This window comes from Opisthocomus hoazin, chromosome 4, assembly GCF_030867145.1.
Source record: "Opisthocomus hoazin isolate bOpiHoa1 chromosome 4, bOpiHoa1.hap1, whole genome shotgun sequence".
In the NCBI taxonomy this organism is placed as follows: Eukaryota; Metazoa; Chordata; class Aves; order Opisthocomiformes; family Opisthocomidae; genus Opisthocomus; species Opisthocomus hoazin.
In genome coordinates, this window is record NC_134417.1 from 18,948,580 (window position 1) to 19,091,961 (window position 143,382).

Genomic DNA, 143,382 nt, shown 5'->3' on the forward strand with positions numbered 1-143,382 from the left:
GGAGAGAAAGTGGCTGTTTATGAGCAAGGCACTGGTTGTTTTTCTTGGAAAGAGGCAAAATCCTCAGATAGGGGTAAAATCCTGATTCCACAGAAAATTAAGCAGTGTGGATTTCAGTTGGGTCTGGTCAGAGGTTTATTTCCCCTCGTACAAGAAACCTCTCATAAATCACTGCTCTCTCCAAGGGCTTTTCAAAGCGGTGATGCAAAACAGAACTGCACTGTCCATGAAAGGCTGGCCGGCCCCAGAGAGCGCCGGGGAGGTGGAAAGGGACGGGTGGCCACCTCCACAGCCCCACCGCCCTGCCACTGCTGCACTCCCCGCTGTCCTGCATCCCTCTGCCTGCCTCTGCTGTCACTGGGGCTCACAAAATGCCAGTGAAAGGTGAGCAGGGATGAAGACGAGGGTGCCATGGGAAGGAGATGGGTGACAGTGAAGGGCCAGAAGGGAGGGTGACCTGGCAGCATCCCTGTAGCAGGGAAGGGGCAGCAGCGCTTGCCGATGGGGCTACCCATAGCAATGGTGTGTACGGGTGTCCTGGTGGGCATGGGCATCCCGGAGGGTATGGGTGTCCCAGAAAGCATCCCAATGAGCATGGGCATCCCAGTGGGCATAGGCATCCTGGTGAGCACGGGCAGCTCCTGCCTGGAGCTGGCATCTCCACCGCTGCCCTTGCTCTGCCAGAGCTGCAGCTGCAGCACCCTCAGTGCTGAGCGGGACACAGGGTATGAATTCCTTGGTGACAGGGTGCATGACGAAGGTGCTTTCTTCTGCAAAAATGCTGCTGAAAGTGCTGCCAAGCAGCGAAGCTCCTGGGCTAACAGCCGTGCAAATCCCCCTGATGATTACAGTGACTTTCTAATATCGACAGAAACCTCTGTGCTAATGAAATGCACTGAAGTTAAGCAGCCGTGGAAATGCCAGTGTAAAGGAGAAAGGCCACCAAACAGGCACTAATGGAAACCCAAATCCCCAGAACTAACAGGCCATGCTCGGAGGAGAGGGAAGGGAGCAGGGGTCTCCTGTGCCGCTGTTCCTGGATGGTGATGTGACCTTCTCTGGCTTCTACTGCCTGGTGCCATTGTCCCCGGAGGAGACAGGGTGCACGGGTGGGGGCACCAGTGGACAAGTTGGAACACTGGGGACAGAAACTGGGAAGACACGGGGGACTTTATCTGTTTGGTCCTCAAAGCTGGCTCTGCCGAGGTGCTTCTCCTTCCTGGGGAGCCTCCAGCTTGGCTGGGAAGTGCAGACTGCAGACCCGGCAGCCGCACGCAGCCCTGCCTGGCCCTGACAGACCATTTCCCCTCGAGCTGTGGTAGAAAATAGGATTTCAGCTTTTCCTCTTCATGGTAAATGTTTCTGATTCTACTGGCTGATGTGTTCACCTCTCGAGCTAATAGGCAATAAGCAATGTGATGTCATTCTTGTTAAGGAGACAGAAGGAGCTCCATTTAAATGCAACGCGTGGGGTGACATAAGCTGGGCTGGGAGAATATCCCGTGTCTCCCTGCAGCAGTTCGGGGAGCTGGGCGGGCAGTTCGCGTTTTCTCCGACAGCAGAGGCAGGCCGGGGACATTGCTGGAATACACCAGGGCTGAAAATAGCACCTTCTGCCATCTACCCGTCAGCGCTTCCAGGGGTTTGAATCAAAAGCCACCTCAGATGCGGGTCCTCCAGCCCGCTCCCGCCGCGGCTGTCGGGACAGACACTTCTGTCAAGACATCCTCTCCAAACCCTGCTCTGCCCCGCTTGCTACTGCTCCTTGGAGCTGTCGGAGCAGTGCAGCCCCTCACTGTGCTGATGCCATGAACCAAATCTTGCTGGAGAGAGGCAAGAATCATGGACCAAGTCCCTTCAGACACCATCCATCTTCGCCTGTGGACTGCAAGGTGCCGGCGGCGCAGGCAAACTGGGGTGCCGTCGGCTGGGAGTACATTTGCTGTTGAATGCTTACTACTGATTACATTAAAAATCTTGCATTAAGATGAGGGTGAAGGCACCCGGGCTGTCAGTGGGAGCACTCTCAAATTGACTCATTACAAAAGCCCCATTGCCGATAGGGCCCTCTCCTTAAGTAACAACTGTTGGATTCTTCTTGCTTTATAAAATTCCATTTAAAGCAGAAATTACAAAAGCTTTCCGGCTGCTTTGACTGTTTATAAGGGTCCTTTCAAGTATGGGAGAGAGCGAGCCCCTGACTCAAGGAGGAAAGGAGCTGTGCTGAGTCAAGGGAGATGCTTGTCAGGGCTGCTCCTGGCCAGGCTCTGCTCGCCTGCTCGGAGGAGATGTCCCTCGACCACGCGCACGCTGCTGGTGACCACAGCCACGCTTCCAGAGCCAGGCATTGCTGCTGCCACTGCCTGGGTTTGGATGGTCCTGGCCCCTGGGACAGACTGGGGAAGGGAGAGGAGAAATGCTGGCGGGTTTGTGAGGGGGGGCACACGATGCTGGCGATCACACGCGATGTCCGTGTTAAGGCGGAGGAGCCCTTGCAGCTTGCTCTGTAAAGTCCACAAGTGGCATAACTCGACTCTCAGCCCCGACCCCAGCCGTGGTGCGGTGTTTGTGTGATGGGAACAGGGCAGCATGCCTGGAGGCTGGGTTCCCACTGCCCGAGGTGATGCCGGCATCACCGCACACCTCCCTGGGCAAGATGCCACTGCTGGGACAACCACAGGGCTCTGCCGGGAGAGCCGCTGCTGCTGAGGACCTACAAGGTCACCACCGCAAGCCCCCTCGCTGCCCTGGCACGTGAGGGGTCGGTTTCCCTACAGCCACACACTTCCTTTGGCTTACACACCAAAGCCCTGGCAGTTAAAACTGTTTTTCTTTTTTGTCTTTTTACTGAAGGGCAGAATGTGTAGGGGAGGGAACAGCAGCCGGGTGTATTCTAATGAACCCTGATTTCTAGCAAAGCCTTTAATAGTATCTCTGTCTTGTGATATCTTGCTTGAAAAATTAATTCAAATTGGTTTGAATATCAGCCTTTTCACAGGGGCTGAGAACAAGCTGAAGGATCTGAAACAAAAGGGAACAATAATATCTTGAGCTGGAAAGCACTGTTCAGACCCAGCAAGGATTGGTGTTAGGCCTGGTTTTATCTAACACCTTCAATTAATTATCTAGGAGAGGGAACAAACAGCACCTTAATTAAATCTTCAGATGACATTACAGTGAAAAGGTGTTAGACACCGGCAGGGACGTGCGAAGGGGCTGAAGAAGGCAGCGGCACAGCGAGGAGAGAGCCAGGCTGGCTCTGGGGGAGGAGGACGCGGGGCAAGCCGGGGGGGAGGCTTGTTCTTCAGGCACCCCTCTCCCCCCAGCCTCGTGCTGCAGCCATGGAGCTGACTCGTGAGTGACCTCAGCCCACCGGCTGCAGCCCCAGAATCCCATTGCCCCCCAGATCCTGGTCCCAGCGGGTTTTGGTGCTGCCAAAACCATCACCGGTGGAATGGCACCCAGTCCTCCTTCCCGCTGTCCCCATGCCTGTGCTGGCTGCGAATGTGCCGGACCACGGAGGACTCACATCTCCTGCGGCTCCCCGAGCATCTTCGAAGCTGCAGCTGGGCTGGGGCTGCTCCTAGGAAAGCCAAAACCCTTCAAGTCATATATTTTATGTGGTGGAAACCAAGTGAACTTAGCAGAGACACAGTTACGGTCTTAACTGGAAATGCCAGGTATATTAACAAAGAAACCAAGCAAAGAAATTTCTGGACAAAAAAGTTAATTAACTAGAAATCGAGCTTCCAGAGGAAGTTACATAAACATCTAGGGGAAAAAAATAAACATGCGGAATATTTCCAAGAGAATTAAGAAGAGCCATAACTATTTCAGCCTAGAAATGAGAAGCTAATATTGTGAACATAAAGATTTAAGTTCCTTTGCAGTTCATACATTTTACAACAGAAACCCAGACATCTAAAAACCAAAATAAAACACTCCAATAACAATCATAACTCTGACTCTCTCTTTTTCTTCTTTCCTGGCACCCAGACAACGGCTCAGAAATGCATCTCATAACTCGAGCTCGGCGCCGGAAGTGACTTCTATACAGTGGGATAATTAAGCAAGAGTAACGTGTTATTTTAGAAATTACATCCTCGCCATAACACGCCAGAGAAGGCTGCCGGGTGGCTGCGGGCTGGGGCCGCTCCTCAGCATGCACCGGCACCCTCGGACCGAAGCCGTCGGCACCCAGGGTGGGGGTTACTGGTGGCTGCAGGGTGCTTGCAGCTACCCCGGGTGTATCCATGCTTTACGTTTGGGAAGAGGTAGTCTTTAAATTGCATTGAAGTCCCAGCTTCTCTGCTGCTGGGGAGGGCGGAGGGGAGGGCGGAGGTCAGAGCAAGGCTGCTCCTGGCAGACTGATTAATTCAGGCTGCGAGGAGCGGGGTTGCGGTGCTCCGGGACGACAAGCACCGACATCTCCCTGTGCCTTATCCTGCTGCACCGAGACCGTATTTTACCCCTTGTAACATGCACCGGCTGGTTTTGGTGCTGTGCGGCTGGCAAACAAGCCGCTGCCAGTTCCCACTCTCCTGCTGTTTTAGCACTGGGGCTATCGTCCCGCCTTTACATCCCAGGGTTTATTTTTCTCTACTGTTTAGATTAGCTTTAACTTCAGGTGGACTCCAGGCTTTCGTCAAGGAGAAAAAAACCAATCCCATGAGCAGCCAGATCTAACAACATCTTGCAAGCATCCCTAAATATTTCACGGAGAGAGCCTGTCAGGGTTGCAGGGGAGAGGCTCTGATCTGCGCTCATTCATAGTTTAGCACATCCTCCGCCTCCTCCCACCTTCCCAAGCCGTTGCGCTGGAGCTCAAACACACACGCACCTTCCTCATGCTGAAAACATGTCGGCAGCTCCCTGCGAGGAGCCAGGCCAGCCCGGGCTGCCAACCCGGCTGCCCCAGCCCTGTGTAGGGGGGAAAGGAGCAGGAGGAGGACCGTTGCCTCCAATTAATCCCGAACAAAGTCCCAGCGCAGCCAGAGAGAGCTCAGATTTATCTCCCGACTGCCTGACTTGGCTCCTCTCCCCCAAACATTTGGCAGCGGCGGCTGAGACACAGCGGCTGGCGGAAACTCGCGAGGGTCCGCTGGGGCTGGAGCCACTTCAAGGAACCTGCTGAGGGTCCCCATGGTGGGACGGGACCCTGGGGACAGCCCCGGGCAGGAGGTGCCCGCCCTGCCGTGCTCTGCTCCTGCGGTGTGGTGCCTCCTCGCCCCGTCCCTCTCACCGGTCATCGTGGGCAGACGGGAGCCTGGCCCCGGTTGGGACCCACGCCAGAGCCTGGGCAGAAATGCCGCAGGGAAGGCAACCCGCAGCCAGCGCCTAACAGAAAGGAAGAGCTGGCTGGTTAAAGAGGTGTGAAAATAACATTTTGTTTTGTTTTCTTTTTTCCCCCAGTCCTATTAAAAGAAATAATTGGTGAAATCCCCGCAGCTGAGGCAGAGGCAGCCACGCTGGCAGATGCCTCCAACCTTAATGCAAGGACGGAGGCAAGCAGCGGCTGGGAGCGAAGCCGAGATGCTGCTTAACCTTGGAGATGACCCATCTGCCCAGGCAGCTTCCTCCTGCCCCGCTGCGCGGGCACAGAGGGATAAAAGCATTCACGCCGCCAGCACTGAGCAGTAAGTCACGCTCAAAAAAAAAAAAGAGGAGCGGCAAGGACAGAGAAAGATCGAAGAAGGGGTGGAATAAACCCCGGGAAGAGGGAAAGGTGAAGGAGTGTTTGGGTCCTGCGGGCTGAGCAAACCCGCACCCTCCACTGCTCGATTCCCGCTGCGCCGAGAGGAACAGGATATCGCACCTCGTTTGTAAATAAACCCACGGCATCAAAGGAGCCCTCGTCTCTGGCCCCGCGCACCCGTCCCGGCCCGCGGCTCTGGGGGAGCACACCAGCGCTCCTGGGGACAGAGCACAGGGCAACATCGGGGCTTTTGGAGGTTTGTTCGCCCACTACGGGTGGCACGTCAAGGGGGGGTTATCCAGGCATCTGGAGAAGGGACACATCAGAGGAGCGGGTGGAGATGTCCCCATCCCCGCAGCCTTGCGCAGTGGTCACGAGCCGCCCCGCTGGGGTGACGAGCCGTGCGGTGATGGCTCCGGGAGATGCTCCGCAGGGTGACGACCAGGGGTAGGAAGAGGCTGGTGGGTGCTGCATGCCCTCGCCCGGGCCCTCCTGCCACTGCCCCCACCCCGGCACACAGGACCCTGCCGAGGGAATAAGAGCTGCCTCGGCTCTCCGACTTCAAAGCTGCGAGGGGAACATAATGATGTGCGAAACGCCGAGCTGCCAGCTCCCCGCGGCTGGCCCCACGTTTCCTTTGGAGTAAATAATGCCGTCTAACGAGAAGGTTTAATTGTGTCACGCTAATTCCATGTGAAAGGAGACAAGATTGAGCACGTGCGCAGTCACGGTGGGTGCAGGACCCCAGCCTGCAGCGCGTCCCCCACCCCGCGGCGGCCCGGTCACCGCGGTGCTGCCCACGTGATGTTCAGCCCGGGTGTGAGTGACAGAGACTGCTCTGGAGATAACGGGATGAGCCGGGATGACCGGTGGAGCGGTCTTGTGCAGACAACATGGGTGCTTTGGGGGACGCTGGGGTGCACATGGGTGGGCGGCAGAGAGACGCCAGGGCTGGGCAGTGCAGGGGGGTGAGGGAAGATGCTACCCCACAACAGCACCCTCAGCTCGTGCTGCGGGCGTCCGTGCATGGGGCTGGGGTGCTGGGAGCGCTGCCAGCCTGGGAAGCAGCGGGGTGAAGCTGGAGCTCCAGCAGTGTGAAGGGAACAGCTCATGGCCTGAGTTTGTCCGGGGTCCATGGGCATTGCTGGTGAGAAGATGCAGTGTTGTCTTTGGTCGCAGTGGCTCAGGGAGGGATGCTGCCTGGGCTTGCCAGCTGCTGAGGCCGCGTGCTGATACATCATGGCCAGCCCACGGGATGGCTGCAGGCAAACACCAGCCAGAGAGCTGGGAAAACCCAGCAGCAGGACACGCTGTGCCTGGGGTGCAGTGCCATGCCCATCACTGGGGACATCACATCCCCAGTGATGGGCACAGCTGGTCACAGCCTGAGCTGGGCCACAAGCATCTCCCAGCTCCCATCTCGCAGGGCTGGGCTCAGCTTTGCTGGACCAGCTGACGTCCAACCTGGTTTCATCCACTTTCATTTCTTAAACTGGATTATAAGAACAAAGAGCATGAGGAGCAGAAATGAACATAAGAGGTAAATTGAGCCTGCTACATTCCCCCCGAGAGCCTGCGTCTTGTGGTGGGATGTTTTGGATTGACAGTCCCAAATTTCCATCTCCATGGCAACATCGGTTTATCCGGCGGCACGCCCCGTCCCCTCATGCAGTCGTGCGCACCATCGCAGCGCTCCTGGGTGGTTCATGGCCACTGTTATTCCTGCAGATTAGCGTTTTGTTGTTGTCTCCAGGCAGCCTGACCCCGCTCCCCATGCTGGGGCTCCTCGCTGCGGTTCCTGGCCCCCCCAAGCCCCCAGGCATGACTTCAGCCATCGTGCAATGAATGGCCAAGAAGCCAACACCTGCATTTGTGGTGTACCCAGCCCCCCCTGCCACCACCGGCTCTTTCCAGGATGTAAACCTTTGGTTTTCAAGGCTGTTTTCTCACCAGATGAATGAAATAAACCACTGATTAAAAGGAAAAGTAGGAAAAAGGATTGCACCATGTGCAGTTGTTTGGACATCCCAGATGGCTTGTCAGCAGGGTTTCAGGTCTACAGCACAGATGGCTACCTCTGAAGCCAGGGGAAGAGCTGTTACCCGCCGTGTGCGGCAGGCCCTGGCACACGCCAGCCCTTGTGGTTGTCTCCTCAAAGGTTGGGGGCTGTGGTTCAGCCTCACATCAGCCTCGGGGTCTCATGTGTCCCACCACGATGTGCTCAGCAGAGGCTCCACTTACCTGGCTGTTCCACCAGATGGGTGTCACCATGCCAGTGCTCTCACGTGCTGCCTCTTGTGCAGCTCTGTTTGCACCGGGTGATGCCAAAACCCTTTGAGGAGCAACTCAGCCTGGCACCACGCCAAGGACAGGACACAAGGGGCGACCTCAGGCAAGGAGCATGGTGCAGATGGGGGGACATGGTGCTGGGGGGAGGCCAGGGCAGGTTGAGGCAGCTCGGCGGCCACACTCACCCCTCGGTCCCACGCAACAGCGGTGCCGACAGCCTGCCTCTCCTCCAGGAGCCCGAGGCCCTCAGAGCTCCCTTCCTCCTTCTCCTCGCAGATATATGGTCTAATTTGGAGCAGCAGCTCCTTGGAGCAGAGGCTGCATCAGTCTCTGCCTGGAACCGCCAGATACGTCGGCACGGTGGCGTCGGCACGAGAGAGTAGCAATAATCATTAGCGCCGGGACCGAGGGGACTCCGCGCTGGCAGTGATGTAGCATTTCCATTAGGAGCCTCACACTGCTCTATTAGGACGGCACCAGCAGCACCACCGCCGCGGCAGCTGTGGGAGTGGGCGAGGACACAGCAGTGGTGGGGCAGCGGCTCCGCACCAAACCCCCCTGTGCTGTTCCCAGCTGGGATGCAGTGGCGAGGCTCATGGCATCACCCAGCTGTGGGGACACCCGTCCCCCATCACCGAGGGGTCACCCCATCACGCACCGGGGTCTGTCCCAATGTTTTGGCATTTGGGTTTGTTTCCTTTTCTTTACCCCCAGCTCTCTGGTTTTTATTGTGAAGCTTCAAACTTTCCCCTCCACTTCCCTGCCTGCAACAACATTTCCAACCCTCCCCTCCTCAGAGACTCCCGAAGGCTCCAGGAAGAGGGAGGTTTGCGATAAACAGATGGGAAATAGGGAAAATAGTCAAACAAAGAGAGGAATGAGTAAGAGAAGAGAACAAGGTGCAGATTCCTGGCCGCTGGGGTGGGAGGGGGAAGCAGGAGGATTATTACGTTAGGAGCAGCTTCAAACTCCCAATTCTCAGGGCACGAAACCTGCACAATTTAAAGTAGTCAAAACAAACCCTTTGCCGCTATTTATACTTGAGCTGCCTGCAGGCGGCAAAACCTTGACTCCATATTCCAGGCCTAATAGATTCCAGGTGTTTTCCAATAAACTCCCCTCCTCCAGTGAGAAGACTGAATAAGCTCCCGGCACCTTTCGGTCCCGCACCCCCCTCGGAGAGGCCGGAGGGAAGGGGCTGGCCCTGGGGGCGAATGGCCTGGTGGCCCCCGCAGCGGGGCACCTCCTGCTCCCAGCCTCTGCTGCTGGGGTGGGAAACTCAGGCTGCGAGCCAGGGCTGCTGCTGCTGGGGGGGCTTTCCTAATTGAGGGGTGCAGGACAGCCATGGGGGATAGTTCTCTGGAGCCAGGCTGGCTCCCAGGGTTGACTCCTGCAAGTTCGGGTGGAGAGGGGGTTCTGTATGGAACCAGTGTGGGGTGGGAGATGGGGTTTGCAGGGTCAGGGGGTGGCTGTCCGTCCCCATTACATCCCCACCTCCCCCTCCCCACGCCTTTATGGATGACTGAGGGAAGTCTGCTGTCTCCAGCTGCGGAGGGGGGTCCAGCCCCACTGTAACGCTACACGGTGCAGCCCTTGCGCCTGCTGCTGAGGGAGAGGGGAACCCTTCATCCACCCCTGCACTGGGGCAGAGACTCTGCCCTGGCAGTCTCACTGCCGTGCTGAGCATGGGGCAGGCCGGGGAGCACCAGGGGGGCAAGGGGGAAGAGCATCCACCCGCACCCCTGCCTGCAGCCCCACTCCTGAAGGATGCTTAGCTCCTGCAGTGATGGAAGCCCTCTTTCTGAAAGCAGCCGAGGAGAATAAACAGCCAGACACCCTTTGTGTCAGGCAGCAAAGCCGACGGCAGGAGTCTGGTGCAAGCTGCACATTCCCCTCTGCTTTCCTGCTGCTCCCCAAAGGGTGGTGGGCACAGCCAGGCTTTCTCCCCGGTGCGACCCCCGTGCCCGCTCAGCCCACCGCGGCGCTGCTGGTAACGTGTTTTACAGATGGGTTGCTATTCCCTGCGAGCTGTGCACGGTTCGTTTGCAGCTCCCAGGAAAAGGAGCAGGTCTGGCTAAAACCAAGTCATGCTTCAGAAATGACATGGGTGGGATAAAGTCCAACCCTGGGTGCCTTAGTAGATTTACCCAGCTCTCTGGCAGGAGGGTACCGGGATGGAGGAGGTACGAGCAGGCTGAGCCACGGAGACACGCTGCAAACCCTGCTCCTGCCCCCTCCATCTCCAACAAGTTGTGCGCGAAAGAGCTGGGAACCGGTTTTGTTTTATTCATGTCTCTGAGCCAGAGGAGGCCACAGGCATCAGCACTGCATTGCATGTGGCGGAGAAAACTCCCCATCCATTCCTGTACCGTGTGCAGGGAATTAGACCTCAGCATCTGAACAACACCCACAGATTCAAGCACCCCGTACCTGAAGGACCCACAGTATCCCCTTACTGCAGTGGTTAATTTCTCTCCCAAATACATATTTGTGCCTGAATTCAATTTTCTTTTTCCTCCTTTGAAACCTCCAGCTGTGGCATCCTGCTTTACCTGCTAAGCTGGAGAAGCCTCTGCTATCAGATATCTTCCCCTGGCGCAGCTCAGGTCTCCTCTCCTTTGATCAACTGATTGGGATCCTTAAATTTCTCACGGTAAGCAGGTCTCGCAGCTCAGCCCTGCCGCGCGTATCTCGGCCTGTTTCTGATCCCTTTACTGGTTTCCGATACCCTTTGCAGGAATGAGGTCACCAAAACTGGACCCCGGCTGCTCCCACCCTGGCCTCCGAAGCAGCACCCATGGCATCCGTGCCGCACCCCATTTCAGCAGCGTGCGTGGTGTTGGGACTGCGGCCGCCCCACGGACCCCACAGCTGCGCAGCATCCCCCATGCTCGGAGACTGGCGGAACACAAGCCAGGGCTGGAGCAGGAGCCTTGGCACCCTCCAGCAGTGTTGGTACCAGCGAGGGTGTGTGCCCGCTCCCGCAACAACCCCCCGTTGCTGCACTTAGGGTCCGGTTTGACTTTCCTCTTTATATGTGCCAAATTAGCAGATTTGCAGCGAAGCGCAGCCAGCAGTGTCCAAGGCTGCTTGTAAGGGACTGGAGAGGCTCAGCACCCGGGGCTGGTGCTCGTGGCAGTGAAACCTTTCTCTGGAGGAGGAAAAGGGGAAGAGCCGAGCCCTTTGGAGTCTTTTTAAATGAAATAAATAAAAGGAAAGTGTGGCAGTAAAGACAAATAATTTGTGGGCACCGTGTTGGCATTTTGGCCTAATGATCGATTAATCTAAAGCGGAGTCTCGTTACGGATTCATGGGTGTCGATTGGATCAGATTATTAATTCCAGCATCCACGGGCCATGAGTAGCAATCCAAACTGGCAGAGCCTGCTGGGGAAGGATTAAAGGCTCAGGCCAGGAGGAGGGAGCGAGGCAGTGGGAAATGGGAAGTCATGTCAGGGAAGTCATCTTCTCTGCGATAAGGGGAAAGCAGCGTGGTCACCGAAACAGCTGCTGCCATGGTCCCAGGACTGATTTGCTCTGCAGTGAGACAGCCTCTTCCCATTGGGAATGAAGACCAGCAAACGCTTCCTGAGGAAATTTTGACTGTACCCCGGCAGTGCTCAGGGTGAACACGCTGAAAGAAAGACCCTAGTGACGGGACTGGCAGGAAACATCGCCCATTGCCACCAGCAGACCTCCTGGAGTCCCCAAGGAGAAACCCGGTTGGTGTCAAGTACCACCTAGCCAAAGTGCTGCCAGGACCACGCTTCTTCCACCCTCCAGGCAAAGAGGGTACGGAGGGTCCTGGCAAGAGTGGGCTCTGCCCTATGCCATCTCGTCTGTGAGCAAACCAGGCTGTGTGGTGTAAATTAATGCTCTCCGGGTGCACTGGAGCCATGTAACTGTCACCCTTCTCAGGAGCTTGACCCATGGCCATAGTACTCTTTGCTGCAGAGCACCTCCTGCTCAAGCATCCCTCTGTGCAATGGGGCAGGGCCCCAGGACACCTGCGGTGGGGTGGCTTCCACCTCCTGTGGGCCAGCAGCCAAAGGCGGAGCAAGCAGCAGAGCTGTGTCCTGGCCAGGCTGCGTGACAGCAGCACCGGACAGACCCAGCACGGCCCCTGGCTCCAAGGCTGGGGTCAGAGGCACTCGGAGGGGTCCAGCGCTGCCGGTCGGAGGAGGCACAGCCCCAGAGCGATTGCCATCCTCTCTTCAGCTGTCGGATGTCAACAGATTAATTTTGCCTGGGATTAATTAAGGAGCAGCCAGCGACTGCTGTGCCGGTGGAGGGGGCCGTGGTGACCTCCCTGTGGCAGGCAGCGGTGGGAAGCCGGGGTCAGTGACCTCCTCCATGGACACAGCCACCACCAGGCCAGGCTCTGACCCCGGCGCGGTGACACGGCGCTAGCCCGGTAGCCGCCTGGGCTCATATTTCATTCTGTGGAGACGCGGTGCCAGGACCGGCGTGCAGGACCACAGCAGTGCATCACCTCCACGTTGCACCCGGCCACCTCTTACCATTTTTTTCCCCGCCTTGGTACTGGTTTTATGGTGGGCATCTTGCAAGATTCTGCTCCTTGGCCAGGGTGGCAGAGTGCTGCCTTGCTGGCAGAACAACTACCAAGTGATCTCCTGGTTCAGGAGCTCAGAGCGCTGAATGCAGGTGTTTTGGGAAATAAAAGCACTGAGGTTTAGGTAGATTTGGCGGAAACCTGAAGACAGGAGGCGGGAAGCAACTGGTTGAGCAAAAGCTGTAGCAAGATGTGCTCTGCTAGCACAGCACACCGGAGAAGCACAGGTGAAATCTCAGGTGCTCAGTGCTTTCCCACCAGCTTGTTGTGCCCGGCCATTCCCCTCCTGGCCCCCGTGGGAGGACGCACCCCCTCTGTGAGGAATGGTGGGTGTCGGTGGGCTGGGGGTGGCTGCTCCTGCAGCGAGGGGTGAGGACGGCCATGGCAGCCAGGCCTGGGGCCACACCGTGGGGCACGGCCAGAGCCGCTCTCACCGTGGGTGCAGCCGTCCCAGCCGGCAGCTCGCCCAGCCTGCTCCTCCGCCTCGCCGTCCGAGGGGGTGGATAATGACAGCCCTCCGTTTCATGTGGCCACGGACACCTCAGAGATGCTCGGGGATGGCGGCTGGGAGATGAATCATCGCGAAAGCCGGTCCGGCTGTCCCCAGGAGGAGCCAATCGCCTAGGTAGCGCTTCACACGCTTGGGGGGTTCAGGTGAGCATCTGGTGTGAATGTGAGCTCCCGCCGCGCTCCCAGCCAACAAGTCCTTTCCTCCCCCCAAGATCCGACCCCCCGCCTGCCCCTCTGTCAGGGCTCTGCTCTCCCCACAGCAAAGGGCTGGGGGCTGTAGCAGCAACCAGCCCACCAGGACCCCCGCACCCTGTTTCTCTCCTGGAACTGCCCTGCAGAGCAGCCTGCCTCGCCGCTCACAGCAATCCCAGGTGAGACCCTTTTCCCACCAGGAAAACCTCCCGGCAGAACAACTCGGAGCAAAGGCAGAGGGGGGACACTGTCTCCCAGGCCCCCGGTGCTTGGTCTCGAGGGATGTGCATCAAAAGAACTGGCAGGGAGACGAGTTTCATGGCATCAGCCGAACCGTGGATGCTCGGGGACCACGCAGGCAGCACCACGCACACGGCTATGATTCGGTGGAGACCCTCAGCCGCCATGGGAGCAGCCCCAGCAAACTGCAGCACTTCCAGCACCGGAGCCAGGATCCGGTCCCCCTTCCCCTCCCGGGTGCCGTGTGCCCAGCAGCGAGGGGACACCAGCCACCGTGCGTCAGTCCCCGAGCTGTTTCCCGCAGCAGGTAAGGGGGCGGATGGCCCACGCTGCCGGTGGTCCCCAGGCCAGTGGGCAGACCCTGCACGGGGCAGCAGCGAGGGTATCGCTTACAGGAGGCAGGCACACAGGGCGGCTTGGGGCTCGCCGCTCCTCCGCAGATCCACCGCTGCATGGAAGGGAACAAAGGAAAAGAGGGGAAAGAAAAGGAAAAAATCCCCACCGTAGGCAAGATTTGCTCTGACTCCCCAGCTGAGGCATTACCTCCGCTATTGCAAGGGATCCCTGTCAGAGTTTTACAAAGAAAAACTACCAGGAGAAATACATAACCTTTTCTTAACATCAGCAGCTCAATTAACTAATGACAGCAAAGCATTCTCCAGTGTCACCAGTCCCACTCGCCGCGAGGAGGTGGGGGCGAGGGGGGCCGCCGTGTATTTATACAGCTGCGCCCGGCCTTTGGCTGGGGCTGGCTACTTACTTTTTATCTCTGGCAGGATCTCTCCTGCCTTTCGCACGCGTGCGCGCACACATGCTTTCTAGAAGCGAGCTCCACTCCGCATGAGAAGGTTAACAAATACCAGACTGCCTCTAAAAATACCTCCCCAATCGATGCCGAACGTAAGGCAGCCCAGAGTGCCAAAAGCTGTGAGAAAAGCCATTTGTTCCCCGCAGGATCACCCCTTCCCCTCTCCCCTCTACTCTGCCGGGAGCTCTGGATCTGTCCCGGCCGCCCATCCGCTTGTCCCCACCTGGCCGTCTCGAAAAGGCTGGTCCTTCTCCCTCCGCTCAGGCAAATGCCTCCATATTAAATCATTTGTCTGTGTCGATTGATTCAATATTGAGACGCGACTTGTAGCCGCTTGTATCTAAATAGAATCTAAATTGTTATTACGGCTCCATAGTTGCGGCTTCTTCAGCGTTGCCCCTCGTCTTGCCAGCTCTGCTGTGCTCTAATTGCCTTCAGCGCGCTAAAAACATGAACGTGTACAATTTGCAGGGAAGAAATTATCATCACATCTCCTTTCAGATCTTGCTAAATGCTGTTGTGTTTATTCATTCACCCTGCGACTGCTCCCGGGGCAGAGAGCAGCAGGCAGGCTAATAGCAGGCAGATAGCGCGCGCTTCTGATCAGAGGCCAAGAGGAACATTGAAAAACAGAGGGAAACCCATCACCGCACGTGCTGCAGGGACAGCCCCTGGCTCCTGGCGGCTGTGGTGACACCGGAGCGCTGGCCGGCTCCATCCCACCCGCTGAGCACCGGGGACGGCTGCTCCGGCAGTGTGGGAGCCCTCCCTCATGCCGGGTTGGGTCACACGAGGCCACAGAGGGCTGCACCTCTACTGGTGATGGGGAAACTGAGGCAGGGAGGGCAGTGGAGGTGGCACCGTGAGTCTGCGGCCACGCTGGGGCAAGAGCTTCGGTGTGGGGAGTCTGACTCCCGCGGTGTCTTGGCAAGGCAAGTTATTCCCTGAGGCTGAGCCAGGGCAGCCAGCAGCACCGGCTGCAGCCAGAGCGGCCCTTTTGGGGGGAAGACAGCAGAAACCCCGGCGGTGTCACCTCCGGGGAGCAGCTTGCTGGCACTCCGTCGCTCCTGCCAGTGCTTGGCAAGCGCCCACCATGCTGGGGAACTCTTACAGCAGCCCTGGGAAGGGGGCATGGGCCCAGGCTGGCCATAAATCACCCGCCGCGTGTGTGTCCCTTGGCTCTGACCTCGCCAGGGCCGAGATTAATGGACTATCCGTTTAACCCCACTAGCCCTTAACTAGCCGTGAAGCGCAGGAACAGCTCACCAATGGCACCGGTGGGAACAGCCCCACTTTGTGGGTGGCTGGGGCGTGGAGCATGAAGAGCCCCTCTCTTTTGGAGGAAAGCTGCCTGGGAAAGTCATTCTCTCCAAGCAGGGGGGAGCAGCCCTGCCACTTTTTCCCTGTGCAGGACATTTTTCATCATTACAAGGAAGAGCTCGGTCACAACGGCTCAACACAGCTGCAATTAATACCTAGCCTGCTGCCAGCTTTCACAGCCGGTCCCTGCTCTGCTGCACTGCGCGGTCCACCTCCCACCCGGGAGATGAATGGAGGTGAAGGCATCTCCCCGGGGCAGCGTTCCCCATGCTTGCGGCACCAGCTATCTGCCAGTCCCTCCGAGGGGTCCCACACAGGACCTCATGCAGTGGGGTGAAGGCATCCAACCTCCATGGAGGCGATGGGAAGGAAACACGCACGGCTTTGTCCCTGCACCCCAGCAGTGAGGGGCAGCTCACCCTCCCGCTGCCCTGTCCTCTCTGCTGGTGGCTGCTGATCTGCTGCTGCCCGGCATCGGAGCGGTGAGGTTTGGGGTTTCCCACCCAGCTTCCCCCCCGCCGGCTGCTCCACCAGCCTGGCACTGGTCCCAGCAGCACCCAGCCGTAGAGTGCCTTTGCACCGCAGGAGGAGGCTTTGCAGCAGAATAAATCCCCTGAGGGAGAGCCAAGACGCCTTTGCGATTGTGGGCTAACAGCAGTGGGTCAGAGCCCAGCTGCAGCACCAGTGTTCAGACCCTCCCAGCTGAACCTGCTGCCGTCGTGCATTTTTGGCAGGGGGGATCTGGCTGGTGTGCCCGCAGGCCCCCTCGCCAGTCCTGTGCAAGGTCACACCATAAGCCCCTGGGTCAGGGGACCCGGCTCCTGGCTCTGTGTCGCAGCATAGTCCCCTTAAACAACATGCTGCTCTGCCTTCTCAGCCCCAAGCATGGCTCCTAGCTTCTCCCACCAGCAATCTGCCCTGTACACCCGCTCATCCATGGCATTGCCGCACACCACAAGACGTACCAGAAACCCCAGGGTGAGGTACCAAAGCATTTTGCCCATTTTCAGCCTCCCCTGGCTCCGCTCACAGCCCTCTTACACCGTCTGAAACCCCGCTGGGTTTTTGAGACGACTGCTTTTTGGCTGCAAACACAGCAGGAGGTGAATGCAGCGTCCTCATCGGGGGCAGGACCACGGTCCTGCTCTTAGGAGGCGAGGAGGGCAGAGGTGCTGTGCTTTGTGCTCCACTCCACCTTGCTCCCCAGCCTTAGGAAGACCCGAAGGGTGATGGCCACCCAGCAGCACAGCATTGCTGGGACCCACCGGTGCCAGCTCCTCTCTGCGTGAGCAGGGCTGGCTAGCTGAGAACGGGCATGGGAGTCAGATGTCCCCAAAACCTTCGTGCTCATTCTTTCAGTATTGTTATACAGAAAAATGGAGAGTAGATATAAATGAATTCAACATTAACTATGTGAGATAGGATGCTGTATATTCACACGGTTAAGTAAAAGAGAGTAAATGGAAATCTTTATCACTATAGACTGCCGAATATTAATAGTTATTGTTTGAGTCGCTGAAGCGTGGAAAAGTCAATTATAAACTAAGTGTAAAAATGTCCTGAGTTATAGATAAACTAGGTAAGGAAAGAGACGAATCTTCACCACACAATACAAAAACTGCGATAAAAGAAGAAACAGATGTGATAGGAGCTTTAAAACAGTAACAGTCAAAACGCACTGAACGATTCTTTATATTAGTTAATGTTATGTATAAACTGGAATCTCGAAAGGGTTAAATGTCTGCATGTTAAACACTTGCTTTCTGCAGCCTACACAGAGACACGGGCAATGGAGGGGAACTAACATATTTGCATCTTCAGCGAGAAAGCCTGAATTTTCCTAATAGCTCAATCCCGACATCAGGGCGAGGGTTTTCCAGCACCCTTTTGAAGACTAAAATACATGGTTGTGTTTCCCAGTGTTTTCAAGAAAGAATTATGAACTGAAAATGCAACGGCACTTGCCTTTGTGGCAGCTGCCGGGCTCCAAGCACCTGGGGAGACCTTGCCCTTGGTCTTTGCCCAAGAGCAGAGCATCGTCCCTCCGCTCTCCTAAGGCAGAAGCTGCCTTTGGGACACTGCAGGTTACTGACTGCCAGGCTGGGAGGTGAAGCGGAGCCACAGAGCGAGCGGTCGCCGAGCTGGCAGCGTGGCAGGCTGCAGCCCTGCTACCTCCTCAGGGTCACACTCGTGACACTGCTTCTGGCAGCAGAAAATCAGGCTACACACCACAAGCCCATTCCTGAAGGGCCTGTGGAGGCTGGGATAGGGCTTGCTGCATCCCACACACGTTCTCGACCGGGAAGCGACTTGTGTTTAATTTTGGAAGAGACAGATGGGTGTTGCTGGGAGATAGCTCTGCTCCCTTTGGGGACAGCCTAAAGCTGGCTGAGGTCTGGCAAGGGGATTGCGTGACCTGGAGCTCTGGGGAGAGGGGCTGTGCTTCCCCACCCACCCCGGCACCACTGCAGATATGAAGGAGAGCGACCCCATGCAAGATGTCACCGTCATTTTCCATGACCATTCCCGGCAGCGGGAAGACAGCATGCAGGCACAGGAGAAGGTCACACGAAGTCCCTTCGGGTCTCCCATCATCCCAGTCATTCCTGCTGACAGCAGTGGTCTTGGCTGGCGTCCTCCAGCCCTGCAGCTGTGTTACTCAACCACTCGTCCTGCCTGAACTTCCACAGCCACAAGCAAGCATTTGCCGGACCTACTGCCTGAGGAGCTCGGATGCCTTGGTGACGGGAGAGGAGATGAGCCAGGCGATCCCTGGCCGCTCAAAGGGCCAGCATCAATTTCTTGCCCCAAACAGAAGTCTCTAAATCACATTAGCTCCACACGCCATTACTTCCAGGCAGTGCCAAGTGACCTGTTGTAGCAGGAATAGTAACAGCAGTTTTTGAGAGCAAGAAGGTTTGACCTGATGCCGAAGGTGATGTGCTTCCTCTTCGGTAATTAATCCATCTGGCTCCCACCCCTGGCTAATGCTGTGTCATTATTTCGCAATCCGGATCCTTCAAACAAGTGTCTCTGCAGGTCGGCAGTTCTCATCGGCGTCGGTTATCCCTGGAGAGCAGTGCCGGAGTTTATCGTATCGCTGTTCACAGCTGAGAGCTTCTTCCCCGAGGAGAGGAGAGGGGCAGGCTGCCAGCCTGCTCCCCCCTGCCTCTGCCCGGGACAGCAGCCGAGTGGGCCAAGCCGTGCCATCGTGCTGGGACTTGCTATGCTGATCCCAGTGGGAAATTAAAGGCTCTCCCTGCTCCTCCGTCCAGAGGTGCTGGCTGCACATCCGGCTGGTGGTGACGCGGGACTCGAGGCCACTTACATTCTTGTCTGAAGCAGAAATGAGGCAAAGCCTCAGCTCTGGATGAAGTGAGCCAGACCTGTGGCCGCTGGCAATGAGGGACATTGCCCGCGCTGGCCTCGGCGCTGCTCTCTGAGAATCTCCTGCGAGCGAGCAGCCAAGGCCACCGAGCCCTCGCTGTCCTCCCGTCACCATCCTCGGCTCGGATCTGCCTGTACGTACCAAACCCCATTGCTGAGGTTGCACAACTGTTTCCATTAGAAGCCATAATTAAGGTCAAAAACTATTTCTATTATAACCCTGCATTAGTCACTCAGAGCTTCCTGAAAAAACCTCCTTTTGCCCTAATTTTTTCCATGCTCTGAGCCCAGAGGCAAATTGGGAGTTAATGTTTAAATTAAGCCCATTGAGGAGCATCCGAGAGACGTGAGAAGCACACTGTCCTGCTCCTGCCACCGCTCCGGAAACAGCCTGCATCCCCAAACCAGCACCACGTCCCGCTCTGGAGCCGGGGCTTTGCTAGATCGGAGGAGAAAGCTGATTAATATTAAGCTGATTAATATGGGACCGTTGTTTAGAGATACCCCACGGAGTATCTATATTAATTCCACACTAGCACCGCGCTGTGACCCCGCACACCATGCCCGCATGCGGATATTAGTGTAGCCTGAATATTAAAACCATTTCAAAATAATGAAATCTCGGCCACAGCCAAGATCAGAGCAGCGGCAGCCGACGGACAAAGTCCCCTGCCCATGCGGTGAGCTGATGTCTTTGCTCAGCCTGGTTAACCATCCACAGCCAAAAGATGAACCAGCACAGAAACAATTTGGTCTCAAAGGGGCCAGAAATTTTTTGGTCTGGCAGATCGCCCGCTGCAGGTCCTTCAGTGCTGTGGGGTGGAAGAAGAGCTGTGGGAAGGTTACTGTCATCAGGAACAGACATTTGGGGAGATTCTGTTGCATCTGCTCCCCACGGGGACACGGGGCTTGTTGCAATTAATGTAATATCCCTTAGGAATCTAAGAAAACACCAGTTCTCCAAATCTGCTGAAATTCCTACCCTTCCAGAAAGGCAGGTTAGCAGCAGCCAGCCGGCACCTCCAAACCACCTCTGCTCACAGACAGAATTTGTGACTCATTAAGGCAACAAATATGAAGAAGATCGATATCACCGCCTTGAACAACTCCAAGTACTATTGGCCGGGAAAAAATCATCTGATCCGAGTTGCGGGAGAGGAGAAACATGGTCTGGGGCAAGACCCTGCAGGTATTCTGCCAGTACCGGGCAGAGAAGTGAAGATGAGCTGATATAAAGGCGTAAGGATGTTTTTTTTGGAGGAGAGCTCTCTTTCAAGGATAGTTTCTCCTCGCAGGAAGGCTGCTCAGGGGTCTCAGGCTGTGCGCAGGGACTGGGAGCTGGGCAGGCTGTTCTTGCGTGGATTAATCGCCTCCGTCTGCTCGCCATACGGGCTGCCGTGGTTGGCCCCGGCGGGGAGAGGAATGCTTTTGTTAGCCCAGCACACTTGGCAGCCTGGAGGGACCGCTGGAAAGCAAAGCGGGCACTTAACGAGCCGCGTCCTTCCATTATAATTAAAGCGAGACCCAGAAATCAAAGCTGTGATCTGCCTGCCCACACGACTGGTGAGATGTTGCCCTCGGCTGCTGCCAAGCCGAGGTCCGAGCCGACCCGCGGGCTTTCTGCCCGGGGAATGGCTGTGGACGTGGGCCAGGGCTGCCAGCGAGCCCCCGGTCCCTGGCATCATCTGGTTTAATTTACAGGTAACTCGTCTCCAGCGCCGGAGAGCGGCTGCAGGGTGGAGAGAGACCTCCAGCTCTCCGAGATCAGCAGTGACAAGCTCTCCCCTTTTTCCTCCCAAGACGTCGGATACCAGGTCACCTTCAGCCGGGAGGGAAGCTACATTTTTTGGCAGCAGTTTGGAGAATAAGAGGCGCAAGCCTGGCTGCTCACATGCTGCCCTGTCACCCCCCGTGGCGGGGCAATGGGGCGAGCACGGGGGATGCAGCTAAGCCTTACCCTGCTGTGGATCGGCAGCAGTGGTCCAGCGGCTCAAGGGCAGCCTGGCAGCAAGTTTTCACCCTGATCACCCCAGAAATTGCATGCATGAGTGTGGGGTGAGGAGAGGGGGGGGGGATTCAGCCTGGAAGATTCCCTGCCCAGCATCCCAGGCCATCCTGGGGGCGTCAGCACGTCACCCTCCTCCTCGTCAAGCCAGGACGGCTCCTCGCACTGTGCCGGCGTCTCTGTGGCCGCTGTGGAGACCAGACTCGGTGGGACCCTTCTTGTCGGATCAATGTCTAATGGCCACGCTGGGGGGAACAGCCGAGCCTGGGGACGGAGGGGTGAAAGGGCAATGACTGATTCACAAACCACCCAGTCACCAGAACAAAATTCCCCTTCTAACAAGGCATGGAGCAAACAAATTATCTTTGTTGTTAGGAAATCTGTAAGTACTTATCGTTATAATTACCATCTGTGGTTTTGCCATTCAGGTAAAGTAGCAGCAGCAGCTCTGATACGGGTTAGGCTCAGCCCCGCAGGCTGCTAATCAAAACCAACCCGTCTGCCTTCAGGTTGAAGATGATGTCAAACTTGATTGAACGTCCACCTTTGATGGCTTTACCTGAGACCTAACAACATCTGTGTCCTACTCACAGTAGCTCTGAAAGGTGATACGTGTGGAAGAACGAAGCCGCCTGCCATCCGCGCCCAGAAAGGGGAGCAGTGAGCTCCGACCAAAACATCGCAGCTTCAGGAATCAATAAAACACAATTTAAAAAAAAAAAAAAAGTGTAAACAACAGAGACCAAAGCCCAAAGAGCCGGTCAGAAGATTTATATGCAGCTTAGTTCAAATTTCTGTAATCTATTTAAATTAATAGCCACGTCCCATGCTAAATTGCTTCCAGAGACCAACAGCTTCCAGGTTATTTTGTTCTTTGCAAGGGAAGCGCGGAGGGGGACCTCACCGTGGTCTCAGCAACATGGTGCAACTCATCCTCTGAGGGTTGAAGCCCGAGTGGGCAACAAGCCTGGACACCACTGTGAGCCGGATAGGTCCCCCTTAGCCGCTGCCCAGCACCTCCCTGCACAGAAATGCGCTGGGAAGCAGGTTTGGGCTTGCTGTACCCCGCTATTTGCTGCGCTCAGTCAGAGTGGGGATGGGAGCACCCTCCCACTCCCAGACCCCATCTGTGTTGTGGCCAGCTGAGCATGGCAGCTGGCAGCATGAAGGAGCCTGGTCCCCACCGACGAGGCTCTCCTCGCTGTGCCACGTGCTCCAATGCTATCCGGACTTGCCCAATATTTTCCATTTTAAGATATTCCCTGCATTCCTTATAACCATGCCAGCATTTAGCTAGAGTTTTCAGAAATAAGAAAATGCCCTGGAGCTGGGGGCACAACCCGGGCCAGGAAGATTTCAGCCAAAGTGCCAAATGAGGTTCTGGAAAACGAAGATGGCCAAAGTAAGAAATTTTTGCAGCTGCTTCAAGGAGAAGCTTGAATGCCTCCGTGTTTGTGGCGGAGAGCTGAATTTCCCCGAGGTGCTGCAGCAATTTTCCCCGTGATAATTCTTCCAAGTTGTGCAATGTTTTAAGCTTCTGAAACTCCCAAGTCACCCATGCTGAGCAATGAGCTCGGGTTTGCTGACTGGCAACTCTGTGGATTTATCTGAGCCCCAAGCTGGCGATGCTGGGGGGAGACGAGCTCTCTCTGCGCTTGCACCTTGCAGTGGCCGAGGGGACTCGTGTTGCCTGGTGCAAACTCTCGCATCCCAGGCAAGGAGTGAAGGGAGAGGAAAACTGCACAGGAGTCGCGGGAAAGGGAGGAACAGGGCAAAATCGGGCCTGGGGAGGGCGAGAGCTCGGTGGGGGAAGGCAGGAGGGGGCGGGAGGGGAGCCATGGAAGTGCTCGGGCTGGATCATGGGATTCCTGCAGCGAGAAGCCAAAACCATTTGTTGAATACCACCTCTTATTGGTGTTAGAAAGAAATATTTAACTGCCTGTGGGCGAAATGCATGGTGTCAGCGCGTACAACTTGCACAAAATGGAGTATCATCAGACTACCGAGATCGGAAACTGCACCCAGCTTTCACCCTGCGCCTGTAAACTATTTCAGAAGACAGAAATTTTCTCCTCCCTCTCTCCATCACACATTTGGTATCTCCACGCAAAACTCCACCTGAGCAGGGTTTGATTTTAACTCATTCTCTCTACCGCATCCCACCTCTGGCAGAAACCAAGCCCTGGGAATGAGAGCCCCGAAAGCCGAAAGCAGGAAAATCTCCTGGAAGCCATTACACAACCCAGCGCTGTTGCGACACGCCTGAGGTATAACAAACAAGGTGCTCAGCATACCAGCAATACCACGGCTCTGCCCTGCGTCACCGCCACCCACTTGCAGGAGACTTTTCTTGCCTGTCCCCAAGCCTCTTCCGAACCTCAAAAGCCAGGCTGGAATCCAGCCCCGGTGTTATCCCAATCACCCAGCCCCGAGGAACCACTGTCCTCGGAGGGAGGCAACGGCCCAGGGAAAATGGTGTTGCATGGATTTTTCTTATAGCATAATCTGTTCATCTGGGTGAGACTTCTGCAGAGGTTTCACTGATATAATTCCTGTCTGCAAGCATGGTAACCACTCTTATTGTAAATTATAGAAGACCCTTCCCTGCACCTCACCTGCTTCAGGGGGTGCAGAGCCACCACGGCACCTGCAAAACCCCGCGTCCGACAGCATCCCTCTCCCTACAGCCCCGGGGCCAACACCACAACTACAAATCCACTTCTCATTGAGGACGAAGAGGTTACCCCCCCCGGCAAAGCTGCCCTAAATAAACCATATCCCACAGATTATCATCTGAGGGTAATATTTTAACCGCAAACTGTTATTATTTAGCCTTTATAGAGGCCAGTAGGTGCGGGAAGCACTTTACATTGAGTCATGACTACGTAAGTTATGACCGGGGGGATCAAGGCACTTGGTGGTACCAAGAACTGCCATTACTCTTCACTTTGGCATTACCTGGAGATCTCCTGCAGAGAACCCCCCTAGTTTCTCCTTGTTTCCCCCCCAGCCTTCTAACAAGCCCTAGGTGCAGCTTCTCCTCACTCTTCTCACTTGTGGCCCGTGGAAGGACCCCTCCATCCCCAGCCACTCCCGGGCTGCAGCAGCCATTAGCGTGGTGCGAATCACAGCTGCCCCCAGGGAAGGATCAGCTCCCTGTACGCCCTCAGGATCAGGCAGCTCACAGGCAGCTGCCTGGCAGCTTCGAAGTCCTTGTTCAGGCACCCCCCCCCCCCCCCCCCCCGGCCCAGGGATGGGGGGTGCTGCAAATGCCCCAAACCGAATATGCAGTGAGGTGGGGGGGTGGTAGCCAGTCCCCACCATATCAGATGGGAGGGGGAAACCAGCCTCTGGTCACCTCCGCTGAGGTGAAGCAAGGTAGGAAGATGCTCCACCACCCTGGCCCATCACTCTTATCCATTTGCTGGGGGAAGGGAGGTTTTGGGGACAGACTGATGGATGGAGAACGCGGTCTGGCAGCCGGCCCTGTGCTGGTCAGCATCATGCTCCCTATTCCACAGCCCCAGACACCAGCAAGTTTGTTCCTGGAAATATTTGTAAAACGTAGGCAACTCTTAATAACTCCCACATGACACGCTTAACAAAAACCCAACAGTGTCGATGTTTCCCTCATACTAATATCATGCTAATGCCGAGCAGCAGCGAGTGGTGGAGGAAGATGGATTTACAGCAGAGGCCCAAGGTGAAGCACCAGACCCCTGGGTTTTGGTCCCAGCTCTGCCGTAGACTTGCCTGTGCTGGAGGAGACGTCCATGCTCCCATCCCCTCTGCCCCGTGCCTCAGTTTCCCCAACCATACAGGAGAAGAGAGGCCAGCAAACGTGTCCAAACCCACCAAGATCCCGTAGAGAGATAGACGAGGAAAGAGCATATTATTGATGAACAGACCAGGGATGTCTGCAAGCCCACACAAAAGCCCCACTGGCAGCAAGGAGTCCAGGAGAGAGCCAGTCCCGCTGTGCACGGGCCCCATGCTCCTTCAGGGGCTGGTGCCTCACGGGGGGATGGTGGAGGCTGCAGCAAGCCATCTCGAGGGATAATTCCCAGTGCCTGTGCCTGGCCAAGGAAGAAGCGAGAGCTGCTTTTTCAGTTTCCTTTACCAGCCTGGAGAAACCACGCGAGCAGCAGTGTCCCGTTCCCGGTTTCCCCAGCCTCATGGCTGCTGTTTCTTTGGCAGCAGCCGCAGGAGGATCGGCTCTGCCCGGCACTCAGGCAGCATGCCTCCCTGCCCTGAAGGACCTGAGCAAGGAGGTGCAGGGGGACCAAGATGCTCAGCCAAGGTCACCCCAAGGGGCTCGGCCCCTCTTGCAGATGTTTGCTCCACTGAGCAATCCAGGGGATAAAGTTCAATCCCCAAATAAGCCCCTCCAGGGAGCAATCAGAAAAAGGCTTATACGTTCTGAGAAACCCTCTCCATGCCAGAGAACATCTCTCTGCTCAGCTCAGCCTCTGGGTGTCAAAAATGCCACAGCGCAAACACCGCCGTCCCCTTTCCCCCGCTCTGAGTCCTTTCACACCTCACACCTCCTTCCACATTATCGCACTGCCACGAGCCTCTTCACCCCGTTTGCTAAAAACATCTGATGAGAGGTCAGTGCAGCCAACAGCTCCGGGACGGAGCGAGACAGACTCACGTCTTTCACACCGCTGGTTTCCCAGCTTCTGAGGGGTGATGACCGTGGGGCTCCGGGACTGCGGAGTCACACCCCGCCACGATGGCTTCACCGGCCCGGGGAGCGTTTACTGCAGGTGATGTGATGGCTCTGCTGGGCTCCCAGACCCCGAGGTTTGCACAGCTGATGATGCATATTCAGGAATGCTAATACCTTGATATTTCCAATATTTTGGTACTGTAAAGCAAACACATCTGATGTGGAGTCATTAACATGCAATAAATGCAACCCCATCACGGCGTTTTGACAGCCACAGTTTTTCAGAAGAGAATGACTCTTCTGAACAGATTTTAAACCCAAACAAGTTTTTTCTCAGCAGCTGCCAGACACCAGGATTTTAGGAGGTTTTGCTGGCTCGCAAGACTTCTGGGGTGCCTTCACCAAGGAGCCATCCGCCTTCCAACCTCTACAAAGGCACGAGCAAGTCCTGCAGGGCTCGGGGGACATGACCAGGAGGGCGGCAGCATGGTGGGGTGCGTGGGTGGGTGAGCTGGGTCAGGGGGATCACCCCACAGCCCCCCGCGTGGGCTGGTGGCCTTGCAAAAAGGGGTCCTGCAGCCTGGGGATCCGGTGGGATTGTGCTTGGGATGCTGCTGCAGGGCTGGGTTTTTACTGATTGATTCTTTTTTTCTTGTTTTCCATAATTCCAGAGACCTGGTTTCAGTCTGTGGGCTGACACTGGTTTTCGGCGCAGACATCAGGCAGCACAGCTCTTCCCGCATCAGCTCACACCTGCTTTGCAAAGCTACTCTCCATCCAACACACACAGCCTGTTTGCAAGCTATGCCTGTGTTTGTGTAACCTCGGGTTTTTTTGGCTGGAAACCAGGCTTTGGGGAGGATTTCTCAGGCTTTCAAAACCCATCGTGGTGCCGGGGCCGTGAGTACGTGTGCTCTAACCACACAACGTGACAGGCAGGGAGAAGGAGCGGCGGCCACGGGAGGGAAAGATGGGTCCATCCAAGCTGTGAAAGCAGACTTTTTGGGATCACACCTCACTTTTTTTTCCCCCTCCCCGGAGATATTTTCTTTCAAACATCATAAAAAGGTATTGGATATTCTTTCAAAGATGCCCGGGAGAGCGAGCAGAAGGAAAGCCAGCCTGCACCGTGGCTCTGCGGATAACTGATTGCTTTGCTCATTTTGGTCTGACCCAGAACAAATATGTTTCATTTTTCCAATGAGGTGGTAAAAAAATACAGTCCCCTTATTTCTAGTTTACTTAGAGCTTGGTGTTTTTTTCCTTTATTCCCTTTGTAATGCAGGGCAATTTCAGAACAAAAAGCCAAAATAGCAACTTGAAAAATCACTTTTTAGGGTTTTCTCGTTCTTGTCAATACAATTTGCCCCGCTCAGCCTGATTTCACGAATGATTTCAGTCACCTTGAAACACCTTTTTTGGCCCTTTCAGTGCTCGCCGCAGTCACCCTGCCCAGCTACGGTCCCCTGCACACCCCAGCCCCAGCACCTCCCGGTAAGGATGCGGCCGGCTGCACAGCTCTCCCCTCCGCGCTGGGACTGCATTCGCTGCTCGGCTCGACGCCGTTTCCCTAGCGAAAGATGCTTTAGACTAAAGCCGAGACGCAGTTTGCCAAAATATTTGACAACACGAAGCGCTGCTTGGCCGGGTGCCATGAGCCCCATTTGAAAAGTGAAATTCGGCATGCTGGAGCCCCGGGAGCCGTTCCCACGCAGCCAGGGAGGGCGACGGCAGCGCCCGGGGATGTGGATGTGGCAGAGGTCCCATCACCTCCGCATCTCAGCCGTGGTGAGGGTGAGCAGCCCCTCAGCTCCCGGAGCTGTGGGAGGCAGGCTGCACCTGCCCTGCCCAGGTGATGGGGTCGGGGTGCTGTGAGAACCCAGGTGGCCTCCGTCAGAGCACCAAGAGCTTGCCTGAGGTGGGGCACGGCTCTGGAGCAGCCTGCCCTCCTCCAGTCCAGCTCCTGGCCGCAAACCTGCTCTGACACAGATCCTGCTGGCTGCCAGGTCCCGCCGGCTCCAGCTCATGCCCCTCGCTGGGCGAATGAGTCCTTGCTGGACACCAGCGTTTCTCCCCTGGCTTGCAGGTGGCTCAGGAGGGCAGAGCCTGGCTGTCAAACTGCCCTGGCACCCCACCGTTCGCTGGTCTCTGTTTGGGAGCTGTGTGCCATATGCCCTCCTCGCTGCCGCTTTCACAGGATGCCTACCCACAAAAACCCACAGCTTGGGAGAGGAGCCGACTGGCTGGTGCCACCCTGCAGCAGCCAGCACCCCAGGCAGGAGGGATGGAAGCAGGCAGGGAGGTGGTACCCATCTTCCGTGGGGAGGGATGGTCCCTCAGCTCTGCCAAACCCACTCCAGCACCTTCCCTGCTTTTTCTCTCGGGAGGGCAATGCCGCTTGACGCGTCATTCCTAGGAATTACTGCAGCACGAACACCGCTCTGCGCTCTGGGAGCGGGGCTGGGGGGGTGCCAGGCCGGGGCAGCTGGAGCCACGCGTGCAGCCGGCAGCTGGGGCCGAGCTGTGCAAAGGGCCGACCCAAGCAGTGAGCTGAAAAATACTGATTTCACAAGCAAAGCGACCTGCTCTTCCCTGCAGCTTGTGCCCATTGGCATCCACATTGCTGAGGTGGGGGGAAATACAAGGAGCGGAGCGTGGCGGGCGGCGAGGCTGCTGTGGGGTTGGGAAACTGCCTCCTGTTGCTAAAAAAATGTAGAAGTGGCTCAAAGCCCCTGTGGCAGCAAGGCAGGAGGAAGGCCAGGTGACAGCCACGCTGCTTCTTTCATTCGTAACTCGGTCAGGATTTAACGCCGGGTAAATCTGTCGCTTGGACCTCATCTTTCTCGCCGCACTGTAAAGTGCTGAGCACACATTGGGGTGCTGTAAAACTAACTCGCAATAAAAAATCAGGTCTTCCAGGATGAGAGACCAACATGTTATCCTCAGCACAGGGAGAGGTGCGATACAGGTGAGCGGTATGTTCGGGAGGCATCCCTGCCGTACCCACGCTTTCTCCTCCTACGCAGAGATGCTGCCCATCGCCCTCCCGCCCCCCAAGCCTCTGCTTTCGGGGTGGTCAGTGTTCGTTCGCCTGCAGCCCGAGTGATCCAGCCTTCATTTGCATCACTTCGCCTTTGCGCCAGAAAGAGCAGAGCAAAATTAAAGAGCAAAGCACTGCAGTAAATACAAATATAAAAGCGGCGAGCAGCATCCCCGGCAGCAGTAACACATGTCCAAGAACTCCAAATTCCGGCACAGAAAGACGGCGCTTCTGGAAAGAGGTAGCAGAAAAGAGGAAATTCTTCTCTGAGATCCCCAAAGCGTAAATCCCAGATTTGAGCTATGAAGTAGAGCATTAAGATGGGAAAGAAAGAAAGAAAAAAAACCAACCAAACCAGCCCTTTGCCAGCATGCTGATGTTCATGAAAAGAATAAATATCTGGAAGGAGAGTGGCTGTTATTGCTGGAAAAACACAATCACAAAGGAACACACCGCAAACAATTACACTGGAACTAAGAGGGATGGACGCTTGCTCTGTACGCAATTAGGCACAGCTATGAGTCAGGGAAATGCACGTTTTTCTGGAAACATTGTACTTCTCCTTAGCACAGAAACCACCTCCTGGACGGCAGGATAAAGTTTTAAAAAAAAAGGAAAGAAAAAAGGCAGCATAAATGTGCAGTACCATAACAGAAATCACAGATCAATGCATTTGCCTTAGGAAATGAACAGATACAAATCAGGACTTGGCAGCTGAAGGAGTCTCCCAAACAAAGCAGAAACAGCTCAAAAGGGAAGGAACAAAACCAAGAGGGAGAGGAAGGGAAGGGAAGAGGGAGCGGGCTCTGGAGCAGACACCATCAATCTGCACATGTGGAGAAGGAGTCAGCAGCAGTACCTGCCTCCTGACCAGCAAAGGCTGCACATGTAAAGAGGAAGGACAAACAGCCCTGAGAAAATACAGACGATTTGCTTCCAAGGGCTTTTTCTTGCCAAAATTTACAGGCCTGCAGTTCTCAGTTAATAGATGGAGCTCCCCTTAGTGCTTCTAATAGAAGAGGCTGAAATGAAAACCACCCGCTCCCCGAGGGAGAGGGGGGTCAGATCCAACAGCCTGCACGAATGTGTTCTGCATCATCTCTGCTGGGACAGACCCCTGGACACCTCATCACACGCCCTGAGATAACGAGCTATGTGGAAGTGGGAATGTGGATTTTTAAATTAAAAAAGAAGAAGAAACCACCTAGCACAAAGGGATCATCACCAGAAGAGTGCATAGGAAATCCCAGCCTCCCGGCGTGCCCCAGACATGCGGGGGCTCTGCCTCTTCCCGCCGGGACACCTCCTGCCTGACCGCCGGTGGATCCCGTGGGATTTCTGTGCCTTGTCTGCTTGCAGGGTGGAGAGGATAAATCCATTAAGACTGTGCAGGTTGGGCTATGCAGGGGGCTGCCTCGCCACAGTACGGAGCGGCGCACGCTGCAATTCCCCCGAGGTTTTAGCCTTCCAGCTCCACTCCCCAGCAAAAAGGTTTCACTGACTGTATTAAAAGAAGTGGTGTGGGGAAAGGCCATCAATCTATTGGCATGGAGAGCTGCTCACATTTAGCTTCGGTACCTGTCGAAGCGAGCCAAGGAGGGCAGATGCCTTCCCCGCCGGCTGGGCTCCCCGGGGCAGCGGGGCACCTTCCCTGGGTGGGCATGGGGACTTGGGGACGGCGAACAGCGAGCTCTGTGCCTGCCGCAGCTCGGCACGCGCTAGCTGTCTGGAGCAGGGACCCACGGCCGGCGCCCAGCCAGCGGCTACCCCAAACACGCCGGAATCAATAACTCTGCCCGGACGGCGACGCGTTCCCAGACCTGCCTAGGCTGGCAGGCAGCAAATGACGCGATGGTACAAAGAGGGACACCGACAGCTATTAAACACAATAGGCAGTAAACTCCTCCATCGATATTCTGGACACACGACCTAACTCTCACCATAAATCACTCCTCAAAACACAGAGAAAACAATCTTTGCAGAATTGGCAAGGTGTTGCGCAGCTCCATGGGCAGTGTTAAGTGCAAACTGTTTAATTAATGGGATTACATATTTGCAGTTCATTTGCATATGCCCCGCATTGTCAGCCTGTTCGCAGTCATCCCAGGCAGGATGCGGCGGAGCCCCAGCACCTATGGATGCAAAGCGGTGATGGAAAAGCGAGGCACCGCAGAGGAACGAGGAGCCTGGAAGCGGAGCAAAATCCAGCTGGCTCCTGGGCCAAGCTGCAATGCCAACTTAAAAAGTCTGCAAATGGGTGTGAAAGGGCTGATCCTGCCTCTCATGCACTCCTCATCTGCACATTCAGACCCTCCTGTCACCTGCAGCCCCTCTGATCCCCACAGCCAGCCCTCTGTCCCCTGGCGGGCAGCTGAACCGGAGAGGGAAAGGGACCAGGACAGAGCAATCCCTGCACTCAGCGCCCAGGGGACAAGGTGGCCATAAAGGCAATTTATCCCCCAGGCCAAAGGCAGGCGAGCTCCCATTGAACTGGGAACATACAGCGCAGTGCCACTGGGAAAGACAGAGTGTAACCCAGGAGCGAAACCAGCACGCAGGACCCGAGGGCACGCGGTGCAGTGGAAAGGCACATGCAACCGTATATACAGTATGGTATGTGCATATTTAATGTATTTGCTTGGCAGATGGAATAACTTTGTTAACAGACTATTTAAATTCCTGAGGGGGTACCTGTAACTATTAGAAATTGATTTTATGAGCCCGTTATACAAACATTACTCTTCAAGGTCTAAAGCATATTGAAATTCTTCCTGTTCTCTCTCAAACAGATGGTGGTAGGAATTTTTCTGAACCTACTCGTATCCATAAATACTACCCGCCAATCCCTCTTGCAAGACAGAAACGATCCTAATTAGAACGGTGAGCCCTTACCATCTTTTTCTCATCACATGCTTACTATAAAAACGCTCCAGAATAGGATGGTTTTGGCAAACTCCTCCCCAGGCAAGCGAACATGAGTATTTCTCTATGTTTGTCATGATTAGACATTAAAAAAAAAGGACTTCGGTGCTGTTCACAAGCCCTGGAAACAAGGCAGAGTGAGTGCGTGGGATGACGGCAGGAGAAGTCGGCATCATCCCAGGCTGTGGGTAACAGAGGGTTAGAGCTGGGTAGGGATCGGGATGGGCTGCTGGCAGGATCATACCCCCAACCCCAGGTTCAGAAACACAAAAGGGCCTTCAGAGCACACCAAACTGCAGAGAAATTAGTGTGGAGGGGAAAAAAAAAAATCCCCTACAACAGATTAAAGAGCTTGAGGAATTGATTTCTAAGTAAAAATTAAAAGAGCTCAATGTGTCAAGCTTGACTAGGCATCAGCCAGGAGCAGGCATCGGGGTGGGGTGAGCTCGATGGGGAGCCATGGGTGCCCGGAGTATTTGCACACCACCAGAAGCTGCCTCCCAGGATGTTACAAGCAGGAGCGAAGGGATCAGAGGCAGGTTAGCAGCGTAAATACAGCTCCGAGCTCCTTCAGGTACCACCCGCTTGTATCTGCGGCTGGCTTGGTGGGTGTTCAACCAGAAATGAAATTTTGCTCACTAGAAATCGTTTGGGGCTGGCGACAGATTCATTTAATCAAGCAGCCAGATTTGTTGCAGGATGAAATTAATTTTGCTCTGGGTAGAAGTGGAGGCAGTTGACGGACACGAGGGCTCCTATTCAGGGGAGAGAAACAATACATGGTGTGATAAGGTGCCCAGCCTCGCAGCGTGAATAGCAAACTCCGCCGCTCAGATAGGCCACCGGATATTTTTTTTTTTTACTATACTGCCATTCATGAACAACTCCAAGCTCAAATACGGTTATAAAGAACATTCACTGAATGGAAAAAAATCATTAAAAATTGTGGTCTCTTCCTGGACAACTCCGTAACAGAAAGTGCCAGCTACATTTGTTGAATAAATTGCTTGCAGGGAATAGTTTTTACTAGCTCTAAATGGGATGAAATTAAGCATAGGGGAATGAATGCCAAGTACCACAAAGCTATTGCTGGCTGTGAGAGGTACGAGGCGAGGAGAAGCCTCTCCAGGCAGACCCCAGCAAAAAGCTGTGTCCAGACCCACCGGTACTCAGCTCTGCCGGGCACCCCGCAGGTTTGGGGCCGCTTGGGCTGAATTTGGCACTTCCAGGTCTCATCAGCAGAGGGCAGGGGCTGGCCACGGAGCCAGGGACCAGGGCCACCAGGCTGGGCAAGTGGGCAGGAGACTCCGGGGGCCCCTGGGTGCCCCTCGACAGCCCAGCAGCAGGTTTTGCCAGGTATCTCCCCGCCAGTCCCAGCCCAGCGCGGAGACTACAGTGGGTTGCTTGGATTTTGGAAGATGGGGGATCTCCTGCACATGGGAGGGGAGCAGAGCTGGCAGGAAGAAGTCCACCCTTTACTCCTCTTTCAGTTGCCTGAACAAATCCCAGCGGTCTACCTGCTCCCCAGGGAGCCATCCCCAGCTCCCATCCCCGGCGCGTTCCCTGCCCTGAGCCTGAGGATCGCCCAGGGAAGCACCACGGCACCAAGAGCAGAGGCCAGACTGCCACCAGCAACAGGTAAAGCTTTCCAACTGGTTATTTTCTAGGGCTTCATAGAAGAGAAGAGGGTCTTATTAAAGAAAAGAGGAGAAAAAGCAAAAATCCCCACTTGATTTGCTTATTCTGTCTGCTGCCTTGTTTGGTCAGCTCAAACCAGGGGCTATTGCAGACTGAGGGCTGGTGCCCAGTAAGTGGACGTTATAAGAATATTACACAAACTCCATCCTTCACGGAGGAGGTGGCAGTTTCTCCCCTTTAATAGCCGTTAAGGCACAGAGCACCCCAAAGCAGGATGCCTGCAGAGCCCCAGGCACCCTGAGCCCCATCCCTGCACCCTGGCACAGCAGTAACCCCGAGGCTCTCCAGCCTGCCCCCGCGCTGTTCAAAGCCAGACCCCAGCCCCATCAGCACCTCCAGGACACGAACAAGCGAAGTTCAGCATCCTACAGGGATTCCCCGAGCTTTGGCCCCTGGGTGAAAGGCACCTGTGTGGCTCGCAGGGAGAAACCCGGTGAACAGAAGAGCCTGCCGTGGCCCTGGGGCGACGGCGCGTAGCAAATTGCCGTAGACAGGAGACTGTAATGCAACCCAGCAGCAGCAAAGAAAGCCAGCATCGTTCCTGGCTGAATGCACAAACGCGTTGTGCCATGGAGCAGGGAGGTGACAAACCCTGGCTGGGCAGACCGGAGGTGACACAGAGGTCTGGGCACCCCTCTGCCAGGAAGGGAGGCTCAAGAGGGGACCAGACAAATCAGACTCAAGATCTCCTCAAGATCTGAAGGCAAGAGGAATGCAGCAGCGCTGGCCGGGTCCCACCCTGCTGTCCTCTGCCAGTTTGCAAGCACAGGGATTGGGAGTCCCTCGGGAAGATTCTGGAGAAGGATGGGTGCAGATGATGGTCAGAGGACCTTGGGGTGACAGCTTGCCTTGAGCCATTTGGGGCTTTTTGACCAGACACAGGTCCCGGCTGCCTCTCAGGGGGTCCACATGGACAATGCACCCACAGAGCCCCACTAGCCAAGGCAAGGAACTGAACAGCTGGAGAGCTTCAAAGAGTGTCTCAGATGTCCTTGACCTAAGGACTTCAGTGGCCTCACATGCAAGAAACACCTCCCTTTCCAAAACCTATTCACCACCAGCCACATCACACCGTGCTGCCACTATAAAAATATAGGATAAGAGTTGGGCTGAAATAGTGAGTCTCGCTGCCTACCCCCAAATCTTGCTCCTTCCTTGGATGGGACAAGACCCTGCAGTAGGAACCTCCTGTCTGTGGCCACCTCTGGATGCCTCTGTGCCAGGATCACCCCACAGCTGGGGGACACCGACAGGAGGTACTTTGCAAACCCAGGGCAAGAGATCCAAAAAATCTTCCTAGGAACCGGGACGGGTGGTAGGGGACATGATGTGCAGGAGGTCATGGAACTGAGCAGAGCACCCGGGCGGTTTCTCGTCAGCCCTGTAGCACAGGGAGGAAAGTGCTGAGCATTTCCATCATGCTGCTACGGCAATTACAGAATCAGCCAAACGGTTGGAGGGTTTGATTTAAATAAATAATAATAATTCAGCTTCCAAATTGCTCCCACATTGAGGTGATTCAGGCTTTGCGCAATGCAATAAAAGCCATCTCTAAAAAAACATAACAACAAAAAGCACACTAAAATGTTATCAGGAAAACACTACTCATTAAAATTAACAATTAAAACAGATTAGAAAGGCTCTACTGACACGGAGGGGGAGGAAGAGCATCCAAACGAGGAAAAATGCCTGCTAATTTTTAGTCACTGATCAGTAAAATAATGGTCTCATTTAGTACTGATTACCTAGAATTATTTAATTTTACCTCTAATTATTCAATTTTTGGATGAAGTTACCTTGTAATTTTTAATTACTGATACACAATGCAATGACGAATGACTCTTATTTACCTCTCTCTCCACAGAAGCGTGCAAGAAATCAATAGGCATTTCTGGCAAATTATTAAACGACTTGATGAAATGATAGGAATGTTTTCCCGTTAGTGGGAACTGCTGAGCCCTGGCCCAGGATGAGCACGGGGCTGGGCACGGGGTGAGGGAGGAGAAGCCAGAGCAGGCGGGGGGACCCAGAGCATCAGTCCGGAGAGGCTGCTTTTGGGAAGCAATGGGGTCAGAGCCGGGAAAAGGCAAACCCACCCCGCTGTGCTCAGGAAAGTGGCATTCGGTCCATTTTTAGCAGAGAGCAGGCTCAGCCACAGACTCTTGGCTGCCTCATTGATTTTTCCTCCTAATGGAAACAACCTGCAGGACTGAAAATATTTGCAAACTGCTCAGGTCAAAAGAGGGAGCAGCAATAACAACAGGGGCAGAGGGGAGGCTCTTCCAGGGCAGAGTCATGCTGTGCCCCTTTCCCAGTGCCTCCGGGATGTTTGCTTTTCCCTGGGCATGCTGCCTGTCCCTTTTTTTCTTTTTTTAATACTCAGGCAACTGCATTCCCTGGGTATTTCCCCCACGTGGACCAGCCCTGTTAAAGAGATGAGGGTGGAAAGGGTCAGAGGAAGAGGAACCGGCTCTGTCCTTAACCTGTGTGTGGCTAAATGGCCAAAAATCACCTCTCATCACCTGCTAGAGAGCTCGTGCCTTGTGTCAGAGGCAGGACTGCCCAGGCAACGTGGTGAGGCAGGATTAGAGCTCAAAATGATCTTGATAAATCAGAGACGGAGCCAGGAACAACAGGAGGGTGTTCACCAAGACAAGAGCAGGGTTCAACTGAGCAAACACGGGGCGGGGAGAAGACTAAATAAATCCAGGGAGAAGCTGGAAAGGTAGCTGCTCCGCAGAAAAGCGCTGCGGGATGTAATGGATTGCAGGATGAACATGAGGCAGGAGTGTTGTACTGCGGCAAAAAAAAATAAAAGATTAAAGAAGGAGCATTGTTGGGAGATACAAAAAGAACATCTCACCCCCAGCACCCTCCTCAGCCCTGCCACATTCCTGCCTGTGAATATGCCCTGTTTTGGGTGCCGCCGTCTAACGGAGGTGGGAAGCAAACAGCGAGAGCACAGCTGAGGACAGCGAGACCTGCCAGAGGTCTGTGAAGCTGTTCGAAGAGGCTGCCTGGTTGGGGTCAACCATCCCCTGGGGAAGGAAGGAAGGGGGAGGTGGATGCCCAGGCCCCTCGGGCAGAGAGATGCTGCAGGGAGAAAGCAACTCATCTGCCCCGGGCAAGAAACAACAGGCTGAACCTGCAGGGAGAAAAAACTCAGTTTCGATGTCACTCGGCTGCAAAGCCCCTCAGGAGTCCCATCCCCATGCTGGAGGGGCTGAGGAACCTCCAGCAAATGCAGCTGGGGCTGAGCAGGTCCTGCCTCAGTGCAGGGCTGGAGCCCTGGCAGCCGCTGCTCCCCTGCAGGCACCTGGGGAGGGGACGGGGTGCAGCCCCCTCGCTGTCCTACGGTCACATCCAGACCCATCTCGCTCTGCCCAGCACTGCCAGGAGAGCTCGGCCACTGGAGTGTTCTTGGCGGTCACTCCTATTATTCTTTTATTTTAAATGAAAGAAATAGCTGTGAAATGCATGATAAAAATCTATAGCTCTCCCCACCAGCTTGTGGACAGAGTCCTATGACTGTTCATATTGGAAATTCAATTCCAATCAGTGTATTGGCAGGAAAAGATTAGGGAAGGTGCCAAAACACGTTCATTCTGGCCAGCGCTTTCCCGAGGCTCTGTGTGCTGCACCAGCCACTCTGGTACCTGCTGAGGGCCCATCTTGGGAGCCGGCTGCTGGAACGGCTCCATATGGGGCTCGGCTTGTGCCAGCACACTGTGATGTACCCTGTGGAGGGTGCGGGCACATTCCTGGGTGATGCCTCCACATGCCCAGGCTGTGCCTGTCTCCTTCCTTCCCTGCAATACTCCCGTGCTTGGCTGCCCGGGAGGTCAGCGAGCCCTGAGGCCGCTGCGCTGTTCCTCTGCTGCAGAAGAAATGGGGCCTGGCGAGGAAAACCTTCAACACTCCCTCCAGCACTGGTTTCCTCCCCCTCTCAATGCCTTCTGCAAGGAGCAATCCCTACATCAAGATCCACATGGGCCATCTAACATACAGTAACCAGGATTTTGCACACAGTGGGGGTCTCCAGGACCCCCTGCCAGCAGCTCTGGGGCGTTGCCCCATTGAGTCTCACCACTTTCCCAGCAGCAGCCCAAGCTGCTCAATACATAGAATTATAGAATAGTTAGGACTGGAAGGGACCTTTAAAGGTCACCTGGTCCAACTCCCCTGCAATGAGCAGGGACATCTTCAACTAGAATGGGTTACTCAAACCCCGTCAACCTGGCCTTGAATGTTTCCAGGGATGGGGCATCTACCACTTCTCTGGGTGATGTGTGCCAGGGTTTCACCACCCTCATCATAAAATTCTTCACATCACGGCGCATGTCTTGGTATTCAGCAGCGGCCAAGGCAGCGGACCACCCTTGGGCTTTGTGATGGAGGGGTCAGGGAGTGCTGTGCCAGGCTAAGTCAACACAGCGGTGCACGTCCCATTGTGTTCAGGTGCCTCACTCAAAGCAGATACTGGAAATAGAGTCAGGAGTGGAGGATTTCAAGCCATCAGGTTTTTTAGGAACCTGGAGATAAAGCTGAATAAAAATGAGTAAGGTAGAGGCATTACCCACAGGGTCTTATCTGATCTGGCATCCAAACGTGCTATTGCCTTCACTTCCCTATCTCGAGGAGTTTTTTAAATGCGCACAGCTACAAATCACCCCCTTCCAGTTTAAGTGTCAAATTAAATCAAGACAAACGCTCCCCTGTTCCACATTTCCTTTGGTCCTTGGCTAAGCCCTGCAGCCCTTTCCCAAACCTCCACCTCCCACAACCTGGCACAATCCCAAGCCTTTGCCTTAGGAGACATCTTCAGCCTGAACTTCCCATCCCTCTGGCATGCAGAACTGCTGCACTGCCAGCCTTTCTTTTCGGCAAGAAAGTTCCTAAAGACTTCTTGCAAAAGGAGGTGTGCTGTCAAGCCGCTCCAGTCACCAATTTTAAGCCCATTACCAGAAAGTGTCGGGCAAAACCAAAGCTCATCTTGGCATCCAGCTCACTCTACATCAGGGATGGACGCTCGTGGATGCAACAGAGAAATATCTACCAGGACAGATGGGTAAATCTAGAGACAGAAAGCTAAAAGCTGATAAGAAACTCATTTTTACACCAACACATGATTAATGTGTGGGACTCATTGCTGTAAGATACAACAAGGCAGAGAGTTTTGTAAGATTTTAAAGAAGATCTGACATTTATGCGGCTAATAAAAGTTTCTGTAGCTCCATGAGTCAAGGTAGATAAAAGGAAGATGCCTGGAGGGGAGATAAGGCCATGTGCTTTGGAGCATAAGCTAATGACTAATAGCAAAAGACAAAGAAGAAAGCACCCCTGGGAGGCTGGGTTTTTCCTGTGTACCAGGTGTTTGCTCGTACCTTCTCTGAAGGTCCTGGCACATGTTACTGCAAGATAGGATACTCGATGAGCTGCATCCCAGGCTTGCCCCAGGACAGCAACTCCTCTGCTCCGAAATTTCTATGTTTTGTTTTGGTTTTAAATTAGACCCAGATCTCTTAAAGCCCTGAGAAACTTCTATCATTAATCCTCCTGACACACAACCTGGCCACATGCACTGGAAATCATTGCTCAGGCGTTGGCGGGGCTCCAGGCAGAGGGGACTGAGTGCTGATTCACAGAGGCCCCAAGGATGCTGACACCAAGGATGCAGCTTCGCTGTCCCTGCTCTGGCCACCCTCAGCCCAGCAACACAATGCACAGAAAGATTTTGTCTGAACAGGAGCGAGGTCCTGCCTGGATTCTGCCTGCTGCTGGAAGGACATGGGTGATACTGGTGGGACAGACATCGCTGGCTTGGCTGGACTCCATCCCTACAGAAGGGATTGCCGACCTGTTGCACTCGGGTACCCTCATTTTGGAGGTAGCTGCAAAGCACGAGGCCAACATGCCATGCTTCAGGAGGGATGGTGGTGACTCATGAGCATGTCCTCTGTACCGGAGCGAGGCAAGATATCACATATCACCCGCTGGAGACAAACTGTAGGTACAACTGCACAAATAGGCTCACACTGGATATGGCGGCACTGGGGTTCTGCGTGCTTTCGCAGCCACGTGCTCCCGCATCCCATCACCGTGCAGCAACGCTGCCACACATCTGCACCCCACCTCTGCCTGCCATGCTGCTGCACCGCCTTCTCCTTTGAAGCCCCTTCCGTCTGTGTATAGACGCCCAGAGCTGTTGTTGGCCGCCTGCCAGCGTGTGCTTCATGCCTTGGTCCAACACCTCTTCGCTTTGCAGATCCTATGTGATCTCAGCCAGTTTGTCTGCAGGCTCTGTCAGCTACTGTCCTTCAACACGTGGGTGTCTACACCCCAGGACCCATTTGCTTCCTCTCTTGCCCTCCGTCCAACCATCACCCCAATGTGCAGCTCTGGAGTCATTAACACCGCCCGGGGGCCTTACCTGGAGGACCGGGGGTCCAAATGCTCCTCATCTCCAGACCACAGCTTGCACGCAGAAGCAGACCCCATCTTCAGGGCCAGCCTGCTGCCTGGCCCAGCTCTGCAGGAGGCAAGGCTGCTCTGCCGCATGGCGCTCAGCTTCTGCTGGCCACGGGGAAGGTCCCTCAGCTGTGAGGTGGACTTGGAGATCAGAGAACTGGAGGCTGATGGTTTCTTGCATTTTGGCTTGTACATGCCTCCCCCCGCCCCCCAGGCTCATTGCTCTCTAAAAGCACCAAAGTCATTGTGTTTCTCCAAGCTGAGCTAAGAAGGATCTACAGGACCTTTCCATTGCTACCCCAAAACGCTCGTTTGCTGAGCCTCCTGGCTGGCAGACCTCCACCCAGCTCCACTCATCGCTCCCGCACCTCCTCAAAAACACCTGTGGAGGGTCTGAGCTTTGGGCCCACACAGGCTCTTACACATCCCACCCCCAGCTGCACCACGGCTGCGCCCCAAACGCAGCCCTTTCCCACGGCAAAGCTGCCAGAGCCTCAGCTGTCCCCATCGCACCCCCCTGTCCCTGCCTGGCCACACTCCCGCCTGCCCCTCTTCACATCTCCCCGAAAACCCTGCTGCCAAGTCTCAGCTCAGACCCACTATGCTCCTTGCCTCCTCTGCAAGCCACAGACACCTCTCCACATTCACTTTTTCACTGTGGAGCATTAAACCCCTGCTCTCCCCCTGCCAGCCCACATCTGAGCCGGGGTATCCAGCCTGCTGGCACTGCCTCCCTCCTCCCGCCCAGCTCCATCAACCCAGCCTGAGCCCCTTCCCTTCCCTTCCCAGCCCCTTCCCATGCCGGGGTGCTGCTCCCCCTCGCACCCCCCATCCCCTGCCCGCAGGGCTGGCCTCCCCCGAGTCCCCCCCCGGGCGGGAGGCGAGTTCAGCCGCAGCACTCCCAGTCTAGACGAAAACACGTGCGCAGCGCCCTGACCTCCTCCTCCGGCGCTGGTTTGTGCCTCTCCCGGCGATAGTCCGTCATCTCCTGACAGCGCTGCAGCCTCCCGAACTCGGGGCTGGGAGATCTCTGGGGAAAGATCACTGTTTCTTTTAATTGCTGGTTGACACGGCACCCAGCAGGCCCAGGTCAGGGTGCCCGAGAACACTGAGCCCCGTTGGAAGCCAAGTGGGACCGACCGTGCTCTCAGGGCTCCAGCTCACATTTCCCTTCGTGCCATCAGCTGAACAGCCACAGCCCAGCACCGAGCCCGCCTTGCCCAGGGCTACAAGCACAAGAAAAGGCAGAGACCCCCAAGCTAACCCCCTCTGCATGAAGCTGCCTGCAGCCAGAGCCACGGGGAAACCCACCCCACCCTTCATCGGTCTTTAAAAAGGCTCAGCTGGGGCTGGGCAGGGAGGGATCTGCTGCCAGGGGCTGACCAGCCGATAGTATCCCAGCAGGTCTGCAGCGAGCGGGTGCAATTTGCTCCATCCTGATTTAGCAGAAGGTTCCAGCCATGGGTCACGCTCTGGCATTTGTTATGAATGCTCTCCACTCCCTCTTTTTTTTTTTTCCTTAAAAGAAAAATATTTGCTTCAGACAGCATTCATCGGAGTGCTTTGGTACCTGCTGGCCCTGCGCTGTGCCAGCCCGGCTGCGTGGTGCCCATGGCCTTGCTGCCATCTTCAGGGCATCTCCCACCGACTCCCGCTCAGCCGGGTTAGGGCCGGCGCTGCGGCAGGGCGTTCCTCACCGTGGCTCCTCTGAGACCGAAGGCTGGGGGAAAAAAGCCAACAGGCGAGTTCTGGAGGACTTTCCACAGCACGATCCAAGAATGAGAAAAGCTAAACAGATTTTACATATTAAGACTACAACCCTTTAGTGCAACATTAAAGACTATTTGTTTAAGAGGCTGTGGATGTTACACTGGGAAGTTTTCCCTTCCACAGATGCTCCGAGCAGCAATGGCAGCAGGCTGCAACCAGCAGTTTGTGGCGTTTTCTCACGTTGCTGCTGCAGCCAAAAGACTCTGGTTACCCTCTGAAAGCGGAGGCTTGCCAGCGCCGTCACGACGGGCAGTCGGTCCCTGCACTCCAGCTGCGGGTGCTTTGCTGGCATGACCAGGGCTATGGCGGGACCGTCACCGTCAAGTCACTGCCCTTATGGTTATTTACAGAGCGAGGGCCGAGAGGGGACCTAGAAAAGCATCCATAAATCCTATAACGTGCCATTGCCCCAGCGTGGCATTGCCTGACCCTGCCCTCCTCCACTCCAGCTTCTCACCTCTGGGTACCCCTCCGGAAAGCTGCAGGAATTAGGGATTAACAGAGAAAAATATTTCACCTAGTCAAAAAAATGATATAATCAGAAGCGCTCATTGCGAGCCCAGAAACCTGATGGGCTTTAAAGCTTCAAATTCAGCCTCCTGACCACAGGGAGCTGTTCCCGCTCCTCTGTTGGAGGGGAAACGAGAGCTAACGCCTTCTGCTAAATCCAGATAACCTCGTTCATCTTCTGCGGCGGATCTTTAAAGTTTTTACTGGAGAGGCGACAAACGCCAGGAAATCCAAGCCTCACCTCCAGCCTGCTCTCAGGCCACCTGTACTCGTGCCGGCGTGGCCACATCGGCCTCGCGCCGCCTCCCGAGCCGTCCTGTGGTTTCCTCCCATCCCAGACAGTGCTCCCGGAGCTCTATCTCCGGTTCATTACACTAATTGGGAGGAACCGGAAAGCCAGACTCCGGGTCAGCAGATTTTTGCTGGGGGGAAAAAATGAAAAAGAGCTGGTTTGGCTCTTTCTAGATGTGCTTCCCACTGCAAGAAACGGAGAGAAACCTCAGTGGGGTTAAAAGAGCCATTTTGCCCCAATTTTTTGATTGTTCTTCTCTGTCCAGGTCTGTACCTGCCGTGGACCTGGTGATGTCTCCTGTGGTTTTCAAAGTTATGACCACCTGAAATTGTGTTTAGATGAGAATAGCAGCTTTCGTTAATGTGTAACGTGTCCCCTGTGTGCCCAAAAAGCTCAGAAAGCCAAAGAAAAATTAAAAGCCATAATGTATTTTTTTTTATTCTTATTGATTTTTAAGCCTATCTCGTTTTGGGGAACTGGCTTGTAATTTTGGAGCGCTTGTGGGATAGTATAAGCTCCCGAGGCCTCACAGTAGGATTGTACAAAGAATTTTCCTTGTGGTTTTTTTTTCAATAACCTTGATAACTAAACCCAGTCTTGTGGAGAAGAGGTTTTAACATTCAGGCTGACAAAAATAATTACTTCTCAGTATCGTGCGGTAAAACCACCTGATGGGGCCACGGAAACCTCCCTGTTGGCCGAGTCACTGTGGGTAGGCTGGCCAGGACAGATGTCCGGCTGCCTGACCCCAGGGCTTCCCTGCTTCTTTTCCCTGGCTTTTATTGCATCATCCTGGACAAAACTGGGAGCCCCAGGACGCGCCGGCATCTCCCGGTAGTCGTGTGGAGGCTGGGCAAGCTGTGCAGGGCACACCATGTGCACGTCCTTGCTTGGGAAGCTGGGCTTTAATCAAGGCTCCGGGATCCTTCCTTCGGCTGCCCGGGGCAGGGGGGATTTTAACTCTAAACACATTAGCGTGCGAGATTGAAAGGTAACGTGTCCTCCCGGGGCCGCCAAACAACGGAAAGGAGCCTGGCTTTCATTTGCACAAAGCGCGCAATGGGAATTTCCCTAATCAAATAAAAAGAAAATGAAAAACTCACTCTCTCCAAAACTTTAATTCTCTTAATTACATTAATTGGAGAAACATAGGAGCCTTCTTTGCATGCGTTTCTTCTCTGCAGAGGAGAAGAGCTGCAGGAAGGGACTTTTTTGCACGAGGCAGGACCCGCGTCCCCTGGCACAACGGGATGGGGATGGAGGAGGCACAGCAGCGATGCCCTGGGGTCATCCTCACCCCCCAGAAAAAGCAGCAAGAAATAATGTTTTCTCCACCTGGGTCTTGGCCTGGGCGACCCCTGTGCCATCAAATGACCCGTTCATGCCTGGAAAATGTAACAGGGAGTTTCTCTGGCTGTCGCCTGCTCCAGAATCCCATCAGGTGTCGGAAGGGAGATGGGAAGCAGACCGAATGCCAGGTTGCAGAGTGATTTGCCTCACCCGCTGGCTGCTCCGAGGCGTTTTGGTGGCCGGGAGGTGGCACATGGTCCCAGTGGGGGCTGTGCTGTGGGCTGGGGTCCTGCACCAGCCCTGGCCATGGGCACTCCCCATCATGTGCTGCTCACCTGCGTGGTCTCGCGCCACCACACTGGCTCTTTTAATGTGTCCACAGGGATAGCGGGGAGGTGACATCACAGCAAGCGGTGGCGGAGAAAGCAGAGCCTCTTCTGCCCTGCTCTGCATAGCCATGGCCCCCCAACAGCCCCCCGGGATTCAACCCCGTCAGCTTTAACCCCTTTGCTACCAGGAGGAAGGGAGGAGCTTGCAAAATGATCTGCCAAGGCATCAGACATGTGTGCTGCCTGTCCCCACTGCTGGACGTCCTGAGCCAAGGGGGAAGGCTCACGAAATGCCTTCACCAGGAGGGATGAATCCCCCACAGCCACGAGATAACGGGGACCAATAGTGTAAATACAACAGTGGAAATCAGTGCGTTTGAGAAACCTGGGAGGAAAAGGGGTTTTCAACTGGCACCTACATGATGCTTAAGCTAAAATGCAACCTGGCTGCCCTGCCTCTCAGCTTGCTGTAAGAAAACAAATACTAAAGGAGGAACATGCATTGCTCTGCACTTGGACAAAATACCTTCCTCAAAGGGTCAGGATTTCTGTTTTCTGGGGCAACCGAAGGGCCCTGGGGAGGGTCAGTGTTTGGGTGAGTTGGGGAAAACTGAGCTCAGTTGGACAGCAGCATCCCCCACCGCACACCAACTCGCCAGCGGTTGGCCAGAGGCCCTCTCCTCGCTGACACCACAGCAGGAAAGGTGACTCTATAACTGTATTTTTAATACATAATGGGAAAAGTCTGTGTTTGCTGTATGTTCACTAGAAAAAAAGAAAAAGAAGAAGAAAGAAAACGGACACGGCCAGACCATTTGGCTGAAGGCTTTAATTTGGTTTTAAAAAAAAAAAAGGGAAAAGGAAAGAGCCACCTTTGTAGGGAGCTCACATCTGGAAAGTTCCAGCCCAAATGACAGAAGTTATGAGCAATTGAAAATCGAGATTAGAAAGGAACCGAGCACGAAACCTGAAGTATGAGCATCAGGATCCTGCTTGTGGGTCCCCATTGCCTGAGGAGCAGAAGTCGGCAGTGGGACGGCTCCGAGGATGCCCCGGCTCCCAGTCGCGTTAGAACCAGGCAGCTCCAGGGCCTCCCCCTTGCGCTGTGGGTAGCAGCAAAGAGCTGCTCGAAGGAGGCGTAAATCACCCGCAGCAAACCCCCGTCACCCCAAACACCTCCTGTTCTCTTCTGCTGCCTTGGGGCAGGGTTGAAGCTATGGCCCAACCTCCGGCTGCATGCAAAGCTGAACCTCTTGCACTCCTGTTGTTTCACGCTGGCTTAGCTCAGCAGGGGCAGCTTTGTGCCAGAAGTGTCCTATGTGAATTTACTCCTGGCTTGCTGCGGGTCGGGCTGTGCCAAGAAGTGCACAGGTGCAAATTAGATCAATATACCTGGTGCTGGGGTGGCGAGGGGGTCTCTGCGGAAGGGTTTGCAAGGCTTTTACCAGATTGGCTTTAAAGCCGAGGGAAGTCGAAGTGCTGCAACTTCCGTTTCCAGCAAGCCCGGTGTCTGCAGGGCCAGCACAGCTGTGCCTCTCTCTGCTGAGCGCTGGAGACACAGTGTGAGCAGGGGAGCCTTCGATGTCCCCCCTCCCAGGGTACAGAGACATGCCCGTCTCATTTTGCGCAACTCCAAGTGCGCTGGCAGCTCCGTTGGCCCTGGGTAGGACATCAGGAGGGGTCCTGCCCTGGCACCCTGGCAGGACCCCTCCATCCTCCCCCCCAGCTCTGCAGAAGCCCATCATGGTGCCTGAGGCTGGAGGCAGCAGGGTCTCCATCTGGTCAAGTTCCCTATGGGGTCGCAGTACCTGGGATCCCACCCCAGTGCAAACAAGACCCAGTGGAAATAGCGAGCTGGAAATGGTTCCTTTTTCTGTGTAGGATACGGCTGCTCTTCCCCAGCTCCACCTCCATGGTGCTCCTTTCCTGGTAGCTGCTGGTGCAGGAGATGCTCCTTCCTTGGGCTGCCATCCATGTCCCTCTCTTGCTCCATGTCCTCATCCGCTCTGTGTTTCAGCATTGGCAAGAGGAGGAAGGCAAGAGCTCATCATCCACCTTGCAAGCTCCCGTGGTGGAAGACCACCTTGCAAGCCTCCATGCTATGAGACCGCCTTGCAACCCCCATGGTAGCAGGTTACACTGCAAGTCCCCGTGGTGGGAGGCTGCCCCATTCCAAGATCCAGAGCTCTCTGGATGGGACAGAGATGGGCCCATGGTTTTGTTCCCAGTAACCCAGAGGGTGCAGCAGCCCCAGATGGGCAGTGGTGACCCTGAGCTCAAGGTCTCCCAGGGCACTACAGGATGGTGTGGCTGTGTCCACAGCAATGAATAAAACGGTGCCAGGGAGTGGGAAATTGTTAGCACAGCTTTGGGCTAGGGTGGGTAGAACTACTAACCGCGGCCTGGGGTTGGTGGGGGACAGGGAACTTTCCCAGTCGGTGGGGTGGACATGGTCACCCTGTCTGGGATGATGTGAGAGTCTGGTGCCCTGGGGGTGGCATGGTCTGTGCTGCTTGGCTTCAGCAGCCTCTCTGGCCAACAGCCAGAGAACACCTGGCTTTCCGGGTCTACTGCGCCTGGGTCAGCACTTACCCACCCCACGGCGCAGCTGCAGAGGAAGGGGTTCAGCTGCCCAAAGGCAGCATTTCCAGCCGAGGTGTGTGTCTGCACTGCCTTCACCGCCCCTTGCCGGGGATCAGCCTGCCTGTGACACCATGCCCTAAGGCAGGCAGATACCCTCCATAAGAGCCACTCAGTTCCCAGGCCCCAGCACAGAGAGAACTGGAGATGCCCTTTGTTGAGTGAGGGTGCAGAGACCTCAGCTGGGAGCCAGCTCTTCGGCTGGGAGTCAATGAACCCAGCCACGGCTTGTCCCCAGTTTATTTTATTATTATCTGCATTACTTCTGGGCACCCAGACACGGCCCTGACAGCACTGCGCACCCCTAGTATCAGCCCCAAGAGGCCAGCAGAGCAGGGGATCCATGGACAGCATCGTCCCCCCTTAGCGAGGGCTGGGAGAAAGGCAGGATCGGTGGTGTTATTTTACTTAATTTATGACTAAATGCCCCCAGAAGAGTTTAGCCCTTATTACCGAGATATAATGGCCTATTAAGGGAGCAGCACTCCCTGGAAAGCAGCCCGGTGTGAGTGACTCCTTCTTGCGATAAGAACTTAATAATCACACGTGGGGTGAGGACAGGAGGAAGCCTGCAGCCTGCCCATGGCTGCAGCCCGGGGGGCTCCTGCCCGCGGGGAAGGGGGGTGGTGGGAAGCCCCGCTGGGGGCTCTGCTGATCGAGGAGGAAACCCCCGTGCTTGTAAATCCGTAATTCCTCGCTAAATACTTCATAACGACAACAAATGTGAAGTGGTGTCAGAAACCCCTCATTTTCTTTTACGGTAAAGTCATGTCCTGAAGCCAAAGAAAGGACACAGAAAAAAAACCAGTAATGCTCACTCACTGCTTAAACCGTACCCGTCTTCAGCACCTTCGCAGCTTCTTCGGCCTGTTTTCCACGTTGTCCTGTGGGCAGGGTGGAGAGCTTGAGCCCCGGGAGTCTCCTGCCCTCGCAATACATTCATTTCACATGGAGCTTTCAGAAGATGGGACACACCCCCACACCCCCCACAATTTCTCAGCACATCGCTCCTAAGTGCGATGGTCTTGTTTTCTTCTGGGTTTGTTACTGAAGAGGGAACATTTTCTCAGCAAAATGTAAGGCTGAGCGATAAGGACTGGGCAGGAACTGATAGAGACTTTGCAGATCGAATATGATGTTGTTTATTTGACTATGATGTATATTTAAAGGTCTCAGTTACAATTGGCCCCAGGCAATCTCTAATGAGCTGCAGCTGCCTGGACTCTCATTAGCTTTAATGACATCTTCTCAGTACATTTTTCTTGGGGTAAGACCTTGTCCTCTCTATGGTTGCGCACACACTAAAACCAAGAGACATCTCACCCTAAAAGGGCAGCCAACTCAAAACAGTGGAGCAATGATAAATGATGCAAGTGCCCAGAAGAGACAAACCTTTCCTGGAAGAGTCATTGTTTATTTAAGGCAAACTAAATGTAATTTACTTTGGCACGCCTTAGAGTTAGACCGGGAGGTATTCGCGCGGAGGCTCAAAAAATAGGTAACAAAGTCACCGTGTGTGTTAGGCAAAGATCAATTTGCAATTTCCCCGAATTTTTGCCATTTGTCTTATTCACTGGACAACCATCTGCCTTCTTGAGAGCCACTTCCCTCTGTGTGCAGGCAGAAAAGCTGCGAGAAAAGAGCCTGGGTTAGTGAAGGAGGTGAGAGGAGCAAACACAAGCCCCAGTGCTGGGCAGCACCTCCCCGTCCCGCACCGAGCCGGCAAGCTGCCGGCGCTTCGGCAGGCTGCTGCCTATTGATCCTGCCCCTCCGCGCCGAGCCCCGTCCTGGTTTTTCGCTCCGGGTATGTCTTCTGGTGCTCTGCTCCTACCGCCAGCGGAGGCCTTATCCGACTTCCATCTCTTCTTCGGAGAATTGAGGGAGCAGTCATTAATCATCCGAGCTGTCCCCTCCGTGGGAGCACAATGGCCTTCTTTATCCCACACTTCAACAGCCCTGACATGTACAATAACATTCAGCCTTGACGTATCTGTATTGCACCAAAGAGACTTACTCAAAAGGTTCTTTTGCAACATTTCGGGTTGTAGTTAAAATACATTGGTTTATTGTAAGGCGAGCAGTGCAGATCATATCGGAGATGTATACGGGTTTCTAGGAAGCGGGGCAGCATCTCGCAAACATTTTTCTCGCCGCGTTGCTAACCCGGCTCCTACAGGCAGCTGAGGTATGGCTGGCTGTTGCAGGGAAGGTGCCACGTGCTTTCGCGGGGTGGTTTTCCACGCTGCCTGTTTTCTCAGGGAATCTTTCTAACAGGGAAATTTGGCTGCTTCTTACTGAGACGTGCAGAGCTTCGGAAATTCCTCTCCCAAAATGAGTGCTGCTCCCAACACATGATGGGCCGTAAAGCACTGTCCCAGCGATGCCAGTGGACCCTGAGAGGAACCAGATGAAATCTGTATCTCCCAACTGATGTCTTCAAACGAGTCCTGCAGCCAGGGATTTCTCCCTTATGGTGAGGCAGGTTGGAAAGTTGCCCCCAAAACTCCCAGCAGAGACAAGGAATTCTGCAGGAGCTGCTGCTTGTACGGTTTGTCCGGGGGAGCGTTCAGACCTCACTGCCGCTGCCACACGTGTGCACCAAATGTCTGTGCTACCCCCATGGACACAGGGTGGGAGAAGACAAGCCGTGTGCCATGTCCCCTGGGTGTGGGGGGGAGAAGGGGAGGTTGGGAGAGGGGAAGGGAGACACAAAGGACAGCATTAATACCAACCAAGCAGCGAGCTACCTTCACCCACGTGAACCAGTTGAAAGCTGCATTCGGAATTTCTAAGCCCTCCTTAAATGCCTGGGCTCCAAAACGCCACTGAGCTAGCAGAGGTATTTCTGGACATGTTGCAGGAGCTCCCAAATAACCAGGGAACACTAAAAAAATAAAGAAAGGTGGGGGTGGGGGAAACCAAAACAGGAAACAGGTGGGGTTCACTTTTCCTCCCTCCCGCCTTGTTCCACTGCTTTTTGCAGGGGCAAGCTGTACCTCTGAAGCTCAGATTAAACGGTTTGCTACGAAATAAACACGCAACGGAGTTAACAAGCTCTGAGATTTAGGGAGACGCCACTCTGGGAGATACGCGAGTAGGTCGCCGGGGCATTTCTCAGCTGTCTAAACCCCGTGGCTGACTGCTTTGCCCCTTCCAACGCTGGTGAAACCTAAGCCCATCGCTTACTTGCAGCCAGGCAAGCTGCTTTCGCTCAGCCGTCCCGGCAGCCAGGCCTTGATTCGGCTTCTCCGGGTGCGGACTTGGCCCACTGGGAGCAGCCAGGGTTTATATATGGTCTTGTCTGTCTTTTCTTTCTTTCTTTCCTTCCTTCCTTTCTTTTCTTTCTTTCCTTCCTTCCTTTCTTTTCTTTCTTTCCTTCCTTTCTTTCTCTTCCTTCTTTCCTTCCTTTCTGTCTTTTCCTTCCTTCCTTCCTTCCTTCCTTCCTTCCTTCCTTCCTTCCTTCCTTCCTTCCTTCCTTCCTTCCTTCCTTCCTTCCTTCCTTCCTTCCTTCCTTCCTTCCTTCCTTCCTTCCTTCCTTCCTTCCTTCTGACACTTCTAAGAAGAAAAGCCCCAGAGCAGCCCATTTTCACCGCTCGCAGCACTCAGTGACCTGGCGAGCTTGCTGGTGCCGGTGCTGGCTGTGCCTGCTGGACTCGGCACAGCGGGAGCCGTGCGGTGGCTGCGGTTCGGGAGCGACGCCGGGAGCTGGAAACGTGTGCTGGGTGGTACCAGCCCCAGCTTTTCCCTCTGACATAAGCCATGCTTGAGTCCAGTCCAGTTCCTCAGTCCACCCCTGACCCTCCACCGAGGAGTGATGGGCACCGGTGGGGCTGTGGTCACTGGGTGCCACAGTTGGACGTGGGTGAAGCCGCTGGCCGCAATGTGCCAGTGCGGAACTGAGTCAGGGGCTCAGCAGACGCCTTCTATCTGGCCATTTTTTGGTGCAGTGGTTTGATGTGTAATTAGAATTATTAGCTATAAATTTAGCCCATCCTCCCTCCCCCAGCCACAAATTAGCCCTAATCTCCTCACCGTGCTCACATCGTTTGCAAATGTTCACAGGAGTGACCGAATTTGGGGTGGGGAGGGGTGCTCACCTCCAGCTACATGGCATCATCCCGCCACCCCGACCTGGGTTTTCAAACTGGTGGACGGCACGGCGTGAGCAGCCAGCGGACGGGAGGTTCAGGCAAAGAGCCCCACGAGCACCAGGCAGGGTTTGAAAGTGCTGATGAGCTCCTTCCCCCTTCTGCTGCGAGGCGCGGACCCAAGCACAGATATTTCAGCTGATGGGGGCTTGCACATGGACATATCCATTCCTCCAGGTTTTGCTTTCCAGCCTTTCCCCAAATAAAGGCTCGTGCTGCTCTGCAACATGCTCAGACCCCGGGCTTTTTATTATTTCCAAGGTCATTTGCTCTGCAGCAGGGCTGAAAAACAGAACTGCCTTTCTTGCGCTGTTTATGTCTACCAGATACACACTACTTGCTTTTTCATTTGGATTCATTTTCTGTGCTGTCCTGAGAGAAAGGAGCAAAGCAATTTTCTATTTACTGCGAAATTCCAAGTGAGTGATTTTGCGGGTCTGGAGATTGTCAGGAAGAGGTTACTGGACTGTGTACATGGAGGAGGAGGAGAGCAGAAGTGATAGGAGAAGCGCACGGAGCAGGAGAGGCGACGGCTAAAGCTTTTGCAATCCCTTCACTGTCTCAAGAAACCTTTACCTAAACACCCAAGACTGGTAACTATTACTGGATGTGTGAGTAATTCCTAGATAATTTTTTAAGTATTTGGAAAAAAACAGTGCATAATGAAAACATTACGCTATTGTCGTGCTGCTGACACTGTTGGCCAGATTCTCAGCTGCTGTGAATCATGCTCTCGCCTTTGACTTGAGCAGAATTATACCTTATTTATCCCAGCTGAGGATCAAATGCATCGCCCAGCGCTCGTACCACCTTTGCCGTGCAGGTCAGAGCAAAGTTCTCCCTAAAAACTGGTAAATTCGGCAATGCCTGCCAGTGGCCATGCTCTGAAATGCAGCCGAGACCGCAAAGCCCCGATTGCAGCCGGTTGCTGTTGCCTCCAGCCAAACTCCCGGGGACGGGCAAGGGCGGGCGGCTGCTTCGCCGGGTCCCGGGGATGGAGCCCCTTGTTGGGCAGCGTGGGCTGGGGGGTGAGCGAGGGGCAGGGCTGCGGCCGGGCAGCCGGGAAGCACCCGGCTGGCAGGACGGAAGGGTAAACAAAGAATGCTTAGCAGTTTGCACACACAGATGAATTTCTAGATGTTTTCTTAGAACTTAGAATAATTTATTGTAATTACTGTTGGCTGAGTTGTGTTTGAAGAAGGCAGCGCTGTTTAAAAGGATTTTTGAAAGGCATTGAATTGGGAGGCAATTATTTTTTTTGTAAAATATGTTTAAGGATTATAAAAGTAATTACTGCCCTCAAGCCAGGATGTCTAATTATGTTAAACTGTGGCTTAAGACAGCACAACTTTCAGTCTCTTCCTTGGGTGGTTCATGCAGGAGCAGAGCACACGTGGCACGGCTGGGGCAGGGCTCGGCACAGGCAGGGACGTCCCTGTGGCACCTTGGCAGTGACGCAGCCTTCGCAGAGACACGGCACGGGCGCAGGGTGATGAGCATGGGGCCACAGGGAAGCAGGGAAGAAGGGGAGGAGGGAGGGAGGGAGAAAAAGGAAAATCAGCAGAGTAATGGAAGCAAGGGAGTGAGGGTACTGAGAGCGTGCTCCCATCACCCCAGTCTTTGGGCACAAGCTAGCCCGATGCCTGCGGGGAAGAGCTTGCTCCTGCTTTGGGGAACGGGCGCGTTGACCCCTCTGGGGCCTCTTCCTGTCCTGTTTTTCTCTCTTTTCCTCTGGGACCCCTTCATGAGCAGCAGGAGAGAAGTATGCGTTTATTTTTCAAGCTTGCCTTTTGACTCCGACTCCCCTCTGTTCTTCTGCCAACGTGTGAGAAACAAATTCAGGTTTAAAAGGCAACCTGAAATGTGCATGCACGCACAAAACTGTTTTATTTTTATAATGCTGTGATTTATGGGCCAGCTTGGGGCAGGGGGGATTTCGCTGGTGATTTCTGAGCGTTTGAAGGTTGCCCGGAGCGGTAGAGGCAGCCAACATGCTCCGTGCCGGGGGAGCGGCTGCTGCGGGCAGGGGGAGAGGGCAATGTAGGCAGAGCCGGGAGCGGCACGGAGGGTCTCTGCAACGGCACTGCGGCTGCACCGGAGCACGGCAGGGCTGGACGTGGCGAGGCAGGAGCTGGGAGGAGGATATTTCAGTAAGGGGGATGAGAGGTGGAGCTGCGGGAGTGGTAGGCAAGGCTGCATCTTAGGGATGCCTAAAGAGCTGCTGAGGTTTGGACTCAGCTCGGAGGTGAGGTGATTGCTCTCGATGGAGCCTGGGTATCTGTGCAGAAATCGGGCGCCCTCCTTCGCCATCGCTTCCAGTCCCCGGCACCGGCGGTGGGCTCACACGGCTGATCACACGCATCAATTCAGAGTACATATCACCTCAGAGTACGTATCACCCGGCTGATCCCTTTCACCCCACACCACCCTTCTGCCCCAGGCAGCAGCAAAGCCAGGAGTGCTGTAGGGGGGACTCCTCTTCCAGCACATCTCAAAACAAATTCACCCCGTTTAACCCAAAATGTCGAGTGGCATTGACCCAGAAAGGCTGTTTGCAGGGGGGCAGCAGGCAGGGCAGGCTGGTGGGTGGAAGGGCTGTGTCCTGCACGGTGCTGGCGAGCGGGCTGGGTGCTCAGCCCCAAGCTCAGGTGCAGGCGGAGAGCAGCAGCTGCAGCCTCGGCACTGCAGCCCCGGGTGCTTCGCAGCGCAGAGCCGTTGGCTCGCAGGGATCCGGGATGTCGCAGAGATGCTGCCAGGAAGGGGAACGCAGAGAGAGCCGATGGGAAATACCTGCTTTCTGGGAAGGGAAATGCTGTGCTGCCACCGAGACCAGCAGCTAGAAAGCGACCCCGGAGCTGCCAGCACTGGGAGAGGAGCAGCAGGGCAGTTTCCAGCATCCCATGCTGAGCTGGAGGTCTGTCAAGTGTCAGGGCCGGATTTAGCTCTGGCTCACCTGCACTAGATAGACTGGGGAAAATGTAGTCCCGACTCAACATTTTTTTCAAATATAGAAAATTGCTTATCATTATTATTGTTATTATTATTATTGCTATTATTACTACCACTATTATTATTTTTCAGTCTGGCTCCCCGCTGTTTTCGGATGATTTCCACCCTTGGAGTCTGTCAGCAGAAAGACTCAGTGTTTTTTTTCCCAAGCCACATGTAGAAGCAGTTCTTGGTAGTTTGGGTCCTTTGTATTCTGTGAATTATATAAGGTCTCTCCTGTAAGGAGCCTGGAAAAGGAAGAGCACTAATTATTATTAACTCTGCCAAAGCCAATAATATCCTTGGGTAATTATTGGTTTACCCAATTTTCCTGCGAGCCTACTGTGTAAATACACCATTGTGAAGAGGCTGTTATTTCCTCCACGCTCCACCTTGCCATGGCACTGATGCTTTCGGTCTAGTCACGTGCCTGTTGTGATCAGGGTTGTTAATTTTGGTGGGCGATTGCCGCCAGTAATCAAACACAAGATGGGAAATGGCACGAGTCAATGTGCTCCCTCTGCCCTTCCAGTCCAGCCCCCTCTCTCCCCTTCAGCCTTGCTGAATGCCTCTGGGCCCTCCTGCCCCAGCTGGGGCCATTTGCCACCTCCACGCAAAATCCAGCAGGATGCTCCCCAGGGACCACAGCCACCCCTCCAATGCTGGGGCCCGCATCAAGGCACGGCTTGGCGGGGACCATCCCATCGAGCGGCTGCCTCCATGCCCGGCCCCGAGCGTGACTTTCCCGGCTGCAATGAGGTGAAGCGCGGGCAGGGAGCCGGCGGGGAGGAAGCGTGTCTCACGGCGGGAGACCCCAGCCGCTTTCCCTTTCATCACTGCTCATTTATTTGGATTAGAGTCAGCTCTCTCCTGAATCCTTTGTTCGCTGTTTGTTATTCCACATGCACCGAGCGCTGCACGTTCATCTTTATTAGCTCTAATTGCTTCCCCGTTCTAATGGGATCTCGCTATTCGCATACAATTGAAAGGAAACGTATTCATTAAAATAATTCTCCTCCTAACTGTTGTTTAGGGCTGGTGCTGTCAGTGCTGCTTGCTGTGATTTTCTCCCTGCCCACTGCTGAGTGCTGGACGGGACCAGGACGCAGGCAAAGCTTCATTAATGACTGTGTGTTCACGTGAACTGTAGGCTTCAGGCTCGGGCCAGTTTGGGTGATGTTTGTTGATGGAGCAAAGGTTGCACAGCCACCCGGCTGCTCTCTCTGTCAAGCTTGAGGAGCACGTGGAAGGGCGGCATGTATGTGTTCCCATCCACGGGCAACCAAATAACTCTCCCGGCTGTGCTCAGCCCCACCTGCAGTCCCATGCACCACAGCTCCCCAGCCTTCACCCTCAAGGTGAAGGAATTAAATGAGAAAGCAGCAGAGAGAGGATAAAGCCAGGGATGCTTGAGAGCTGGAGAAAGCATGCTAAGCAAAAGTTTCCAGTCAAAGTCGGTGACAAGAGATGACTTCCAGCAGCAAACAAGCCATCTTCCTAACAGCTTGGCTTCCTCCCGGGCACTCAGACCAACTTTTCCTCCTTATTTATTTCCTCCCACCACCTCTAGTTAAGCATCTTTAGGGAACACTTTAATGACCCTTCTTCCTCCTTGCTGTTTATGCTTGGCTTTCCCTCCCCTACCTGGGGGTGGCTGAGGTACCTTCGCCACCGTAGCTAAGCAACCTCTCCGTTAGCACGCTTGTGGCTCAGACCAAGGCATCTCCTCACCAGCTTTACACAATTAGCCCTTCAGTTTCTGTCTGCAGTGCCCCTCTCCTCCGCTCCCAAAGCCTCCGAAAGACTCCTTTCTGCAGCACTGTCCGCTCAAATGAATAGATCTCTTTTGGTGAAAAAAAATCATCCCCTGCTTTATCACATTCCCAATCCTCTGTGAAAGCTGCCTTCCCTCGCCTGGCATATTTATGCCATAATTTGTTAAGACCATCATGTAAGGCTGAGGATGGGAAGCTGGCAGCTTCAGGACTTGTAGAGCTGTTTCTGCCGAGAAGGGCGGCACAGTCTCCTTGTAAGCGATGCAGATGTGCAGGGGTTGTCCCTGCAAAAGGGGCTGGCAGAGTCCTTCCCTGTTGGGCCACCCCGTGGGCCACATTAAAATCACTGATGGGCTATGTGAGCACGGGAGGGAGCATCGTCTTGGACAAACACCACCGCCCTGGGAGAGACCATGGCAGAGATGAGCCCTACCAGCATCTCCCGTGGTCTTGTTCCCATCCTGTGTCACCTCTACGGGGGTGGCTTTGCCACCAGCACAAAAGCTGAGCCCACGCGATGTCCGTTTTCACTAGCCGGGTAATCCTGGGACATCCTGAGGCTCCCCTAGTGAAGACACAGCATTGCAGCTTTCCTGGAGCTGATCCTGGACTGGAGCTGGTCTGGGAGCTTCATTTAAAATGCAAATGACACAGCGTTGCCTAACAGCAATGGCACTAATGGGATGCGAGTTTGTGCCCACTAATAGCATCCTGCAGTACTTCTGAAGTAAGCGTCTGCTTTGTCTCCGCATTTGTCTGTCACAGAAGAACATTACCCAGGCCCCGGCTCCCATTCTATTAATATATTTCCTTAATTACACTGTACAGAGCGAGTGCCAGGCGGGCAGACAGACTGCAGAAGCTCTGCTATCACTGAAAGTGCTCTGCTGAAGAAGACAGCGGTGACATCACAGGCGGATGACATCAGCCCCATGACACGCTCCCGCTCTTCCATCCGGCTCAACAAACCCTGCTGACCTTGCCCCTGCCAACCTCAGGCTTGCTCAGTGTGGAGGGGGGCTACCGAGTCACCCCCCGATAAAAGCCACACGCCGCGCTCCCCAGCACCGTGCCCTGCGCACCCTGATGCTGGCATCCAGATGCCGAGTGCTGCCTCCTTCCCCCAGCGAAGCCTCGCTGTCTATCTGCATTTTAAAAGTGCCTATCAAGCCCCAAAAGACAGGGTGTTAGACAGACAGCAACCATCTGCCTGCAGGTCAAGTGGCTGTGACAGGCGTCCTCTGGCCACTAAGACAGCGAGACGGTTTCGAGACCGTCTTCGCAGAGACTCCGGCTGACTGCAGAAATCGCTACCTGCTCTGTCGCTTTTTATTCATCCTTGGGATGCACTTGAGAGCTGTCAGCTCCCCAAGTCACAGCGAAGCTGAGCATCTTGCCAAAAGGCGTGCTCAGGTAGCAAGAGTGGGATGAAGGCTTTCGGCAGAGCCGGGAGCCCTGCCCTGGGCTGGGACCTTTCCCCCTGGAGCAGGCAGCCTGCTTGCACTTGTGGGGAGCAGGGACCCCAACCTCGATGGCCGGGAGCACCCAGGCAGCACAGGGAATTGCTGTGGCCACCAGATCCTCGCCAGCGTGTGGGGCATTTGTCAGTAAATGTCCCTTCACAGCGTCGCCGTAAGCTGCGTGAGATGGATGGTGGAGGGCTGAGATGTAAACAGGGTGGGTGGCTGCTCACGGTGACTGGTCTCGGGCTGGGCATCCGCACACCCCAGCTCTGCTTACGCTTTTTTGGAAGCCTTGCTGGTTATCTGGCCAAGCGGCGGGACGGCCTCTATCCGGCCCAGGAGCTTTCAACGCTAAAGGCCCCACTGAGCTGCAGCTGAAGCCCAGGTCTCCTTTCCATCCCTTGCTGCCTTTCTCCTCCCCAATGAGGTCTTTTCCTGACCCTTCCTCTGCCTTGATGCTTCACCTTGGACCCCTCTCCTTCTCCTCCTCCTCGTCCATCCCTTCTTCAGCTCCCAGGACAAAACACTAGCTCCCTGCCTTGGGGGGTGGTGCTGGTGGGCTGACGCCAGGCACCCTGATGGGTGGGAATGAGTAACAAGTCAAAAAGAAAGAAAAGTAATCACCCTTCCCCTCCCCCCTCCCCTCAAAAACCCCACAAAACCATAAAGGAACAATGATGGTACCACAAGGCAGCAAGGACAGAGGGTCGCAGGGGTGGCCTCCCGGTGAAGCCATCTGGGTGGCCCCGTGGCCGAAGAGGTTGTGCCTGGGTAACCAGGGGGAAGGTGGGGGGGGGGGCTTAGTCTCAAGCTGCTGATGGGGGAAGCCAAGCTGGGGGCCAGGGCAGCCCCAGTACAGGGTGAGACCCACTCCCAGGCCCTGGGAGCTCTTGCAGTGACTTACTGGAACCAGTTCCTGAAAGCTCCTGGGGCATCTGCAGCTCCAAGGATGCACCACGCTCGCAGGGAACGACCCCCTGGAAACGCACAGCGGCGATGGCAGGATGCTGCTCCTCTCTTCCCAGCCTTGAGGCAGGAGGGGAGCTGAGTAGAGAGAGGACAATTCTTGCTCCAAAGAGAGTAAAATGAGATTATTATGTTTTTGCCTCGTTCTGCACATAAACCTGACACTTCCTTTGAGGCAGTCCTTGAGGACTTCCCAGACCCTGACTTCATCAAAAAGGAGAAAATTTAAAAAACTAAGCTGTTCGTCCAGAGTCGGTCTCCTGAAGCTTGTAAACATGAACGAGGTTAGAGAGGGGCAGGAGAGACGGGGAAGCATGGGCCTGATCCTGCACAGGGCAGAGAAACCCAGCGGCGCTGCTGGAGGGACTGGGACAAGCAGGGGAAAAGCAAATTTCCTGCAAGCCAGACCAGCCTTTGGGGAAAAGGGGTGGTCCGAGCCCTTTGGGGAGGGAGATCTTGGCCCTGCAGGCGTGGGCACTTCTCTGCGGGCGTCCTGCAAACCCTCCTGCGCCCCTGGTGCCTTTGAGAAATCTTTGTCTAAGAAATGCGCAGGCGCAGCAGCGGCAGCAGGAGAGCAGGCAGCTGCTCCTCATTCCGCTGCGTGTCAGAAACCTTGGCTGTGTCGAAGCCTCAGGTTTTTTTTGGATCCTAATGCATCTGCTTTCTAAGCTGCACGTTGGTTACAAACCTGCACACTGGTTACAAACCTGCGTAGGCTGTCAAAGTGTTGCTTTACTATTTTTTACTATTTGCCTATTTTCATTTCCCCTCCCGTGCCAAGAGCCTTGTTCCCTGGCGGAGAGGTACCCCTGCTCCTGCCTGCCGCTCCCCGGCAGCACATGGCCCCGTCTGCACTCCCCGCCGTGTCACTGGGGCTCACTGCCGCCTCGGACAGACGTCACCAATCAACCCGATGGCTCCCCAGCACCTCGCTGCATTCCCCAGCTGAAATAATCCCCCTGCACCTTGTCAAGTTTCCGCACCAGCAGCCCTGCTGTAGTTTAATTAAGGCGAAGTCCCTCGTTGCTGTAGAGGCTTTCGCTTACCAGCGGATTTCCCTAAGGCCTCATCAAATGAAACACTTCTCTGTGCCCGCTCCTCCTCTACCGGCAGCACAGCTTTCCCTGGATGCCCAGGGGGAATGGGTGAGCCCTGGATTTAAGGTTCCTCTGAGGTACCTGTGTGGGATGCTCCAGCACCCAGGGAAGCACCCAGGTGTGTCTGCTCATTGAACCGAGATGGGTCCTGCCCTGGGAAATGATGCTTTTGGTCCAAACCCTGGCTTTGCTTCAGTCTCAGTGCATCAAAATTTAGCTCTCATGCCTGCACTGGGGGCTGCAAATGGCTCTGTGGCTATTGCATGGCCAGGAGTTTGTGCTTGCTCTCCAAAAATACGCAGAGCTAGCGAAGGCTGTGCAGCTGGAACAGCAGCCAGGACACCCAATTACTAGTTTTGCTCTCCATCGAGCTTGACAACATTTGTGAAAAATTAAGAGAGGGCAATGCTCTTCCCCGCTTACAGGAGGAATGAGAACCTATCTGCCACAGGCTTCCAGATGTCATTTTATATTTTCTATAAAAATTTATAGGGAACCCAGCTGGCCCTAGAGACACAGTCTGAGAAGCAAGCAGCCAATTGTCACTTGGCAGAGGCAGCCGTGCAGCACGAGCCGGCGGTGCCGCAGCCGGCGTGACGGCGCGCTGCCTTTCCCCAGCCAGGGATTCACGGCCAAAGTGGTGCCGGCACCGGCCGAAGTCTCTGCCCTGCGCTGGGCTGAAGGGGCTCAGCCTGCTGTGGGGCTGGCAGCGGGAGGGCAGCGTGTGGGGAGCGGGGTGAGCCCCCCGAGCTGCTGCTACTCACCAGCTTTCTGCACTCCTCTCTGCTGCTGGGTCAAGTACTCCTCCTGCAATCCCCGGCATTGCAAACCACACAGGAGCCGAGAGGGTAGCAGGATTAGTCCCTTCTCCGACTTTGTTTCGCGTTTTCAGGAACATAAATTGCCATGGTTACCATAGCCTGGGCTCCTCATTAGCAATATTTGCTCTCGATGTCAGATTAATGCAGTCGTTGCTTCACAGCGCTGGTCGGTGCTGGGGCTGTTCCAGCGCCTTTCGCCAGCATGGGCCGTCGCTTCACCCGCAGCCTGCTGCTCGGCCGTGGGACGGGAAACCGGCCATGGGGATTTGGCACTGCTGTTGGGACTTGGCTCCGTCGCCAGGACTCAGCACTGCCACAGGAAGGCAGCAGTGGGACCAGGGGCACAGGCTGCTTTCCAGAGCCAGTTCTGCTGCCTTTCCCCCAGATCCCAATGATACCCACCCGTGTCACGTAGGTGCCTTGCATCCCCTTGCCGAGCTGCAAGAACACCTCAGCTCTCGTTTTCCCTAACAGACGTTACCGGCAGTAGGGTCTGTGAAAGCATAAAACGCATCCGCTGTTTGCGTCACCATTTGGCGTAGGCTACGCAACATCAACGCTGCAGCCAATGCACCTTTTGGACCCTCTCTCTCTTTCTCTCCAAAGAAGAGCTATTTAAAGCATCATATTGAACCAGTTCATCTGTCCATAGCGGAACGCCGAGCGCTCCTGATACGGCGCAGCGCTTGCTGCTGCCGGCTATGAAAGCGCAGTCCGCAGGCTCTCGTCTGCGAGGAGGGAACGATAGCGGGGTCGGACGGTCCCTGCCAGGGAGAGGAGCGCGCCGATGGACAGCATGCCGGGGAACGCGCCGCTCAGCTCGGCAGCCCCGGGATACTAGGAGGGGGAAGAAACATCAGCTCATGCCAGAAACGCTGGACCCGACCAAATGTCTTGAGTGACATCAGCATGTACGTTGTTACCCTGGCAGTGTAACGTCCTCAGGCTAATCCCCAGCGGCGCGTAATCTTCCGTCACTGGGACAACACTGAAAGAAAGCAAACCTGGACCAATACCTCCTCTTTTACCCAGACCTACCTAATCCCAGAGAAGCAAGTTAATAACATGCATCAGCTCAGTATCTGCTGGTTTTTTATTAAACTCCTCACATAACTTCTATATTATTTTCGTCCTTGCCAACTCAGGCTGCCCTGCTTCAGAGCCAGCAAGAAAGGACGCGCTCGCAGGAGATGTTTCGTGAGCAAACCTCCAGCTAAGACTTACTTCCTCTCGCTATCTGATGCCTTCTTATGAATATTGTTTAAAAAATAATAATAAAAAATAGGCCAGATCCCAAGCACTTCGTGCACAGAACGGACTGAGAACAACTGACCAAACGATTTCTAACAGGTTGTTTGGTGAGCGGCTCCTCCTGGCACCCAGTGACTCGCCGGGGCCCTTCCCATCGGTGCCTGGTGCGGCATCCGCTCGAGCACTTACCCGGCCCCTTATCGTCCTGCTGCGGGTGAACAGCCTTTTTCCTACCCAACTGCGGCTTAATAAGCTTCTCCCGTGAGCGGAGATCTGTACGCAGCGGTATCAGTTATTCTGTCTGACCTGCAGTACAATGTTGTTTTCCTGCTCGTGAAGGAAACATTCAGCGCGGAGCTGGGGCTGCACAAACGCAGCCCCACATAAGCCATAAATAAAAATATTTAAGTGCATGCAGTCTTTTATTTTGTATGCCTGAAAGATAGAAATAATATCGGATGCTCAGAAGAAAGGAAATATTTAGTTAAGAGAAAAAGAGAGAGCTGTAAGAAGGCAAGACAAACACTATATATTTATTTTTTATGGCGTAAATGGAAAGCCCGCGCTTTCAGCTTCGCTGAATTATTTTACAGCGTATCTCTGGCAGAAATCGAAAAAATCTGCTCACATCCAGCCCCTCAATTATTGCACCTCGCTCTTCGGTGTGCCAAAATGACATCTTCTGAGCTGGCAGCAAGCTTTGCCTCCGCGCTTTCCCTCGCACGCAGGAAGGCTGCTCTGCTGCGCTCCGAGGTGTCGGGAGATTTCGCGGCTTAGGTCAAAGGATGTTAATAAAGCACTTGAGTCTCCATATGGTATTTTGGCACTAAAATGTCAGCTGCTTTTCAGACACTGTACTTTAATCACTTCAGACAGGCCCCTTTTAAATGGTTTGTTTGGTTTTCTTAGAGAATAATATTTGTTATTTGGTTTTCAGAATGACTAATAAATGAACTGTCTTTGCTCCGGGAGAATAATGCCACTTAAGCAAAACCTAGTGCTGCAGTTCAGAGCTATTTAATAAGAAATACCTGTCAGTGTCAGAATATATTTACTGTGCATTAGCTTTGAAGAATTGCAGAATTAGTTTTCCCCTTGCTAAGTTTACTTTATGTAAAATGTAACACATGAACTGTGAATATGTGGACAGCAAACAGACTGTATCAATGAACGCAGCCTCCCCCGGAAAACGCTGACAGCGGCAAGCGAAACACCTCCGAACAGACGCATCTGACACCATCAAAAGCGAAACGTGTGACAGCTGCCAAGGAGCCGCAGCCTCCCGCCTCCCTCCCCTTGTTTGAAAAACAAAATCCAATCCAAAATAACACGCTGTAGTCTATTTATCCTCTTGTTTAATCCACGGGGAAAGCATCAGCATAATTAAACGCTTTTAACCTTTCGGTTTTAACTTGCGATCGGGCTGCGGCGAAAAGTGAGCCACGCTGCACAGGGGTGGGAGCTTCGCACCGCCGCTCACCGAGCCTCACACCCCGCTTCCCGCGGCGGCACCCCGGCACAGCCACCCCCCGCCCGGGCACGGCACTGCCTGACGAGCATCCCTGTGTGCCCGGTGCCATCAAAGCAGCATCTGCCAGGACGGGCCCCTGCCCGGGAAGGGGCATCGCCGCTCTCCAGCAGCCCACCGTCCTGCAGCCCGAATCCGGCGCTGCCAACGGAGGGGGTTCGTTCCGCCGCGCGGCAGCCGCGCTGTTTCCATTATTCATGCGGCTCGGCGCTTCCTTTCGTGACCCAGGTACCGCCTTGGACTCTCCAGCCATCTGGGGCAGCGAGCTGGGAGGCCTACGGGGGACTGTGCAAAGAAGCAAGTTATTTACTTAGAAACTGTCTCTGTGGCATCTTGACCATCTGGAAAGAATATGGAAATGAGACTTTTAGCGAGATGGAGCTTCTCAGTTGATAAATGAACCAGGCATCTCCAGCAGTAGGCACAGCCGATAAAAGCATGCGTTTCTAAGCACGTCCCAGCTCGCGCACACGGATATAGGTGTGAGCGTACGCAATGTCCCATCCCGCCCACACATCTGGGGACCTCAGGCACGCTCCCGCAAAGCTGCCTGGGTTTCCACGCAAGCAAAGCCCAACTTCCAGCCGTAAAATTCACGTGCAGTGAAACGAGGGGCCAGGCAGGGCTGGGTTATCAAGCCCTGCCACCGAAGCCCTGCTTGCACGACCAAATCTGGCCCAAGAGGACCAAGCCCGGTCCCGCAGCGAGTGCAAGGCTGCGAGCATGGCGGTGGGGTGGCCGCTCAGCAGGAGATCCTCACCCCGTCGCACGGACAATGAGGTGCAAGCGTGCACTCCAGCACGGCGCACTTACCCGCTGCCCAAAGCCGCGGCAGCGAGCAGGAGCCTGGTGCGGTGGGGGAACAAGGCGCGCAGCCTGGCACACACGCAGAAACCTCTCAGCTCTTGTGCCAGCCTCTTACTAATCAAAATACCGTGCTAGGCTGGAGTGGCTCTGGCTGCTTGGAGCGTGAGTCATATCATTTGCTGATTGCCAGGAGAGTTCCCAGGAACTGGGGGCAGCAGGACAGAAATTACAGCCGTCCTCCGAGCACTGTAATTTGTGCTGGAGCTAGACGGCTCTCTGAACCACCCCAAGACAGCACAATTAAGGCTGGCTTCAAGCCAGATGCAGGTTGCTGGGATCAGAGCATGGAGCCCCAAATTAAGCACTGCGAGAAGGGAGCCAGGAGACTCTACGGAAGAAGGTTGTGAAATAGCAGAGTCCCTGGAACAGCCATCCTGCCTTTCAAATGCAAATGTCTTCTCAAGGAAAGTGTTTTGTTCTGTGAGCCTCTGAGTGCTGACTTTTAATCATCTGAGCAGAGAAAATACACCCAGGCATACGAACCCGGAGAAAAGCCTCCGGGGCCTGGCTCGGAGCAGGTCAGCAGTACCGGGAAACACATTCCCACCAGTTGAGTCCATCCAGGGGCGCAGGAACAGTGAAACACTGCTTCGTGTGCTGTCACCGCCTGCTGAAGCAGCCCTCCGTCTCGATGACCAACCCTACAGCTTCCCATAAAGCAGCTGGAGTACCTGGTACCTGCGGTCCTTTCAACACCACGTATGACAAGCGATGTACAGCAGCGGTCAGCTCCTCCATTGCCCGCTTTCCGAGTGTCACAACAAGACTTTCTGCCCGATACAAAGTTGGATTGACACCCGGCAATCCAATTAGAAATGGAACTTCGTATACATGGAACACCAACAAGGGATCTAGAAAAAGCAATAGCCTACCTTGCCAACCATGTGGTAACCTCCTCCAGGGGTGAGGGTGTTGCTGAATTCCTAAATAACTTTCTAGTTTCCTGAAATCTCCCTTCACCTCATCGAGTTCAGCATCAGCCAGGTGTCCTTCTGCCCCAGGACAGCACCTTCCCCCCATCACCTGCAGATTTTTAAATGGGAGCTATGGGTACGGTGGAGTCAGAGGTTGTATCTGGCTGTGCCCCTGGAAGTCCATTCTCCCTACATGGGCATCAGGCAGCTGGATGCCACCAGTCCCTGGAGCCCAAGAAGGTGACACCCACCACAAGCTTCAGGAACACCTCGAGGGGGCTGGAGCTGCCTCGGCAGAGCACCCAGCAGGGAGCAAGATCCCAGGACGGCACAGACTTACCTGTGCAGGGCAGGGGACTCTTCTGGTGAAGCCCTGCTGTGCCTGAGCTCTGTCGGTGGTCAGCAGATGAGCAGTTCCCTCATTTAAGGCTCAGTGGGGTCTGAAGGTCTTCGTACTGGTAGGGGTGATGCCTGTGTGTCAAGGGACAGCATGAGAGCAGCAGCTGAGCATCTGTCCCCCGAGCCCGTCGTGCAGCTATAGCAGTCCATTCAGATTTTTAACACTTTTCTCTAAATAATTAATTTTTTTTTTGCCTCTACGTGTAGGAATGCACCAAGCTCAGGTGTGCCCAGATGGCTCTGGGAAACCCATGAGACCTCAGAGTGGGATTTACTGGCCATAATACTATGTAAGCATGTATGTATTTTGAAGTCTGTGATTCTATTCTGCTAATTGACTGAAAAAGGCGATGCCTTACAATGAAACTAAGATCTGGGAAATTGCCAGATGGTCTTGGATACTTGCAGTGCCAGCGGGGCTTGAAGCTGGCGCTGGCAGAGGCTCAGCTCTTTGGCTACTGAGCCCAAGGCTCTCTGAGCAGACTCATCCTCAAACTCATAGCCCATTGCAGCAGCTAAGCAATACAGGGGGGGAAAAAAGCTTCTTCAGCAGGAAATATCTCAAGAGGCTCTATCCTGGGTCCTGCGCTGTGTCCTCTGAGTAATGACTCGGGCAGGGTGAGGTTTTGCCGTTGCAGGAGTTTCCCCAGCTGATTAAAGCCACGGGGTCTCGTCCAGCGATGGGCTCCAGCTCCCTCTACACCTACCAGTGCCCTGATTTTTTTCTGGAGTAGGCAAGATCTGAGATGAGACCCTCTCCCCTTTCGTGCCCGGATCACAGGCTGCGGTGCTCACTTTCTGAGGAACAAGGGCCCTTTTTTAAAGCACTCCTTAGGTTGAACTCCCAAGGCATTTGGCAGCTCTGTAAAGGCAGGAACTAACCTGGGTTTCTAGAAAGAGAGCAGAGTGTCTAATGTTTCTAAGCAGTGTTCCAGAGGCAGAGATGATCTTCAAAATGTTTTGACTTCCAGTTTTGAAAGAAACATGTTTTCTTTGAAATTAGCCTAATTGAAGGATCACAAAATTAATTAAAATGCAAAATGAAATGCAACGCTTTGCATCGGGTCAAATGAAACGTTTTACTGTGCTTTAAAACGAAATCAGAGATGGTTTTCATTTTGATTAAAGAAAATCCCCTCTCCCTCCCCAAGCTCTGGAAAACACTGATCCTAAGAAAATCCTGCTCTCCCAGTTCCGCCCGTCCCAGCTTGCAGAGGGGTACAGCTCTGCCTGCTCGGAACCGGCAGGGACTGGGGACTCGCCTCCGCTTCTCGTGCCACCCTCGGCTCTCAGAAGACGCTTTGGCTGGATGATATTTTAAGTGCTCCTACTTAGTGGCGGCAGCTCATTTAAAATTAGCAGCACCCCTAATTGGGAAGGGGGAAACTCTGCCTGGCAGAAAGGCCACCGCTGGCCCCCGCGCGACTGCCTGGTGCCACTCTCCATAGCCTTCACTGCCAGAGGCTCCTGGCCACGGCCTGCCCGTGTAAACATCGCATGTCCCCAGATGTTGGGCGTTCCAAAGGCGGCTGCCGAGCAGCAGCGTGGGGAAGGCAGGGCCGGGTGTTGGCCAGGAGCAAAAATTGCAGTTCACTGTAAACGTCAAGAAAGCGGCTTGTGATTCAGCAGTCGGGGTTTTACAGCATCCCAAGGACATAAAGCGCTATTTAAGTGATAACTATTTTTACTGTTATTTATTATGTGAGGCTGGTCAGTGCCGGGGTCTGGTCCCCTCCGCATGGCAGGTGTTCCCAGCATGAAACACCAGTGTAGCACTGGTGAGCCGCAGGCGAGCATTGGGAAAGCAGGTGGCCGCAGTCCTCCTGCTCCTTCCATGGGCTCTCGGAGGCAAGAATCATGGGGGGCAGATGCTTTGGCCCTAAGGAGAGCGGTTAAGGCCAGACTCTTAAGGGCACTCAGGTAGCTAAACCCATGGGGGAACCGAGGGGCTGCTCCACCACAGCAAAGCACTGAAAAACTGCTGCTGCAGTGGGGGCAAGGGGCCGGCGTGTGCATCGTCCTGCCTGCCGCTGCCTGGGCTGTGAAGCAGCCATGGCGTTTGCAAAACATTATTTGTACACTGAAGAATGTATTTCAGTATCGCTGATACTTGCAGTATCGCTCGTGCATTGCTGCAGCGCTTGGGGTCATTGAACCTGGAGAAGCCGAGACCCCCTCCCAGGCACCGTGCCACCCTGAACCCCACGCGGACACGGGTACTGCGGCATCGCGGCAGAGCCCTGGCCCCCACCACGGCCATGCCTCCTCCTCCCCAGACGGGATGCTCGCTGGGACGTGCTGCAAAGGCCAGAGGATGAGCCAAGCCAAAGCAAATCCCCAGGCAGCCTCCAAGGGGTTAAGGGGCCAGCACACCCCCTCCGCCCACTGCCTTTCCAACCTCCTCCTCGCAGAAGGCAAACAAAGAGGCTCTCCGAAGCGAACAAAACCCCATGTACCTCCGCCTGCCACAATGGCATTAGGAGAAGGGCGGGAAGGGATCCTAGCTCTCCGCTCACATTTAAGCATACAAAAACAAACAAGAAAAAAAAAAAGGAAAAAGGTAAAGCCATCGGAAAGCGCCTCCCTCTCTCCCAGAAGAGTGATAAAGGCTTTTTGGCAGAGCGAGGTGGTGTTTATTTTGGTTTGTGTTGTGTTGCTGCTCTGACCCCCTCAGCTGTTAGACGGCAAACCTGACAGCCTGATTGTTTTTACTGGACCGCGCCGGAGTTTTTCGCTTTGCAAAAGCGATCGGGGAGCGGTTTGCACTGATTGCTTCGGAGGGCTCCGACCAGGGACCGTCGTTTTGTCCCGCGCCATGCCCCACGTCTCAGGCGGGACTGCAGCTGGGGCTCAGCCCACAGCTGGTTTAAATCATCACTTTCTTCCCATTTCACTGCACAAGGCAGTGCTTGAAGATTTTCCTTTCTATTCTGCTGAAATGTGACTCTAATTAGATGATAACAAGGCTCTGACATTTTCTAATCGTAATCCTATCCGTGCAAGGGGACATTATTAAAACGATTAAAATTATTGATAAAGGGGAGGAAGGACGCTCGGTCAGAGAACTCAGTATTTGGCCCATGGCGTGGGAGGGGGAAGACAGGTCTGGGTCTGTCCCCTGGGATAAAGCCACCGTTGTCCCCGAGGATGCACCGCTCTCCAAACACTTGCTTAAGTAACGCAACGGGTCCCACCAAGCTGGAGCTGCCCATCATGACCATGACTTAATGGAAAGGTGGTTTTGGTGACGAAGGGTGGACATAACCTTCAGCTATAACAACTGGAGCGCAGCTTCGTCAGACCTGAAGCTAACAAGGAGGCAGCTGGACCCAGCATTTTCCATACCTGTGTGTGCTTGTGTAGGAGCCCCAGTGCAAACATTACCACTTCATATGATGTAAACCCTCTTTCGGGAAGGTTTTTGCTCCATGGGATTAGCCCAGGCGACGAGCAATCGGGCGCTCATCTGCTCAAATGGAATTCAAGGGAACCGTGCCCCTGTTCACAAGATGAGCAGGTACGTTCGAAAGCCAGGCAACTCTCTGGAGGCAGGAGTCAGAAACAGAGATTGAAATGTCCCGAGGGCTCAAGTTTCCACAAAATAATGGTGAGCAGGGCAAGGATTTATCTTTACTGCCTCTGAAACCCTCCGAGGCAACGCAGCGGTTGTATCTTCTCCGACCTAGGAGACAAGCACGCGATATCCTACACGCCCCATCCCGAGCCAGCCGTCAGGCCCTGCACACCCAGCTGCGTGACATGAGGAATGTCCCAGCCCCCACCGCTGGAGCCCACCTTGCTGTCTGCGAGCACCAGGGCCAAACCCACGGTCACTCGTCTCGGTGGTCCCCGACTCTGCATCGCTTCTGTGGGATCCCATTGTTTCCTCCTTCTCTTCTCGGGGCTCTGTGCCCAGCTCCACATCAGCCCTGCCAGGCATGGAGGCAGGCAGCTCTGCCAGATTTCTGCTCTGGAAACCTCGGGAATCTCCCTTGGTGTTTCCCAGAATAGCCCCAAGGCTCCTCTGATTTCCTACAGCTGCTGCACACCAGCGTGGCAGCGAGCCGGCGGCTCCACCCAGAGCATCCCGACCCAGCCCGTGGAGGTGGCAGGGACATTGGTGGCACAGCCCCGGGAGCCAGGGGATTCCTCGTCCCTGGGGAAGCCCCTACCTCTGCAGAGAACAAGGCTCGATTTGTAACACCGAAACAGAGCAATACTGACCTAAAGCAGACAGAGAAACGCTGGCAGCGAAGCCTGTTAGCCAAGACACTGGGGGACATCTTGCAGGCTCCCCGAAGCTCTACCGTCCCGCTTCACACCCATCCCTTACCTCACGTGTTCTCGAGCAGAAAATGGAGCAGGAATTTTCCCAGCAGCTGGCGACCCCGCGACTGACTGCCAGCAACACCCGCAGCCCTGCTCAGCGCGGCCACCCCCACCGGCGGGGTGCGGGTCCGCGGGGAGCATGCTGCCGGAGATGGGCTGTTGGGGGGTTAGTACTGGCGGGATGCACCCCAGGACGGGGCGTGAGACCCCTCTCCGCAGTATTGGTCTGCACGCGGGGTCAAACCACCGGTACACAGAGGACTGAAGACACTGGCGAGCTGCAGCGCTTCCCAAGAGCAGAACAGTCCTCCAGAGCTAGCAAACCATCGCAGAGAACAATTTATTCATCCAATTTACACCTTATTTCTCTCCACAAGCAGATCATAGTCTCTATGAAATTGCTCATTGCTAGAAATTATGCAGCAAATATTTCACGATATATATCTCCAGCAAATTGCCTGCTGCCAGTGCTATTTCCCTATTCACAGTCGGAAATCTGAGCTGTTTTGTTAGGACAGACAGCTTCCATAGCATGGCTCGTTCCCTGTCACAGAGGCATGATGCTCTCCCAGCCTGGCACCAATAGGCAGCGCTTCTTAGCTTATAAATAAAAAGCTCATAACAGAATCAACCTTACAGTGCAAATATTCATGATTATGAATTTGAAAATCACTTCCTATGAATAAGCCTGCACAGTTTGCATTAAAATATGCTGCTTCAGCATCATTCCTGCCAGTGTACATGTTTGCTAGAACAGCCACATAGAGCAAACCTGAAGAGGTCAGGAAGGGAAAGTGAACAATTTATTGAGAAATTCAAACATATGTTCAGGTGCTGGTTTAAAAAAAATCTGCTGCAAATACATAGATGGTCTCTCCACCAGAGACACTGCACTATGCAAAGCTCGTTATACAGGGACAGAGGTCTCAGCTAATTGAAAAACTGATTCATTTTTACACCTATCAACTTTGATATTTTGAAGGTTTTAATTTCTCTTTAAAATGTTGAAGATTTCTTTGAAAAAGATTTAGAATTCATATTGGAAACCCACAAAGGAGTTTTTAAGACTCTACCTTCTTATTTTAATAAAATGTAGTTTAGATTTTTTTTTTCCTTGGAAATATCTTCATTAAATAGAAGAGGAACTAAAGGGCACGGTAATATAATTCACAGACGATACTAAATTAGGATATATTGTACACGGCAGTGCGGACTGAGAAATAATACAAAGGGCCCCAGAGAGATTGGAAACCTGGGTAGAAAATAAATGAGATTCAATTTGGAAAAATGCCGTCGATGCCTCTGGGGAAAATAATTTGAAACACGCAGAAACCTGGGAAGAAGGAATGGCTAACAGGGAGTTTAAAACAATAACAGAGAGAAAATTGGTCTGCAAAGCATCACGGACCCCCTCTAACGCCCGCTGGAGCCAGCAAAGAGGTTCCTGTTCTCCGCCGCGAGGCCTTGGGGACGGTCACTGCCACGCTCGCGGCTGGGGCACAACAGAAAAGTGGCCGAGAACGGGCTCATTGCCGCAGTCCTGGGCAGCGTTGTGCCAAGCCCATGGAGGCGACCAGGGAGAGGGTCAGAGCAGGGTGATTCAGACGACTGAGGGGAACGAGCAGGGCTGGGAGCTGGGTCTGTACCAGCCCCTGAATGGCCAGGCATGGGCGAGCAGGAGGGTGAGGATGCTCTACGGCACCGTGATGAAGGTGAAGGGGAGCGGGGTAAGACACACATAAACTAAATTTTGAACCACCACCTCAGAGGATGCCCCAGCAGCAAAGAGCAAAAGCACAAAGAGCTTTTTGACAGCACAAAGCTCTGCAGACACATTCCTGCATGCAACCCGCTCCTGGCAGGAGACGGGTCCCTACCTAACTTGCGTTTCCTCTTCTCTGCTTTTGCTTCAAACCTCTATCTGTTTAATTAGAGCTGCAGAGAAGGAAGAAAACGGGAGCACAGAGCAAGCGTGAGCACAAGAGAGCAGGCAAAGCGGGGGCAGGAGCAGCCTGATCCTCACAGGACATGGACTCCAGTTCCTGTGGCCACCAAAGGAGGAGCTGGACCAAAGCTGGATGCTCGCTCCTCTGCCCAGACTCACAGCGGCTTCAGTACTGCCAGCAGCTGATAGCACCAGCTGCTGTTAAGCTATGCGCTAGGAGAAGAAAAGCTGTCTCTGATTTCACCCAGCCCTGGGGCTAGGACAGGATCCTCCCCGGCTGCCCAGGAGGGCAGCAACAGTAATAACGTTTGAGGCTCACCATCCCTGCTTTCGCAAGAACCCTTTCCCCCAGAGACACCACGTCTGGCAACTCGCTCCCCCCGCCCCGATGAGGGCAGGAGTTTGGATGTATCATCCTGACATCACCAACCATTTCACACAGCTCCATGAGAAAGATGCTTTATAGAAGAAATTCCTCCTGATCCAAGCAAGGAATCGGATTAATTTATGGCCAAACACAAATACTCTGCTCAGCAGGACCTGTAACATTTGGACATCTCCATGGGATGGATCACTACCTTGCTCAAGTCCCCGTATTCCCTCTCCCCTCCATGAACACGTGCTTCCCCCATCTCTTGAGATCACAGTTCTGAGAAAATAAAGTGGGGAGGATTCGGCCTTCCCACCCCCTCTCGGCCCCCCGCTTTGAGGGCTGCAAGAGGGGGGTCTGGCCCCTGCAGCATCCCCCACCGCCAGACTGCTCACGGCAGCCTCACGCCTGCTGCCCGGCTGCAACGGCCACCGAACGCCCGGGCACAGCCTGGCTCTGCCGTGTCTGAACCCCAGCGGCCCCAGCCCTCTCCCTCGGAGCTGCACCAGGTCAGCCTGCTTGCAGGATGACAACTGAATATTTTTTTTTTTTTAATTCTTTTTAAAGGCTTGTGTACTATTTCTCCAGGGCACTCAGAGCTCTGCTCACCTGTCTCCTGTATTTCAAGAAGCCATCTAAGCCCGTATGTTCCAGATGATAAACTTCACCTAGCAATTTTCTCCTTTTCATTAAAATTATTTACACCAGAAGAACTTAAAACAAAAATCGATTTCAGAAGAAACAAGGAGGAACAGACCAAGGACTCCTGCTTTCTGCTGCTATTTTTTAGCTTCTGAAAGGCACGCGCTACGATTCTGAACCTGAGCATCCCATCTATATTTTAAAAGGTAACAGCACAAACACTTGTTACAGTATCCATCACTTTTTCCTGACCTTACAAAAAATAGAGCTCGTCAGGTAACAGCATTTCTGACATTTTGAAGTTGTTTTATTTCACCTTTGGGACAGAAATAAAATCTTTAAGCCTTTTGTTGAATGAGCTTTCAGACGTGTGGCTTTAGAGACACCTAACCAAACTCCATGTTTTTGTTTAGATAAGCCCAAAACTATCCAAGACTTTCCACTGACTGTAAAAAAATCTAATTTTAATTCTAATAAGAGTTATCCCCTCCTCAGAGCATTTAAAATTAAATGTAATTGCTCTTTTTCCCCAGATGAAAACTCTGGCACCAGGGTGGGGCTGCAGATGGTTTTCACGGTCCTCTCCAGAGCCATTCACAGGCTCTCGGGGATGTTCATCTCAGATCAGAGCGAACTTCTTCCCTCTTTACCAGGACTACTGATTTTTAGACACATCTCCGAAACAGCTTATACCTAGCTCCCACAAGAGGGGTCCGTAGGAATGAAAGATGTGGACATATGACTGGCTCCTGAAGTCCTTGGGAAACCTCAGAGAAAAAGTTTGAGCAGGCACTTTCCTACGCACGGGGACTGCCACAAGACACCAGCTCTCCAGTCGACACCGAGCTTCAGCCAGCAAATGTTTGAACCTTCAGCTGAGGGCAAGAGAGGAACGAGGAGGTCTTGGGAACCGCGCCATGTATCTCACAACAGCAACCAACCCGCAGCCTTCACTGTCTTCTCTCCGGTCATTGCCAACCAGTTTTTTAAAAAAGGCTACCTTCAGGGGGTTTGAGTCAAACATTTACATGTAATTTGTAAAAAATAGCCTGTTTCTAAAGTTGAACAGCACGCATCAAGGCAAAAACCTCAGTGTAAGCTATTCCCTAAATAAATAGAGATCTGCTGCCTTTGCTCCTCAGCCATCACTGTTTCAGGGACGCGGAATTTTTAACGGGTTACAAAACCAGAAAGCAGCATCCTTAACTTTAAGACACAGCTATCGCTTTGGCTACGTAAGCGCATTGTGTCCCACACTAAAACATCATGTCAGTCTTTAGACTGGAATAAAGGATGAATTTACATACTTCAGTGTAAATATTTACACATTTTGTCACGCAGAAAGCTCATCTAATGCGACCAGTTTGCAGTCAGCTACCAAGTGTAGGGCAAGGTGATCTTCACCCAGCTCAGAAGGAACTGGGGAACCAAGGAGTCTTCCCGTCCTTGCTCACCTGGCAAATTCGAGTCCACTATGGAAGGACAAGAGCTACAAATTCTAGAATTTCAGAGGAGAAAAAGCCACGCAAACCATTTCAAAAAGCTGTAGGTTCTAAACCAGTAAAAATAAGCCCTTGGTCTCTCCTAAGTGACTTCTGGAAATCCTCTCCATGGTTACAGAAGCCCTGGACACCTGATGAAAGCCATCCTTGTCCTGTTGTGACCAGAATCTGTCACATTCATTACCTTTTACTCAATCACTTCGAAATGCAAAACATGGTTTGTCAAGCTTCTTTTCTGTATTTAACCAGTTTTAAAAGTATATTGTTTATTTTAATTGCACACCATTCATCATCCAAGTGCAGTTCAACAAAATTCAAGTTAAAGAACATTTAAAGGTTACATTCACTTTTAAAAAAAGTGAAAAAGCTAAGGCTTTGAGTACGGAAATTGAACTATGTAATTGTTTAAATGAGCATTCCTTCACCATATCATCCTCCCTAATAAGAAGTAGTGCCATATTTAATGCAAGCAGCTATATTTGGTTACAAATCATGTTTTAGCAATTATAGTACACAGCAAGAATGAACAACTCTGTAGTTTTTAATAAAATACACATGAGAAACAGGATCTTCAATTTACATTTATTTTTATCTTGCTCGTTCATGAAAAGTCATTTTCAAAAACTACTTTGTCCTGTCTTCTCACCAGAGCAAAGTGAGGGTATGCTTGAGCCCAGTGTGGCTCCAGCATCAGACGAGACGTGACTGTCCCGCCCAGCTCAGAACTGAGCTGCATCAGGAGGTCTTAACTCAGATGCTACCCACCCCCAGCTTGCGAAGGGAAGATGGCATCAATATTGCTGGCTGGAAGGTACTTACCTTGCGGCTGGAAAGTGGCACTACCACCGGAGGCGAGAGCTACACCTTACAGAGACCTTGCCGTCTTCCTTCTTGACGTGTCCCATGGACAAACCAAGCATTCCTGGTACTAAAATGAGCCTGTGAAGCCAAAATTCCTCTCCTCGTTCAAAAGCCTACCAAAAGTTCCAATTAATTTCCATTAGCAACAGACAGGCATCTTAAATCCATTATGCTTCAGCCCTTAATTGACTGATCTGATCATTAATGCTAAGAGGAGGAGGAGGGAGGCAGGGGAATGTGAAATAACAGGGCTACCTGGGAAAAATTGAACAAACTTCCATCAAAACACCCAAGTGATGGGCAGTAGCTCACTACTGCCCCGCGTACCTTGCTCTTCTACTGCCTCTATGGCTGGTCAGACGTTGGAAAGGATCCCCATGTCAACACACTTCGCTCCCCTCTAGGACAGACAAGACTTCATTAACCCCACAACAGCTACCCTATGCAGCAAGCATGCTGCTTTAACGTTTTTTTAGTAAAGATGGTAAACCAGGTCAATAACTTGAGGAGAGCAATGACTTTGATGGATTTGGGACCATGGAGCTGGCTACCAACAGCAAGGTCAGCGTGTGCAGTATTTTCCCAAAGGGCTCTTTGAAGTTTTCCAAGCCAAAGCCTTCCCTAGACCCAGAACTTCAACAACGGGGATGAGGATGCTGCATGTCTGTCAACCCAAGAAATCCCATCAGCAAAGCAGTCGGAATAAAAAGGATCCAAGGGCAAAGCTATCGCAGTGCAGTTCACTTTTCATCCACCGCGTGGATTAGCATAATTAATGAAGTATTTAGAAGCTTTTGGACTAGGAAGCAATGCCACCTAGTGAACAGGACGGCATGTGACAGATGGAGGACACCTCTGAAGGTTGGTCCCAGGGCGGGGTGTCGGTGCAGCAAGCTCCCACTGCTACCGTGGGGCTCGGCAGGCCACCCTGCCGTGCACATATAGGGCATCGGTGCCAGGACTGACCAGTCATCCCACCATCTGCCCCCCTAGTCTCACCAGCTACACAAACACAAGTTCAAAGACATTTTAACTGATGAATAATGTAAGGTAAAATGCATTTTCAGTAGGCCTTCCATTTAAATTTTCGTTCAACAAGACCTTTTAAACCTGGAAAATACACAGCTAAAAAATGACAGATGGCTTTAAAATTAAGAGATCAGATTATATGGGAATTTATAAAGGTATTACAGAGAAAAAGCAGCACTGAATGTTGCTAAATTTAGGATAAAGCCTGAGCAGACACCAGCAACTAACTGAAAATTCTACAACATTCATGGCCCAGAGGCTGTCACAGCGTTCAGCAGTGGCTGACAGCCACAGCACAGCCCCAACTGCCTAACAGAGGGCAACCAGTTCCCATCCCCGCGCTGAACCATTTTCCATTAAAAGATCCAAATTGTGAGCAAGTCAGACTCTCCACACAAGATATTTGATGCATTTGGAGCTTTTTGGAGTTTTGGGGTTTTTCTTCCCCCCTAAACAAATTCCTGGTTTTGTTTAGTTATTTGCAAAACCATGTCAAGTTTTAAGCATACGACCACAAATCAGACAGAAGTTGCTACTGATGTGGTTTCTCCCCCCCGCTGCCAGCATTTGCCATGCTAATACAGAGTTATAAAAATAACAGTCATGGTCTGTACTAAGGCAGCAGTTTGCTCAGGCTCAAGACTTCTGGTATGCGAGACTTCTCTACCAAAAAATGTTTCGGCCAATTTGTGAAATTGATGGGACTTGGGAGTAATCACGCTGGAGCCAAACACTTACATGTTTGATACAGAGGGATTTTCAGTGGATTTGATGGCGGGGGTGGACGTTTGGTTTAACATACACATTCTTTTTGCAAGTGCGGTGCAGACTTTGCCGAGAAACGTGTGAGAAGACAACCACCAACGTGGCAGGCGACACGCAACCAGCAGACGCCATGGCTTGGTGGATGGAGGAGCGGGGAGGAGCCTTCCGATGGTCCTTGCGTGACATCTGGTGGCCAACGAGGACCCCGGGCTGCACCCAGGGTATCCCCCCGCAACCCAGCCACCCTAAAGGCCACCAGCAACGGCGCTGCCAACAACTTCACCCGGAGCTAAATGCTCAGTTTCTAATGTATGTTCTGGGAAAAGGATCAAACAGTGATTTTGGGGACTGAACCCGTGCTCCCTGTTTTCTGAACAGCGCTGATCCTCCCAAAATACAGCCCAGCCCCTTCTAAAGACTGGGGCACCCTGTCTGGGGACAATCAAGCACCTGCAAGAATCAAGTGGCCACAAATTCCAGGCATTGCATTTCATTAGCCTGAAGTTTTTCAGCATCTTTTAGCTACATTTATGTTCTAAAGGAGAAAACACCTATTCATCTGAAGTGTGATCCACCAGAGGACAAAACACAAACCTCTGCCAAAAATTAATCCTTGAAGTCTCTTTTCTGCCCATTAATAGCAGCATTTAAAGATTACCTTCTTGTGCCAATTGCACAAGAAACAGAAGCATTTCAGTAAGCAAAACTGAAAACAGATAAATTTCCTGAGTAAGAGGGGAATATACTTATTGAAGGAACACTTGAAAGCTTCGCCGTACCTCAGACATCTTTAAAAACAAAAAAACCACCCCAACCCTGAAACCCCAGAGAAGCCAGGCTCTGAAAGGTGAGCTGGAATCGACTTAATCTGCAGGAGCCTTCGGGCAGCGCTGGTGTTTGCAGCGGAGCAGAAGCACGCTTGTGTGCTTTTCAATAGGCTGGAGCTGTCAGAGATGCTGAGGCTAAATCGTCAAGCCTTGACCATCCTAAACAAACGTGATGTTCAGCTGAACGCTGTGGAGGGAGTTTCTTCCTTTGCTGCAGCTGCTGCCTGCATTAAGTTGATCTAAAATTCACGGGCTTGAAGTGAGACATCGCGTGCCTGCGTGCGCAGCAGAGCAATCGTCCCCGCAGAAGGCATCTCTTCCCCACATTTCTCTCCCACTCATCCCAAAGGTTTCCATAAACGAGATGGCTCCTTGTCTATATCAAGCTCAGGTACCATAAACATGACCTGACCCACATTACCCAGCTAAATACATCTTATTTAAAGCTCAGCTTCTCCCCTGCCCTTCCTCCCACAACACATTTATCACAAGGCAGTGCAAACGGATTCCCCAACGGGCGTTTGATCCCTTCTCCTCTCAGCCACTTCCAAAGTGTCCCGTAGAGCCCCAGGTAACCTAGACATTAGGTAAGGTCTGCAACCTCAAGAAAAAGCGCCACATTAGGGCAGATGAGTTACCAGCCATGCTGAAATCAAGCTCAAAAATTAAGAATAAGAACTCATCAGAATTTCAGGCAGGAGCAGGAGCTGCTTCGCACATGTTCTGCTTACTTGTGTTGAGAGACAACAAACCAGTTGATTTCTCAAGATATTTCACTCAGTTTGCAGCAGTTTTTAGCTCTACAGTTCGTAATATTACATGCTCTGAAAACAGAATTCAATCCCCAATTCCTTCTAGTTGGTAACTCATAAAATCCATAAAGTTCAGGCACAAGCAAACCAGGCTCATCTCTTTCCCTCCCAATGCCTATTACTTATAAATAGTAATTATTGTTCCTGGCCAGGCTCTAGTGCCTCTTATGATTCTGTACTTTAACGATCTGATTTCTTAGTACTTTCCACTGAAGAATATATTTAACAAGCATCCACGTTTCCTCCTCCATGATAGGATTTTTAAATTATGAATGTAATAAAGACAATGATGTTGCCAGTCTCATGATTAATAGCTTAAAGAGACATTCGCTAAGCTTTCATTCCCCTCATTATCACAAATTCACAAGCTGTATAGCTTTGTAAAATTCAATGACAAGATTTAACTCTATAGTTACACAGCTAAATCAACAGGCAGTACAAGAAGGGCATTAATTTAGTTTGATCTAGAAAAGCAATTTAAGTCCTACCTGTTCTGTTGACAGATCTGTGTTTTTTAAATGCCATCTTAGTAGAAAGTGTCTAACGCAAGATTTCCACCCTTATTTATGCAATATGTGACATCTCCAATCTTGTATGTTGTCACAGCTCAAACCACAGTAAGTTATATCACTGCAGTGCTACGGAACAGAGAGCATCATTAGCGTACCGTTCAGAGTTACTGGACTAATCAACTGGAGAGGCTTCTCCTAATAACACAGATCCCAAAACAAGCTGCTACAAACATTCCCTCAACCATCACATCAGTCGCTTTTAAAATTAAAATGAAACTAAACCGCTGAAATAAAATAGGGCTTCTGGTAAAACTCAATTTTATTCCTTCACAGGAACATGGGCTTCATTCGATGCAAGACCACACTGACAAAACACCGTTGTTGCTCGGTGGTGTTAAGTCTACGTCACTTCCCAAGGTTTAAATTTTCACACCGACTTCAATAACTGCTACAGTAGACAATGCCAATCAAAACTCCAGGAAAGTAAAGCTAGGTTAAACATGATGCTAGAGATTCAACACAAGCCAACAACCCTTTGCAAGCCTGTCTGGCTCAGCAATCAGTGCAAACGAAATATTCAGATCACCTTCACACTCCCGAGGGCCAGGTAAGAAGGGAGCAACAGCACACGAGGAAGCATGAAGGGCCAGCCTGCGTCCTGCAGGTATCTAACAGCTTAGCAACAGGCACTTCTCTGCCTACTTACCTTGCGGAATTAAGGCCACATTTCACATTTTTTTGATTTATATCAGCTGCACAGTCATTTTAAACTATAGATTAAAGCAAACTAAATGGAAACTAATAATTTATTTCCAATTGTGTTTAAGGTTTATTACAACTCAAGTAGGTTAAATATGTTGCGCATGAGACGGGGGCTCCACCATTTCTGGGACTATTTGTATAAATCAGCACAGCGAGACAATCTCTTCGGAACAAGTCATGAAATTTAAGCATCAGCCAAACCAGTTCAGAGTGATTTATGAAATTCTGATGATCACATTAATGGAATTGCTAACAGCCATAACTACATCCACATAAATGTGCCTCTCATAATAAAAACACTCTATACAGCTCTGAATGTTTTAAGAACTGGTAAAATGACTACAGATTACGGAGTCCATCTCCTTCAAGGCATCAAAGACATTCTCAAGGAGGAGTTAATTAGTCCAGTTTCACAGGATACACCATTACAGAGTCTGAGATTCTGACTGCCTGTGATTAATTTCAACCCTGCACCAACATACTTTGCTTACATTAGCTCTGTTTTCAATTTCCCTTCCTTTTCTTTTTTTTTCAGAGGCCTCTCACTGGTGTGTTCACAGCTGGAGACTCAAGTGCGACTCCTCTGCGCTGCCCCATAACCAACTGGAACACTTGTCAGCAAACCTCTAGACGACAAGCAAGCACATAAGCAGTACTTTCCAACACGCATCTTTCCCCTCCCTGTTCCCAGCTCACAAGGCAGCAGACTCAAACGCAAGCCCTGCTCCCCTCAAACGATCTGGAACACATATGCACTTGCTTCAAAGCAGCCACATTCCTGTTAAAACACAAAGTTCACAGAAATACCGTCCTTTTACTGATGCCAACGATAAAGGGATCATGGTTAAAGACTCCTTCCAACCTCTCTTACAAAGGAAGATGGATTCCTACCAACCAGTAGTAGGCATGAAGCTTCAGGGAAGCACTACCTGTGGTCCAGCGCTCCAACACATTCCCACGCAATGAAAAATACCCAGCAATGAGGCAACTTCCACAAAAAAAAAATAAAATAAGGGGCTTCCTTGGAGGCACTGAGTCTCACCGTCACAGCACACCTTTCAAGATTCCTTACCAAATAGCTGAAGGTCTGAAAATAAAGGCAACTTGCTTCTGCAGTTCCCTTTCTGCATTTCACTCCCTTTCCGCAAGGAGTCTTGCTTGAGGAGATAGCTTCACTCGCACGCGTTCAGTGCTGGCACTGCTTTCATGTCTCCGCCGGGACACCCAGTTCTCCCTCTTTGCTCATGCTGCTATACACATTCAGAGACAAGCTACACTGAGGAAAGAACTCCTCTGTCCTCTGGATTAAGAGCAGCCTTTTCGCTGAGTTAGTTTTAACCCAGATCAGTTCGGCTGGTCCCACCACAAGGCAGCATAAGCATTTGGACCATACGAGTGACAGCAGTGCAGAGAGCAGACAAGAACGGGAGCACTGGCTTACATGTTCTACCTTAACACACGAGAACCTACATCCCAAGTTTCAATTTTCATGGAGGTCGCCCTCCACTGCTCACAGTCGCTTGCCCCAAGAAGGTGCTGCTGTTTGTATCAGTTACACTTCAGGGAATCACAAAGAAGCCATGTGCTGTGAGGTCCTCCGCACCACACGATGGGCAAACGTATGTTTAGCCAGTCTGGGTCTTCAGGTTCTTTCCGATTTAGTAAATTCCTTGCTTAAATTATCTAACCCAAGTGCTTAAGGCCTTCCTTATCTTGCTAAATTAAGCCAGCCCTTGCCAGCTGCCAGCAAGAAGTGGGAACACACGAGGACAGCACAGGACCTCCTTCTCTAGCACAACACAGCACACGCTTCCCTCTCCCGCCTGACTGCGCTTGGCACTCCCTCACTCCTCCCTGCTCCCTCCCGTATACTAGGAGGGATTTGCACCTGGCTTAGCTCAAGCCTGAATTAATTTGCATGACAGGGAAGTCAAAGTGGTTTTCCTCCATCAGAAGTCAGGGCTACAGACAGAAACGAAGTGAAGCTGTGCAGCAGATGATGTTTAGCATTGAAAATAGTTTTACTCTGGGCTCACTCCTTTATCTGGCAGAAAACCGCAGTGAAGGCATTTGCTGGTGCAGCAGTCCCATACAACAGCCTCTCCAAACAAAAACGGCTCTCTCCAGCAAGGAGCACATCACAGTTTACAGATCAAGACAAAAAACCCCAAAGTCTCAAGATCCACTGCTCTCACTTCTCCCTGCCCAGTGCAGCTACACGGCAAAGTTCAGTGCTGGACTGGCAGCCTCCCACCCCTCCGGAGCAGAGTGAGATAATCCTGTTGTGTTTGTACAGCACCCACCAAAAGTGCTGTTATTCCCAGCCAGACCCTTCGGTGCTACTGAACGCAAACAAAACCAGGGATGTTTGAGACAATCAAACAGCAGATGCAGCAGAAATGAATTAATTTATATTTGAGCAAAGGCAAAAGCCAATGAGAGGTTAAACATGACAAGCTTGAAGGGAGTTCATCTGAAGGCAGAGCTGGAGGGAGAGATGCTGAAATGGTACATTTCACTGCATACTGTAGAACTGAAAAATGACTCAAAGCCATCTGAGATTTAAACAGTTACAGCCAAGGAGTTTATCTTAGTATCTAAGCTGTGACTCTTCAGGCCCAGCTTTATAATCCTCCCTAACACACACACCATGGAGACTTCTGCAGCATGTAGGAACATACCATCAATCTGACTGAACACCTTTGTACTTTTTATTACACAGACAAGTGCTGAAGCTTTATTTGTGCAAAGGCTGCTTTTTATCTATAGGGACAGGCTGATAATGACAGCTGGATAAATGTTAACAGAACAAACTTTATTAGCAACTTGAACCATTTAAAAAAGGGGTCTCCACAAATTAAATCCGTAGATGAGCTTAGCCATCCCAAAAAGTGGTAATTCAGTATTATACAGCCACAACAGGGACAATGGAACTATCAAATAGGTTCTAGCTGTTCTTTTTATGGCATTGATTTTTTGATACATTCAAAGCATTATTGCATCAGAAAACATATCATGCATCTTTATGTTTCCAGACAAAATCACCTGTATTTGTAATTTCTAGCTACATCTCAAAGGTGCACCAAATCTACAGTTTTATGGTTTTAGTTGCATGCTTTGCCTATATGCATGCTGAGATAATAAATATTAAATACAGGAAAGAACATAAGAGAACCAAACTGACATAAGGAATATTTTACGGCAGCTCTGTTATGCTCTGCCAGTTAAAGAGCTTGTCAAAAAATTGAGGTAACAACAGTGGCCACACCACTCAGCTGAGAATCGCTCAAAATTCATGGAAGTTTTCAGAAATTCAAGTACACAAACACCAGCTGCAACTTGTCAGAAATGCCACAGAAATTAGGTTGGCTGCATTTTATTAGTCTATTAGCTGGCGTTCACACAGCTCCTTGTAAATCCTTTTTCTCACTCGGGGCATATCTTCCTGGGAGAACTGAAAAGGCTGGTCTAAGGCGAGGCACTTGCAGTACTGAGGAAAAGGAAAAGGCTTGATTGAAAAAAAGGACATTTACGATATGAACAATACAGGCCATTGATTTTTAAACAGCAGTACTCTTACCTGGAGCACAAAAACCCCACAGTCACTGTCATTTTTCTGTTGTGGAATGCACTAACAGGAAAAGAAACAAGAAGAGACGTGTTAGATCTTTACTTATCCTTTTCTTCTCTAAGCCCTGCTTAAAGTCCAAAAGGAGATTCAGCAAAATGATCCTTCTTCTCTGAGCTAGCTGTTCTGCAGCACTAGAAAATGGAGTTGTTATTACTTATTCTGATCCCAACTTTTGCAAGGTGACACTCAGCACCTTGTTCGAATATCACCTAACATTTAGAAAAATATATAGTGTAGGACAGAAAACAAATTACAAATCTTTCCTTCAAGTTTATTTTCTTTTAGTGACCTACACAGAACAGCTCTCAATTAGTTTAAACAAATGTTTGTACAGCACTATCTGCATTACACAGGACCAAACTATATCAGCAAAGTCACACAGGCCTAGAGGAAGATCACTCTCTGCATCCATGCTACTAGCAGTGGCTTTCCTCCCCCAGCCACACCAATGGGTCTCAAAGAACAGGACCGGTACGTCGTCAGGCGATGGGACTGAGCAAGGCAGTCTCAAACGATAACTTTCAACTTTTATTATGTCTTCAAACATGGTCAATTTTGATACATGGAGCTAAAAACTCCCACTCACTAGTGCTGCTGTCTCTGGCACTTGGAGAGGAAAAGTAATTATTTTGCCTCGACTCCCAGATCTTCCACCTCACAGAAAGCAGGAGGACAAACTGACTGCACAGGGTGCGCATGAGTGCAGAGAGGAATCATTTAATCATTGTATCAGCATCTAAAAATAAACCTGTGCAAGGAGGGAGCTGTTGGGAGTATGTCTAGTGTGCAATGACCTGTTTTATATCTTTAGAGCCATTATGGGATGGCTACACAAATCACATATTCCCTCATTTACACTACACACAAGTTTTTCCCTTTTATTGTTGCCAGACTTTGTTTACTCGTGATTAAATGCGATGTGCCACAAACAGCCCTGGGGACCAAAGCCCTCTATCCATAGCAAATACAAAATATAGGCAGTAGCAGCATCAGTCTGTTCCCTCCCTCGCCAGAACCCATCCATTTGGCATAGTTCAGAACAGTCCTTTCAGGAGAAGTCAGGAAGCTGAGTGTCCAGCTCATTCAGTCTTTGACCTTGTGCTAGCATGGGCACCAGCTACAGGTTTTGCTGCACAGATATTTAATTGTCCAGAGATTAGGCTCAGATCACCAAGTCACTTGCAGAAAGTACTAAAGACCTGGTGGGAGCTGAATGAGTGACAGAGCTCTAATTCTCATGAGTAACCACCTGTGTTGCTTCTAGCACCCTCCATGCGGTCAGCATAAAATAATTTACTACTTGTACAAATACATAGGTTTAGAAGCAGCCTCCTAAAATCTCCCAAAAGTCAGACTCCAGGGCTTGAAGTGCTGCCATTTACCTTTGTCACAGCAGTCTGCCAACCCTGAAGAAACTCGGGGTGATTCTTCTCTTTTGCTTCCGTCAGCAAATACTTTCGAATGTTCTTTAAAAAGGAAAGGAAGAAAGCAACGATATTATTCACCAGCTAAAGAACAGGGGAGAGACATTGACGTCTTCACTGGTATCCTTTTGACAATGAGGACAAATTTCAGGTGAGCATTAAGCATTAGGAGCTGAGCTCAGACGCAGAGGTGAAGGGATGAACTCTGGCGGGTACTGTGCCTTCTACTATCAGGGCTCATTTTGGTCTACCAAGGGGAGCTTTAACACTCCTCAGCCCCACTGCACACCGGTTTACTTGATACTAGACTAGCTCTGGCACTCAGGCACAGAGTCAGCGTGCTCTCAGACGTGTGGAGACACGCGGTGCAGTCTGGCACGTGTTCTGTCCTGGCTTACTCAGCTGACACCAAGATCCTTACATACAGTACGATAGCATTTTCCTGCCTGAATCGCAATACAAAACACTTTGACTTCTGCAGCTAATCAACAAAGCTCCAGGGAGAGTTTTAGTGACATACAGGAAAAAATAGTCTGACACAAGCAAAGAGAAGGAAGCAAGATAAATGAGCCTATGGTCTTGGGTTAAGCAAATCCTTCTACTTCTCTGTAAACAGGCTGGTGGTTTATAGCACAATTTAAACACACTCCAGCAGACTAACATTCACCTTAGTGGGTGGATCACAGTGGAGTTCTGGGTTTTGGCTCCCCTTCCTCTGCAAGGGGCACGAACAAATGTGTCCCATGTTTGTGAGACATTTAAGTGCAAATGCCTTGCCTGGAACGGGATGGGAGAGGCCACATTGCAAGACTGCAGGAGAGACTGTAGGGCTGCCGAGAGGGACCCCTGGTTTATGCCACAAGTTCAGCAGCTGAAGAGCATGAGGTCTCTTGCTCCCAGAACAAACATTAGCTTCATCCTCAGCAAATGCCAGCAGGAAACTAGTATCTTCATTCAGGAGTCCTAGCTGGGAACTCTCCTGGGTACAATAATTACTACTCTTCTGCAAGCCAACAACTACACACAGTTAAAAGTAGAGGGCTGTTGCATCAAGCAAGCAATTAAGTTGACAAAATTAGCTTTTGTAAGAGGGTCATTACAATTTGCTAGTCCCAGCAAAAATTTTCTGGCTGCTCTTTACCAGGAAGACTGATCATTTAACTCCAGTGTTCAGCTGCAGCTTCGAAAGGTTGCCAGGTTATAATCAGAGGTGCGGACCCCGTACCATTGCAGACAGAGGCAAAAGGCAACACAGTTAATAGCACAGCAACACGTAAACCCCAGTGGGCAGCACTGCAGCGTCTTCAGTCCTGTTCTCTCACCCAGGCAACTTCCCCCAGAATGGACCACAATTTATCATTTCCTAAACACAAGCCCCTCAGCAATTTGAAGAACTGCCTTTACTCTCCTCCTGGCTAGCCTGCTTCCCGGTCACACTTGGCTTTGAGCCCCTGCTTTTTGTGGGAGTGACAAGACGGAGCCGCAAAAGGTGTGCCGATGGCACCGTCAGGCTCCTTAGGCAATAGGCAATCTGACCTCAGTGCCCAGCTCTGGCATGACCCTCGAGGTCTGTGCTTCAGACTCCTCAGCAGGATAAGCTGATTCTCATTTCATACACGGCAGGACAACAACAGACACGCTGCATTTAAAGTTTAAGGCTGCACAGAAAAAGGGGGGAGCGTGTGTTTAAGAAAACAGTTCAAAATTTGCAGACAGCTGTCACTCTTACCTCTACACAAAACTTAAAATGAATGCCTTGGGAATCATAAAATGAAATAATTCGATTGGGGATGTTCACAGTAATGAGGGACCAGTGGACTTCCAGGTGAATAGGAATTAACAAGAGCGTCTTTTTGAACAAGTCCACCTGGCAAGAAGAACAATACACATTAGAGAGAATTCCACAGGAACAACACTGCAAAGCAAGAGATTAATCGTATCCAAGCCTCCTCTCCACCCCCTAACTGAAACCTTTTTCACCCTCCCCTCTTCCACCACATTCCTCACATTTATCTCGCACGCAGCTTATAAGCAGGCACAAAAATACCATTACAGCCCAGAAAGTGGCTTAGGAGCATTGTACAGTACCAGAGTTAGTCATCACTATTTGTGGCAAAAGCCTGCTCATGCTACACTTTAACATTTGCATCAAAGTGGGATTTCTTAGGTAATGATGGTAATATATCGAGCCTCAATTTGGGTTAGCTACACATCTTCAGTAATGACGCTCCTGTAGTATGAACACACCACTGATTTCTATCAGAGCTGCATCCTGGATAGGTGACAGATGAAGCAGTTGTGATTACAAACATCCCACAAAACCAGCAAGCTGGTGCAGTTTGACTCCCTCTGCCCTAACACAGGCCCTGCGACTTGTCAGGGGAAGGCAGAGGAGGAGTGCACGATGCTTTGGTGAGCAGAGGAAGGGAGGGGGTGAAGACACAGCAGATTCATCCTTTCTTGAACTTGACTTTGTAGCAGATGTACTGTGGTCACAGGCACGCAGACAAGGGAGGTCTTAAAGTACAGAACAAGTAGATTAGATGCAACACCCCCAGTGCCTGTGTGGCAGATGAGCCCTTATGCTTCTGGAAGCAAGTCAAGCCAGGGCCTTTCATGATTTTCCTTCTCCCAGCTACTCTTGAAATGGTTGTCTAATTGCTGGGTTTTTGATGGTACAGTCCAGAAAAGATGCAAAAATAGAATACCGAACTAAATGAACTCATCCTGTGGGAAGATTTCTATGCTGCTTTTTTTTTTTTTTTTTTTTTAAGCACTGTGCAATTTTAACAGCACATAATAGCTGCACTACTGGTAAAGGCAGGTCACTTGTAGAAAAGAAAAGAGTATTTTTTGAGTAACAGTGGGGAGCTGAAGGCACAAAAAGGTCTGAGCCTTCACAGCAGTTACCAGCCAAGCCTGACTCACAACAGTGCTTTGACGGTCACAAGCATCGACGATCCCTGCTCCCATCTGCAGAAACTGCTTCCTGACCAGATTACAGCACACTCACTACACAACGATCCATCACTCTTGGAGAGAAGCAAGGAGTTGTCAGCCAGCAGCAAGCTGAGCCCACAAAGGAAAACTGGAATAAGATAAATGAACTACACTTTGTATGATGTCCAGCAACAGCAGAACCATGCTAAACTCAAGGGTCCCCATGTGACCCTAGCCGTGGGACTGCTGCAGGCACGCAAACCTGTAGCAGAAGAGTGGAAAGAGGCAGTCAAAAGCTGGAAGGGTCTTTAGTTATGACCTGATGTACAGAAAGAACTGTGGCAACTCAGATTTGTTTCACAGAGACAGTGCAGAGTTGGCCAGCTGACATGACAGCGGGGCAGAGCAGGAGTGCCAACCTGATCAGTGGCCAGAAGGGACAGACACGAACAAGAGCTTTGAAACCACTGCAGATGGACGCAGAAGAGCACGTCCTTCTAGCCTCTGGCCTTCTGTATCCCAGGAGAGCACATTTATAAAACCTAGTACAATACTCTGGTGCATTTAAAAAGCAGAAACAAGTTCCCCTTAATTGCATATTGCAGGACAAAGCAGTCTACTGAATCCTTCCAATGGAAACTGCTTAGTTCTCATCCTTGCTTTAGAGATTCTTCAAGAATGCAAGTGTAAATGTCTAAACAACTGTCCTGCTCTCATCTAGTCCCTCCTCAGCAGCAATGTGAACACAGGTTACGTTTTCAGAATCTACTTTCACTTTTGGCATTTCTGCAAAATTTGGGTTGCTGGAGGAAAAAGAACATTAAAAAAAAATCTGGGAATATTAAGAACTAATATTCAGTCTCTCTTTAAAGAGATTTTAATCAATTATATTAATAGATTTTATATTTGGGCAATGAGCTCATCTCTAGCATTTCACAGATGTGTGCTATTTAAGTGCTTCTGAAGAAAAACCATACATTCAGACGTGGTCCTTGATTAGCCTTGCCTCATTTCCCACATTAGAAAGGACAAATGTTCACAGAGAAAGTGAGCACTGCTCTTTGTATTGGCTACCTCAGAAAATATCACAACCCACGATCTGGTATGCGTTCTGGAAAGCAAGGTGAATTCTTGCGTTCTTGTCACACAAACAACAGCCTGGCTTATTATCTGTCAGCCTCCAATTTCTGCTCTCTACTACCTGTAGGTGCTACTCAGAAGTAACAATTTGATTTTATCAAACAATCTCAGTTTGAGATAAAAGGAAGAAGCAGAATTAAGTCTGCTCTCCCGTAGATTAGTGTACCTGGCACTGTCAGAAGCAGTAAGAGACATTTCTTACAGCTAAAATAACAGCTTGCATGAACATACACAAAGAGGTAACCTACCACCAATGACGAAGCCACACAAAGTACATTTTTACAACATAACCGTACTAACTTGACTAGTGCTGCCCTACTATTTTTATTAACCTCTTCCCACTTTGTACAGCTCCTTTGCAAACCCGTCCTTTGCAGGTAACACACTGTAACCCAGTTTCAAGTTAGTGATTCAACCCAGCCCAAAAGAACCAGAGCACTGACGACATGCAGTTACAGGATACCTTTTTAGTCCATCGTTTTACCCCATTATATCCTTTGGTTACGAGCTGTCTATGAAAAAAGCTGTTAAAGAAATGAACCTAAAAAAGAGAGAGAGGAGGAATAAGCACGGAAATCTTCATGCACAGCCATTCCCCTTCCCCCAGGATAATTTAGAAAACAACTTGTAATGAGGCAATATTTAATGCAGGTTTAAAAACAGAACCACAGTAGGGACAAAGAGAGGCTTTGCCAAGCCTAAGCTATTGCTGTTCTTCAGCTAGCAAATAAAGCAAGGCTTATTTCCCTATAATACATGACGTGACCCACTGCAGCATTTACATTTACACTTTTGTATCTTCAGGCATATCATGTTTAATTTTTTGTTGGGGACAGGCTTGCGCGAAAAACACCAGGATAAGCAGTTACAATTTCGGTTGTTCTTTACGGGGATTAAGCAAGAGAACATAGGACTGGCAAAGTGGGGGTGGTGAATACAGGAGTAACTTCTGCTTTTAGTTGCTGGAAGCTCTGAGACTCAAATCCCCCCCCCAAATTGATCAAAACAGTTATGAGATTTAATTCAACAACACAGTCATTTGTATTCAACTACCATGACCAGCTCCAGACAAAAACAATATTCTGCTATTTAAAAGCATTTTTAAGTTATACCACATCCATTTCGTAACTAAAAACCTACATTTAGGGCAAAAAATTTAGGCTCATGTTAAAAAAAATTATTTAGCTTCAGGATAACAATGTTATTCCCTGTGCTTAGCTTCTTGCAATTACAGGAACAGATTAATACAAATGGAAATCTGCAACATCTGTTTTTAATAATTCTGCTAGTGTAGAGGTGGTAGAAGGCTTGAGTTATTACTTGGAAAAAAAGTTAGAAAATTCAGCATCTGAAAACACAGTCTAACACCCATTAGCTATGCCAACAGACTTCAAAACCACATTCTGAGGTACCAGCACAAAATCTCCCATGAGGATTTCAATTATGCACTATGAAGAAAAAGCAGACACAAGCAAACAGATACAAACTCCAACACCACAACCCCAGCACACACTCAGCAAGTACGGAGAATACTAATGAAGAACCACCATCACCACCAATCAAAGCAACAGCGCTCTTTCTTCTGAGCTTGAAGATTTTAAGAGTTACATTCTGCAGAGCTCATCTAGAAATGGCTTTGTTTGGTTCTTCCTTTGTGTTCTCACCTTAAAATTGTTCAGTTCCTAGTAAACAGATGGCTTTTTATAATTGCCACCGCTGCAAAATCAGTCATAGAAGGGAGGGTGGGCATTTTCTTCCTTTTTTTCCTCTTTTTTTTTTTCTTCAGCTGCCACCAACAGCTAAACACTGCAGCTGGAAAGCAGTAACCATTCTGTTGAGGATGCACAAACCAGAGAGTCCTGCAGCGTCAATGCTGCCGAGGAACCAAGCACTCGGACACCACTTCGCCTCCACCAGGCAGGCATCCGAGGCAGCCGGAGCTGCGACGGCCCCCACAGCTGCGAGGTGGGTGGGTGGGTGTGTGCATGGTTCAGATGCTACCATTCATGGTTTGTCATCTCAGCAGAAATCCGTCTTCATTAGAAATTTCAGCTGAGATGCCAGACTGGTGAGCAAGGGCATGGGTAAAGCACTTTAGGAGCAGCTAAGCTGGAGACAGAAACCTCCGGTGGGGAAAGTGGGAGGGGTGACAACAGAGCATCTGTCTCCTACAGGTACGTCGGTAACCCCAGGCTACCCCAAGAGACCAGCTCCAGAGCTCATCCAGCAAGTTCTTGAAACAAGAGCGACAGCACTGAAAACTGCATTTTAGCCCAGGAAAGGAAGACAATTTGAGCAGCAGATAGCAACAAATTATAACGGAACCACTCAGAACATCATTGAGCTAAATCTCGATCCTATATCTGAAATATTCAATGTTTCACCCTTCCGTCTCAATCTCTCATCAGGTATATTTGCATAATAACAAAAACCCTCACCTTTTCAGGGACTGCATCCATTACGAGTTCACCATACATGTTAATTATCTGTAAGAGTTAGTAAATATTTGAATATGTACAGAATAATTTTGTAAAATTCACAAGTTCCCATAAAACATCAGACCCTTTACACTTTAAACAGAAAGAGGGAGGCAACCAATTACAGTAACAATTTGCTGTAGTCTGAAGGACAAGCACTCTGGAACTAATAGTGGTCGGGCCCAGAGAGAGACTGTAACTGGCTGCTTGAAGTCTGCCTCGAACTAAAGTGCAGTTTAATTCAATTTAGGTCTACTGGTGCATGCCCTGGGCACTGCAGCCTTCTTGGTTTTTTGGCTGTGGGCCACAGCCTGCTGCTTCACTCTGCTGTAATCTGCTCAGGCTTGGGGATGGGGCAAGATGCTAAAACCTACACGGGTAGCCACTATTTTCTCAAAAGAATGCAATAATTTTTTCAAAAGGACACAGTTTAGTTGTGACACCTCCCATCTTCCAGACTTGTAACCACTATTATTGCATCTGTCATTGTAAAAGCCGCTCACCACTTCTTTTATTTCTGAAGTGTAAAGTTAAGGATAGTCGGCCTATAACGTAGCAGAAGGTGAACAACTGATAACCTAACATATTGGCCAAAAAAAGGTAAGGAAGCACATAAACACCAAGCATATCTGACCTGGTCATTCAGCCAGTTCTGGCCTTCCAGTGTAGCTAAATCATCCATATCTAGCATGTGCTTATTATAGAAGACCCGGAAACTGCAAGTGGATGTTTTTGGATGTTTTTCCCGATACTTCATGATTTCCCTGGTGATAAAAGGTTTTCTAAAACAGGATTGAAAAGGTAGGAAGAAAAGAAAAGAAAAAAAAAAAAAGAGTCAAGGTCACGTCACATGGACTTGTGTTCTGTTAGGTGTTAGATGTGGAGCGTGCAGTAGCAATGCAAGCAATTTGTCCTTTACAAAGTCTAGAATGTGATACTGCTACACACCTATGGGAGAAATCTTCATTAAAGACTTCTTTTAATCTTCCCATGACATCTTTTTCACAGAGTGGAACTAAACTGCCATATTTCTTCATAACATCATCTAGGAATCCTTTAAATATACCAGAAAAATGAGAGTGTAAACATGTAAAAAACCCTCCGAGTTCACTAGCCCCAGAAAGCAGTCATTTCTTCCAAGTACGAGCAGCAATCATTCTGCCCCCCACCAACAGAGCACCACACATGGCAAATATATATTTAAGAAAACTACGCTCCAATTGCAACATTAAATAAAAGCAGGGGAAGGAGGACAAAAATAAAAAAGCAGGAATCTGATCACTTGGCTTTATAGGGAAAGATCAGACCTCATTTTTCCCATATACACATGCATTTACATTGAACTAATTATGCCAGTGCAACGAGAAGAATCCATCCCACTGCTTATTTCAATTAGCATCTTAAATAATTTTACCACAACATGAAAAGCCATTGGTTTCTGGAACAGTTTTCACCAAAAACCCAGTGCTTTGTCCTTACAGTATGCAGAACTGCTCTCCTGAAATGTGCGCAGCCCGGCTGGCAGTGTGGTTGCAGTCTGCTCAGCTCCTCTGCTGCCACCGTAGCGAACGGAGGAGAGACCAGGCAGACTCTCAGCAAGTTGAACTGGTTTACCCTACTATCCCGGGGATGGCCCTTAAGGTGCCACGGACAGCCATGTCAGCCTGCCATTGCCTGGGCAACCGTAACACCAGCAACAACAGATATGAACTAGGAAATAACAAAGAATGCTGGAAGAATTAAAAACCTAGAAATTTTTTTTTTTTTTCTTAAATCAGACACAAGACTGGAACAGTGGAGACACAAATCCCACCCAAGGATCCAAAACCACTTTGAGAATGGAAAACAGGATTTCAACACTTGCTAGTGTATAAGAGAAAAAAGACCAAGCTGTCCAGCTGTCTGACAACGAGTTTTCAAACGCAGCAGAAAACGTGTGCTCTGTGTACACAGAGATGGATCTGAGATCTGAGTCCAGGGAAATTGCACTAAACAAAACTCCAGGGCTCTTTTTAGGCCTGGGTGTGATGGCAGACAGCATCACTGGACAGGGCAGCGTATGTTTACCGCTCTGCTTACTAATTTAACAACATTTTCCTGGAAACTTTCAAAGATCAGAATGGGAAGAAGCAAGACGAGAGAAACATCTGACAGAAAGAAGTGCCAGAAGAACAGCAGGAAGAAAAGCATAACAAAAGAAAGGAGAGAGACTAAGAACAAAACACAGAGAGACAAGAAAAGCAGTGAAGATACAGCACGAAATACACCTGGATGTGTGACAGAAGGAAGGGAGGATTGAAGAGCGAGATCAGACAACAATAAGGAAACGCTCTTCATGGGAAGATCTTCCTTGCCACTCTGCCACACACTTGCCTAACAACTTTTATCCCTTACATCTTCATAGACTGCGACAGGGAGGATACATCTCACTTTGGCTAGAAGTCTAGACAGATGTATGGATATGTAAGTGTATCTTATTCTCTTTTAATAAGTAAAATTTTTTAAAGTTTTCTATTCACACACACAGAGGAAGGATTCCTCTTGTAGTTACAAATAACAGCAGCTGAGCTCCAACCTAGCCAGATTCTGACCTCACTTGGGCTGGTGTAACCGCATAACTCAAGGAGGAAAACACAAAGTTCAGACCTGGTGCAAGATCAGACACCCATCACAAACAGGATTGACCATGGAGCTCCATTTGGCACATCAGAAGGCACTAAATACCACAGCCCATTAGCATCCGAGTTCAGCTGCTGCAGAGAAATTCAAAACCCGAGAGCATCCACAACACTTCTCCTTTGTGCATTTACCCTAGCAAGTCTTGCCAGGTTAACAGTACCTTTTAGTGGCAGTTCATTATTAACAACACTCCGAAACAGACAAGAACTTCTGTACATAGCTTTACCAAAATTAAAATTCTGTTTTACAGCTTTTCAGCTGAGAAAACTCAGAGATGCCATGCTGTCAGTATGAACATGTATGTAGTGTAGACTTGGCTTCAATCCTCAGAGAGGAACCCTCAGCTCTGAAGAAAATGGAAACTGGTCTCACCTACTTTCATTCAGAAGCTAGGTAAGAATTCTCTGAAAATTGTCAAGTGTAGGAAAGCTTAGTGTATTTGTTGTCTGTGTTTTTAATTTTATTTTCTTACGTTAGTCAGGCCTCCCATCAACAAGAACATGACTGCCTATCAGACCACAAAACTTTCACCTTTGTCACCCTGATACAGTCTTGGTTCTTGCCTGTTACAGAAGAATTAAGTCCCTTTTTCTGCTGGACAAACTTTAAAACTCCATTGCAGAAACGGTCTGTTCACTGTGGTACCACAGTTTCTCTCAGTTTCTCACACAGTGCCTGGTCCTTGCTGGATCACACAAACCCACTCACAGAGAAACACGTCCCACACTAACTTGTGGATATGGAAAGCTAAATCATCTTTTGAGGTTCAATGTCTCCTTCTTCACGTTTTGCTTTAGAGAATCAATGCAAAATTGAAGGACAAAAAGGTGGACAGAAAAATCAGAGCATGTCAAATGTCAAACAATCCCTTTAACTCTAGTTGACACCAGCTTCAGGTTTATGAGAACCTATGAAGCCGATTTCTCCACAGGAAGACTTCGGTCATCCAAACACCACTGAACTTGAACATTCTATCAACGGTACTAGGTGGCACAATGTGTTAGCTGACTGCTCCTTACCATGTATATAGTATGCTGCTATACATAAGACACCGATTACTATTTTTACTGTGTTCCTCTTTCGAGACACTATCAAATACTGCATGCTCAGCATTGAGTAAAAAAATCCCAAAGCCCTTTTGCTAAGGCTAGTCCTGTCTTTTTAAAAAATATTGTCTAATAAGATTCATTAAACCTACTTTATGAACAATCGTAGAGAAAGCTAAGTGATAACAAACAATATTTGGCTATTAAAACCAGAGATTCATTAAGTGATTTAGTTCCAGTCTAAAACAGAGCAAGAGAAGAGAGGGTAAGGCTGGAAGGAAGTATTAGAACACTAAGGATTTTCAAAAACCAAGTTACGAGTAGTTACTGTCAACCATTTAAAAAATAGGAAGTTTTGACCCCATATAATCTTCTGAAACCACATGATAAAAGACATTTAAAATGTCTATCAACAGTTTTCCACAAAGATTCCAATTAAATTACATTGTATTCTCTAAAACAAAAGAAGCAGAGGCACCATTCAACTATCCCTAAAAACTGCTTGTCAGATAAGTATTGATTTGTCCTTCCTTCATGCAGCTCTCCTGTTTGCAGCCTCATTTCATTAAGTGTTATGCTAAGCACCCTTTACAATTCACAATAAGAAAGCACTTTAATAAAAGAATTAATGCAGCATGTAGACTCCATGATACATCCAGCAGTTTTCGGGAACTCCTGAAAGCTCTAAGATATATAAAAGGTATACCACAAAGCCACGCTGCCAACTGCTCGTCAGCCACCTGGGAAGCTTTCTGACCGTTCCTTTTGCTTCCCTTCCGAATTCCTGAGGTTAGTCCTGTGCTTTCTGGTGAAGGCTCCTCAAGAGGACTTTTACAGTAAGGGTGGTCTAGTAACTTTGCACTAAAAATGTCCAGGTTTAAGGAGTCCTCTACTTCCATTTGGCTAGAGCTGTCCTCATTTTGTGTCAGTTCCATGGACAAAGGTCCATTTGCAAAATCATCATTGACATCGGAATCCTGCAAGCAAGCTTGCAACAGTATCATTCCATCCACACCCATAAACTCATTGGATTCTGTGTCATCTTGACCTGAAAGAGCTATTTCTTTTCCTGTCACAGAGACGAAAATGCCAGAGCAATGATCCTCTGCCAGAGCCCCGTTGGTCTCCTGTTGGGGCAAGGTCTCTGCCTCCGGAGCAGCTCTAGCATGAAGTTCTGGAGGGACAGCATCTGCACTGCCACCCTGCCCGCCAGATTCCGACTCCTCGGAACACGGCTCAGCACACAGCAACGCATCCTGTGTACTGCAGATCTCAGATGCACATATTTTGTTCTCCTCACCTAAAGATTTGGGTATATTATTGTTCATATCTGATAAACTGTACTGGTTCCAAAGACGGTTACTTCTAGATTTCCAGTAGGAAAGCCAGTTACGCAATCCACTTTCAAAATCCCGCTGGAGCGTCTCTCGATGGCTCCTCGTAACTTTCTCCACCCACCTTGGCTTGACTTTTCTCAATTTGCAGGTTTTGCCTCTTGCTCGAAGTTCCAGGGATTTTACACTTCTATACCGAAACCTAACCATAGAAAGTTTCTTGTGCATCATAAATAAAGATCTCTTTTTTACAGTATGATGGTTAAATTTGGACCTCTTTCTAGTTGTCAAGGGGCCACAAGTTCCATTCCACTCCCTTTGCAACAGCATTTCCTTTTATAGTTGTTTAGAACTACTAGGACTGTGTTGCCCTTAGCATTATTGCTCTCCTCCCCGCTATATACAAAACCACCTTTCTTCACAGGTAAGGCAGCAGCACCCAGCGTACCACATGGGACATAATGGATACTGCCAGAGATGCGATTTAGAACAGCGACAGTTTCAAATTCTTCGTTCAAGGGATCTTCGTTCTGAAAGGATTCATTGTTGAGCTTTCTTACTGCTGCTCCACGTGGGCTTTCAGCTTTACGACAGGGACGGGATCTTTTTGCTCTCAGTAGTTTTGTAAGGAAAGCTGTATGGTTCCACAGCAGGCTTTTGACAGGTTTCTGCACTTAGAGGCACGTTAGGAGCCCACCTGCTTTGGAGCTCAAGTGCTTTCCTTCTACACTGCAGTCTTCTGCACAGTTTGTTATGATTTAAGCTCACAATTAGCTGAGCACTCTGTCTTTCCTTCTTAGCTAGGAAAAAATGCTTTTGGAAGCAGTATTTCCCAAGCTCCCCAAATCCAGTGGTCCATCTTCTAGACTGGGTCAACAACTGACTTCTTTTCCAAAGCAAACGTCTTGTGTGTTTTTTCATTTTCCTGCTGCATTATGATCTTGAAAAACAGCTGAAAGAATAAGGGAAATTAATTCAGAGTTATCCGGACTGTAACATAATAGCAAAACACGAAGGCACATTCCTCAGGCACCATGCCTATCTAAAATTCCACTCACCCTCTAAACACAATCCCACATTCCCTAGAACATTCTCACTTGCCCCAAAAGGAAAAACAAGCAATAGTTGCAATGGCTCAGTGAGGAAACAGGCTCTTCTCATTTACCTTCCCTTGAGGTAAAGCAATAAACAGGTAATCCCCACCCAGCCCATGCTCCTTTAATGTAATTTCTGACTCTCTAGCCCGAGGTTAAATCTCTTTCAATACCCACCGTTGTAGAGCAAGCACGGTTAACTAGCTTGGCTCAGAAGGCTTTTGAAAAATAAAGTCCAGGTTAGTCAACAAGTGTGTGCAGGTACCTGAATCCATCAGCATCGTGCAAAGTGACCGCTTCTTCTTGTGCAATAAATGTTAGCAGGCACTTTGCAGACACTACACACGCTCACACAAATTTTTCCCTTAAAGGAACAGCAATGCACCCACTGCCTCAGAAATTTTGATTCTCTGACTACATAAAGAATGACACAGCTCACGCTGTGAAGCGGTTGCTCTGTATTTATAGTAACCGCTCACTCCATATGACACCACCACCATCAGCTTCTACAATCAGTGTTTATCTTTCATTAACAAAGCCATAACAATGCGGGATACAAGTTAATCACTTTAAAAATCCCTTTCTCCACTAAAAACTTGCATCTCAAAATGTGCAATAAGGATACATCTGAGACTACACGAGAGTGTAAAACCTGCGTAGTAATATCTATTCATCATCACTACATAACTAAAAATATTAATTCAAAGGAATCCAGAAACACAAGGGGAAGGCATCAGCCACACACGCAACATCAGACGTTTCGTGCAAACTGTCCCAGTCTCGCCAAGTGCATCACATCCTGTGTTTTACAACAGTTTGTATTTTTCTCACACTCAGAAATGGACTTTGCCCCCCTCCTCTAGCCAACTGATTGACTTCTAGACTATTATAACAAATTTTCCCTTAGCCACATCTGTGCCAAGCATTACATGTAGGCATCACCTAGCTGAAAATTAAGGAGTCTATAAATGGAATTAAAACATTAACAAGTGGACATTAAAGGCAAATATGAATACTAGACACTGCAAAACCAGGTACGTAAAGTCCGCCTTAAGAACTCTTCTGCATTCTTCACTCTGCTCATCTTAGACATAAACAGCAAGTGGTTTTTTTCTTTGTGGAGGAGTGGGAGCGGAGCAGAAATGCAGAGAGGATGGAGAATATCACTTAGCACTCGGGTAAGGTATTCCCACCGTACCTAAAACAGTCCAGAGTTCCTAGCCTACAACCTGGAAAGGAACCCAGCTACCTCCACGGACAGCGAGTTGCAAGACAGTACAGCTTAACAGTATAAGCACTGCGACAGAGCCTAGCTCTTTCGTAACCCTCTACTAGTCACCACACAGCTTAGTTATCAGAAAAATCAGGACATAACAGCTACTCGTGCCAATTTTCTCATACTTGCTCTTCTAGCACATATTTCTCTATGCTAGATCCCATTTACGCTTGCTTTTATGCTACAAACTCTGCATCTCTGTCTATTGTGCACGGTGCCTACAAAACATTCCTTGAGTGGCACCAGTAAACACCAGCCAAACCACACTCTTGCTAGGACAGCTTATTCCAGCCATGCTTCCATTCAGGTAAAACAAACAAACCCAGCAAAACTGCAGCGTTCTCAACAGAGCCACATATGCAAGGGGCTACTGCCAACGGGGCGAGCCTTTGGAAGAGCACAGCACGCCAGGGCAGTGGTTTCACTGCTGCTCAGAGCCTCAGCCATACGTCCCTGGTAGCTGTGTAATATACCTGCCGCTTTTTAAGAACACTTCTGAACGATCTGGAGTCATCGCTTTGCTCCTTGCTCTCTCACATCGAAGGCCAACATGAAGCATCCCCTCCACGGGCACGTCCTCGGCCGTGGAAGAAGGCTGTGCAACCGCAGGTCTTCTGAACAGGCATGGACTGCGCAGGAGCGGAAACACCTACAGCCGCCTTTGTTTCACCCATAGTAGACTGAACTAATGATCACAGTGGGAAAAATACCGAACTAGATCCTAGCCAAGATAAGTGCTGACAATAAAAAGAACCTGAGGCAAGCTTGAACTGAGAGACAAGAGTGGTGCCACAGTTTCAGCGCAATCAATTGCAACAGCAACCGAAACAGCTCATTTGCTTATTAGCGTCAAGAAATCCAGCTTCTCACACTGCAGCAAAGAAAGATCTTAGGAAAGCTATTCTACCCACCTGTTCTTCTGCTTCATTTTTAACTTGGATCATTAAAAACTGCTTCATGTTATAACATACAGGATTACAAAATACTTCATGTTTGTCTGTGATGCACACACCGATTTCTCCACATTGAAAGTATTTTCTGTACAAAAAAGTTTCTCCTTAAAATGGAAAGAAAGTCTGACTAAGCCATTTAATCCAAGCAAAACTTTCCTGCCCTCCCCCTCCCTTTTCAAACACAATCAATTTTGAGTCTGGATCCCTTTAAAGCAAAGGCCTCCAAGGAGCAGTTAATCCCTGTCCTAGGAGCTGAAACAGTTCGCTTTTCTAATGGCAGTATTACTTAGAGTGACAAAAGATAATCCATACGCAAATATTTAATTAAAGGTGCTGCTTGAAGAACTTATTTTCCATCAGTGCTACAAGAGTATTACTGGTTTTACTTGGCAACATAAATCAGCAAGGCAAAAGGACAGCTTAGAAGTGCACTTCTAGAAAAGGAACTGAAGTGAGCAACATAAGACCAAACCTAAAGCAAGCACCACCCAAAGTTTAAGAACGTGAAGAGAAAATCACATCTTCACCCCATACACCGACACACTGAAGTCATGGAACTTGCACCATTAAAAGAGCCGTTTGGCTTGTCTAAGCCCTACCTCTCCTGCCCAGGTACGCTGCCAAGACTACACCGGCAAAATCTTAAACCCAGAAAAGCCCAAGATCTACACCTCCCACAGACCCTAAGTGAAAGAAATTTACTGTCATTAGTCCTCACCCCTTCAGCTGTGTTTGACATACCATCTGCAAATGATTAAATATTAAAAGGCACAATCTCTTTTGCACTGGACAAAGACAACCCCGAACTGTTACAGCTCTGTAATAATGGCAGATTCTGGTTATAAATTTGCTTAAACTTTTAAAAACATATTTGGGAGCTGCTCTGTTTTCAGAATAGAAACTTATCCCAAGAGCTCTGGTAAGTGACAAGCAAGCATGACTTCGTATCAACCTGACATCCAGCTGGCCTAAAATTCAGGGAACACCTACACAAGAGGAACGGAGGAATGCGAGGCCCTTGATCCTCTACCGAGTAACAAATTCAGCCCAGACACAGGATACATTTTCCTTGAGCAATTAGCAGCTCACTCCATTTGCGACTTACATGGTTGGAGCTTCGGTCACCTTCAGTGACATTAAGTACTGGAAAAGACACCACACGTTCACGTCTCTCACCAATTTTAAGCCTGTCACAATTTAACCACTAATTAATCCTTGGCAGTCCTTTATTTCTGGCAGGTTTGGAGCCCAGGTCTCAACCGAGAAGCACAGGAATGGGAACGGCTGTGCCAACCAGTGCTTCTGGCAGGGCTCTAACCACAGGTTCCTAGCTGACACCTGAAGCGTCAAACCACGCAAACCTTCCGCGCACGCAGGCGCAGAGCAAACCTGCAGCCCTGCAGCAGCACGGCCACTTCGTGCGTCAATCACCACACGCTACCCAGGGCCGCGGCCGGCAGATCAAGAGACACATGCAGCTGGTGAGTAATTCAAGTACAGCTCACTTGCTGACTCTAAGGTGTCTGGTTTTCTGCCCCAGACTGTCCAGACTTTAATATTGCTATTCCAAGTGTAAAAGAAGTTTACACTTTTACACTTCTTGTTTTGAAGAGCATCAGTAAGGTAAACAAAGCAAACAGCCTGTGGAGCACAGCCTTGGGCAGGCACAAGTAATCCACGCATTGCCCGCTCCCACGGAGGCAGCGGTTCCTGCAAACGCTCGTCAGGTCCAGCCTTTCCCAGCGGAGATCTGGCGCAGGCTCTCAAGGACAGAAGACGAGCAGGAAAGAGAAAGCAGGCCTGAGGTTAGAGAGCCTGAGGTTAGAAGACGCCCTCCCTCTGCCAACCGGAACCCAAAACTGGAAAGAGAGAGGGGAAGCTGGCGAAGGGTGTCTCTCTGCAAACCACCCCTGGCCAGAACTGAGCTGATAAGGTCAGGAAGTCTGAAATGACTCGGTTCGCACAGGCAGAAGTAATGCAGGTTCACAGCACTGGGAACTATCTCCTCTTCGCTTGCTTTTCTGACTCACCCAGCACAGTTCTGCAAACTGTTACCCAAGCGTTTTGTCCCAGAGGTGAAACAAGCCCTAGGGAACCACACTGTGACAAAACATAACGCATTAACACAAGACCATCCACAAATGGCCAAAGTCCAAAGTCACCAACTCACAGGAACACAGCAGGGCATGGAGCTGCTGATGTCAGCTGTCACACTGCAGGGCTTACACCCGCACAGTTACTTTGGTCTCTCCCCTTCTCTCAAATTGTGCTTTTGGGAACTAACCCATAGTCTTACCCAGTTGGCTACACATCTGCTAAATTTATTTCTGGCAAGATGATTATAATTTACTTACGGAAACATCCTCCTTTAGGCTAAACTAGATTAACGGAGATATGTACAGCAGATAAAATAGCATTTAAGAGAAATACTGTCAGAAATCATGAGTGATGAAAGAGAAAAGTTTCTAGATTAAAGAACACAATTATTTTAGTATAAGTAAGGCATAAGGACATAAATAATTTTTAACCTCCAGGCTTTAAACTGATTTTAATGAAGTATCACTGCAGCTTTGTCCCTTCCTTCCTGAACACCTCTGCAAGGCAGAAGGATGGAATTAGCTGAAACAAAGTCCATGAAACTTTGCTGTCCAAGCCCTGTGAAGTGAACAGAAACTGAAATTTCAGTCGACGTCCTTGCACGTGTCTGGGATCAAGGGTGTCCCTGATGTTTTCTAAAGGCTCTCCCTAAGAAACAGTGTATTTTCACAAGTATTAAGCACATATTCCTGCAGCTTTGAAAAAATATGACTTCTGTACTTGTGTTAGCGACACACAGAGAGATAAGCAGAGGTGAGGCTATTACCAAAGGCAACCCGCTCCTCTTCCGTGCTAGAACAAGCTGAGTTTGGAGACGGCTGTAGGGAGAGCACGTCCGTCAAAGCCAGGCCCAGCTGAGGGACGCAGCCCTGCGGCGCAGCACCCACCGGCGACAGCCAGCCCCGCCGAGCCCCCCGGCCCTGCCCGACCAGCGCAGCCGAGGTCGGGAGGGCTCGGGAGGGCAAACAGCACCGGAGCAGGCCAGCCCTGCTTACACAGCGAAGAGGCAGGGAGCCTCTGCGAGCAGCAGACAACTCGGGGGCAGAGAACTGGGGTCGAGAATTGAAAACCCCTTTCTGGAGGCGCCCAGCCCCGCCAGCGCCCCGGCCCTCCCGGCCCTGCGGGTACCGAGAGCCCACCCGGCTCCCCAGGCGAGGTCGGCACTGCCCCGGCGCTGCCGCAGGACCCCACCCGGAGAGCGCCGGGGCAGCGCAGCCGAGGCCTCCGCCGGCCCGCGGCTCCGCGCTGACAGTGCCCGGCCGCCCACGCTCCCGGCCCCGCCGCTCTCCAGCCGCTGCGGACGGGGTGAGCCCGGCGGAGGGAAGCCCGGCAGCGGGGGCCCGGCGGGCACCGGCCAGGCCGCGCCGCGGCAGCGGGGCCCAGCGCAGGGCGGACCGGGGCCGCCGCCGCCGCCAAGCGCCGACCCGACCCGACCCGTCCCGTCCCGTCCCGTCCCGTCCCGTCCCGCCGCCGCCCCCCGCCTCACCTCCGCCCGCCGGCGCCGCCCGGCTCATCCCGGCCGCCGCCAGGGCCGCGCTCCGCCCCCTGCCGCACGCCGGGCCCAAGCCGGAGCGCGCTGCGCCGGCGCCGGCGCGTCAGTCCTGCGACGGGGTGGGGGACAGCGGCCGGCGGGCAGCGCGCCTGCGCCCGCCCGGGGAGCGGGGCCGGGGCGGCTGGGCAGGGCCTGCAGCGCCCGGCCCTCCCGGCGCGCCCCGCCGCCTTGCTCTTCCGGGAAGGCCGGGCGAGGCATCGGCCGCACGCGGGGCCCTTTCCCGGTGCTGCTGCGGCTCGGCGGCGGCTCCCCGGCCGAGCGCGACCCTTCCCGGCGGTCGGGCCGCGGCTGCCCCCCGCTCGCTGCGCACCCGCAATGGCCGCAGCAAAGAGGAGTGTAAAGAATTACTTTATGAAACGAACCATTGGCAGCTCGGATGTGTTTCTGAAAAACCCAGGAGCCGCGGGCAGGGCTTCACAGCATCACAGCGTGCTCCGGGTTGGAAGGGACCTTCCGAGGCCACCTAACCCAGCCCCTGCAGTGAGCAGGGACATCTTCAGCTGGATCAGGTTGCTCAGAGCCCCGTCCAAACCGGCCTTGAATGTTTCCAGGGATGGAGGGGGCATCCACCACCTCTCTGGGCAACCTGTGCCAGGGTTTCACCACGCTTATCATAAAACATTTCTTCCTTGTATCCAGTCTAAATCTGCCCTCCCTTAGGTTAAAGCCATTACTCCTTGTCCTAACACAAGAGGCCTTGCTGAAAAGATTTTCCCCATCTTTCCTGCAGGCCCTCTTCAGGTACTGGCAGGCTGCTCTAAGGTCTCCCCGGAGACTTCTCCAGGCTGAACAGCCCCAGCTGTCTCAGCCTGTCCTCACAGCAGAGGTGCCCCAGCCCTCGGATCATTGTGACCTCCTCTGGACCTGCTCCTTTCCACAGCTGCAGCGGAGGTGCCAGGGTTTGTGTCTCCATGCGCTACCTTTCACAGGTCGTTTGGCATCTTTGCACCCCAGTTCCTCGGTCTGGAGCACGGGGAAGAAGATGTCGGCCAGTTTAACTTCTGCGCTGTGTCGTACAGAGACATTGTGAAAATGGGAAGTGCTCCAAAACCATCGCATTTTTGTTGCTGGGTGGAGAAAGGTTACACTTCCTCTCCCTGGGTAGCCCCTGTGAGGGGAAGCTAAAGGAATTTCTCCAAATAAAAAAAAGTCAGTGAAGCAGGGAAGATTGGGAAACAGCCGTGATGCGTCATTTTTGCTACAGCTTTGCACGAGGTGAACTATTTTGTGATCATGCAGTATCCATTCTGCTGCACATTCCTCCAGGAATTACAGTATCCAGGCCATGAGCTGTGAAAATGCTATAACAAAGAAATAGTAATAAAAAAAAGGGATAGAGAAGACAATGGAGTAATGCAACAAACAAAACGGCAAAGTCAGTGCCAAACAGAGTTGCTGGCTTTTATTTGTTTGTTTGGAAAAAAGTCCAGCCCAGCGCTCTCATTAAATCCAGTGCTTTCCTAAACAACCGTTTGTTCTTCCTGCGCAGTAAATCCAGCCAAAGATGGGCTAAGCAGTTTCAGAGCAACAGGATGAGTCCTCTGGCCTTTATGAAACACACAGTAAACAGGGTGCACGAGGCAATGCTCAGGCCATGGAGTTAAAACAGGAATATAATAAATGGAAAGAGGATTCCTCCCCCAACCCAGTGGAGTGCTGCAGTGCTCTCTGGCTCTGGATGTAACAGCACCTCTGCGCTGGAATTGTGGCCTGACCCAGGCCATCATTAGTACGGTCTACGCCAGGCACTTGAGACTCATAAATGGGAGCCCAAGTTCACGAGATCCTCTTAAAAAAAAAATCGTGATTTGACTTTTTTAAATGTGGGGTTTTATGAGCCTTCTGGTTTTGCCTGTGAGGATCAGCCTTGTCACACATTCATGCTTCCTCTCTGTCCACGAGGGCTAGTAGCAGATCTTTAAAAACTGGAAGCTGAGATTCTCAGATGAGTAAGATGCCTGTAAACACTGAGGCTTTATGGAATGCGTGAAAGACTGAGGCTCATGAAAATGAATAAATAAATAAATAAATAAATAAAAGCCAGACTTGGCAGCGCTGACAGAAAGGACTGAATACCAACTGCATTACTGTAACATTTTTGTGGCCAAACTTGCAGCCTCAATGTTTTAATGATGGCAGCCTTTACTGCATTTAACAGAAGCCTGGATTTGATTCTTTCAGAATAAAAAGGCTTTTGAATCCTCTGTAAAGGCAGTTTCCCGACTTCATTGATCGCCGACACAAACACCAGAACTAAATCTCCTACTTCTTGAGCTAAAGCAACAATCCCATTAATTTGGACAGCAGCGAGCTTGTACAGGAAGCAGTTGCTGGAAGAGGACATGTAGCATGAGCCGAACCAGTTGGCTGCTCTTTGTCTCTTGTCGCCAGGCGAGAACAGGGCCAAGGTAAATCTCCATATAACCATGTTTTATTTGGAGGCTGCTAAAGGCCAGTCTGAATTCAAAAAGAATGTGAATAGCCACATCAGGAAACTCAGCAAAAGATTATTCAAACTGGCAGGGTTTAAGAAGGAAAATTAAATTTGTTCTTTGTTGTCCCTGCCTACTTTTCCACTTCTGAATAGGAATAAAATTAAGGACCGCTCCAAAGAGCTTGCACATTCCTTAACATAGCTTCAAGTTGTGATGTAAAGTCTATGCTGGCAGAAATATCTGTTGGTCTCAGCACATACTTGTCAACAAATACATTGAGAGGATTCCTGTTAAATTGCAACTAAGTAAAAAAGCTTTAAAAAAGGTACATTCACAGCAGGTGAACTCTAACCTGAACACAACTACAGACAATGGAGCGTGACTACTCTTTGGCCCATGCTTCAGGAAATTTAAAGTTTCTCCAGGCCATAAGAAACTTCATGAGGCTGATCCTTCTATACCACAGCAATCCAAGGGGGAAGGAAGCAGTAGTGCAGCTGAGACACCTCAGAGTGCCCTGTGAGGAAACATCCCTGCCACGTAACCTCCCCTCTGTACTTTCAGCCCCTGCCCAGTTACTGAAGATCTCGACTGGTCAGAGCAGCTCTGCCCCCGCTGCTGCCCTCGCCGTGGGCACCCCACACGCTCACACTCTGCCCCTGATCCTGGTGCCTCCACCCCTACTTTCTCAGTTTGTCCTTCCAGTCAACGACAAGTGCACAGCAGCTCCTGAAAAAAAAAAGATCACTTCAGTGTATCTCATGGGTGAATCCTCTAAAATTTAAGCATTGGCTTCTATCTCACAGTTAACAAAAGTGGCGTTTCTTCTTCCCTCAGATTCAATGAACTTGATAAAGATTAAGCCTTATATCACTATGGCCATGTAGATAGGCACAAGCCTCATTTAAGAGGTTGCCAATCTTCCAGCTGCTCATCTCACTACATCCCAGTTAGCCTAAAGCAAGAGCTAGCAATATAATGTGTGCAGCAAACTCTGAACTGGATCTGCAAAATGACCTGATTTAAAAAAAATTAAAAAAAAATCAAAGCCCATGATGTTTTAAAAACAAACTTCTCATAGCTTGTTTAGAGTGTGCTCTGTGGCCTGCACAATTCATCCAAGGCAACTTCTGGCAGAAGTGGGGGTGAGGGGACCTCTGACATTCCATCACTGCAGGGTGAGTTTTTCAGTTCCCCCTCTATGATTATAACTCAATTATATAAATACAGGCAGAGCTTTTAAAGTACAAAACCACCGCTACTTGTACATTTACTGAACTGCATTTAAAATATCTGTATTCTCATAATTACAACATTGACAAGAATTTCAGAGGGCAGGCTAATTTTCTAGAGACAGAGGACGACATGTATTAACGTTAACATTCTGCTCCGCCGCAAACTCCTAGAGTGAACTTCCCTGTGTCTGGCATTTTAGGACAGAGCTTCACCCCACAGTGGCCATCAGCACTTGCTGGCTGGAGGCTGTTGCCTCTCTAGCCCAGGCTGCAGGGGAGGGAATACTTCTGTTCCCTTCCCATTTTGCATGCAAGTCAGAACAGCTTGGGCCACCCTCACCAGTAGTTTAGCTGAAGATGCCCAGCACTGTGCTGAAGGATGAAGAGCCACACATCAGGTGGGAGCAGTAAGTCCCAAGCGATTCGTGCTGCTTGCAGAACAGAGAAGTCTCCAAGGGCATCTCAGATCTCACTCGACAGGACCCCGACAGGGCTGCTTCCCTGCCCTGCAGGCATGTTTTGAAAACAAGCAGATTGAAGTCAACAGGCCCCCCGATATAACCGTGAAAGGGACTGTGGAAGTCAAAGAAAGGCACCCCTAACATAGCATTTACCTTTGGGCTTGGATAGTCCATAATTATCTCTTGCTGTATGTCTGCACAGACGAGAGCTCACCGAGACCATGTACGGGCTGTATTTAAACTAGCTAATCCCGGTACGACAGGCAGTGTCGTCATGGTACCAACTCAGTGCAGGCTGCAGAGCTCGCTGGTGAAACCGAGAAAATACGCAGGTGACTACACTCTGCCGTGCTCTGTAGCTCACCAGGGCTGCTACTGAGCCAGGTAATTTAAAGCTAGTTCTAGGTGCAATGCCATGTGATTATTTAGGCAGTGAAACCAGCTGGGGAAGCTTCTTGCCTCCAGTCACTCTTTTTCACTCCTGCATCTCTCTTCCCTTCCACTGTCCCTCCAGGTGTGCTAATACTATTACCTGTGAAGCTCACTGGGAACTGAATGCTTGAGTTTATCTACATGGGGGAAAAAAAAGTGAAAAAAGCAATACCCAGCAGTTTTACTCTGGCATTGGACAGGGACCACTGGAGGCAGGGATAGGCTGAAGCAGTCAAGGCTGGAAGGGTAAGCAGGAACTCAGTTAGCCACCAGCAAAAATGTACGCAGAACCAGGGTCTCGGAATAGGTATGTCCAGTCACTGCTCTCATAGTGAACAACAACCCTTAAGCATGCATAAATGATGCTAGTCCAAATGGTGTTACAGAAAGGATAAATATGGTCTATTCTCTTCCAGCTGACTGCCAATATTCTTCATTAAAATGTGTCGGTTGTGTTCGCTCTAACAGTGACACACTGGGGGCAAGATCTGGAAGAAGGCTGCCTCCTGGAAGCACTGCTGGTGCACAGCATTCTACCAGTACATTTTGTCTTGTCCTTGGCAGCCAAACGGGACTTTCTTTTAACACTGTGCTGCCTTTCACTCGTATCAGATTGTGAGGGGTGGTTTAATTAGAAACAAAAGAGTGAAATGGAATAAGAAATAAATTAGAAGCAGGAGCAAGCTGTCATTGCAATTCTTAGAACTTTAAAGAAAAAGAGGTACAAACCTCCTGCAGCAGAGATTTGAATATCAGCTTCCCTAAATGGTATCATTACTGTAATTGCCAAACTCTCGCTAAAGCAGTATACAGCCACAGTCATCGCAGCACCAGAATTGCTCATGGAGAAGGATGTGGAACGTGCAGTGTAGGACAGAAATGAGGATGTTGCAGTCAGTGAAAATCTTCATTATCAGGAGAGGCTGGAGAAGCTGAGACCATGTTCAGAGAGAAAGGAGAGTGCTGGGGGGGCTTCCTACATATTTTCAGATCAGTGAAAGGGAATTGTGTTCATGGATTTTTCTTAGCCTGGAAGAATCAACTAGGAGAAAGTAAGGTTCAATGTGGAGTTCAAAATGAAGTAGGCAAGGATGTCAGCCTTTCCCAGTGCCCTATCAAGACATTCATGTGATATCATCTGGAGCTGGTCTGCTGTATCTAAGGCTTTTGAAATATAATGAACTTTGCTTTTCAAATTAGAACTGACAAATAAAATAGCTGATTCACCTCTGCTGAAAAATTACTCCAAGGAAAGAAAATCCAGGCAATGTAGTTGGCACTTACAAACCTGGCACTTACAGAAAATGTTTGTGATGACAAATTTGTTATTCATACTTCTGCCCATTTTCTGAGTTGAAGTTACAAGCAAAAGGGGAATGCCCCAAGCTGAATTAGGGGCAACTCCATCTGGGGAACTTCTAATCTCACAGAGGTGGCATGGTTTGATTTGGATATTTCAAGAGATGCAGACTAGTGACTGTGAGCACTTGAACTTCAAACTGATAAATGTTGAAGGTTTAAGCACATAGATTATTGCTAATGGCTGAGACTGAAAAGGGAAACTAAGGTTCATTAAAGGATTCCATATTATCTTTCAGTATACAGAAAAACTCCACAAAAACTTAACTGAAGCAAAACCTGTACAACATTACTGGAGTTATGCTAGCACCAAGAAGCATCTGGGATACTACTGTGCTGAAATTTATTGTGGTATTAACCAAAATTGACTATGTAAAAAGGAGACATCCAGTCTGACCTTGCTGCCAGGACTACTTCTGAAATGAAGAGCAAAGTACATGCTCCTCCTGTGGCAAGTCATCCCATCTAGATTAGAAGAGGAATCTCCAGGTGAAGAAGCCATTCCTTCTCTGTTCCCTATGGACAGATCCAGACAGCTCCTACAAGCTGAAGTTCAGGGAGATGAATCCTACCTTTCGTGAATAACAGTTTCTTCCCTGACTAACTTATCATCAAAGACAACGGAGAGACATCCCAATCCAGACTCGGCAGCTCCCAGAGTGAGAATGTGATAGGAGACTGCAGGTGGTAACCTCTGGATCTAGAAGACACCATCTAAGGCAGATGCTTACCCTCATGTACATCGCAGTCACTGGCAGAGCCCAGCCAACCTCTGTAGCCAGACAATCCCCTTATAAAAAAACAGAAGTTCATCTCTCTGTCCCGTACAATTAATATTTTCTTGCATTATGAAAACATTATGCTTATTGTTTCAAACAAAATCCTGATGCATTCTTATTTGACCTGAGACTTTTAGTCGTGTCTCCTATTTCTACATTGCAGTACTGTCAATACATACCTGCAATAATGTTATAAAGATCAGGGGCTCAGCTTGCTTGAAGAAAGGTAATTGTAAATATTCCTGGAGACTTTTATGGAAACTGATCCAAATTCTGCACTCACTGCTTTTCTCTGGATGGGAGGGAAAGATGTTAATTTAGAGCATGTTAGATAATTATTTTGACTTACATTTCTTGAACACTTATTTGTGATTTACAGGATAATGCGATCTAGAATCTTATAAAATATGATGATTTGATTAAGATTGGCTTAAGAAGGCCCAAGCACCAATCACAGCTAGCTAACACATTAAATTGGAATAAAGTTCAATTAGCTAACAAGAAGACAAAACCCAAACTACTCCAGATTCACCCCTGTGACCTGCAGGCTGAATATCTGCTCAATAAAGATTTTTAAAGTTATTAAAGTTCAGGCTGTTGAGCAATTATTCATCTTCAGTTCTAGAGGACATTCTTCAGTTTCCCGGATTCTACCAAAGCTTAACAAGTATAAACGAATAAAAGAAATAAGCAAGGGAAAGACTTGAGTTGAGCATCTTAGCAAAATACACCAATGGCTAATCATTGTGCAGTCCAAAAAGGTGCAAAGCCGTAACGCATTCAATAATATATTAAAGAAAATTCCCACTGCAGTCAAACAAAATCTGTTGTAAAGGATTTCTAGACAGACTGCAATTAATATTACTGACAGGAGGTCTTCCTTGCCTCTGGGACGCCAGGCCAGCAGGGGCAGCCTGTTGATGGGCCGCAGGGATTTTCATCAGGTTCGTAGTCAATGACTAGCTGCTGCTTTTGGTTACTGCCTGAGCCTCACCAGTGAAAGTTTCCTTGGATGGAGGCCTTGGCCACTGGAAAGTGGCAGGCAGGTCTTTGGGCTTCCGTGCCACTGTCTTGGCCAGGTGATGGCACTCTGAATTAGGAGAACAGGTCAAATGGTGCAGACAACTCTGGGAACTGTGATATGTTTTTGCACAGGAGAACCACAGAGTAGAATAATGCCACTGCTAGAAATTGTAACTCTAATCTTTTGTAATTTGGCTGGTCTTTAAGTATAGGTTGAACTGTTTTGTAGCATTCATAATATGAACAAAGCACATTTGAATGCATTTTTCACAATACTTTATCAAACTTCCTCTTAGGAAGAAGAGGGAATCTCAGAGTTTAGGACTGGAACAGCCTCATTTGGCAAGATACTGTGATTTAGTTCACAGCTGGTAAAATTGGAATAAGAATTCCCTAGCCAAGGGGGGGATCCTGTAAAGATGAAAATGTTCTGGGCACTCAGCTAGCAGAGATATCATGACTGAATGCACAGCTATCAGAAGAGCTGGAGATGATCTTGCAATGTTATCTAGTCCATCCCCTTGTTCCAAGGTAGGATCAAGGCAGGTGATTTCTAACACTATCCTAAAATGTATTTGCACGTGCCCTCCCCAGCCTGGTGCCATCTCTAGATTTAACATGGATACCCCTTCCCAGGACTCACCTGCACAAACTTTTGTTGTCACACCCTCCCTGTAGTTGCTTGAAATTCTTAAAGAGCAGGTTCCTCTCCCCTTTATCACTAGAAGGAGTTCTCAATTTACTCCCATCAATCTGTCAAGGCAAGCATACTCAGATGAGATATTTCAAGCAGTATCTGCTTCCTTTTCCTCCTGCCTACCCTCCCCAGTCAGTCTGTACACATAAGCTTTAACTAGATGATGCCTTCAAAATGCAAGTCCAAGTCTCTATTAAAACTTGTCCCCTTCACTCTGAAGCTGAATGAATTTCAGAGCCTCTGGAAGGATAAGGCCTTGATTGCTGGAGTTTTTCAAACTATGCGTCCCTTTGATCCCTTTCCCAATATGCAAAAAATACTAAAATTCTCTCCTGTATTTCATTACACATAAAAAGACAGGAAAGTGCAGTTATTCCTTACTCATCAACAGCTATCCACCAACCGTAGCTCCAGGCTAGACCATTCTGCCTACTTCAAAAAATGGTTTTGAAATTTCCATTTCCAGATTGCCCTGGCAGGTATAACTGTGACTTTGCAAACAGCTACAGCTGTGTGTGCTAATTGCTTTCCTCTAAATTATTTATGAGACTCTTTTGACTGATGAGATTTCTCACAACAGCATGTGCTAACCATTGGCAGTGGGCTTCTAAACTAGTGGGAACTCCATCACCTGCCGAGGTGCAGAAAAGCCAGCTGTTAGCAGGCACTGCATCCCTGGCAGCATGGGCACGGAACGGCTAGGTCAAGCTCTACCTGCTTTCATCTCCTTTTCCAATAACTGCTCAATAGGAAATGGGAAATGTACATGTAAGCATTATATCTGCACAGAACACACATCCTTTACTTTTGGGATTAGATTAGAGAATACTGAAGACTGCCTAATTTAGATAAGTCAGAGTATAGGGTGTCAATGACCTGTGGAAGACAATTCATTTCACTACATGGCTTTTCAAGCTCTGGTCCCAGATGCAGTAGGGGGGTCCGTAAAATGCAATTAGGAAAGCCAGGAATCAATAGGCTTAAATTCACCACAGAGGGGGTAGCAGCTTTACCAGAAAATTTTTACAAGATACATAAACTGAAAAAGAATAGAAAACATGACTATAGACAGTACAAAATATTTATCAGGAGCCACCACTTACCACTGCTTTTTCGTGGAGAGCTTATCACTGCCATCCAGCTAAAAAGTACTTAAAAAGCCATGGCTAAAGGTAACCATAAGCCCTGTCAGTTAAATAAAAAAACCTAGTGTTCCAGGGACCAGCCAATTATGTCAGTATTTTTCTTTTCAGATATGAATAACTGATAGGGGGAAGCAGTTGGAATCAGGTTGGCTAGAAGAAAAATTTCATGTCTTGAGTTGCAGGAGCTTGACAAGGAACAAGGAGAGGAATGAAGCAAAACAGCCTGTTAGAATTACTGCTCACTATTGGTGTTTTTATTACCTTCCCACGAGGCTATAATGGCTGCTGGGTGAGCAACCAATGTGACATCTTCATGAGTTTCACAGCTGTGTTTAAGAACTAAATTTAAACAGGATTCCCAGCCAAACTGTAGATGCAATTATGCATTGGACCTTTTCCTAAGCAGTATTTTGACCCTGCCCATCCCACAGATTTTAAACACTTTGAATTAACCTTATGCTTATTTATTCTACACATGCCAGAAGATTCACAATGTTTTCTGTACAGAAGCCTACTGACCCCAGATACAGGGGTTCAGGCAGGAAAGTGAGGGTGACAAAGAGGGGCCATGTTGCTCCTCAGAGGTGGGCTGGTATTTCAGAGGCAGGTCAGATATTCCTGAGCCACTGTGCTCAGTGCAGCAAAGATATAACCTGAATTGCTGTAGGAGGTGTGCAGAGGATGGCACACCATAATCCAGCTGTGCATAAGGTCAGGAGGAGGAAGGCAGAGCAGAATGTGCAGTTGTCCTAAGGGCACCCAGAAGTTTCATTTCTTCACTCCCTTTCTCCCTTGCAGTGGAGATGGCTCTGTGGCTGTGTCCTGTTCACTGGGTGGCACCTGGGAGCTGAAACAAATGTTCCAGCTTCCAAGCATTCTTCCTCGAAGAGATGGGCCACATGGACTGCTTGTACTTCCACAAAAACAGCAGCCTGGTGATAAGCAAATGGTTCCCTGACAGAAGATGAAGGGAGGAGGAAGCTGATGTTCCCAGCCACCCATCACAGATGCAGAAGGAGACATGGCAGAAGGTATCTGTCTGGATCTGACACAGACTAACAGCATGGCACAGGTAAGGCTAAGAAGTCGTTCATGCCTCATTTCTCCCACCTGTAAATTATTCCTCCCCCTTCATTCCCACAGGTACATCATTATGATTGCTCAATTAATTAACAGTTTAAAAGAGCTCTGAGACATTCAGACAGAAGAGAAAGATTTTTTTGTATTTCTGCTTCTCCAAAGTTGCATGCATAAACACTGAATTTTATGAGTCCTTTGCTAAGGATGAAGAATTACCTCCAGGTTATGGATGGGAAAGTTAAACCACGGAACATTAAAGCACACATTTTGAGAAACTGCCTCAAGTTCCAAGATCTCATTTTCCAAGTGCCCAGCTATATAAACACATCTTGACTTTCAGGGGGCTAAGCACTCCCAATCCTAAATGTGAACAGCCACAAAGCGAAGGCATTCACCCGCTGAAGATCATGCGTTCAGGATCCCAAATCAAGTATCTCAAAGCTTAACCCACTCTAGAAACCTATATGGGAACTGACGCAAGAAAACTCGAATGGAAGCCGCGCACACGAGTGCTTTGTCCACCACATCACACGCAGCACGCTTGTGTTCGGCTAGAGCTTCATAAAAGCTTCACGCCATTGAGGGGCCAGAACAGGTGATCAGATTTTTGGAGGCCTCCATCACATGGCTCTCCAGCCCAGAGTGTTGTAAGTGAATGTATTACGGGAGTGAGAGTTTATCTGACCAAAACAATTAAACCTCTCCCATAAAAACAGAATGCTGAAAGGAAATCTGCCCATTCTGCACTATTATTATTTTTAACAGAAAACCCAAGTTCCTGTCAAAAACAAGAGAATAGACAATTTCCAGCCAGCTTTAATGGCAAGATCTTTTGAAATGCTCAGCCATCTGTCACAGCAGGAGTCCTTGTTGCTTAGCCTTCTGAAAAACTTGGCCCTTCTTTGGGAACATGGTGCTTTTGAAACTCTGCTCTCAGGCCCCTCCTAGGAATCATTTCTTCCATGGCAGGCCCTGCTCTTTTTGTGTCTACCAGTACTGCCCACAGTGCAGTGGAACCTGTCAGTAAAGCAGATAAAGATGGGCTTGAAGTGCAAAACTGGAAAATTGCTCTAAGCTAGTCTGAAATCCAAGGACAATTGGGTAGGTTAAGTCCAGAACTAACTGTACTTTCATTTAATGTTGCTTATAAAAAACATTGCAAACACATTTTAGCAAATTTCGAAATGTGTGTACCTTATGAAAATTGGTCACTGAATGCTTGTTTTCCCTCAGAAACATGTATTTCCCTCCGTTCTCTGATTCTTCCAGTCCTTCCTCTTCCCTCTCTTAATATTGTTGACAGCTTGTCCCAGGCAAAGAAGGGGTAACAAGGACTCTGTTCACCTGGCAATGGGAAAACAGCTTCCAAATAGGCCTCTCTTGGGGTTAATAAAATCTGCTATACAGACAGGGAAATTCTGCAGCAGGTGAATCATCTCATGCACAGGGACCAGGCAAACAGAGACGGTATGATGCACAGCACTACATTAAAACAGAAGTATGATCCCATTGTAAACATCCACATCTGGAACCTGCAGCGATTCCCCTTCACAGAACAAACATTCAACAGCAATGCTCTGAAGACAGCCCAGTGAAGTAGAGCACTAACCTGGATATTTGCCCTTTCTTCTGCTGTGTTAGAAGAATGTGTTTCTGGACTCCATATTAACAAATATAGATTAAGCTCCTTGTGGCTCTCCGGAATACAGACAAAAATCATGTTAGTTTCAATGAATCAAGACCTCTGACAAATCAATGAGATATGTAAGAATAGTTTTTATTTCTAAAGTGGGCCAAGAGGCTTTGAAGTTATATTAATACCTCCACATAAAGGGCCACACAATCCCTCCTGCTGCAAAGGAAACCTCAGTAAAATTCCGGCTACATGAAAGTGAACAGGAAAATTCCCACCCGTTTCACTGCGAACAAGACTTCAGGCCATAAATCTATTCTGTAGAGGGTTTTCTACAAAATGTTCAGAAATTATTTTTTTCCAAAGAAAAAAAAAAGAACTCAATTGTTTTATTGTATTTTCTTAAAAAGCTGTAACCAAACATTTCATTTTAGATTGGGGTCAATCCCAATTAAAAAATTTCTAGTTCCCACACATGTCTTCATGAAGCAGTGGAACCTGTTCTGATGCTAAATGGAACTGACACACAGTAGCTTGATAATGCCAGGCAATATGTTTTGAACTTTCCATCTCCATGAAACAAAAAAATTCAGCATTTCAAGGTTCTTCTCCATACATACATCAATATTGCAATTTTTCAAACATTTTTTTAAACTTCAATTTGTGTCAACAATGGCTACCACTTGGCACAGCCCTACCAAAAGTTAAGAAATTACTGTGGAATAATAAAGCATAATTCAGAACAGAATTTGGCCTGAAAAGCTCCATGTTGCAAAGAGCCGAGCAAAACCTTCCCCTTGGCTCTGCTCTTTCGTTTTGAGGAAGAATCCAACGGAAGGGAGGCAGTCAGTGTGGCTGCCAGTTTGCAGAGTCCATGAAACTCTTGAGTGACATGACCCCAGTTCTCTGACTTTTGGATTTCCAGCAGAGGACTCTATAGAAAATGATCCTCTCCAGGGCCCTGAGATCTTCATCCTTAACCTTTCTGAGTCATTCAAGAATATTCAGCCCATAATACAAAAAATACAGCAAACTTCTTTTTGCTACAGCATAGCAATCTCAGAAGCTACTGAAACATTGTAAGCTGATGGCCGAGACCTTACCCAGCAAGGCTGAAGCCCCACGATTTGAACACAACTTCAGCACTTGCCTACGTTTAAGCACCAGCTGAAATGCATGGCTGAATAGGAATGGCCTGAGGAATTATGCAAATACTTAGATGAATCCAGGTCCAAATACGAATTTTCATAGAGAAGCAAGCAGTGCAATTTAATCATTTTTATCTCCTTACCAAGAATGCATAAGTTCTTACAGTTAATATTACAGCATCTTCTGCTGCTGCCAGAAGCCAAATGACCTATTCTTTAACAGTCAAGCTCTCCTCATTTTCAAACTGAAGATTAGTCCATTTGTGCTGAACAGTGGCACAGAATGACAATTGCGTAACACACAGATTGAGAGCTATTCGTCTCACATGTTACATTACCTTGCCCTTTCTTCCACTGCACTTCCCCTTGCAGTTGACTGTCATGGTAATCAGGTGGTGCTGCTGCTAATCTCGAATTGTATACTTTCTGGGATGCTCAATTCATTAGGTACTGCCACAGAGCGGCCAGCTGGATCTGACCTTGAACCTGAACACAAAAGAACCCGTGGAGATATAACTTCTTCATATTAACAGTCTGCATTAAAGTTACAATGTGAGCTGGGCACTTCCATAAAATGCTGAATAAAATGAACGTTCAGCAATAGCACTGGAAAGGGCAGGCAGCACCTCCCAGCAGACTAGCAGTACTGTCCACAAGTGATCCCATAAACATGAAGGCTGATTGTGAAAATGTTTCTACACAGGACTCGTCCTTACTTCTGCAAATACTCTCACAGGCATGAGCATTTTCAGGGCCAGATCCCACAGCTGTGTTGCTAACAGACAGTGCAGTAAGTATCAAACACAGGTTCCAGTTTGCTCTCCTTGCAAAAATATCAGTGACTCTGTAATATAATCTCTGAGAATATCATCATAGAAAACTAATGCCTTAGAGCAGGATATCACAACCCCTCTACAAACTAAAGAAAGTCCTTATTTCACTGTGATCTGAGCAGAAATACATAGGAGAAAGTGGAAAGCAATTAATAAATTCTGCTACCAAAGACAGGATTATTGGTAATTACAGTCCAATTGCCACAGTAAGATATACAAAAGAGCTCGCTGAGAAAGCATCCCAATTTAGACTGCACAGCTCCAGGGACTGCTTGCTAACAAAATACAGAGTATTTTACTTCTAGGTCACTGATTTCAGTCTGGCCTCAAAGGAGAAAATGACTGAAAGTTAATGCCAGCTGACAGTGGTGTGAAAGCAGTAGGGTGGATCTCAGCCCACTTCCCAGTAGATTGGAGGACACAACCCAATTTTTTGTAATTTGCAAAAGCAATAAAGCTAAAAATTCAGGCTGTGATTCAATGATACAGTAAATCCAGCTGTAGGACTCTTAGAACAAGGAGCTGATGTGATATACACAGTTCTGCTGATTCCAGCTTGTCTGAAACCTTTTGACGAGTTAACTGTGTACAAACAGGTGCCAGGGCAGATTGGGTATCATTCTGCTTTTTACAGCTGGAAAAAAAATCCAGGTTGCGTGTACCAACCAGTTCAACAGAAATATAGGTATGTGCTCATAGCTCATTGAGATCCAAACTGCCTGGTATCAAGGGTCACCAAACCGTGGCCTCCAAGCTTCATCCTTCAGTGACAGCAGGTGCAGGCTATGGAGGAGCAGGCACATCAGAACTATGCTGTTTTATTGCTGCTGGTCACTCTTTGGACTGGAGACTAATGAAGATGCTGTCTGCACCTCCGTCTGTCCTACAAAAGGGTGGGGGGTGCCAGATGGTTAGCAGGTCACCCAGGACACATAAAGCCACACAGGCATCAAATAGCATAAATAGCAAGGCATTAAATGACACCATCCCTGCTGGCACCACATCCCTGCTCATCAGTACTCCATTCATTTAAACACTTTAAAGAGAGCAGGGAAATAGGAGATTAGTGAGATGTGCTGCTGCTTTTGATAAGCCTGAAAATAGGAGCAATGTTTGTGTTAATCCTGCAGCAGTAACATAGAAAAGGCACGATTAACTGCGGTTGCAGGAACAGTCTAGGGCAATCTGTTTTCCCAGCGAATTCCTCCATGGAAAGATGGGTCACGGGGCACACCTGCAAAACGCATCCAGGAGTTTGTATCTGCACCGTGTCCATGGCCTGTGCTCCAACAGATGGTTGGCCAAAGGATTTCTTCTCCTTTTATTTTATTTTATTTTGGTTTTTTTTTTCTGAACACACAGGAGCAGAGCAGACCCTCCTGCCAACAGTGTAGTGAATGCAGAGCATTCAACAATGGAGGGGTGACCTTGATTAGTGTCTAATGAGTAGAAACCAGTTGCTTTTCAGCACATAACGAAGTAGAAAAGTTCTGCAATGGTCTGCCAGAGTACTTGATGCTGCTCTGAGGAATGCTGCTGGAGATGCCTTTCACGCAGCCTCTGCTTTAGGCACCAGCTAATCCTTGGTCCACCCCCACGTGTAGTATCTACTGCTTCACTGCAAGATCACTCCTAGGGAAGATTATGCATTTCTCTTTACATACCTTGCTATCCTTTAATCAGCAGCAAAAGTGTCAGGGCAGCTCCACCTGGTTTGTACCTTCAGACAGAAAATGTAGATAGCTTTGGCTTAGATTCCTTATTTTGTTTCTTATTTCCCTGAACAATTATTATTGTATTCTGTAAGTAGTATCTGGCCCTCATTGGTGATAGAAATGGAGAGGAATGAGCAGCCCAGTAGACAAGAAAGAAGAAATTCTGGATCCACTGATATCAAGGGCAAATATTCTTACTGAGTGTTCCCCTTGTGAAGCAGTGTGAAGGCTTGCAAGATCAGCTGTGGCTTGGAAAGGCAATACCATCATGAACGTGCTACCAAGAACAGAGAGGGGTTAACATGGGTATTGAACGCATCCATCAAGTCTTGGGACAAGAAAACATGAACAGTATTGGCATCACTTGCTGGTAATAGTAATAAAATTAGGATGATGATGGAAAGAGAAAAAAAGTGGTATCTCTTACCTGCTACATAACGAGAAACAATGCTAGCGGGAAGGATACAGTCCCTGTACACACAGCCAAGTTTCACTGGAACGGCAGAGAAAATCACCCCATTCAGGCCAGACTACGCATTAGCTGAGGCCACAGAGGAACAGGAATCATGAACTGGGGGTAGCAGCACAGACACAGAATAAAACAGGGAGTTTCCTCATTATTTAAAAAGGGCACTTGCAGGGCAAAAACTTTTCTGCGGGCAGGGGAGGGGGGGAAATCTGTGCTTTGAAAGGGAGAAAATTCACAGCTTATAAAAAGGAGGGTGGGAGTCACAGATCTGGAAGCCCAATGCATACAGGGTTTGCACTCTGCACGCAGTGGGGTGGGGTGTTGCAAACAGGAAGATTTCAGAGGTTTCTAAACCCAGAAAGCTGCAGCCTGCGCTTCTGTAATGTACTTTGTGTTAAGCCTGAGCTCCCTCTCTTCCATTTCAGATTTTACCTGGAGAGGAAAATGTTAAGCTGTTAGCATTAATAAAGAAGAAAAAAAGTTAAAATATTTTTAATTTTAAGTTGAAGAAACTTCTTTATAGCTGCATAATCAGTTAAATCTTGCCTGTGGTGTTATGTCCATGTTCTAGGTTTCCTTAGGTATCCATTTGCATCTGCATAATCACCTGTTTTAATTAGGTGATGCTACAGGGTATATGGTACTGTATGGACAAGTAAAAAGACAAGGAGATGAAGGTGTGGCAGAAAACAGAGCTAACACATTTCCATCAGCAAAAATGACTGTTGCATGCAGTCATGTGCACAGGATGAGCGAGCGACAGTCATGTGAAATAAGTTCCTTCAATCCTTCAAGTTCCCCAAATAAATTCCTTCAATCCCTTATGAGGCAGATTCCCTCTCTTCTGTCCCACATCTCAAAACCAGTGTTCCTTCCCACTCCAGACTGTGAGAACACTCTTCAAGCCAGGGCTTCCATCTTCTCCTGACTATGACCCCAAGCCTCTGCCATTTCAAAAGCCCCCACCTCACAGCAAACCTCTCCTATCCCAACCCAGGATCCCACCATATCTCCAAGCCCCTTGTTATCATTTATACCTATATAAACATTGACGTTATCTGTACAAATGAGATCAGGAACTTTTGTCATCAGAGAAGTCCCAGATCACTCTTATCCCAACCCTGAAATGTTCCTGTTTCTAACCTAATTTGCAGTCGAGTAGATCCCAATTGCATCAAGGTGAAATAAAGAACCAGGCTTGTTCACATGAACCGCAGCAGAAGGACCTCCGGGAGCAAGCTGGAGAGGGATCAGGGGAATACGGCCTGTTCCTGTTCACACCCAGAGCTCTGAGCAGCACCTGCTGTTGATCATACCAAGCCAGAGTCCTGACTGCATCTCTTCCTGACAGATGCGTCCTTTCTCTTTTCTGCTTTTCTCTGTCAGCAACTGTTGTACTCTCCCAGCACCTCTCCAGCGAGCAGCAGACAGTGGTACGTACCGTGGCAGCATACATACATTGCTGATTTTCCAAAGATCTTTCTTAGCTGCTCCAGCCCCCATAAGCTTATGCAGATTTTGTAATGATGGATTCTCAGGTCTCTTTCTGGAGGTGAATCCCAGGAAATGACAGCTGCGATGGAGGCGCAGAGCCTGGTGGTGAAGCTGTTCCACCTGAGACTCTTATGGGCACCAGGAGGTGAAGGATCTACCTGAAAAGCAGAGCAAGGCATAGAGAGGAGTTTGCAAAACCAAAAATAACTCTAGCAGAAAGAAAGCCAGCTAGTGACATGAATAGGATAAAACAGCTGCCAAGAAGCTCATCTTTCCAAGGCTTGGTTCTAGCTGTCAGCATCGCACATCCTACCACTGTAAGTCAATTCGACAGTATCTGGATATGTAACTTTAGAGGTTTAGTTACAGCTTGAGACATTCTTGGGTGGAAAGGAATTTCCAAACCTGCAACTGCAAGGACTCAAACTTAGGTACAGACTGAGACCATCTAAGCTTTGACTCCTGATCACACTTGAACTTTTTTGTAAATACAATAGATGCGCAGGCAGAGCTAAGCAGCCAGAAAAATATATGTTGTGGGTCGCTTACAATTTCATAAAGTATGATCTAGTGCTACCAAAGTGAAAAGATGATCCTGCGAAAGGGTAAAATATATTAAACTGAGAAAACAGTTTAACATGCTCCATAAAAAAACATCTCTGCAATTACCAACAGACAGGATATGGATAAGTAGTTTTCAAGAGGAAAGCCCCTCTATCTCATTAAGCAGCTGCTTCACTCCTGCTTTTTTTCCCTGTTCAACTCTTCACCTTTAATCTGCAATCCTCAGCTATGCTGCACACACCAAGAATGCAAAGCTGACAAGCACAGGAGGGCCTCCCTTATCAGCTTAGGATAAAAGCAAGAGATCGAAAGGATGGATTGTCTGTGATTTTCCATTGCAGACTGGTAGATACCTTGTGCCCACTGCAGACAGGCTAAAGATTTGGAGACATGAAGATTCATTTATCTTTAAATATTTGGAGGAATATGGGTAGAAAATAACAGGTGAACTTCTGTATAGGAAAGAAAGAAGTGCCGTGGTGTTCACACCACCAAGCACAGGGCTGTTGCTGCTGTGCAGCAGGAGCCGGGGGCAGCCTGGCGATGCACGCCCAGTGCTGGCTGGTGATAAGGGAAAGATACAAATCAATGAGCCCTCTCTCCCCGCAGGGATGCCAGCAAAGGGTATCTCTAGGTATAAAGTCTGCGGTAATACACTACCAAGGGAAGTTTCCTCCTAATCTCAGTGACTGCCTTATGGCCTGTAGAAAGAGGATTTCAATTTTTCCTGAGGACAGCGGGTAACACCAGAACACCGCTGAGCCACTGCGGCAGGCTTATGCCTGCAAGAGGAGCACAGAGACTCCCAGGCCCGCTCTCTTCTTTGCTGTCTGAATAAAGCTCCTGAGTACAGAAAAGACAGCTTGGTCAGGGCCTTCCTTATCCTCCCCTCCCTGCTGTGATCACAGGGAGCTCCCGCTCCAGCCCTCTGATGTGTTGGCAGCCTCTATAATTTAGAGTGGCTGTGATTTACGGCTTGAAGAGAGCCCATACTTGGGGAGTACAAAGGTAGCGCTGGCCTGACCAGCAGACCAGTATAGCTGTGTTGTCACTGGCCCTTTGTATTGATCAAATGAGTGATGGAGGTGAAGAATTCAATTGCGTTTGCTGTCTGTAAGGATCAGCTAAGGGACAGAGGGCTGGGGGGGAGGCAGGGATTTAATTACCCCTCACACCCAGCACCGGCAGCCAAAAGTGTACTGATGACACTCTATACATTGATGGAGGGAAATCGCTCTCAGCCACCTCCCTCTGCACCTCCTCTCTCAGTGAAGAAGGAAACAGAAAAAAGAATGAGGAAATTTTCTGAATGCTTCATCCTGCATTAATCACATACCACATCTTTCTCCTCATCTAGTCTCTAGGGGAATGTCACAGGCGCTGGAACAAGAGAAATGAAGGGAAGTTTACAGTTGCCTAGATCTAAGAGAGAGAGGTGTTTGTGGCACGCAGCATGTTGCAGCTCCCCCTATAAATTCATGGGCAGATTTCCAACAAGTAATAGGGAGCTGAATCCAAACATACCACTCGGTGAAATGCTTGAGCAACCTTTAATCAGACTCCTAATTGGTCTTTCCCTCTGTTTCAACATTTGTCATTTGAGGAAACCAACAGCAGTTCCCAAATGAGCTTTTTTTAAGTAATATTCAGGACATAATCAGGTCTCTTTGAAAAGGGACACTTCTAAATTCAGTCTTAAATGTTTGATACTATTGCCTGCCAAATTTAGCAAATGGTTTTAGTGCGGACCTGTATTTATCAAATTACCACCTTCAAGACAAATGTTTATGGGGAATGTATTATGCTCAGCCTGCCTAGACCTTATTCTGCTAATGAGGGCATGCCCCATCTTTTCCAAAACACCACTCCTAAAACAATGGTCCAATTTTTACATTACAGTCACGGCTGCCTTGTACTGACTGAGTAGCTGTCATTTAGATACCTCCTATCAACTCCGAATTCCCTTTCATCTAGGGTCTGTCTTATGTGATGGCAGCCCAGAGCAGTGACCTATGACAATGCTTGACTTCTTATCTCATGACATGTGGACTAACTTACAAACACAGGTAATTAGTTAAAGATGTTTCATGACAAATTAGACTAATGGAATTGTAATGGTTAAATTAACGTTTTGGGGTCAGTTTTAAGGTCCGTTGTTAAGGGTGGTAGTTCAAAATGCAAGCTGTCAGGCTCTGGGAAGTATCTTGTTTCTTTTAATAAAGTGCTTGTTTTGCATGTGAAAAGCTAAGGACGGTAACTGCTCAGATAGGACCCGATCCAAAGGAAACAATCCGGTTGGCAGCTTCTCGATAAGGCAGTCTCCCCAGTCCTGCCCCCAAACTTTGTCCTGTAGGCAAGATACACAGTGGAGCAGAGGAGCAAGCATGAAGAAGGATCAAAGCGCACAGCTTTGCACTGCTATGAACACTAATCTCTCACTCTCCCCTTGCACCTTTCAACTGAAAATTTCATCTGACATCTTTCTTCAGGGAGGAAGTTAATTTTGCAAAAATCAAACAGTCCAACATAAATTAAACAGATAAATCATGTCCTGTTATCCACTTCCTTCCTCCAGGAGGAGCCTGCGAGGCTCTCCCTGTAGGCTCTTCTAACAATAGAGCTGCTTGTTAACTCTCACACAATGCTGAGGACAAATGGGAAAGGAAGAGACAACAAAATAGAAAACATCGTTCTGCAATTTTGTCAATCCCTGATGTGCCCATGTCTGAAGCACTGCATGTAATTCTGATCACACCATCTCAAAAAGGTATAATAGAGTGAAGAGAAGCAGCAAGGACATCAGAGGTACCAAATGGCTCCTATAGCTGAAGAGACTCCATAGACAAGGACTCATTCAGTTATCAGACAGACAGCTGAACTTGGATATGATTGAGGTATTTAGCGTGGAGTGGGATGGAGAAAGCAAACAGGGAATAATTACTCTTTGCTCCTGATAACAAAAAGGAAACACTTTTTACACAGTGGTAGTTGAATGTGAAGGTCACTGATATAGAATACAACGGAATAAATGAGTTCAAAAAAATTAGATAAATTCATGGGAATCCACCAACAGCCACTACATTCAGCAGTTCAGATGATGCCCGGAGCTCAGGCAGCGCCTCCATACAGAGGCATCAGAGGCCAGAAAGACATGTCGGAAAAAGGACTCTTGTCTCCGTGCCCCCTTTTGTGCTCTTTTCTTATGCTTCCAGTACTGTGCTGTCTGAGAGGGGACGCGAGGCTGGACAGGGCTTTGTTCTGACTCAACAGAGCCAGTATCGTCACCTGATCTTGGGTGTCTCCTCGTCGCAGACAAGTAATTAGTCACGGATAAGCTTAAGTCCACTTCCCTTCAAAGGCAGCTCTGACCTCTGATGGCCACCTAAAGGAACAGCTTGATTTTCAGAGAACTGTCTCCTGCTCCAGGTTCCAGTGGTGGTGAGGGGCAGGAGTAGTACATGTAAGTACACGTACATACACATGTGACTGAGAGTGAGATGAGGTCCCTAATCACACAGCCTCCATTTTTAACTCCAAGTGCATGCTTTGATCTTTCCTTTTCCAACATAAACACAGAGCAGAGTACACATTTAGACAGACAGTCCCTGTTGAAACAAGCTGCACTACTCCCTGCCCAGGCAGAAAACAACACAGCGAATGACACGAGACAGCTGTTAGCTACGTTGACAAAACCACACTCTTTGGATATAATGGCAAAAAGCGTGGTGCAAGGACCCCACAGAAAAGAAAGAGTAATGTGGGGTTTTGTGTTCAGATATCATTCCATAGCCAGTCCAGGCAGCTCCAACAGGCATGGCACCCTCCACTGCTGTTTGACTTTTGAAACTGGGATCAGTCTGTTGAATTCACCTTGAAAAAATTAAAAACCAAAAAGGAATCCGTGGTGAAAGAACAGATCCTACTGTTACTTGGTACCATCTGCTTGGTCTTCTGCCTTATAGACAAATAGTGTCCTCCCCGGTCCCACAACAATAGTCGGCTGTACGAGATGAAGACTACCATGTCTCACCGTCCAGCCATGGCATGTCCTCTCCCTGACTTGTGGCATTACCCACACATGCCCTTGCACCTGGCTGAATCTCAGGTCAGCCCTGCAACAGACCTTTCTCACGGCCGTGCCTCCTTCCTGGGGAATCTACACACCCAGGAAAAACACTCTGCTTTAGATATTTCACAGGACAGCAGAGCATGCGCCTTTCCCTGCATTTCATGAGTTCTAGCAGCTGAGGGAAAAGGAGGTGGTGGGGTCCCGAGGGCAGTGCATTGCCAGCCCAAAGTACAGATGAAACAAATCAACTCCAGTTCCACTCGGGAACCACAGTGCTGGAGCTCCTGCTACGGCAGCTTACACAGTCAGCTCTGGAGCTCCCAAAGGATCAGCCAAAATGGTGCTGCTGTCATTGCTTCTCTTCTCTCCCACCCTCTGAAGGCCCCAACTCAGAGGGAAGACTGAAGGGCCCCAGTCAGTACCCAGCAGGGACAGCCGGGGATGGGGAGGTTCCTTACACTTTCTCCTAGCATACACATGTGCAGAGTAACAAGCCAGACTCTTGTGATTAAAAGGAACATTTAAATTATCAGATGAACATCAAAGGAAAATAATTATTGTTTACTACACTTACTACTTTTTTTTCCCCCCAGGACAAAACCAGCAGGAATGGAGAATTTAGGTATTTAAGATGTAAGATAGCCATTGTAAGATGGCAGGAAGAGTAAGTCAAGACAAAAAACATCCACTCACTGCCTTGAATTTTTTCACCTTTCATTCCCCTAATTCCTGGCATGTGCCATTTGTACCTTTTTCATATACGCATCAGGACAAAAAGACAGAGGCAAATACAATAATTTTCCCCCACAGACAAAATCAGGATTTAAAAGCCTGTTAACAGAAGCACGCAGAATTCATTACATTGTGCATCCTTGTAAATATGCATGCACACTCTTTTTATATCAGTTCATATACTTGAAATAGTAACAAGTAGTAAACATCAAAACACAAAACGAGAACCTCATGTTATTACTACACTACAGTTCTTGTTCTTTATGTGAGAGCTTTTAGCATTAATAGCTAGAGGAGTGTACATACAAGTCAATTTTGAGAGTACTAATGAAGTTCTGCTGGTTTCTATTACAGAGATAGGACTATTTGGACCTTGAACATGAGACAGAAAGACGTGAAAACTGATTTATCTTTAACATAAGGAAGAGAAAATACTTCCCATTAATGGAATAGTAACAGCTGTTAACTCTGTAGACCGTATATGTGTTAGTTTGAAAACTCTGTAGGTGGGGAAGATATTTCAGCCTCAAGTATCCTCATAAGACACTGACATACTTCAGCTGTGTTTTGCAACATGTTTGTAAAGTTAATGCTTGACAAATTTTTGTCTTAGTATTATTATACAGAAGTGATATAAAAATGGTGTTATCAAATAAATTATTATGCAATGCACATAACCAACGGATATAATAAAAAATTTCCTTTGAAAGTGGATAATGTATCTACTTTAATCTATTATCTATCCTTAATCTTGCTTTGAGAGAGCAAGAAAGCAAGGCTGTACCAGAGTTTGCCTTTGTTAGAATACTTACTTAACATTAGTAATAAAGCATAATAAACACTTATCTTGTTTGCTTCGACTGCAAAAAGATACAGATATTTCCGAAGATAACTTTGGTAATTTCATGTAAGACAAAGCCAATTAGAATCACAGAATCACAGAAATGCTGGTTGGAGGGGTCCTCTGGAGATCCCCAGCCCAACCTCCCATTCAAAGCAGGACTACTGCCAATACCAGATCAGGTCAACCACGGCTTGGCCTGACGGCATCTTAAAAATATCCAAAGATCATGATTTCACAGCTGCTTTGGGTGACCTGTTCCAGTGCTACAGCACCCTCCTGATGAAGAAATCAAGCACGACAAAGTTTACTGGGAGTTGTAGTGTCTTTTAAAAAACTAACAAATATCAACAAAAGTTTGGTGTGATGGAAGAGACTGTCCCTCCCTAAAGGTCTTTTCTCACTGATATCACAGATAGAGTAAAAGCTAGTTAAAGAATAGTATTTAACTGGCCTATCTCTTCTTTACCTCCAAGCACTGAATAACATGGAATACTTCAATCTCTCAGCACTGAATGCATCCTCAGAATCTCCTTCTGATGGTATGCAAATGTTCTTAGTTATGTCTGATGGAAGAAGAGCCAAGGTGAATGGACACTGTGTATTCAGTTGCACAGGACATCCTGGAACAAAGCCGAGAACTGAATCCAGATTTCCTATGCAGTGCGTAACCGAGTTAACCACAAGATCAGTTTATTGTTACTCAGTCTTATTTTCCCACAAGCTACCATAAAGAGAAGTTACAAAAAGTTGAGACAACCCTCTCAGGGCAGCATCAGTGATGACAGCATTTGCCAGGGTCTGAAATTTCAACTGTCTCTACTTTACTACCTAAGGAAAAGGCACACTTTATAATCACTACAAGTATGGAGCTCACTAGGATCTCAGTCTGCCGCTCTCTGGCTTCGTCTTTGCTGAGATGGATCCTGCAGTTCCTCCTGGAGAATATAATACACAGTCATTGGCTGACACACACACTGACTTCAGATTTCTATAAGATTTCAAGGACACCACTGGAGCCTTTAGGAAGAATTCAGTTGTTAACGAAACACCTAAAAATGGCAAGCGGGTGATGGGAATGAAAATGCAGCAATATGGGTGGCAACAGCAGGGTTCAGTGCATACATTTGCACTCCTGAAATGAATAATTTGGAATGTCATTGAGCATCTTACCTGAAGAGCAAGAGAACAGACAGGACTCCGTGCTCACTTCCTATCATTTCATTTCCTATCATTATTGTGCTGCAGCGTCAGCTCGTGTAACGGTAGGAGCTAACTTCATGGAAGCAGGATTTACTCCTGAGAATGGGACCACTCAAGCCGCTGCAGAAGTGCTATTCTGCGCCTGCAAACCTCTTTGAGAGTGATAGCTGAAAGATGCTGGATCCCATTACTATCTCTAAACACACAGTTCCCTGTTAGCCAAGATCATGCAGTGCCCCTTTTACTGCAGCAATGTAAACATTTACTAAGAGAAGACAGGGAAATATGATCTGACACAGGAAGATTAAGCTGTATGGGTTTTTCACAGGAAGCCAAGTTCTTTAGCTGTCAGATAGAAGCCACAGAGTGATGCCTATTGTTTCTTAAAGAGTAATTACTTCTGATTGCTTCCGAGTGTACTAATTTGTCTTGCTACAGAATGACAGCATAACCCAGAGCAGTGGATAAGTGCATTACTTTACCTGTGTACAGGTTTTCTGGGCTATATCACATTGGCTTGAGCTGCATTTCTTTTTGCCAGGACATTGCACATCCACATTGCAGGTCTGTACCCAGGCAGAAGCAAAACCTACCGCCTCGCCCGATGAGGGGCACTACCTTGGCTGAGTCGTGAGATCTCAGAAACTCACGGCTGCTCAGGGATGGGGCTGGCTCTGCACACAGCAGCAGCATTACTGAAGGGCAAGGCAGAGGAGACTAGAAACAGCTAGTTTTCTAACCTTCTCTTATTCTCTTATATTCTCACATACATTATGTATGCTACTACTGTCTGAATCCCTGCATGTACCTGTGAAAAACCTTTTGCTAATTTCATCCAAGTAAATTATTATTTCCTGTAGTTCAAGGGAGGCAGGAATAAAGAGACAGGAAAAACTTGCTACTTCACAAAATTGTTGGAAATGCCAGAACACACGCTGGACCCCAATTTAAGTCCTGTTCCCCAGGGATGGCTTTGCTATGTCATATTTTTACATGCTTGTCCTGCAGGGCAGGAGGTACCTCTGCACTAAGCAAGGAATCCTGCTTTGTCAATGCTTTGTGCCAGCAGTGCAGGCAAATAAAGAAAACTTGGAAATTTTGCAAACTGAAAGCTGAACAAAATATTCAAGTTAGGTCACTCAGGGTCTTTCGCTATCATTATTTTTAAACATTTTGTTTCTGTTTCAGTTTTTTTCATTTAAATTTTCTGATCTCCACTGTCTTGAAACTTCAAAGTAGAAAGTGAATTCAATTGAAATAAAAATAGGAAGATTTCTGGTTAAAAACGTAAAAACATCTTGTCATGCACATTCTGAAAAAGCAGTTCCATGCTTTGGCTGAGTTAGAAGAGTAATGGAAAAGGATCCTTGTTTATGAATAATTTGAATTTTGAAAAATTAAAATTTTTCTGAGGGGAAAAATAGCAAAAGAAAAAAGCTCATCAAAGAATCCCTGATTGGCCCTAAACAAAACTTCACATAGGATGTCATCTAGTAATCCTGTATATTTGCAGAAAATAATATTTTTATAGTTAGTGATTGTAGTTTATAGTACCTGGCTTTAGTCAGTCAGAAGCTGCCTGGGACTCATAAGCCAAAACCACAGAGCTGAAGTGAGGGGTCACAGAGCTGACCATCGTGTTCCCAGATTTCAGCTGTCTTCCAGAGAGTCAAAAGGCAGAGAGCAAGCATTGCACTAACTGCTTTTGCACCCTCCTGGCATCCCTGAGTCTCCTTATGCCACTTCATAAGCCATAACAGCTCCCTGCTACTAGTCACATTTTCTGACACTTTTCTAATAATTCTGATCTTCAAATCTCTTCTTTGCAGGGGGTACAGTGAAGGAGTTTCAACACTTCTTGCAAATTCATCGCAGCCTAAGAAAAACACCACCTACCCCACACTACCTCTGTAGTGGTAAAATTACTAATATTTAAGATTTGAGAGGTCTGGCTAAGAAATTTATACTAACATTCCCCTTGACTAAAAGCTAGGTCGGTAATTGTTTCCAGCTCCCCACTTCTGAGCTAAGATAATACTGGGTACCACTCCTATAGGCTCTCCATATTGTTACACTATTTACTGTCTGATTCCTTCTTAGAATGGTGGTGGTTAGCATGCTATTTAAGGAGTCCATCCCTCCCAGGGGTGGATACCTGCCTTTGTTCACACTGAAATGGCTGTTTTCTTGACCTGAAGAAATACATTCTTCACCTTCCAGAAAACATTGTTTTCTGAAATATTGTATGGGCTGAGTGTCTGCAATCGCTTGGCAGAGAACATGAGAGCAGAGGGGGACAAGCTCTCTGAATGTTCTCTCACTATGATCATTAATAAAGCTTCTCTCTGACCTGTCCTAAATTGCATATCATGCTCTTGGAGTCCCCAGATTCTGCAACACCATGAGAGCCCACACCACTGTGCTCTAGCTGGCTATGGACACTGCAAAGGGAGACAAAAACTCATCAGAAAAAGCAAAGGGCCGGCACTATATAGATCTCTAGGCATCGTCATGGTATACAGCAAAGCATCCGAGAGCTGCACGGTGGGCTGGATGTTGGTATGTGAGGCAGTCAAAGCAAGACCTTTCACTGGTGGTAAGTTCACTCCAGTAAATAACAAGGACTCAGAAAAACAAAGTCTCCAGAGGATTTACACAGCCGATGAGCAAAATAAGTGCCACAGGGATCAGGCAGTGGTCACGGCCACTGATTCCGGCCTCAAACATCCAGAGCTCCTACTGCCTGCAGAACAGCCCCAGAGCCCTCTCTGAAGTCAGAGCAAACTTGGGCACCAGCTAACTGCAACAGGATCAGACTGATGGCTCAGCACACACCCGGTCCTCCATCATCCATCGGCATGCCACAGTCAGGCACCTGTCAGTACAGGCCCCAAGAGAATCAAATGCCAGCTTCCTGCGCTCCCCAAGGGCCCCAAGCGCGGGGAAGCAGAGAAAAGAGCCCTGTGACTGGTGCAGAGAGATTTTTTGAGAAGTTCTCTCCAAGTGTACGGACACTTTGAGTGTCATCAAACCAGATTCAAATTACAGTCAACACAAGCACCCGTCCCGTGTACAGCATCCCTGGTATAGCATGCCAAAAGCAAATAGTGTTTCTGAGTCACTTCAGTTATACACTCTGAAAACTTTGCTAGAGTAGGAAAGAAGATTGGCTCATGAAAATGTAAAAGGAATCTCAAGTATAATTTTTAGTAAGAATCTATTGATCTAATCTGTCTACATCTAGAACATGAGATTTAGTTTTCCACTGGACATTAATTTTGAGAGTGTTCTGAATTTAAAAACAATAAAAATAAAGATCCAAATCTGACCAGTTCTTAAAATAACCCATAGAAAATCAAATTAGAGAAAAGTATTAAAAATAAATGTGTATTTCTTCTGGAAAACAGTGTTTCAAGATTTGAATTATGCATTGTAAAATACAAAGAACATAACAAATGTCTCTCTTCATTTGTGTGGGCTTCATGATAAAAAGAACTAATAAATAGGCCAAGACAAATAAAAGTCTTGTTTTGTGTTATAGCAGTAATAAAGTAATAAATCAGCATTAACATAAATACATTTACTCCTCCTCTCCAAAGGAGTTAATTGTTTCATGTTCTCAATAAAAATGTAACATCACTGATGGTGTTTTCGTTTCTTAAATCAACCTTGAAGTCGTTCTATCGATTTCGACTGAGTTCCCAAAGAACAGCTTAGACCCACTATCTCCATTTAAATATATAACTCTGGAAAGCATCTTTCCTTAAGATCTGTGACACTAGTTGCCATTATTTAGTGTTTCCAAATACAGTCCTACCATAAAAGTTATTTACCGGCTTCTTACACTGCAGTTTATCACAACCTTCATTATTCCCCATAGGAGTTGTACTAAATCACCCAGCTGACAGCTCAAGTGATCCAGTTCCCTGACTACTGGTGCTTCTGAAATAATCAAGGCCCAAACCGCCTTCCATAAAGCTTCCATTTAATCAGTGCTGACATGCACCTTAGATTGCACTTCAGAAGGTGCCAGGAGCAACTCCAGGGTTTTCTGGCTTATCACCAAGAAGACAGACCGTTACTCTGCCGGCAGGTTGCGGCGCTGAACCTAGCTGTTCACCTCAGAACCACAGACAGTAGGGGACTTGCTTTACCTACCAAATAGGCCTGCACTTTTATAATTTTGACGCAAGTATCCAGGGACTGGGAAGCGGTGTAACTTGGTTTTACTACAACGGGGCACGCAGAGCAGAAAACCCTTCACAGGGCTAGCCAGGTGGCAGTCAGGACCAGACGCTGCATCTGAGCCCTTGCCTGCACGTAACACGTCTGGTCATACGACTGTCTCGGTCAGAGGCTGGGTATTTTTCTTCTTCTGACAAAAGCAGTGTCAGCAGAAACTAGTTTTCTTCCAGACATAGTTTATGCAGTATGTGAAACTAGTTTGAAGTATATTGGCAAAAGATTACTATTATTCTGCCAATACAAGCCATGTCTTCACTAGGGAGCTCTGCCCCCAGTGCTAAACCAGTCAAGAAGCCCTGTGGATAGACTGACATATATACAAAGAAACTGCCTTGCCTTCTGTGGTGCTAGCATGGATTTATCCCGATAAAACTGTGAAATAGATACTGGCCCTCTGTTCATTCTTTGGCACTTGAATGGTATTCTGAAGAACCACAAGAGTCGGTGCTATAATAGTGAGCCACATAAACAGACAGAAAATATAAACACATCTGTCCCTCTGTCCCATAAAAATTAACAACATTGCACTAAAGAAATACTTTCTAAAGGTTGCAGGCATTTCTTTGAATCATTTTTATTTAAAAAAGTGAAATTTTCCCACCAAAGACAAAACTTTAAGCAAAACGATTTTGTCAAGAATCCAGTTTTCCACTGAAAAGCATAATAGACTATTCCTTAATAATAATAATGACAGTCACCACTGCCAGTGCGCTACAGATGAAGCAATGAAGCAAGAAAATAGCATGTTCTCTAACAGAACGGAAAGAATAGGCAGCATTGCCCTGGACTCCATGCTAATATCGGTTTTTGATCTCGTTACAGCAGTGTTTCCTGCTAGAGAGCTACAGCTGACACGGAGCACTGCAGGCTGCTTTTCAACACTTTCACACTTGCTGCTCTCACTCAGAAAACTGTCGAGAGGGAAACCACCACATACTGCAGCAGGATGAATTTTAATTCCAGTTTGATGAATTTGCATCAGAAAACAGCGAAGGACTGATGGAAGGAGGCTTATCTGTTTCAGGAGTTACTGCCAGAAGAAGATAAGATGGAGCAGGAAAAGTCACTTCTTCCAGCTCTTGTGCAGAGGACTGCTGTTTGCAGCAGAGAAAATTATCAGAAACAAATACATAACTCAAGATATGTCAGTCTTTGGGATATAGAAACACACATGCAGCAAAATACACATGGTTTGGAGCAGAAGACAGGGCAGAAGAAGGAAATGCTTTTTCATCATTCATCTTCTGGTTGAGCTGAGGTACCAGCCAAGAGGCAGAGCTGAAAAAGACTGAAGGGCTCAGAAGTCCTAAGATGAACTGCAAAGAAAAACTGATCAACTTGTGAGAGACTGGGTAATGCCCATGGTGGTAAAGAAACAAAGGCAGGAAACTGAGATTTTTTTGTTGTTGCTTTTTTTTTCTTTTCTTTTTTGTAGATTCATGTATTTTTGTGCTACAAAGTAAAAAGCAATTACGCTTTAAAACCCTGTGCAAAGCTAGTGAATTTTGTGCAAGCACATATTCTTGCATGCATGAACTGAAAAGTCCTGAGCATCCACAAGGCTGAGCCTGGGAATCTGTGCTCAAGTGGGAACAAAGACCTCATACCAGGGCTGAGCTCAGGCTCTTCAGCGCACACGCTTGACACCCACGGTGGCTGAAAAGTCAAGCCTCTCCCAGAGCAGCCTAGGAGAAGTTTGAGGAAGGGGAGCTCTGCCAGTGCTTTGTGGGTGTGACAGAAGCCTTTGAACATTTTAAGTGCATGAACATTTAAGCAGGCTTGACATATAACAAAGCCTTCCAGATTATGCACCGGAAAGACTGCACGAGGATTCAGCAAGTACCATACAGCTGTGAATGAGTGCGGCTGATGCCAGCGCGGTGGCTTAACTCATCATATGGACACGAACAACACGGATCAGAAGGTAGCTGGTGGGTTTTTCTCTCTGATTTGAAGACTGTAGCGGGAAGTACTTGACACAACTGTCGGATCATTTTCAGGCTTTGCCCATTTTCCATGACATAACTGCTTGCTTTGTTGCTTCCTACAAAATTTAGATTTACACAGTCTTGTAACCTGTTTCACCTGTTGACAGCATCAATAAATTGGTGACTCTGTCTCTTCAGATTATCCTGGAGTCCAATCCAGCTCCATCTGAAAACAGGAGATACTTCTCCAGTGATGCCATGAGGAGCTGGGGTGAGCGGAAAGGCAAGGAGAGAGGTAGATCACTTGGTGGGTCTGCTTTTGAAAATGCCTTCTAATCAAGGGAGGGGCAAAACTGTTATGTCAGCTTTAAAGATGGAAAGTGCAGTATAATTTGGGAAGAGTCCTGCAGTGTGGTGTCTAAAAGTAGGTCTCTGCAGTAAATAGGCTTCTGCAGAAAATCTACATACAATTAAAGACCTAAGTGCTCAGAGGCAGATACTCAGAAGTGGCAAGCAGCCATAATTCCTCCTGAAACCATTGGAGTTTTATGGATGGAACTGAGGAAGCACTCTTTCCACAAGAGAACTTGCGGACAATAAATCAGCAGCAAGTGTTGCAACTACTGCCCCATGCAGTGTGACGCCTTGCTTGATGCTCCCTCCACAGCAAAGAAATTCTATTGATGGTACTTCTCACAGTGGCACTGGAAAAAAACCAAACAAAACCAACTTCGCAGCAGTTTTGGCACAAGCAAAGATCCAGACAACTGCCAGTCTGTACTTCAGTACAAAATCCTGACCAGGAGGAAAATGACTCATGGGAAGTCTGGAGCAAGACGTGGTATAATGCTTTCATATGGCCCCAGACACAATTATAATTCCTCCCATCAGCTCTTCCTGCTGACATCAGCTTTCACATTGGTTTGGCCTAATAATTAGAAAAGTTCTTAGAACTTAACCAGAACATCGTTGTTCCCATGGAAAACACCCCACTGCTCCTGTGATGGGAAATAGCTTTTTTCCTTACTCCTTTTGAAAATTTTATTGCTGATCTGGCTAGGCCAGGCTCCAAGTCTAAGCTAGGTTTCAGTGTGCTTTTACAGCGCTGGCTTCACATCGGCATCTCCCACTGCTTCTGAAATCGGCCTGAGAAAATGAGCCTTTGTAGGGAGCAAGGAGAAATGTGTCAGAAAAACAGATGAGCAGCCTGGACTGCACACTGGGACAAGGGTAGGAGGGGAAAAGGCTTCCCACACTGTCCTCCCTGCCCCAAGTCCTGTCCCCTGGCTCCGTCCTGCTGGGGAAGGAGGAACCCTGCTGCCACAGCAAACCCATGCCAAGGTGACAGTGGCCATGGAGACAGCCGTGGAGAGAGGAAGAAAGAGCAGTTAACTAATGTCACTCGAGGTAGTGTGAGCTGCTCCTGGGGCTCACTGCGTGGCAAGCGTGGAAGCAATCAGAGGTAGCAGCAGCTAACAGGCATCTGGCAACACTGCTCCAAAGCAGCCCTGGCACAGAGGAGGAGACGAGAGAAGGACAGACAGCCTCCAAGGACCAGAGTGGATGGTCCCCATTGGTAGGAGGCTGCCAGGAGATACTCCTGCAATCCCAACCCACCCTTGGGGCAATCAATTGGGTTGGGCTTCTCTGAGAAATCCCACCTCCCACCCTCCCCCCACCATCTCGGCGTCTCCTCTTACAGATTTCAATCAAGAGAGGGGCTGTCCCGCTGTGACTGCTCAGGCAGACACCAAGAGGGTAAGGTGCCCTTTGGATACAGAGAAGGTAAGGGCTGGCCCGTAACTGCAGCTGGTGGTATGGACATAGCTGCACCCAAAGCTGCTGCGGTCAAAGTGTCTTTGCCTCAGGTGGTGACAGGATTTGGTTCTGTGCCTTCAGAGGAAGGATTTTAGTGTCAGAAGCTTGTGTGAGCTTCCAGCGGGTACGTTACGACAGCATCTGTCAGTTAACTGTCCCATTTACTTTCGCATGATGTTATAGGGATTTGGAGACTGGAGCTCCCAGCTTTAAGATGGTAATAACCCTTTTGCAGCTTAAAATAAAAAACAGTAAACCCAGTAGAGGATACAGTTAAGCAGTAAACCAGCTTAAACTCAGTATGTTTAATTTGCTTTTCTCACCATCCATCATATCGTCTTGGGAGAGCTGAAAGCATCTTATAATAATTTGAGGAGTGAGAATTTTCTGGAAGGATACTTGCTTGAAAATAGATTTTTAACTGCTGGACTATAGCAGTGTTACAAAACCACTCACTTTGCCACTGACTTTCCACCAAGCAATAGTTGTTAATTTTCGTTTTAGAGTCTCAATTCTAGATTCTTCCAGCCACATAAGCAGCACTGCCCTACCCCAGCTATTCCACTTGGAAGAGTTACTCAAACCATATTACAGATTATATATACCCACACATATGCAATACTGCTCTACAAAGCCGGTGGTGTAAGGAGGAACATCAGCCAAACCGGGGAGCAAGCCAGCTGTGCACCATCGTAGCAGGCGCACTCTGTTTTCTTCAAGAGTGAAATGACCCCTGACTGTTTGCTCCTGGCTCTGCACTATGGTTTGCTGCCAACAGAGATGACCACTTGAGGGACCATGCTTTGTCACTGGAGTGACCCGGGGGTGGGAACTCCTCAAGCTGGCATTGCTGATGAAGGGTTTATACTGCAGAGCTATGGCCTTAGTTTCGTACAACATTACAGAACACGGCTTTATGTGCCTGTTGTCAGGAGGAGAAAAGGTGTTCTTAACTTGTGTCAGTGTTGGAAGGGGACTCTTCCTTTCTGCTGTTCTCACTGATAGGGTGTTCTATCGATTTCTCTTGCCTACATTAGAGTCTTAGCAACCCAGCTAGCATGTAACAACCACTTTTTTCTTCTGCATTGCAAGAACTAATATCACTCTATGGCCACAAATAAAGTTAGAATAATTCCAGATAAGAAGCCAGGCCTGCTATTGCTTACACCAGTGTTACTCGTGTCGGTCTCTCTGAGAAGCTGATGTGAGTTTTAATTGACTATACTTGAGATAGTGTGAGCTGTTCCTGGGGCTCACTGCGTGGCAAGCGGGGAAGTGATCAGAGGTAGCAGTAGCTAACAGGCGTCTGGCAATACTGGTCCAAGGGAGCACTCCTGATAACCTTACCCAGCAATACAAAGTTGAACTGAATTTCACAGGCACCCAGACAGCAGATTTTAGCCCTCCATGTGGACAGCTGAATAGTTTGATGCATTGATCCTGGGAATGGTGTCCTTGTTATGATGAGGCCTGAGAAGGAGGATTCCTTGCTGGGCCACTTAACATAGCAGCAATCCCGATAGTGAGTCATCAGAATAAACAACATTCTTCAAAGTGAAGTGTAGTTTCCCATTGTGAACACAAATTTGGCTTTTCATTTACTCAAGATATCAGAAAGGAAAAAAAAGTTAATTCTTATGAAGTGCAGAAGAAGCACCAGTCGCCTGCAGCTTGGCACCAAGGGGATCAAATCACTCTACAATTAACTCTCACAGTCTTCCTGCTGTGAAGATGATTATCCCTTGATGCAGAAACTGAGGCATAGACAGTTGATGAGCTCAAGACTATGTAGCAGGCCAGCATCTAAAAAAGGAACAAAGCCCAGGAGTCCCAGCCCACCACCACTGGTGTCAGCGAGGCTGAGGAGTTGCGCTGGGATGTTGGGCAGATGTGCTCCCTGCAGATTCATGAGTGGGTACTGTCTCCACCTACCTGCCACTGCCCTGCCACCAGAGGAGCAGGCAGGCAGGACACACAGCCATGGCCTCTTAAGGGCTGATCTTTTAAGCATGCACAATCCCTGTCAATCAAAACAAGACAGGTTTACTTCAGATGGCTTAAGTAATAGCTCTTTGCTAACCCAGAGGGTTTTGTCAGAAGCAACTTAAGGACCCTCTTCTGAACATCTCTGCAAACAATCTGAGGATGTGATAACATCTGGCAGGGAGGCACTGACAAACAACTGGGAGAGGAGGAAAGACTGAGAGACAATAGGCCTTTTTTTTTTAGCACAATTGGATTCAGAGATGGATATCTGATCCTGGCTTATCACAGTAGCTGACCACCTGAATCCCCTGGCAAGAAAGGTCCCACAGAGGAAAAGAAAGGTTTTTTGAGCACTTACCTAAGAACACGTCCTGTGGCCCACACACCAGGTCAAAATATTGGCACACTAAACAGAGAAAGCACAGTTAAGTAAGTCAATATTTTTTTGCAGGGTAGAAAAATACCCAGAGATGATGTCTCTTTGAGCTTCACTTTAAGCTAAACTCAGACAAGCCTCTCATACACCAGAAGAAGTATGTCCACACAGATTTTCACCCAACCAAAGTGTGTAGCAGTGGACAGAATCAGGTCTTTTGTCAGTATCGAAAAAGGATGTTGTCCTGCTGAGGGGATCAGTGAGGCTTTGTCCAAGGTCAGGAGTTTTAGTAAGTGTAACTGACCCCAGTCATGCTGCTAGATAAAGCTGGTTAACGAAGGCGAGGGATGAATCTGTGAGGTCTCCAGAGGGTGGTCACATTGGCATGAAGCAGAGAGGTTATGCAGCCCAGCTTCTGGAGTGCTCCAAGTTTGTTTTGCCCCTTGGATGACCATGGAGATTAAACCATTGTTTTTTCTGGGTTGGCAGTGCTCGTTTTCAGGGCTACTTCTGAAAGACTAAAAGATGAAAATGTCACACAGGCATTGAAAAGATTTGGAGAGCTGCAGCAATTACAGCTGCCTTTCCTCATGGCCAGGAGAGCAAAGGGTTGTCATGGCTCTGGTAGCACAACCCAGGGTAACTCTCAGGTCCTGCTGTTCCCAGTCACTCCAGGGAGACTCACTCTGTCAAAGGAGCCCATGAGCTGCACTGTTCTGTGCTGAAGGGAGCCAATGTTTCACCTAATGGACAACACAACTGTGTGGAAGCATGAAAGGCAGCACCTCCAGGTCCTTCGTGGGAGTTCAGTCACAGTGAGAACTTTGAGACCCATGTTTATAGGATGAGGAGATACTGATTTAGGGGTGAGTTGTCTATACATCAGAGTTCGTATGAGGACATCTAAAATCTCTGGTCTGCAGAAAATCTCCTGTCTTAAGGGATGGCTCCTAACTCTACTGAAAGCATTTCAATCACTGACTTCATCTCTCAGCTGTGTTATCCCAGTCCAGGGCCCAGTCCCTCAGGTTGCTACTCCATCAATACAGCAATTGATTTTATCAGGAGCACTGTCTGCATCAGATCAGATGCTAAGGAGTTCACAAGTGGCCAGGCTGATAAAGAGTTTCTCCATGAAAGTGCGGCTGCCTTTGTTGGAGAAAATGGCTCACAAATATTAACTGTTAGTGAGCTAAACAGAGCAGAGATCTGGCTGGTGCATAAGATGTAAAAAAGTGATTTATTAGGTCTACATGTTGCAGCAACAGGCTGAAGGGAAAAACTCCAAGTGACATCAGGAGGTGGTAAGCAGGCAGCAACTAGTGCAGTTTTGCTACCTTCTACACACCTGCAGTTTGTCTACTTGCGCCTGTTCAGAACCTAATCTTACATTCTGTTCTGGCCCGAATTCTGCAAATCCTGGCACCCAAGAGTACTCTCACTGAGCACTATGAGACATCACAGCAGGCATACAGCTAATAAAGCAGAAAATGTTTTCAGCAGCAGACCTTGAACTAGAAAGCATCCATTCCACCATCCTTTCAGTATGATGCGTGCATTTAAAATAACCACTATTACACTTCTACAAGAAGAACTGAAAAGTCTGCCTCAAATTGTAGCTATGTACTTCTCAGGCTAAAAATGTGGCAGTGGAGAACTGATTCCTCATCTCAGATTTTGTACGCTCTCAGTCTCATTTGTGTTGCAGTCTTTTTTTTTAACAAAATCCTAAAGGATAAGAGAGTCATTAGTAGACTGCCATCAACTTCGACCAATTCCAGTCTCAGTATCTGAAAAACACTGAGAGGCTATTTTTTTGTTTCAGGGATTTCTCTCTCCTCATCTTAGGCTTTAAATTCTTTGGAGTAGGGACCAGTCCTCTGAAGAGTTTGGAAAGTACATACTGATTTCAGATAGCAGTTGCAATAAGTATCTTTGACTCTGGGATATTTCTGAAGCTTGATTAATCTTTCCACTGAAATAATCTTTGCAATTTTTTCGTAAGACTAAAGTATATTTAATGACAGCAATATTAAACTGATTTGAAACGCATAGTTATGTTTTTTCTCCTTGTAAATTTATTTTAAGCCTAATAAGTGGTTCTGTAGGGTATACAAAAATCAAGGGCAACTTGCATTTTCACAGTATAGAAGCCTTGATCTTCCACTGGTTTACACAGGTTTAAGATTGGCCACGAAGTGAAATTCTGGCCCAACATAAGCCAATGTCAAAATGACTTCACCCATACCACACAGAGCATGTCTGTCTCTAGTGTGAATGGTCTTTTAGATAGTACTGCATGGAGTAGGAGAATGGTATATTTATAATAAATATATATTGTTATTTAATACTAATACCGGTACTAATAATATTTTGTAGCTTAATTGCATTCTGCACCCCAGGAGTTCAGAGCACCTCCTGCTCACATTTCTGAATTAAGCTGCACAGCAGGCATACAACATAGATATTCTCCCTCCTTTTCAGGTGAAGAAACTGAAGCTATAGAGAGGTTAAGCAACTTGCCCAAGGCTAAAAAAGAAGTCTGGAATATGATCTTCAGACATTTTTAAATATTGCCAGTGGCTGAAGGTGTCTAATTTCTGAGAATTACAATTTTGGAGAGGCCCAAAATACACCAACAGAAATCAAACTGGGGGAATGTTCAAGAACGTGTCTCTAAAGCATGAGGCAGAGATGCATGGTGATTAGGTAGCCCTCAAACCGTGCAGATGGCACTGAGGTTCAGAGCCAGTGGGTACCTACTGAAAACTATAATGTAAGGCATCTAGAAAAATGAACTATCTGCCATGGTGTAAGAACAGTCTTCTGCGTTATTTGTCATTCTAAAAATACCAAGACCATATGTCATATGCACTGTGGAAGAAGTTCCAGTGTGAGAAAGTTCCTGAGAACATCCTGAAGTGCTTTGCTGAGACAGAGCCTCACACGCTTTATGCAATTGTCTCTTTCACACCTAAAACTGTTTAGCAAAACACCAGTTCCACTTTAGGCACAATACCTACATCCAAAACTTTTAAGCATGTCCTTAATGTAAAAGTGCTTACATACATTCTTTTATTTTTTACTGAGCTGGGGCTGGTTTCATCTCACAAGATGTCCACTGAAATCCTTTGACACCTTGCATTCTGCTACAGAGAAACTGATGAGGACAAAGAGATTCTTCTATAGGTTTTTGTAGGATGAATTTTTAGGAATTTATTGGGATCCTTAAACATTAATTCAGTTCATTGAAAAACCCAATATATTAATTCTTTGAATCAGTTTCATTTCCTTTTGTAGAAAAAACAGATTGAGAGGTGCTCTCCAGCATTAAAATAAACCAACAGCACCACTAGGGTACCAAATCACGTGAGGCCCACAGTGTAAATCTTTGAATGCTCAGTTCTAGCTGCATGCTGAATTTACACCTCCTTCTGAAGGCTTGCAGCCTGAGCTGGCACAGTGTGCTGTATTCCAGCCATAAATGGCTTTAAAAGCTAAAGCTCACATCTTGAACAGCACCTGGCAAGGAGCTGTGAGATAACGCAGTCTACAGAACTTCAGCACAATATCCCCCATGCAAAGAACTCAGAAAACCAAGTGAACACCTCATTCTGCTTATGCTCACATTTCCACACAGAGCATTACATACTTTTTTGAGATGGCAGTTCCCAATGAGCATAACAACACCCACAGCTAAAAGGCACAGGCTAAGTGTGTCCAAGAGCACTGTAAGCTGTGGGTCTTCATCAAAACAGCAGAAATCACCTTATTCATTTCCTCATTTCACAGCAATTCTTTTCTGTGTTAACAGGAAATTTTTTCTTTCTGTTTGTGTCCTTAGAGTATCCTTAAGCTTCCTTTCAACTTCAGAATTACTAGGGAAGTTTGGGGTTGCTAACATTACTCTGTAAGTTAGGAATCTGAGGGAGTTCATTCTTTGTGCTGGCAAGCCTTCAAACTGTCTTGATTTTATCAACTATAATTCATGTTTTGTTCACAGGACAAGCTTGTTTCTTTTGTATTATTTTGAGTCATCTCTGGAAAAAATCACCTCGCACTAAAATGTAATAAAATATGAGAAGAGATTATGACTTATTAAATTAAGCCAAAGCACACACTGTTTTTTGGTATAGCACCATCCCTGGAGGAAAAGCGAATATATTTTCAAATGAGTTCTGCTTCCAATTAGGCAGGAAAACAAGTACCCAAATTTTCAAAGGAGCCCAACACACAAGGTGCACAATGAGCACAGGATACCAAAAATCTCAGCCCATGAGCAGCACAACAGAAACTGTTGGGTGCTGACAGCTTCAGCCAAGACTGTGAGCTGCATGATACGCTATTTGTAATTTTTTTGCTCCAGTCCTCCCTCTACAAACTCTGCTTGCTCTGCATGTATTTTGCTACATGGATGAATCTGGAAGAAATGGTAAAGCATTTTTTGCAGGCATCTTAATTCACACCTATAAACAGCTTACAAAGAAAATGACCTTCTGCCTGTTGGATGTGTGCCTCGTATCACTATGGGTCACTTATTTCAATTATTTAAGTTTGCAATGTTAAATCCTCCACCATAGGAGCAAACAAGGACTTTAGACATTGAATTTAACAGTAGCAGGATGAGACAGGTATTTACTTTCAGGCTCACAGGAAAATGAAATAAGATAAAACCCCCTATCTGTTAAGCGTGCAGTGCCCCAGTATTGATAGCCTTTAAAAATTATGTCAAATATACATAGCATGGGAGATGACTCAGCAGCTACTAGATTTTCAGAGCAGATGGAATGTCGATGTCCCCGTAAGAGAGATTTCTA

The 143,382-nt window shown here is 49.3% G+C and overlaps 1 protein-coding gene and 2 long non-coding RNA genes across 3 annotated transcripts; all 3 read right to left on the reverse strand.

The window, feature by feature from the left end:
• Positions 1-39,869: 39,869 nt before the first annotated feature.
• On the reverse strand, positions 39,870-41,102 carry LOC142361131 (uncharacterized). Its single transcript, XR_012763660.1, has 3 exons — positions 40,959-41,102; positions 40,756-40,848; positions 39,870-39,947 (listed from the first exon to the last, which is right to left on the reverse strand). It is a non-coding gene; the product is annotated as an uncharacterized LOC142361131 (long non-coding RNA).
• A 6,724-nt stretch (positions 41,103-47,826) lies between these two features.
• Positions 47,827-60,089, reverse strand: LOC142361132 (uncharacterized). Its single transcript, XR_012763661.1, has 3 exons — positions 59,851-60,089; positions 57,928-58,067; positions 47,827-49,310 (listed from the first exon to the last, which is right to left on the reverse strand). It is a non-coding gene; the product is annotated as an uncharacterized LOC142361132 (long non-coding RNA).
• A 21,522-nt stretch (positions 60,090-81,611) lies between these two features.
• Positions 81,612-96,311, reverse strand: SENP5 (SUMO specific peptidase 5). The gene is made up of 9 exons (XM_009941796.2): positions 95,266-96,311; positions 91,783-91,888; positions 91,469-91,616; positions 90,796-90,843; positions 88,821-88,898; positions 86,007-86,144; positions 84,236-84,319; positions 82,803-82,853; positions 81,612-82,712 (listed from the first exon to the last, which is right to left on the reverse strand). Exons 1-9 carry the CDS (start codon positions 96,221-96,223, stop codon positions 82,602-82,604), a joined length of 1,722 nt encoding a protein of 573 aa, XP_009940098.2. The 5' UTR covers positions 96,224-96,311; the 3' UTR covers positions 81,612-82,601.
• Between the last annotated feature and the right edge of the window lie 47,071 nt (positions 96,312-143,382).

What these genes read in the sequence shown, in the direction of transcription:
- SENP5 (XM_009941796.2), bottom strand. Translation starts at nt 96,223, where the DNA reads ATGCTGTTGCAAAGGGAGTGGAATGGAACTTGTGGCCCCTTGACAACT. An exon ending in GTTGGCAGCGTGGCTTTGTG is followed by an intron (nt 91,889 to 95,265) that starts GTATACCTTTTA and finishes GTATATTTAAAG; the next exon opens with GATTCCTAGATGATGTTATG. An exon ending in GGCAGACTGCTGTGACAAAG is followed by an intron (nt 82,854 to 84,235) that starts GTAAATGGCAGC and finishes TTTTCCTGTTAG; the next exon opens with TGCATTCCACAACAGAAAAA.